The sequence below is a fragment of the Equus caballus genome, chromosome 11, assembly GCF_041296265.1.
Source record: "Equus caballus isolate H_3958 breed thoroughbred chromosome 11, TB-T2T, whole genome shotgun sequence".
NCBI classification, from domain to species: domain Eukaryota; kingdom Metazoa; phylum Chordata; class Mammalia; order Perissodactyla; family Equidae; genus Equus; species Equus caballus.
Genome location: NC_091694.1, coordinates 712215 through 831405, shown reverse-complemented (window position 1 = coordinate 831405; position 119191 = coordinate 712215). Strand labels below are relative to the sequence as shown.

At 51.5% G+C, this 119191-nt stretch overlaps 4 protein-coding genes across 43 annotated transcripts; 2 read left to right on the top strand and 2 right to left on the bottom strand.

The window, feature by feature from the left end:
* Positions 1 to 13524: 13524 nt before the first annotated feature.
* On the bottom strand, positions 13525 to 38957 carry OGFOD3 (2-oxoglutarate and iron dependent oxygenase domain containing 3). Of its 2 annotated transcripts, XM_023651705.2 has the most exons (9): positions 38754 to 38957; positions 36925 to 37142; positions 33510 to 33585; positions 32309 to 32351; positions 29612 to 29676; positions 28964 to 29020; positions 24364 to 24517; positions 18920 to 19043; positions 13525 to 14409 (listed from the first exon to the last, which is right to left on the bottom strand). In XM_023651705.2, exons 1-9 carry the CDS (start codon positions 38825 to 38827, stop codon positions 14273 to 14275), a joined length of 948 nt encoding a protein of 315 aa, XP_023507473.1. In that variant the 5' UTR covers positions 38828 to 38957; the 3' UTR covers positions 13525 to 14272. The 2 variants fall into 2 exon arrangements, with proteins under 2 accessions (XP_023507473.1, XP_023507472.2); XM_023651704.2 differs by lacking the exon at positions 18920 to 19043 and having other exon boundaries at positions 38754 to 38892.
* A 3-nt stretch (positions 38958 to 38960) lies between these two features.
* Positions 38961 to 66773, top strand: HEXD (hexosaminidase D). Of its 32 annotated transcripts, none has more exons than XM_070226746.1 (16): positions 38961 to 39101; positions 39446 to 39561; positions 40461 to 40506; positions 41373 to 41431; positions 42124 to 42262; positions 46947 to 47056; positions 48933 to 49020; positions 59744 to 59908; positions 61175 to 61358; positions 62150 to 62221; positions 62662 to 62857; positions 63772 to 63854; positions 65180 to 65258; positions 65328 to 65429; positions 65623 to 65712; positions 66341 to 66773. In XM_070226746.1, exons 5-16 carry the CDS (start codon positions 42179 to 42181, stop codon positions 66546 to 66548), a joined length of 1461 nt encoding a protein of 486 aa, XP_070082847.1. In that variant the 5' UTR covers positions 38961 to 39101; positions 39446 to 39561; positions 40461 to 40506; positions 41373 to 41431; positions 42124 to 42178; the 3' UTR covers positions 66549 to 66773. The 32 variants fall into 32 exon arrangements, with proteins under 32 accessions (XP_070082847.1, XP_070082844.1, XP_070082849.1 ...); XM_070226743.1 differs by having other exon boundaries at positions 39446 to 39565; XM_070226748.1 differs by having other exon boundaries at positions 39446 to 39565; positions 42050 to 42262.
* Positions 66774 to 66975: 202 nt separating this feature from the next.
* CYBC1 (cytochrome b-245 chaperone 1) lies at positions 66976 to 73603 on the bottom strand. 7 transcript variants are annotated; one of them, XM_023651709.2, is made up of 7 exons: positions 73248 to 73603; positions 72101 to 72230; positions 71217 to 71258; positions 70477 to 70550; positions 69701 to 69797; positions 68927 to 69071; positions 66976 to 68474 (listed from the first exon to the last, which is right to left on the bottom strand). In XM_023651709.2, exons 2-7 carry the CDS (start codon positions 72183 to 72185, stop codon positions 68354 to 68356), a joined length of 564 nt encoding a protein of 187 aa, XP_023507477.1. In that variant the 5' UTR covers positions 72186 to 72230; positions 73248 to 73603; the 3' UTR covers positions 66976 to 68353. The 7 variants fall into 7 exon arrangements, with proteins under 7 accessions (XP_023507477.1, XP_023507474.1, XP_070082870.1 ...); XM_023651706.2 differs by having other exon boundaries at positions 66976 to 68503; positions 73248 to 73439; XM_070226769.1 differs by lacking the exon at positions 73248 to 73603 and adding an exon at positions 72785 to 73089.
* A 2858-nt stretch (positions 73604 to 76461) lies between these two features.
* On the top strand, positions 76462 to 103708 carry NARF (nuclear prelamin A recognition factor). Of its 2 annotated transcripts, none has more exons than XM_001490370.5 (11): positions 76462 to 77062; positions 78244 to 78324; positions 81633 to 81776; positions 86233 to 86365; positions 90501 to 90635; positions 95548 to 95666; positions 97200 to 97329; positions 98512 to 98575; positions 99822 to 99959; positions 100234 to 100391; positions 102058 to 103708. In XM_001490370.5, exons 1-11 carry the CDS (start codon positions 77036 to 77038, stop codon positions 102297 to 102299), a joined length of 1371 nt encoding a protein of 456 aa, XP_001490420.1. In that variant the 5' UTR covers positions 76462 to 77035; the 3' UTR covers positions 102300 to 103708. The 2 variants fall into 2 exon arrangements, with proteins under 2 accessions (XP_001490420.1, XP_070082867.1); XM_070226766.1 differs by having other exon boundaries at positions 76494 to 77062; positions 101999 to 103708.
* Positions 103709 to 119191: the final 15483 nt, after the last annotated feature.

The following is a 119191-nucleotide window of genomic DNA, read 5'->3' as shown; positions in this document are numbered from 1 at the left end:
ACCTGAGCATCCTGGTTAACTTTCCTAAGGTGCCAGGCTGGGCTTCCAGGGACACCCAGGTGTGCCAGGCAGCACGCAGAGGGAACTTGGGGGCAAAGGGGTAGAGGAGGGAGCAGGCAGAGTACCGTGTCCCGTGATGGGTGTGGGGGGCGGAGATGAAACCTAGAGTCAGGTCGGGTCCTGACCCAGGAGCCCTTGAGTGTCGGGGGTGGGGCAGGGGTTTATCTGAGGCAGTGGTGGGGCATGGAGGGACATAGTGGGGTGAGGCCGTGCATAGGCAGGGAGGCTCGTCTAGGAGGGCCCTGTTTCAGGGGTCAGGGGAAGCAGGGCAAGAGCAGTAGTGGGGGCCAGTGGGGCAGCCAAGATTCTGGAGAATCAGTGGGAGCCAGAGGGCTTCTGGCTGGGGAGGCAGCCTGGACAGAACAATCCAGACTCACTATGGAGGGAGGCACCTTCCCTGGGGGGGACCACAGGCAGTCGGTGGTGAGAGATGTTGGGGGTGAGCCTGCGGGTCCTTGGGAAAGGGTTGAGGCTGGAGATAGACACACACACACACACACACACATACACACACACACACCTCTCTGGGGAAGAGGAGAAGAACAGGCTGGGGGCAGTGATTTCCCTCTCAGGATGCGTGGTCACACATGGGGGGCTGTGGCCACCCTGAGTCAGGGCAGGGGAAGACATATGGGGCGGGCTCCTGCAGGCCAGGCTAGGGACCAGGGGCTGTTTGGAAGTAAAAGATGGTGGCCCCGGGGAGAGAGGCCCCAGCCCCAGGCAGACAAACTGTGCCTCTGCTTAGCTGAGCTTGGGACTCCTTCCATCTGTGTGTCTGTCCCTCTTGGTCACCAGGCCCTGAGCTGAGTGAGGCCAAGCCTGCCTTTCCAGCCTCACAGCACAGACCCCCGAGCACGGGCCAGCTGTCCCAGGACAGTCCATCTGGGCCCCGAGCCCCAGGACCCTGGGATCCCTGCCCATACCTGGGACAGTCTGGGGCTCGGCTGGGTGGGGCGAGCAGCTCTCATCTCTCCCACCCCTCTGAGCCTGGGCGGTGGGTACCCGCACTGCACAAGCTCCTTCCTGGGTCTCCTCCTAACCCAGGGAGGTTCGTCTCCAACTTGCTGTCCCAGGGGCCAGGGAGAGGCTCAGACTGGGGAAGGGACGCAGCCAGGCTCACAAAGGTCTAAGGGAGCAATGCCCGTACCCTTGCTGTGGGAGCCCTCTGCCAGTTTGGAGCTGGCAGGCTCACCTGAGGCCTGGGGGAATCAGGGAGGGAGGGATGGCCCAGCAAAAGGGCTGAAGCTTCAGGTCCAGAAAGCCAGAGGCTGAGGCCGCTGGGCCCGCAGGCCTTACACCGCCGGCCACAACCCACATGGCTCAGGTCTGGTCAGAAATGAAATCCAGGTCCTCCTTGCAGGGGCCCCCTTGTTGCCTCCCAGACAGACCCCACCCACAGCGTCCGTCAAGCGTCCTCTCGTCCCCCTCCAGCCCCTGGTCCCAGGTCCCAGCATGGCCTCTCCTGGCCTGGCTTCCCCTGGCTGACCCCCCTTCCACCACTCCCCTGTCCCCCAACCTCCAGCCACCACGGCTGGAGCTGGGGATGCTCTGCTGGGGCTCCCCTCTCATCCCCCACCTGGCAGTGCCCACATTCCTGCCACCTCTCAGGGAGCCTCATGATGACATCCAGTGTGCTTCAGCATTTAAAAACGTTAGGCAAACGCTCACACATGTACACACTCACACGACACTCACACGTGTGTACGCTCTCACACATGTACACTCACATCCACAGACAGCCACGTGGAGACTCCCAGATGTTTCCTGTGGCTCCGCCAGCCTCCCGGGACCCACCGCCCACAGCCCCTTCCTCTCCCCTCTCCCTGGCACCCAGGACTGACTCAGTGGAGGCCAGGTGATTTATGGAGGCCTTGTCTGGCTAGAGACCCACAGTTGTCAGCCCATCAGGTACCCTGCCCGGCTCTCTGGTCTCATCAGGCCTCCCTCCCTGCTCGGAGGCAAGGCTGGTCCTACAGAGGGATCCTCTGCCTGCTGGGACCCCCACCAGACCCTCAGACCCCACTCTGGCCCCCCCAGGGCTCTGAGGTTGCTGAGGGTCTGGGTGGCTTGAACCGGGACAGGAGGAAGGGAGGTCTGAGCCAGGGCATGAGCCAGGTCTTGGGGGGCCTGGACGGGGGTGAGCTGGACATGGGAGGGCCCCGGGGTGAGGCTGCTGCTATTCAAACAGTTACAGCTTCATTGAGGCCATTACATATCATAATATTCACCCTCTTAAAGTGCAATTAAAGATTTGCAGTCCATTTACGGAGCTTTGCAGCCATTATCACAGTGCAATTTTAGGACACCCATTTGTCAGGGTGCTCCAGAGAGACAGAGCCAATGGGACATGTATATGAATAATAGAGGATTTTTTAAGGAATCATCTCACGCAATTGTGGGGCTGGCAAGTCTGAAATCCGTAGGTGGGCCTGCAGGCTGGAAACTCAGGCAGGAGCTGATGCTGCAGCCTTGGGGCAGAATTCCTTCTTTTCCAGGAAACCACTGTTTTTGCTCTTGAGGCATTCAACTGAGTGGGTGAGGCCCACCACCCAAGTTATAGAGAATAATCCTCTTTGCTTGAAGTCAGCTGACTGTAGATGTCCGTCCATGTTGCTGTGGGTCAGCGCTTCGTTCCTCTTTATAGCCGAATACCCACTACTGTTGATCCGTCATCAGCTCTGGGCACTTGAGCTGCCCGTCCTGTCCCCTAATACAAACACTCAGGTACACGTCTTTGTGTGGACATGTTTTCATTTCTCTTGGGGAGATTCCTGAGTGGAGGCACTGGCTCCTATGGGATTGCCAGACTGTTTTCCAAAATGGCTGCACATCCCACACTCCCTCCAGCAGTGCGTGAGGGTCCCCGTTCCTCCACGTCCTCCCAACGCTGTCCTCCCTCTAGGCACGTTTTCATAACGGCAGCTGTTCTGGGTAAACTTGGATTAATAATGGCCAGCTCTGACGGTGACTGTCTCTCAGAGGCACGTGCCTGCAAGGCTGGGGGCCGCAGGCCTTGCTTGACTGGCTGAGGTTGGTGCCAGGACACTGCTGTCCGCAGGCTGGGGGAGGGGCGGGCCCTGGGCCCCTCGCCAATGGAGGCAGGACATGCCCCTTCCCATCTGTGGCACATCAGCTTCCAACAGGAGTGAGCCCAGTCCCCTTGCCTGGTTCTGTCCTGGGAACCTGGGGTTTCTCCACCTGGTAACATCTATTAGGGGGAGGGGGTTTGGGTAGGGGCCCTCAGGGGAAAGGGACATCATCATGGCCATCATCGTTATGGATCGTTTTGGTTCTATGGGTCATCTAAATTTCTTTTGCCCATTTCCCCCTGACTCAGGGAAGGCCCTGAAGAGGTCCGTCCTATCCCACTACCTGGGGAAGACACTGACCAGGCACATCCATGGGCCCAGCTGGCCTCAGAGCCAGCTGGGGGGCTGCTTGCGTGCTGAGGCTTTTCCAACAGTTCAAGGCAAGGTGGGGGCTCAGAACCAGTGGGTCCTCTCTGTGACTCCCTCATGCTACCTGGAGCTTAGATCACAGGGCTTTGCTGGAGCCTCTTAAGGGCTGTTAGGGGCCTGGGAGCTCAGTGCCCTGGGCCAGGCCTGCCCCCACGGGCTCTGGGGTCTGTCTGCTTGCTCGGCCAGCTCCTGGGGACACGGGGGGCCATGCGTTCCTGGGCGTGGTAATTGTCAGTTGAAACACGTTTTTCCCTTTTCCGTTCTCGTGTCCTGCGGGGAATTTTTGATGCAGCAACAAGGCTGCTGGTCATGGGAAGGCCAGACAGAGTCTCCAGCTCCTGTCCTCCCTCCAGCCTCTCCTCCCAGGATAACGGGCAGGGGTGGGGATGAGCTCTGGGTGGGCAGGGTCCTGGGCAGAGGGTCCAGGTGGGCGGCACTGCTCTGTGCTGCTGCAGGAAGAAAGGGTAAGACTAGGGAAGGCCACACCTCTTCCCCGGCAGCATGGGCACTCATGTGAGAGACAGAGAAACGGACTCAGGGAGGGAGGGCACAAGCCGTGCTGTCCAGGAGAAGGGAGACCTGTCTACGGGGTCTGGACCCGAAGCCCAGAGGGCTGGATGCCAGGGAGTGGGTGTGGGGCATGGGTCCAGGAGCCGCAGGGGAGTGAGCAGCCCTGGGCTGGGTCCTTGGCCCCATGTCAATGCAGCGTTTATGTCCTGGTTGTGAGCGAACATCTGGTCACACCTCAGGCCATGCGTCTTAGGGTCTCAGACCCCCCAGAAAGCTTGAGACCGGCCTAGAGACCAGAGCCCCAAAGAGGGAGAGGCTTGGGCCTGGGGGCCCCAAGTGCTGGAACACCACAGTAACCAACGACATATCCCATAGTGCCAGGCTCAGAAAGTGGGGTCAGGGCAGCCATTGGCGGGGCTCAGTGGCCTTCGAGGCTGGGGCAGGAGGCCAGAAGGGTCAGCCTGGGGTAGGGGGCTCCTTGGGAGGTGAGTGAGACCAGGAGGGAACAGACATGAGGGAGTACCTGGGGGCTGTGGGCCCAGGATGGTCCAGGTGTACCCTAGACAGCAGCCAAGAGCCAAAGCATCCCTTCCCAGCGCCGCACAGAGCCAGGGCAACGTGGGTACTGGTCCAGCGGATTTAGGCTGAAAACCTGGGCCTGGGTGACTAGTGGTCCTGCTCTGCCCTGGAGGAGTGTCCCAGGATTCAGGACTTCTGGTGCTAAGATCTAGGCCCTCACCTGGGATCAGCCCTCACCTGGTGTCAGAGAAGAGGTGGGAAGTTGACCTCCGCATGTCGGGTGGCCGCTACCTCCCAGGGCTGCTGTGGGCCAGAGTCTGGACCCGGGAAGTGACTCCCAGCTCTCAGAGCTTGAGAGAAACTTGGAGGGAGCTGGGAGCCTGGAGAGCTGCATGCTGAGGGCTCACCTTTGCTTCCTTGGCTGAGCGAGAAGAACTTCAAGGACAGAGGCAGGGCTGGCCCCCCGGAGACCTCCAGCCCCTGGGCTCCCTAAGAGGACGGGGCCCCAGGGGACTTGCTATATCCTGGTCACAGTGAGCACCCCTGAGTCCTGTGCATACTCCTGCTGCCCTCCACTCATGGTTCTGACCATGGACTCTTGGCCTCTGTGTGTCCCATGACCCTGGTCTGATATTTAAACTCCCACAGCCTCAGTCTTATCTCCCACCTGGGCTGGGACCCACATGTGCCCACAGCACCTCACAGACAACAGCCCACCCACATTGGAGCCGTGAACAGTGTGGACACAGTTGGGGCAGCGTGGATGCAGTGTGGATGTGGTGGGGGGTAGTGTGGACGCAGTAGGGGGCAGTGTGGATGCCGTGGGGGCAGTGTGGATGCCATGGAGCAGTGTGGACGCCATGTGGGGAAGTGTGGACACCTTGGGGAACAGGGCCAGGCAAGCCCCAGGTGGATGCTTGACTCTGGGTTCTGGGGCCTTCCAAGCTTGGCCCCCAAACCCCAACCACGGTTGGAGCCTGACAAGCTCTTGGGCCTGCAGGTCATGGGCCCTGTCCTGGGCTGCCAGGTCCTCCCTGGGATGGGCACATGTGCTGCAGGTGCCAGCGTGGGCTGCTCGCCTGCCTCCATCCTGTCCCTTCCCCACATGCCCCAGAATCTCAGGCCTGGGCTCCTTCCCCCATGGCCAGTGCCCCCAGTACCGCCACAGCCTGCACTTCCCCCACGGCCAGCGCCCCCAGTGCCCCCACAGCCTGCACTTCCACCATGGCCAGTGTCCCCAGTGCTTCCATAGCCTGCACCAGACGCCCTGGATGATGGCACTGGCCTCTGCTCCCCCGTGCGCCTGGAGGAAGTTGAGTCCCAGGACCTAGCAGGGCACCAGAAGAGCTAGCTGTTCATGGCGCCACTTCAGTGTAACCAGGGAGGGAGGGACACAGGCCACCACTCTGGAAAATCATGACAGGGTCACTGTCCACTCTAGAAACATCAGACCCAAATTGAGCTCCCGAAGCCTGGAGGTCTCACCTGGGGCCACCTCCTTCGTGGGCAGAGGGGCCGGTTGGGGGGGCTGTGGAAAAGAGAAAGGAGGGAGGAGAAGGATTGGGGGTGGGGGAAGAGAGGAGGGGAGGGAAGGAGGAAGAGGAGAGGAGGGGATAGAGAATGAAGTGGGAGCAGGGGGAGGAGTGGCCGGTGCTCTTGGCCAGGACTGGACTCCATGAGCTGAGAAGACCTCTGCGTGGGTCCAGCCCCAGCCTCCAGGGTCATGGCCATCAGCAGTGGGGACAACAGGGCTGTCAGGCTGGCTGATGGATGAACACATGGAGGCCAAGGGACGCTCAGGGTGATGGACGAGGTCCCTCAGCATTTAAATGTCATCCACCCAACAGCTGGACTTGCAGATGAGGAAGCAAAACACTGAGGCCAGCTCAGCCCACCGCAACGCCACACTTCGTGCTCATGACGGCCTGTGGAGCACTACTGCTCTGGCTTCAGCACCTGACCACTGGCCCAGGACTGCCCCCATCGTCTGCCCCAGGACCCCCTGTTGGGTTCTGCTCCAGGACCCCCCTCCTCTGCCTCAGGACCCTCCCACCCTGCTGTCCATCACAGGGGTGCTTCTGTCTGCTCCTGGTCCTCTAGAAGCTTCCAGGACAGTTTGCAATGTTCATTTCCTTCGAGACATGCTGACCCATCCCACCTGTCCCCCCATCTTGGAGGGAGGGTCTCTGTCTACCACTTTGTTCTGGGTGCCTGTGCTCTAAGGCCACAGGGTTTGGGGAGAGAACTGGAAAAAAGTCCTTCTACAGTCAGGAAAGCTGAGAAACGAAGGTGCCAGTTCCTGTGAGGTGTTAACACGTCCTCTGCGGCTGTAATCACTCATACAGGGCGGGCTGGGCTCAGAAATGAAACAGACCAGAGTCCAGGGTCCCCCAGGGAACGAGGCATCAGCAGAGGAGGGAAGGGCATCTCACCAGGGGAAACATATGGCAGGTCCCTAAGCAAAGTAAAATACAGATGGAATTTTATGTGTAAAATCCATAAAATCATAAAAGAATGAAAAGAAAATACAGTGAATATATTTCTAACGTAAAGAATGGGGAGGCTTTTGAAAGCAAGACCTAGAGCCCAGAACCTTCCAGGAAAAGACTGATAAATTCAATTCCATAGTCATTTAAAATTCCAATGCAGAACAACAGAAATGACACCCTCAGGAACAAAGTTGGCATTACTCATCAAGAAGCAGGTGAATGTTTGTAACTCTTGCTCCAGTAATCCACTTCTAGAATTATATCCTTTTTTTTTTAAAAGATTTTACTTTTTTCCTCTTTCTCCTCAAAGCCCCCTGGTACATAGTTGTATATTCTTCATTGTGGGTCCTTCTAGTTGTGGCATGTGGGACGCTGCCTCAGCGTGGTTTAATGAGCAGTGCCATGTCCGCACCCAGGACTCGAACCAACGAAACACTGGGCCACCTGCAGCGGAGCGCGCGAACTTAACCACTTGGCCACGGGGCCAGCCCCTAGAATTGTATCTTAAATCAAAAATCAGATGTGGATAAAGATTTATGTACGAAGACATTCATTTCAGCATTACTTTGAAAATCAGACACCCTGGAATGTTCCAGGTGTTAGTAAGTTCTGACGGGGTCGTCGGGGGGGAGACGGTGTTCTCAGAGAGTAGTGATGGAGTAGTGAAAGCTCGCTGGTGGCATAGATCTAAGGCACCTCGGTAAAGGGGAAACGTGAAACTGTATGATGTAATCCCAAGTGTTATGTACAACAAACGTGTGTGAATATGTGTGTGGCTCTGGTGTGTTTGAGTGGCTGTGTGCGCACCTGCGTGTGCAGGTATGCATAAAAGCTTGGCAGATGCTTGAAAATATCAACAATATTACCCCACATCACAGGGAGAGGGACCTAAAGGTGCTGGGGGAGCCAAGGGCCCAGCTGCCTGCCCCCACACAGCCGTGGGCTCCACTCATCCAAAAGGGCCCCCAGGCCCTCCCCCCAGTGAACCCCAGAAGCCACGACCTCCTCACTCACCTCGATGGGTTTTGTTGCTTCTAGAACTTCTTACAAATGGGATCCCTCAGCCCACTGTCCTCTGTCTGTTTCTCAGATCACCGTGTTGTGGAGGGCGTGGTGCTTCATTCCTCTCCATCGTGAGAAGCATCACTGATGAATGGACCACCATCTGTCACCCACAGATGGACATGTGGGCCTGGTCTTGGGCAATTGCAAATGAAGCTGCTATGAACACTAGTATATAAATCTGTGCTTCTGCTTCCTCTGAGTAAATCCCAGGTGTGGAACTGCTGGGTTGTGCATCTATTTTTGGTAGAAACGGTTTCACCAGCAGGTACGAGCGGTTCTGTATCTGCATCTACCTGGAATCAATTGTACTTTGGGTGCATTTGGGGAATGAAATTCTTTTTTTTTTAATTGAGTTCATAATAGTTTACGTGATTGTGAATTTCAGTTGTAAATTATTTCTTATCCGCCAGCATAAAAGTGCTCCCCTTCACCCCCTGTGTCCTGTCCCCAGCCCCCCTCTCCTGGTAACCACTGAACTGTGCTCTTTGTCCATGTGTTTATTTATCTTCCACATATGAGTGAAGTCATATGGTGTTTGTCTTTCTCAGTCTGGCTTATTTTGCTTAACATAATACCCTCCAGGTCCATCCATGTTGTTGCAAATGGGATGATTTTGGTTTTTTTATGGCTGAGTAGTATTCCATTGCATATATATACCACATCTTTATCCAATCATTGGTTGATGGGCACCTGGATTGTTTCCATGTCTTGGCTATTGTGAATAGTGCTGCAGTGAACATAGGGGTGCATATGTTACCTTGGATTGTTGATTTCAAGTTGTTTGGGTAGATACCCAGTAGTGGGATGGCTGGGTCATATGGTAGTTCCATTTTTAGTTTTTTGAGGAATCTCCGTACTGTTTTCCATAGTGGCTGCACCAGTGTGCATTCTCACCAGCAGTGTATGAGGGTTCTCTTTGCTCCACACCCTCTCCAACATTTGTTATTTTTAGTCTTAGTGATTATAGCCATTTTAACAGGTATAAGATGGTATCTTAGTGTAGTTTCAATTTGCATTTCCCCGATGATCAGTGATGTTGAACATCTTTTCACGTGTGTATTGACCATCTGTATATCTTCTTTTGAAAAATGTTCATATCCTCTGCCCATTTTTTAATTGGGCTGTTTTTTTGTTGTTGTTCAGTTGTGTGAGTTCTTTATATATTATGGAGATTAATCCCTTGTTGGATATATGATTTGCAAATATTTTCTCCCAGTTGATGAGTTGTCTTTTTGTTTTGATCCTAGTTTCTTTTGGCTTGCAGAAGCTCTTTAGTCTGATGAAGTCCCACTTGTTTATTTTTTCTTTTGTTCCCCTTGTCTGAGAAGACATGGTATTCGAAAAGATCCTTTAAAGTTCGATGTCAAAGAGCGTACTATCTATATTATCTTCCAGGAGTTTTATGGTTTCAGGACTTGTCTTCAAGTCTTTGGTCTATTTTTGCACATGGGGAAAGATAATGGTCTACTTTCATTCTTTTGCATGCGGCTGTCCAGTTTTCCCAACACCACTTATTGAAGAGACTATCTTTTCTCCATTGTATGTTCTTAGCTCCTCTGTTGAAGATTAGCTGTCCGTAGATGTGAGATTTTATTTCTGGGCTTTCAATTCTGTTCCATTGATCTGTGTGTGTGTTTTTGTACCAGTACCACGCCATTTTGATTACTGTAGCTTTGTAGTACTCTTTGCAGTCGGGGATTGTGATGCCTCCAGCTTTGTTCTTTTTTCTCGGGACTGCCTTAGCAATTCGGGGTCTTTGGTCGCCAGAATGAAATCCTTTTCACAGGGGGCTACAGGAAGTCCCTTGTGAAACACTAACTCTGCCTGGATTGAACGTTTCATAAATTCAGACTTAGGTCCACGGGAGCTCCCTTGAAGCTGGGTTAATGGGGGAGAAGGGCTGGGGTGGGAGAGGCTTTTGCTAGTTGGGGGCATGAAGCTCCTCTGAAAGACCTTGGGCAGCAGAACCACGGGGACAGGGGCTGGCTGGGACTGGGTGCCCAGCTGCATCAGGAGAGGTGCCGAGTGCCAGGCCTGGGGGCACTTCCCCCCCATCCCCATCCCCCTCCACCTCCTTCCCCAGCTCCCCACCTCAGCTCCCAGGCAAAAACCTAGAGCAGGGATGGTGTCCCAGGCAGGCTGTGGGCCCGTCAACAGAACAGTGGAGGGCCCGGCACCCAGTGGGGAGTGAATGATTGAATGAACTGTGTCCCTCGGCTAGGGACCTGCTGCCCTTTCTTATATTGTCTTCTGTCTTCCCGGAAGTGGTGGAGGGGGTTGGTGGAAGGTGGAGACGGTGCCAGAAGCTGGACAAGTTCACAGCCAGGCCAGTGGTTTCGCTTCTCTGGACGTGGGCGGGCAGGCATCTGGGATGGGAGCCTGGTGACAGATGATGGGTTTACCAGGCGCAGGCACATTCCTGCCCTGCGCGGGTCAGTCTCCAGGCCCCTCAAGCTTAGCCGGATTTAGCTGCTGATCCCTGCAGGGCAATGGGAGTTGACACCATACCCCCCAAACTGGGCCACAGGGCCCAAGAGGCCTATCTCAGGCTCCCTGGCCCCGGGAGAGTGGCCTAGCCCAGTCCAGGAGCCTGTGGAGCCCCACCCTCCCACCTTCTCTGGGTCCCCAGCAGAGAGGGCAGGAAGAGCTCAGCTTGCTACAAGGAGGAGGCCCCAGTGCACAGACGCATGGACTTTGTGTAAGTTATTTATCAACAAAGAAACACACACTCCCACACACCCTGGACTCCGAATCTTCCCAGGAACTCATTCTTTGGGAAGTGAGTTGCACCTACAACCAGTGGACACCACTATTTACCTGCCCGGAGTCTCTTTTGGAGACTGTCCTCACCAAATGGAGCTCTTGGGGACAGCGCCTGGGGCCATGGGTGATGACAGTGACGTGCTTGTGGAGTGGGATGTGGCCCTGCCCAGGAGGCACCTGTGCTGGTTTGCAGAGACCTGAGCTCTTACCTGATTCCACACCTGTGCACGCCTAGCTGACAGGTGTTTCCCACCCGGGTTACCTGGGGGCTCCTTCATCCCTGGAGAAAGCATTGGAGCTCATCCCACGATGTGGGGCACATTCCCCACCCCACCACCAGGCATGAGAAAGGAGGGCTGCTCAGCCAGCAGGAAAAGGTGGGAACCCCCATTCCTAGGGGGAGGCAGGGCTGGCCAGAGTCTTGCCTGGGCACCCCCACACCCACAAACCACCAAGCTGGGGACCCAGGAGCCCCAGGGCCACGCTCACAGGCAGGTTTATCCATTGGAATTCCAGACGGATGATGCTCCCAGCAGGAAGCAAGTCTGCCAATGGCCAGCAGCCAGGAGCTCCAGACTCTCGCCTTTCCAGGAGGGCTGAGTGCCCAGGCCCATGCCAGGGACAGGGGGCCAGTTCTCCTGGGACTGGCCCAGGCCCTAGAGGGAAGCCTGTGCCCTGAGTTGCCCAGGGCAGGCCCACAGGCTGGACGGCTCTGTCCTGCACCTCTCCCCACCTGCAGCTGTGGAGACCGAGGCAGGGTGAACCTGGGTGGTGAGTGGGGTCAGAGTGGGGAGTAGCTTCTGGTGGCTGGCGGCCTGGGGGCTCTGGTCTAGTGTTCCAGTCCCTCTCTGCCCTCCCTCTAGGCGAGCACACCACCAGGCTATCTCTTTTACTAAATTCTCTTATTCCTGTTTCAGAGTTGAGGAACTGGGACTCGAGGGGCTGCTCAGGTCACATGAGACCCATAGGCAGGGGTCGAGCAGGAAGCACTGGGTGCCCCTCAGCTCAGTGGGTCGTGGCCACCCTTTGCCCTCCGTGGCCTCAGACACAACGAGCATGATTGAAAGCCCAGAGCCTGTGTCTCAACCCAAAACTATGTGTCAGTGTGAACTCCGAGGCTGCCGGGCGTGGCCCCTCTGTGCTGGCCGCCCTGCTGAGATTTCTCCCCAGGAGCTGGGGAGAGCCAGGGCTGGGCCTGGGGCCTGATGGGGGCGGGGGGCACCTCTGTTTCTGCTCTCAGCTTTCCAACCCCCCATCCTGCCCCTCCCCGCATCTCTCCCTCCTCCCCCTAGCCCAGGGCAGCTGGGTGGAGCTCAGCTGGACCCTGTGTGCCCCACTGGCGGGCAGGGGGCAGCAGGCGGCTGGCAGCCAGGAGCCTTCCCTGCAGGGGATGTGGCTGGGAGGTGGCCCTGGGGTAAGTGACTTTAGGGGTTGGGGGAAGAGTGCCTGAGCTGACAGCAAGGTTGGGGCGCTAGATGGGGTCTTGTGGGTGGGTCCTGACCGGGGCTGAGGGGTCTGGGCTCCCCTCTGAGGGGCTTGGTGCCTGAAGCCCCTGAACACGCGTGTCTGAGCCAGGCCCCGGCTCCGCCCTGGGAGGAAAGACCACAACCTGGATGAGAGGCCTTAGCAATGGCTCTAGGGGGTGGGAAGGGCGTAGGGGGCGGGGGGCTGATGGGGACAACTGACCCACTCCACATTGGCCGCTTAGAGACAGGCACAGGAGAGGGCCCACTGCACTGCCCCCCCTCACTGCCATGTCCCCCTCATGTCACAAGCCCTGCCAGCCCCCAGAGCCCCCACAGGTAAGGGTGGGCCAGGGACCCCGGGCAGGGGGCAGCAGGTGTAAACAAGTGGCCCACTTCTTCCTGGGGATGAAGCTTTGGTCCAAGGACCACCCTGGGGGTGTGGAGACCCTGGACAGTGCCCGCCTCCCCTATTCCCCTCCCTCTCCCCTCCTCTTCCCCGTGCACTGGAATTTTCAGGAGCGCGGGAGGAGGCAAGTGAAGGCCCCCAGGTCCCCGCAACCCAGGGACAGCCAGCAGGGGCAGGAGCTCAAGCCAGTAACCGGTCAGCTGTGTGACCGCAGCAGGCTTCTGAGCCCCCGCCTCTCATGTCCACCGGGCTGGGGGTGGTAGCCACGACCCCCATGATGCAGGGTGGAGAGGAGCCTGCACTGGGGAAGGCGCCTCCCAGAGCCCCAGCCCTCCCAGGGCCCCCACCGGCCTGCGCAGGAATGGGGGACCGACCGCACCCCAGCTCCACTGTCTGCTTGGCCTCTAAGGTACTAAGACGGAGGAAATATCAAGGTGGGGCCTTGAGATCTGCGGGGGACAGAGCTCAGGCATCGTCCTGGTCACCTGGCCGCAGACTCTCCTGGCCACTCCACGGGGCACAGCGTGCTGGCCGGCGGGGACATCTAGGCCCCCTCAGTGTGGAGGGGCTGGCAGGACAGTAAACAGGAGCCTGCAGGGCCCCTTCCGGGGAGGAATGGGGGTCCATACAAAGTGAGTTGAGGGCTGGCCACGGCCCTACACTTGGTCCTGAGACATCAAGATCAGGAAGCAGAACTCCGGTCTTTCCAGCGTCAATGGGTGGAGAAGCCCTGGGACGGGACTGGGTGTGCCCGGGGCCAGAAGGGGAAGTGAGCGTTGGTCCACTGGTGCTCTCTCCTCCTTGGCCTCAATTTATTTCTACTTTGTCTGTCTTACCACTTTGTGGATGCTCCCCAGATTATACATACAGTTTGGGGGACAAACTCTTGCTGCCCCCACCTGCCCCTCTAACCGCCTTCTCAGCTCCAAGCTCTGCCGGGGGGCACTTGCAGATGCCTGAGTCGGGTGTGACTGGCTTGGTTTCCAGAAGATGCTGTGTCAGACAGGACTCGCATCGCTGGTGTCTTTGGTCCTGGGCCCCAGTCTGCCTCCCAGAGCCACGCTCTCTCCAGAACCTTCTCCAGAGCTGTCATGATTGCAGATTCTGCCTCCCTGAGTGGAGGCTGCTGGCCCCACATGGCATCGTCCACATTCAAGCCGATGTTCAATGGGCCAGGTGGTCTCTGAATTCAGATGAGGCCAGGAGAATGACTCTTCAGTGTGTTCACAAACGGGACTTTCCACCTGGGGCACGGGGATCCCATCCTGAGGAAGGAGGGGTGTCGGCTCGCTGCCAGCTTCCAGGCCCCTGTCGCCAAGCGCACATCAAAGCAAGCACGCGGGTGCTCGGGGAGGAAAGCCAATTTCCTTAATTTACTCACGGACGAAAAATGATTGAAACCACAGAGGAAATGATTCGAAATTGAAACAGCAAATCAAAGTCCAGGATGATTTGTAAGGCACCTTGTTCAATGGAAATGGGCTGAAATGGGAGGGACTGGGGCGTATGCTCAGGGAGGGTGCCGTGGACCGCGGGCTACGTGAGCACTGGGTCTGCGATGCCGTGGTCGGGGTTGCAGGTGAAGGCGATGGTGACGGCGTAGCGGGTACCCCAGAGGACCTTCTCCACCCGGTGCAGGTTCTCAGACCCTGAGGTGAAGAAGGACACCCGACCTGGGAGAGAAGGAGAGACAAGTGAGCACAGAGGCGGCACACACGGCCATGGGCTTCAGAGGACCTGCCGTTCAGGCGGCCCCAACACAACAGTCGTAACAAATCAACACCACCAACCAGGAGAGCTGGAGCACTCACCCGCTCCAGGAAGGGCAGAGGCAGGAAGCGGGAGGAGGTCGGGGAGAAAGACCAGCAGCACCTAGAGCGCCAGCAGGCGAGCCCTCCACGTGGGATGAGGGCGCCCCCGCCCCGCCCCAGGGGCTCCGTGGTGGGGAGAGCCCAGATTGGGGACCAGGTCCTGTGCGCCTGCCAGGGTGCCCTGACAGCCTCGTCATCTCCCCGGGCCCGCCTCTCACAGCCTTTCAGGTCCGACATTAGGATTGTATTTCTAATCACATGTGAACGAAACGAAACCCGGAGAGTGAAGACAATGCTTTAACGGGGTCAGGAAGGACAAGTGAAGACGAGACCCGGAGAGTGAAGACAATGCTTTAACGGGGTCAGGAAGGACAAGTGAAGACGAGACCCGGAGAGTGAAGACAATGCTTTAACGGGGTCAGGAAGGACAAGTGAAGACGAGACCCGGAGAGTGAAGACAATGCTTTAACGGGGTCAGGAAGGACAAGTGAAGACGAAACCCGGAGAGTGAAGACAATGCTTTAACGGGGTCAGGAAGGACAAGTGAAGACGAGACCCGGAGAGTGAAGACAATGCTTTAACGGGGTCAGGAAGGACAAGTGAAGAGGAGATGCTGGAGGAGCAGAGACAGAAGACAACTCGGGAGGAGCTCCGAGAGTCCACGCTGCTTTCAGAGAACTCCGCGTCTCCGCCTCAGGATTTAACTGGCCTCACACAGGCCACTGTAGAAGTCTTTACGACAAGTGAGTTGACGTCACAAAGTCGTCAGGGATGAGGAGCCCAGGGTCCAGAGACTCCACGTTCCCGCCATGCGGCCTGGCTCCAAACCACCTTGTGTGGCCGTTTCACTTCCCCTCAAAAGTCACTGCCAGGAACTCCATTGCTTCCTCGCCTGTTTGTGACTTGACTCTAAACCTCTGGAAAGGAGTAAAGTCCGCCCCAGACGTGCGCTGCTTCCTGGTTGCCACAGAGAACCGCACCCCACCCAGAAACTGTGACACCACGGACACCTCTGGGTGTGGGCCGGGGACTCCCGGGACCTGACGTGGCAGCTGCGCCCTCCTCCAGGCCAGCTGGCTGCCCGGCAGGAAGGAGACGCTTCCCCAGAGAAATCTGGACTCACAGTGCCTTCCGAGGGTTATGTTTCTAAGACACTTTGTCCTCAGTTCCTTCCAGGTTTAGTCCAACCTGAGACATGGCACAAGCGGCCAGGCCCATCTGCACAGAGAGGCCAGAGGAGAGAAATCTCAGGGCAGAAGAAGATGACCTGAAGAAGTAATGACCAAAACTTTGCCCAACGTGATGAAAAACTTTGACTTTTCCATCCAATAAACTTAGCAAACCCCAAGTGGGATAAATACAAATAGATCCACATGGATGCGCGTCAGAGTCAAACTGATGAAACGAAAAGGTGAGTCTGGAGGCAGCAGAGAAAAGGCACCTGAGAAAAAGCTGTGATGCAGATCTCACCTCCGCAAGAGTGGAACCAAGCAAAGCAGGCCCATTTCTTTTTTTCTTTTTTGAGGAAGATTAGCCCTGAGCTAACATCTGCTGCCAATCCTCCTCTTTCTTTTATTCTTTTTTTGCTGAGGAAGACTGGCCCTGAGCGAACACCCATGCCCGTCTTCCTCTACTTTATATGTGGGACTCCTGGCATAGCATGGTGTGACAAGCGATGCCTGTGTCAGCATCCAGGATGCAAACTGGCGAACCCTGGGCCGCTGAAGCAGAACGTGAGAGCTTAATCACTGTGCCACCGGGCCAGCCCCAGCAGGCCCATTTATAAAGAGAAAGGAAAGTCCCATCACTCCAGAATTCATAGCCAGTGACAATATCCTTTACAAAAGGTACAACGAGGACATTTTCAGAGATATCATCGCCAGCACTGCAAGAAACGCTAAAGGCTGAAGAGAAATGATAGCTGGTGGAGACCTAGTCTACAGGAAGGAGGGAGAGCACCAGACAGAATAAGTAAGCGGGAAAATACAACACATTGTGGGTAATTTCCACAAGAGATAATAAACTATTTACAGAAAAATGACAGCTATTTAACATATCCTTATTTGTTGGTGAGCCGCGTGCATCGCCCTCCCTGGGCCAAAGGCCACACTCCCGGTGATGTGCAGTGACGGACGTGCCTTACTGAACCCCGGGGCTGGGATTGGACAGGCTGATGTCACAAAATGACATCACTGACTCACCTTTTGTCTACTTGGTATGCAAATTCTCTGACCCAAGCAAACCTGTACAGAAAAGGCCAGCACAGGCTCTACAATTTTCCCTACGGCCCTTTCTTATTTTTAATGAACCAGCAATTAAGCTCTCCACCTAAGTCTGACAGCTCAAAAGCCCACAGTAATTAAAATAGTGATAGGTACTACAGCAATGCCCTGGAGGAGCCCAGTGGCACAGAAATGATCAGCCGATGGGAGGAAATCGCCCCAAGCAGGGACAGCAGGCCAGCTCTGGGAACCCGCCCCCACAGGTGAAAGCAAAGACAGGCTTGTAGTTTTACTGAGGCCGTTGACTGTCTAATGGTACAGTAGCCCCCAGCTCCACAACCAGGAAACATTTCAGTGTTCAGAAAAAGGTGCTTTGTGGCTTCTTATTTTCTTTAGGAAACAACTATTAGCTTATCATCCACTTCCTTAAAGTGTCGGCACCAGTGGAAGAGTAAGGAGCACGTGGTGCTGGGACTCAGCACCAGGGCCGGGGAGGAGTGCCGAGCAGGAGACGCCGAGGGAGCAGAACCCCTGACCAGCAGACGGCATCTGGACTCAACAGAAGCCCCTGAAACCAACTCCACCATTTCCGTGAATGTAGCCCATTTTTATGAAGTTAGAGAAACACAAATGGATTTCAATATCTTTATAAAATACAATACACACTTGTGCTTGGATTTCTGAAAATTTCTGAAGTTAGTGTCAGGAGCGTCCAAAGTCGGTCACGTGTCGACATCTTAGCAGGTGAAGTCAGAAACGAAGGTGAAGCTCAGCTGCAGGCAGCGCTGAGACCGAGTCCTGACCATCAAACAACCGCTGGACACGCACCAGCCCTGAGGACTCAGACCGTCCCTTCTGCCCGAGCTCCCAGGGAGGTGGCCCGACGGCTCAGGTCAGCCCCAGATGGGGTGCCCAGGTCTCACTCACCCCCAGTCTCCTCCAATCCCATTTTCCAGAGCAGCAGCGATGCCAGGCCCCATCACCATCCCCACTCGGCCTCCGTGGAGGGGTCCTTTACACCGCCGGGGGGACCAGCACTGCTTCCTCAGACCCCATCCCACACCATGGACTCCAGCCCTCGCACCCTGCACACAGTGCTCTGCCCCCCAGGCTCTTGATCTGCTAGCCACAGGGTGGGGCCCAAGGTCTTCTCCAACCCGCCTACCCCAACACTCACAGCTGCAGGGTCAAGGCCCCTCCAGCTGCTGACCTGCGCCAGGCTGCACCCCTCCTGCACTCACCCCACTGATGGAGGGGAGGACCCCTGGACTGTTTAATTTCCTTTCTATGCCTTTCCATTTCCAAGCTACTTTCACGTCTGACTGAGGGCTACTCGAGGAGCAGTCTGGACCCACTGTGAAGGAGTGCCCCACGGCCCATGAGAACATTCTGAACCAAGGCAAGTGACAGCCTCGCTGTCTGACTTGGCCGCCACTAGGCGGGAGCAGATGCCAGCTCCATGGCCAGTAAGCAGGTGAGGGTGATGCCATGGGGACAGGTGAGACACGGCAGCAGGTGAAGCAGCAGTGTAGTCTGAGGTGCTCAGGTGGGAGCCAAGTGGCTGGGCTCTGTCTGTGAGTCCCAGCTGCGGCTGGTCCGAGGCCTGGGCTACCCCTCAGGAAGCCCCCCGGGAGACCCCTTGTCTCCCCATCCCTCCCCCAGGACCTGGACTTACCTTCCCCAAAAGTTCAAGAAGGGAGGGAACAATTCATTGACTCAACACGTGCTTAGTGGGCAGTGCAGAGTGTCCGCACTGTCCTGGGGGCAGCAGAGGCTCTGGGACTACGAGGTCCAGGGAGGCAGGCCCTGCTGCTCAGTGTGGCTATGGGCATTATTAGGTTGGGAGCATCACCTCATCTGAAGCTGCTGAGTCCCTCTGGGAAGGGACAGGGCAGGGACGCACTGCAGGGGACGGTGGTGGGACCACCTGCACACAGGGCGTGGGCCAGGCTCTGGGACACGCTCTGCTGTGACGCAGTGAGTGAGCACAGTCAAGCCCGCCTCCCCTTCTGAGGAATGGGCCTCCTGGGTGTCGCGGGTGGATCCAGGCAGCCGCTGGCCGCCTGACACACAGCAGGCGCTCCATAAATGCAGCATCGCTCCCTTGAACCCCGCCCCACAGCCCCAGGGCCACCACCTGCGTGTCCTACCGGCTCTGGGCTCCACTGTCTTGTTGGCCCCCTCCTCCATGAACATAAACCGCCCCCCGCCGAAGTCATCCAGGTAGTCGGAGAGGTACAGCAGCGAGGTGTAGTCAAAGGAGCCATAGGTCACCTGCGGGCAAGGAGCAGGGGAGCGCGTCACCCTTCAGAGTAAACGACATGTGTGGGCCTCGTAAATCAGCCACTCGGGGCCTTCACAACATCAGAAAAACCTCTGTCGAGCCCACATCATGCTTTCTGCCGGGGCTCCCACACAGCTCAAAGGCCGAGCAGCCATGTTCCCACACAGGTGGCAAGCGCAGGGCGTGCGCAGAAGAGTCCGCTGGGGTGATTCTCTGGACAGTGGCTGAGCCACCTGCTCACCAGCAGGCCCGCCTCCCATGTCAGTGCACGGAACAAGCCGCAATGACAAGTGCGTCCGCTGTCTTCAGATGTGGGGCGACCTCAAGCTTTTTAAAAATTGTGGTAAAACACACATACCATACAATTTACCATCTGAACTGTTTTCAAGTAATTTTTTTTAAAGATTGGCACCTGAGCTAACAACTGTTGCCAATCTTTTTCTTCTTCTTCTCCCCAAAGCCCCCAGTACATAGTTGATTATTCTAGTTATGAGTGCCTCTGGTTGTGGCATGTGGGACGCCGCCTCAGCATGGCCTGACAAGCAGTGCCATGTCCACGCCCAGGATCCGAACCAGCGAAACCCTGGGCTGCTGAAGTGGAGAGCATGAACTTAACCACTCGACCACGGGGCTGGCCCGTCTTAACCGTTTTTGAGTGTGCAGCTCAGCAGCCTTAGGTCCATTCACACTGTCTTGCAGCTGCCCCAACCTTTCATCTCCAGGACTCTTCATCTGCCCAAACTGAATCTCGGTCCCCATGAAACAACAACTCCCATCCTCTCCCCGAGTCCCTGGTCCCCCATCCTACTTTCTGTCTCTGAGTGTGACTCCCCCAGGGACCTCACACCCTGGAGTCCTACAGTATCTGTCCTTTGTGTCTCTGAGTGTGACTCCCCCAGGGACCTCACACCCTGGAGTCCTACAGTATCTGTCCTTTGTGTCTCTGAGTGTGACTCCCCCAGGGACCTCACACCCCGGAGTCCTACAGTATCTGTCCTTTGTGTCTGGCGCTCTCTGTGAGGACGTTCTTTTGGAAAACCATGTGGGCAGTGCAGAGCAGCAGGCGAGCGATGGGGTCTGGGTTCTGGGCTCACGTTAGCATGGACCCTCTGGCCATCGACCCCCTGGGCCCAGTGAGGAGCGTAAACGGGAGGCGGCTGTGGTCTCTTTCCTACGGACCCTTGAGGTCATTTCACAGCTTCATCTGCAGGCCTCAGGACTTACTGCAGGTCAGGGCACCACAGCAAGGTGTTTTCAATGCAAGATTCTTAAGGTTTGGTTTAAAATCTCATTTAGATTTCTGAAGTGGACTTGACAGTCTATACCAGTCCTCGACTCCTGCTTCTAAGCTATTGGATTTAGAAATATCGACTCTTAAATGATTTTATTGACACCTGTAGGCATCATGGGAATAGGAGACAGAAGCCCCAGACCAATCTCACGTGACACCTTTGATCAAGGCTCAGAAAGTGCAAAGCTCTTCACCCCCCCGGCAATCATCTATACCCTCTGTCACCATCACAATGGTCATCTCCTGACAGGAGCGGGGCTGACCAGGAGGGAGGGGAGCAAGCCTGCCAAGGTGACCGAGACCCACGTGGCCTCGGTCCATGCCCATCACCTTCTCGTAAATGGTACCGTGTGACGCCCCACGTCACCTGTGGGGCTGGACTCTTTCTACAAGACCTGGGCTCAGCCCCATGTCCCCCACCAAGACCCCATCTTGGGCCCCCTCATCCAGCATCAGTTCACCAAACACCAAAGTGACGTGAATCTGCGAACCACTCGGGGCAGTGCTTCTCAAACAGCTTCAGCAGTGACCTCACATCCATCGAAACCATACGTGAGCCGCAAAAAACATAAAAGGGGGGTCCCAGAGCCTCTCTCCTACCCACCGCCCCCCCCTCAGATACTTCAAAGGAATTCGACAAAGACCAGTGCCCTGGGGGAGCGGGCAGTCGGGAGGCAAGTGAATGCAGGTGGTCAGGTCAACGAACACAGGTGGGGTGACCAGGACAGCAAAGGCCCTCAGGGTTCTGCCTGGCATCTGTTCCCAAGGTGGCGGCTGGAGAGCTTTGCAGATGAGGAGCGGATGCCACTCCTGGGGTTCTGTCACGTCTGAGGACATCTTCTTGCACGTCCACCCTATGGCTGGACAGGCTGCCCTGGGTCCTGCAGGCCACCCCGTGGCCTCCCGGCTCTGAGCATCACTCTGGGGATATCTGAGGCTGCCTGATTGCCACTGTTGACTCGTTTTCCTGCCTGAAGAGATATTCCTTACCTTTGAAGTTTGATGGCTACGTTCAGTGTTGTTTCTCCTGAACCGAATCCTCCTGGTGCACAGAGGGCCGCTCTTCCTTTGTTGCAGGAGCTTCTCCAGAGCTCCATCCACATGCGGCGCTCCCTTCTCCGCACACTGGGCATACCTATCTGTGCTCCACACACCTCTCTGCCCTCAGTCTGTAATACCTTGTTTTTTCCTCTGCAGTGTCTACAATTACCTTCCACCAAAGGTCTCACCCTGGTCCCCTAATGAAATAATGGATCCAGGTGATGGTTCTCAATGGATCAATGGCTGCTCAGGCCATGAGGTGAGAGCAGATGGGGACCTTGATCATGGATGGATCGGGCTGACATCTGAACCTGATGATTAATCCCTAAGCCCCCAGGACAGGGGAACAGAGGCTGTGTGCCCCCAGGTGATGCTGGAAGTCCCACACCCCCAACCTGAATCTGGCCAAGCCCCCTGAACCGCACTGGCCCACACGGGAGCCACTGGCCACATACGGCTACGTCAGTTTAAGTTAACTCAAATTAACTATATTTTGGGTTCCTCAGTTTCACTAACCACATTCAACTCCTCACCGGCCACATGTGGCCCCTCCTCCATCAAGCTCAGTCGGTCAAGATTAAACAAACACGGGAAGGTCTGACCAGATTTCAGAGCAGAAGCCTCAGCTGCAAGTTGCCGTCCACACCTGCTCTTATTGCTACTCCAAACAGATCTGCTGATTTCTCACCTCGCCTCCTTTTGTTCAAGCCTCAGAGACAGAAGGGATCGACCTGGTCCCCGAGCACGCGCAGCTGGGGCGACCGCCGACAGCCCTCAGATGCTTCCCACAGCACATCTCCCTGGGCGCCACACGGGGGCGCTGGCGAGCCAAAGCAGGAAGTGGTTGCAGTACAGGGGAGAGGCTTCAGTGGGGACTGATGGAGATCATCGATTAGAGGGGGAGAGGCTTCAATCAGGACTGATCGAGATCATCGATTAGAGGGGGAGAGGCTTCAATCGGGACTGATCGAGATCATCAATTACAGGGGGAGAAGCTGCAGTCGAGACTCATCGAGATCATCAATCAGACGGGGAGAGGCTTCAGTCAGGACTGATCAAGATCATCGATTAGAGGGGGAGAGGCTTCAATCGGGACTGATCGAGATCATCGATTAGAGGGGGAGAGGCTTCAATCGGGACTGATCGAGATCATCGATTAGAGGGGGAGAGGCTTCAATCGGGACTGATTGAGATCATCGATTAGAGGGGGAGAGGCTTCAATCAGGACTGATCGAGATCATCGATTAGAGGGGGAGAGGCTTCGATCGGGACTGATCGAGATCATCAATTACAGGGGGAGAAGCTGCAGTCGAGACTCATCGAGATCATCAATCAGACGGGGAGAGGCTTCAGTCAGGACTGATCAAGATCATCGATTAGAGGGGGAGAGGCTTCAGTCGGGACTGATCGAGATCATCGATTAGAGGGGGAGAGGCTTCAATCGGGACTGATCGAGATCATCAATTACAGGGGGAGAAGCTGCAGTCGAGACTCATCGAGATCATCAATCAGACGGGGAGAGGCTTCAGTCAGGACTGATCAAGATCATCGATTAGAGGGGGAGAGGCTTCAATCGGGACTGATCGAGATCATCAATCAGACGGGGAGAGGCTTCAGTGGGGACTGATCAAGATCATCAATCAGACGGGGAGAGGCTTCAGTCGGAACTGATCAAGATCATCAATCAGACGGGGAGAAGCTGCAGTCGAGACTCATCAAGATCATTGATTAGACGGGGAGAGGCTTCAGTCGGGACTGATCAAGATCATCAATTAGACGGGGAGAGGCTTCAGTCGGGACTCATCAAGATCATCAATCAGACGGGGAGAAGCTGCAGTCGAGACTCATCAAGATCATCAATTAGACGGGGAGAGGCTTCAGTCGAGACTCATCAAGATCATCAATCAGACGGGGCGAGGCTTCAGTCGGGACTGATCAAGATCATCAATTAGACGGGGAGAGGCTTCAGTCGGGACTGATCAAGATCATCAATTACAGGGGGAGAGGCTGCAGTCAAGACTTATCAAGATCATCAATTAGACGGGGCGAGGCTGCAGTCGGGACTGATCAAGATCATCAATTAGACGGGGAGAGGCTGCAGTCGGGACTCATCAAGACCATCGATTAGACAGGGAGCAGCTTCAGTCGGGACTGATCAAGATCATCAATTAGACGGGGAGAGGCTGCAGTCGGGACTCATCAAGACCATCGATTAGACAGGGAGCAGCTTCAGTCGAGACTCATCAAGATCATCAATCAGACGGGGAGAGGCTGCAGTCGAGACTCATCAAGATCATCAATCAGACGGGGAGAGGCTGCAGTCGGGACTGATCAAGATCATCAATTAGACGGGGAGAGGCTGCAGTCGAGACTCATCAAGATCATTGATTAGAGGGGGAGAGGCTTCAGTCGGGACTAATCAACATCATCGATTAGACAGAGAGCAGCTTCAGTCGGGACTGATCAAGATCACTGATTAGGTGTGACTGTGACTAAAGAAGAACAAAAGATGAAAGAGGGAAATGCAGACAGTCCCGTTGGTCAAGAGATCTTTCCGTGAAAAGTGGGGAGAAGGAGGGCCTCCCAGAGGATGTAGGCCCACGGGGAGACCACCTGGCGGCTGTGTGGACGACAGAAAGGGGGGTCCAGTGACACCTGGTGAAGCTCACAGCTTGGGTGGAGACAGTCTGTGCATTTGTGAACAAGCAACAAAGGATGGGAACTGACCCCACACTTCTTCGGAACGTGCATTTCACTATCTTTTCTTGTCACCATCACAAGAAACACATTTTATTTCCTCAACTGTGTCAACTAGATTTAGTGTGCACCCCAATCATCAAAGAGAAAGACGTTTAAAATCCTAAAAACAGAAATGCCGAAGAACAGATGCTTGGAAACCCAGACACAGCCGAGCTCGGGCAGCCAGGTGTGCTCCCCCTTCTACTCCTGCTGGGGCCGTGCTGGAGAGTGGGGCTCACCTTGTCCACGTGAGCATGCCAGTACTCGTCGTGAGCCGTCCGCGCTTCCGTGCTATTGATGCGGGAGAAGAACGTGGGCTTTGTCAGGTATAGTGAGGATGCGCTGATGCCAAAAGCCTGGGCGATTGCGAGCTGGACCTTCTGCCGCACATCCCTGCAGAGAGGACACACGCGTCACCTGCAGCAGCATTGCCTCAGAGGAGAGAAGTCTCCACGGATCCCACAGAGCCCACACAGCACTTTGCTACAAAAAGACACGACTGGAGGAAGGTGGAACGACGAACAGACGCGCACACAGCATCCCGCGCATGTGTGATGGGATATCAAGTGCATGACCAAGAACCTGAGGACCAGTTCTTCGTAGGAATGACCACAGCACCAGGCAGCCCGGGGCAGTGTCTGTGGGGACAGACAGGAGCAGCAATACAGGGTACGTGGCACTCCGCACACGGCCCATGCATTCCCAAGCAGCACAGAGAGGCCTGGAAGAGGACCCTGGCCCTGGACTGAGGGCTACACTGTGCATGGTCACAGCCCGACACAGCAGACGGGTGGTGCCCCATGGAGACGCTGGCCCCTCCCTGGCACGTCAGGGGGGCTGAACTCCAAGCCACACATATGCAGCTGTGTGGCAAGGTGCTCTAGGGTACAATTTACCACATCAGCATCCACGGTGGGGGCACCAGCCCCTCCCTGGACTGCAGCTACCAGCAGAGCCAGGCTCCATGGAGCTACAGGGAGGCAACTCTTTCTGGGAGGCCAGAAAGCAGGGGAGCTGCTGGACAGGTTAGCCCATATCTATCAGGTGCACACATATAACTACATACCTACCTACATATGTACAGATACACCCATATCTACCTACTATGTACATACATATGGATACACACATACGCCTAAACACACACACACTGACCAACCTACAAATGTACATGCTTACACACATATGTACACAAATATCTACCTACATAAGTCTACCTATGTGTGCACATGCCTACAACACACGTGCACACATACCTGTCTACGTGTGTACATACCTACACACCTGCACCTACATGCGCACATGCCCACACGTGCCTGTACGCATGTATGCATATACTTACCTACATGCATACATATGTACACACACTTACATGCATACTTGGACACACACATATGTGCACACACACCTACCTACAGATGTACATACCCACACATGCACACACACCGACCTGCATGTGTACACACATGTACACACATTCCCACTTGCATGTGTTCATGCCTATACACATATGTACACAGTACCTGGTTATATGTGCGGGTACGTGTACATACATGTATACACATGCCTACCTACACATGTACGTACTTACACTCATATGTACACACATAGCTACCTACATGCATACTTGTCTACACACATGTACACACATACCTACCTACATACACAATACAAACCAATATACATCTCATACACATGCACAACACATGCCTGCATGCAAAACTACACCCATGTACATACCTGCCTATGTACACACAACACAGCTACATACACACACACCCCTCTACTTAGAAAGATGTCTGCACACATAAATGTACCTACATATCTGCTCACCTACGGAACATAATAAACTAGGTCCTAAAACCATGTGCCCAGTGGTACAGCCTGAGCACAACAGTACGTGAATCAGTCTAACATTTCCAAACAACTGGCTGATCCTTCGACATGCATGTCACTGGCTAAAGGGTGCCCCCATCCAGGCAAGGGCTCTAGCCGGGGAGGCATCAAACTCTTCTAGGGACCCCCCTCGAAGTCATCTCAGTAAGTGGAAGCTTTATCTTACTGTCAATGATAATGCTCATGGACCTTCTGCTGAACCAACAATTACATTCAAAGTGTTTCCACCCCTTCAGTAGGGTATGAGGTATTACGTTTTCAGTACCTCTTATCAACTAGGTCATAAACATTTTTTATGGGAACATCATTTATTTAGTTGGCTTAATTTTCTTAACCTTTGTTCACCTTCAGGCCTCGAAGCTTTGCAAACAGCATTCAGCCAAGTTTTGGAGTTGAACAAACTGAAAGAATTTAAAAGCTCATGATAGTCTTCCCTTTTTTCATCAAACAACAAACTCTTTTTTTGTATGATGCATTGATAATTAATAGACTCCTTTTGGAATTGATGCTTAGTTTTGCTCCAAATGGCAGACCACCTTTCTACGTGATTTTCTGCTTTCTTTGCTAGCTTCTTCCCTTTACTTCCACAGGGTCAGTGACCCTCACAACTTGTCAAATCCACACCAACTTCACATTTCCATCTGGGAAGTCAAAGAGAGAGCTCTGCTTTTGCTGGATACGCCTGCCTCCCATTTCTCGGTTTCCGTTACAATGACGGCTCCTGTGGGTCCAGTGCGCCAGGGTGCCCACAAGGACAGTCAGCCAGTTTTCACAATTTTGGCTTCTGCCCATCACACTGCACGTTCTCCCCAGTGTTCAGGTGACAAATAGCAACCAAGAAAAAACTGGAAGCAATTTGGTGGTTTCACCTTCTGCGCTATCCAGAAAAAGCCAGAAACAGTAACTTAGAGTCGAATAAAACTATCAGGAAAAGGTCCCGAGTGTTGGCGGTACACTGACCAACCCTACAACAATCCGAGGCGGTTTTCAGGGAATATTTCACACTGAAACGTTGGCCTTGAACATTAGCCTTAAAGCTGATCTCAGACGCAGTTCCTTCCAGCTCCACAAGATTGACAAAGTGGTGTATTTTGCATTTTGTGTGAATTATCAGAATCCTTTCACGGGAGACAGGCACAGCTCCTCTGATGACTGAGATGTCACTGACTTAAGAGTTTCCCCCAAAACTTTGTTCTCTTGTTTCAACAAATACATTTTCTGACAATCTAGACCATAAATGAGATCACACTGACATCCCGTGTTGGGAATAGTCTTGTCTCAAAATGTCCCATGTCTCAAAATGCTCAGTTTTAACTATAGAATACATGATGTTAAAAAAAGATCCTAGTGGTCCTCTCTAAACACAGCCATCTACTTTACAAACACTCTTTGATAATATATTTTTGGAAGTTTTAATTATTTTATTTAACTGTTTATTTTAATTGGTTGATTATTAGTTATTATTTTAATAATCATGTTTTATCATGTGAAACAATAATTATATTTTACTGGTGACGTTCCTTTCATTTTCCCTCTTTGATTATTACAGATCTTTATTGAATCTGAAACTTTATCAGAACATGACGGGCGTCCTGATGGAGTCCGCGTTTAGCGCTTCCACCCTTTACTTGTCCTTTGAGCGCTGTCTGCATCCAGCATTCACACAGCTGGCAACAGTACTCAGGCTTCTTGTTGCAACAGTCAACTTAGTTTTTGCTCCAGAAATACAAACTCTGTTTTGCTCATGCTGCCTTGTGCCACAGGCGTCCCGGGATCTGTGCGAGACCCCCGACAGCCCAGGTTGTGGTTGAGACCGACATCCCTTCCTCTCCGTAGGTTCAGGGGATTCATGTTTATGATACTCAAACAGGACATAAAATCCTCTGTTTTCCCTTGGTTTTGAGTGTTCATTTTTACATTCATAAAGCCTTGAATTCATAAATATCGAAATAGTGCTGCACACTTTCTACTGAACAACCACCACAGTGAAAAAAAATCAACCAGTGAGGCCAGCAGCACTAGTCACAGGGTGATCACAGACCGGGCCCCTAAGCCACCCAGCGCCTGGCTCCAGGGGCCCCGAGGGCGGGTCAGATGTCACTGCCTCACGACACCCAGCACCCAAGGCTGAAACCACTGAGCCACATCAGAGTGTGGCATCAACTGACAGCACCAATTATTGCTGTTGCTACTTGTGCGTAAAGAGCTCATCAAACCTTCTCTCTGGACCAGCAGCTGCTTCACTTTCCAGCTGTTTCCCTGGAAACGTGATAAAGGGGATGCAGCAGCTGTGTTTCCAGGCCACATGGCTAAGGTAAGAATGACCCCTGGTGGTTAGGGATGGAGGACGGGTGCTGTGGTTATAAAAAGGCACCGGGGGTCCTTGTGGTGACTGAAACATTCAGGACCCTGAATGTGAGGTCCTTGCACGACTCACACAAGTGATAAAATTGCACAGAACTAAACACACAAATAACAGGATCTGGCAGACGGGTGGGTTGTCTTGGTGTTGATTTCTTGGCGTGACGCTGTACTCTGGTTCTACAAGTGTTGGGGCGGCTCTTAGGGCCGTTGCAAGAGCTGCCGGCCCATTCGAGGCTGGGTTTGCCCCCACTGGAGTGGTCTCACCCCCAACATGTGAGCTGTCACGAGGGGCCAAGAACAGGCCCAGGAGGACATGAGGCGACATGACCTCCGCTCAAGCTGCTTCCTGGCCTGTAACCTTCCTCGAGGTCATGTGAGCGGAATCATCTCACCGGATCCACAGCCACCGAGGCAGGTGCTGCCCTTTGCACCACTTACTAACCAATTAACATCCACGGCTGTTCCAGTAACTCCTACTAGATGTTGGCCTGGCTTGCAGAGAATGCAGAGGGAGCCCTGTGTCCCCGCGCTCACAGCACCCCCCACCACGTCTGACCTCACCATTTCTCTCCTCCTCACCGGTATAACTGGAAGTCCTCTTCTGAGAAGATATTTTGTACTTTATCCCCAAAGTACCTGTGAAAAAATAGAGTGTTAACAAATGTAACATTTTATTCATTTTTCCTTTAAATTCAGTCTCTCCTCCAGCTAACCAGCACTCCCTGAGTATCAATGTGTCCTCATCTGGAAGCTGCGCTGTTTCTACAATAAGGATGTGATCAGAGGGAGGGAGGGAGGGTGGGAGCCCACCTGGCAGAGGGAGGTGGCGCTTCTCCAGGCTGGGAGGATCAGACTCTGCAGGCTCCGTGGCCACCCGCACCTTTAGGAGCCAGGCCTGCCTCTCGCTTCTCCCATCTCTTCCTCTGACCCCATTTCTCAGCCCTGGGCAGGTCTCAGTTTCCCAGGAAGCCCTCAGTGCAGCACCAGACCGTTCCCTAATGCGTGGTGAACAAGGATCCTGCCCCTCAGACAGGCCCCCAGAGAAAGCCACACCTCTGGTCCTCGCCTGGCTCGTGTCCCTGACAGCTAATGTCACAGTTTACCCAGGACTTGAAGCCACTCAGGCCCAATACACACAAACCTCACTCAGGCGTCCCCAGCTAAGAAATGCACGGAGACGTGAGGTCAGGCCGCACAGTCAGGGTCGCGGCCCCTCCGGGCTCTCACCTGTACAGGTTCACAAAGTGCCTCCCGACAGACAGGGCCCCCGAGTGCAAGTCCAGGATGGACGCCTGGAAGAGACATTTGTAGGGCAAAGGGTGAGGGCTGTGGCCGCGGTGAGCGGGCTTTAGGGCCCTGAAGTCAAGCACGAGTCACCAAGATCCATCCCACATACAGCCCAGGTCAGGGAGACAATGCACACTGCCGGGTTTCAAGAAAAGTTGGACCCAGGGTGTGTGTAGGACGACCTCTTTCTCTGCTCCCTAAAGAGCAAAGACCAAACCCTTTAGTCTAACGTCCTGAAAACGGGCCAAAGACAGCCCCTGCAGATACATCTGCAAACTCTCGCAGCTGAAGCGCATCCCTCCCTCCCCTCCCCTCTTCCTGCAGCCTTGCTGAAGTATAACCAACACACTATGATCTGCCGTGATTAAAGTGTTCAGTCTGGTAACTTCTGATGTCAGTGTACACCCGCGAAACACCATCGCCAGCAAGATGATACACATCCTTCACCCCAAGTTTCCCACCACCACTTCGTAGTCCTCCTCCTCTCTCCACTCACCCCTCTCATCCCCAGGCAACCACGGATGTGCTTTCTGCCCTACAAGATTGATGTACATTTTCTAGAGCTCTAGGTAAATGGAACCATGGGGGCCTGTACTCTTTTTTGGCCTGGCTCCTTTTCGCTCAGCATAACCACTTTGTGATTCACTCACGTGGCTGCAGGCATCGAGTGTCCGTTCTATCTTATTGCCAAGGAGCAATCATTTCGTTTGAATGTGCCACAACCTGTTGGTCCAGCTACCTGTGACGGACATGCAGGCTATTCTCAGTCTCAGGCTCTTACAAGTAAGGCTGCTGTGGACAAGTCTGTGTGGACAGACGCTTCATTCTCTCGGTGAACGTCTAGGGGTGGACTTGCTGGGTCATAACTTTTCAATAAACTGCCAAGTGTCTTCCACCCCCGAGCCCCCGCCTCTGTGGGTCCTTCCCCATGTCCTAGGAACTGCTGTCTTTCCTCGCTGATGCAGAGACCAGCCCAGCGGTTTGCTTGAACATAATTTGGGATAAAAAATGTTAACTGAGGGGCTGGACCAGTGGTGCAGTAGTTAAGTTCATACGTTCCGCTTTGGCGGCCCAGGGTTCGCCGGTTCAGATCCCAGGTGCGGACCTACACGCCACTTATCAAGCCATGCTGTGGCGGCATCCCACATATAAAGTAGAGGAAGATGGGTATGGATGTTAGCTCAGGGCCAGTCTTCTTCAGCAAAAAGGGGAGGATTGGCAGCAGATGTTAGCTCAGGCCTAATCTTCCTCAAAAAAAAAAAAGTTAACTGAATTTACAGGCATCAAACCTGGTTAATCCACCACAAGACAACTTCCTGAGTGAATGCTGAGCAAAGAGAAGACAAGTCCAGGCACAAACAGGTTTTTAATAGATATTCCCCCTGAAATGAACCAAACTGAAATAAAAGGAGGAGCTTAATTTTCAGAACTTAAAAGAGTTTGCAGAATAAAATTATGTGGATAATCATAGAAACACTTAAAAATTCTAGCAGAGTCTGTGAATTAATCTCCCTAGGGGTTTTGAAACACACGTGTAGACTGACTCGAGTCTGTGTTGTGACTGTAATTCAGCCATCACCAAACCTACATAGAGAGAGGCATCTTCCCACAGTTCCACACGCTGGGTCCATGTTCAGGGAGCCACACGAGAATTGGAGCTCACGTCAGGTGCCCTCGGGGCCAGGGCACCCAGAGGCTGCGCAGGAAGCAGGTGAGACGCAGGGCTGCACTGGCCCTGTCTCAGTTCCCTGCAGCTGCCGTAACTAATGGCCACAAACAGCAGGCTTCAAACAACAGGAATCTATCCTTTCACAGTCTGGAGGCCAGACATCCAAGATCCAGGGGTCGGCAGGGCCACACTCCCTCCAAAGGCTCCAGGGGAGGCTGCTTCCTTCCCTCTTCCGGCTTCTGGTGGCCCCAGATGTCCCTTGGTTCGTGGTCACATCCCTCCGTCTTCTGCCTCCATCTTGTGGCTTCTCCTCTCCGTATTTTCTCCTCTTCTGTCTCAAATCTCCCTCTGCCCTCCTCTTATAAGGACCCTCGTCCCTGGGTTTAGGGTCCACCCTGACAGCCCAAGATCATCTCATCTCAAGATCCTTAGCTTAATGACATTTGCAGACCTTTTTCCCAAGGAAGGGCCCACACACAGTTTCTGGTGGATGCATCTTTCAGGGGCCACCACTGGGTCCCGGCAGCCTCACACCTGGCGCCAGGGCCAGCACTGGGTCAGTGGGGCCCCCACCGGGGAGGGTGAGGAGCTCCACCAAGCAGGTGTGTCTCATTTCCCTGCAGCCCACTGCCACTGGCCCTCCTCTTTCCAAGGCTGGTCATCCTCCTCATTCGGCTCCTAACTCGCCCTCCTCAGCTCCTGGCCTTTGACCTCCTCCGCCTGCCCCCACCCAGCCCAGTTGTCTAAAATGCGAACATGATCTGAAGCAGGCCAGCTGGGAACCCAGGAAGAGAGGGAACACCCTCCCTGCCACTGAACGTGGCTGCTGTGGTCGATGCTGGGGAGGATACAGGGCCTGTCCATGGTGGGGCTGGGGGCACCCTGCACATCAGCTGCCCTCTCCTTCCCCTTTCGGGAGAGCAAAGTCAAAGGGAAAAGAAAACTGAAGCAGATGGCACGTGACTCACCCCTCCATCGGATCCTCCCAGTGACAGCCCCTTCTCCGCTATGCTGTGGGGAAGATCATTTTAGGACAGAATTTAGTCAGTAGAATTACCTATGCTATATCTAGGCAAATTTCAATTAGCACGATTCACGCAATGTTAACAGATTACTTAATGTTTATGATATAAACACAGGTCTCAACTTTCAAAGCTAAGTGAGTAAATGCCAATATTTCATCACCGTCTTGTTAACAACATGACACAGTTTAGGAACAACTGGGCTTAATTTCCATCTTTAGCATCAAGACCTGCGGCTGGATCGAATGGCTGAACTACTCCCAGTGGGTCCATTTGGGCTGACGGGCCCCTCTCCTGCTCATCACAGCCAGGGGACGGGGCGCTTGTCCTTGGTAATCACCAGCTTATGAGGTAGAGGCCGTGGTGGCCTGTGCCAGACCTGGCAGGACCATTGAGTCACTGAAGACGCAAGAGCTTCTAGCACCATTAACAGATGCTTTGAGGCAGCCCAGGAAACTGACTGGGGGATGGACCAATCCCTAACGCCAGTGGCCAACCCCCCCCAGGGAGACTCTACAGTGTTATCTAGAGAGAGGAGGCCTGTCTCCCCACTGGGACCCTAGGCTCGACTCACAGGCAGAGGTGGACAGCAGCTCGAGGGCAGATGTGGCTCCACTTGGCGTATATTCCTAAACACAGTTTGTGTCTGAACAACTTGTCAGAAAGGCAAAGCTTTAAGGTCATGTTTTTGAAATCTCAATGAGGAAAAATCCAGTGCCCACTGCTTCCAAGCAGGACTCGCTGCTCTGTCATGAGTCACACTGGTTGGCTGAAGGGCTGACCCTAACCAGTTTGGAGAGGAGAAGGGGATATTACCTAGGGACTCCCTGCTGCTGCCAGTGTCCATAGGGCTCCCCCAATAGCTGAGGGGGTGGCATCTCACCAACCTCCTGTAGGGGTCACAATGGCTTCCCCTGGAGAAAGCCTGGGCTTCTGGAAGGTTCCATCAGCAACTATATCACTGGGGGCAACAGCCTTTCCTTCTAGAAATTGGAAAAGCCCACCTTTGCCCTTGGAAGCACACAGAGAAATTCTTACGGAATTCTAAATGAACTCCTTACATCTTTTTAGTAGCGATTCTCTGCTTTCTGCCCCACAGCCACCCTTTCCCACTTGCTTGAGACAGAAGCTCAGAGATGCGTCTCACCTGCGAATCCGCCGGGCTTCATCCCTGGTGATGACGGCGTCGGTGACACCCCGACCACACTTCCTAGGGGAGCAGCCTGGAAAGAGACGAGCCAGGATGAGACACTGACCCCACGCCGAATCCTGACAACAACGCATTTGTTGAGGACTTACCTGTGGGCGGCCCTCCCCAGGGACAGTAGAATTTTGTGGTTTGAGGCCTCGCCTTCCACAGGATTAAGGGCATCAGATTTGGCAAATAAAATCTAGGACACCTGGTTAGATGTGAATTTCAGATAAGCAACAGTGACTTTTCAGTATACATGCGTCCCATGAAGGGACATGTCAACATCTCACTGGGTGTGCCTCATGCTGGTGGCCTGCACCAGGCAGGTCTCTCAGGAAGTTCCTGGCACTCTATTCACCCCTGGGAAGACAGCTTGAGAGCCACCCCCGAGTGGCACCCATGGCACCATAGAACCATCACTGACCGCAGGTCCCGCATTCCTAAGCTCCTGTCAGAAAGCCCCTCCTGGAGGACCAAAGCTGCGCTCAGTTCTAGTCACTGTCCCTCCCCAGGTACCCCGGCAAATGCTGCTGCCAAAGGCACTCGTCAGGGTCTCCACCCCACACTCCCTCTAGCTCTCTGCACCCGGGACCTGCAGCTGCTCACAGAAAGGGTGGAGAAGCTCGGATGGTGATGGGGCCAGCATCGGGGTGCCCGGGGCCAGGGTCAGGTGGCTGTGGCTAGGGTCAGGTGGACAGGGCCAGGGTCGAGGTGGCTGGTGCAGGACGAGGCAGAGCATCAGAGATGGACGAGCTCAACAAGCTCCTCGTGCTTCGGCACAAAGGGCAGGCCGGCTCCCTCACACCAGGTACGTCAGCTGCCTCACAGGAGGTGCACCATGAGACACGTCTTGGCTGACGAGATGGAGCCTTGAGACACTCACAGGACATGCTGGGCTGGCTAACCTTTAGCTTTTCATCCTTTTTCCCTCTTCCTGCCTGGAACAAGAGCCCTGTACCTGGAGGTGGAGCAAGCGTCCTGGGACCACATGAGCCATGTGCTGAGAGGCTCAGGCCCGGGGGGCTCAGAGGGCTCCAGGCTGGCCTACAGTGCCTTCCTCTGGGCCTGGTCTTGTGGGAAAAATAAAGTTCTACTTGGGGGTCATCAGGGGAGGGCTGCCTCAGTTCCATGGGGCCAAACACAGTCCTATTGATATAGGCATTTTTATTAATAAACAAAAAGCCAGACATATGCTTTCTATCAGGGTTACTCCCTGAACATAATGACATAGATGGGTCGAAAGTAAAGGCAAATATGATAACCAAAGGAGGCTTGGGGAGCAATATGTCCATCCAACAAATGTGCTTTAAGACAAGAGTCACTAGACGGAAAGGAGGGCACCCAGTGACAACAGGGACAATGCACCAGGAAGGCAAGTGTGACACAGCCCCAAACAACATCATCTCAGACACAAGGCAGCCCAGGGAAAGACCAGCCAGGAGGAGCTGCCAGACCCACGACCATAGCAGAGCTTCTAACTTGCCTCTCCTGGTCACTGACGGACGAAGGGGACAGAGATCCATGAGGGCATGGAGAGTTTGTGCACACGAGCTGGGATTAGGGGAAATATATGGAACTCTGCATGTGATTGTTAGAAAACACGTTTTTCCAGGTACACATGGAACATAAACAAAAACATACTAGGTCAAAAGGAAAGTCTGAACCAATATCAAAGGATCTATATCATACAGATTACATTATCCAGCTAAAACGCATTCAGGTTAGAAATCAATTTTAAGAAAGAGAGCGCCAAAACCCCACGGATTTTGAAATATCAAAATCCAGCAGCTACACAATGTGTTCAGTGTGAATAAGCATAAGAGCATAATCTGGGTGAAAAAGTTGACAATGTCAGTGCACACATGTGGGTGTAAATGCACGCAGTAACACACACCGACTAGACACACGCCCAGGGTGGGCTGAGCCTCTCAGCCTCACCAGGAGCCTGCTGCCCTAACTAGAAGCCCCTCCAGCATGACGGTCCCTTCCTTGCATCTCCCGCCTAGGTGAGGAGAGGGGGCAGGCAAGGGGGGCGTCCAGAGGCTTGAAAATACACTCCAGCTATTTTTTTGCATTGTGGTAAACATACATAATGCAAAATTTACTGTTTAACCATTTTTAAGTGTACAGCTCAGGGGCATTAACTACATTCACAGTGTTGTGTAAACATCACCACCACTCGTCTCCAGAGCTTCATCTTCCCAAACTGAAACCCGGTATCCATTAAACACTAACTCCCATTCCCCCCTCCCCCTCATTCCAACTGTTTTTATGTTGATAAAAATGTTGTTTTAATGTTATTAAATAGGTAGGAAGAAAATCTTCAGTCCTAACCACTGAAAAATATTTTCTTGAAAGCTGGGACATTAGAGGGAAAAAGTCAACAAAGACAGAGAGAGCATCCACACAACAGAACATGTTCCTTTTCCTGACCACTGACAGGGGAAAGGACACCCCTATTCCTTCATCCCTGCCAAGTGAACTACACTCCACCCCTGACCGTTAAACTCGCTGGTGCGCATCACACCGGCGCCCCTTGGTGGAAGGACTTGGCAATCTTTTCTTGGTTCAAGTCCAAAGCATTGCTCTGAATAAAAAAAATAAACTGAATTCTGTCTTTGAAACCCAGTCACTCAGGCTAGGTTTTTTAAACTGAGAGAGCATCCAGGCAGCAGGGAATGTGTACGAAAATACAGCAGCCAGAGGAGGGCAGAGGGCAGCAGGGTCTCCTGTGGCTTCAGCCTGAGCCAGCGGAATCAAGGAGGGGTGCACACTCTCCAGGGTGCTGAACCCCACTCATCCTGACACTGGCTCCGCCTCTGGCCTCCTCTGGGCACAACCCCCAAGGCCCTAACCCAGCCGCTGACCACTCCTTCCTCCTGCCCACATCAGGTGGGTGCCAAGATGGGACACAAGCCTTGTGGGGAGGGTGTCTGGTAGTAATGGTCCTTGCTGCAACATTTTCTGCAGTGACAACACTCTAGCACACTCTCTACAACTACTGCCTTTTCTGGTTTCATCTTTCTCATCCCGACCTTTCCAACTATATTACATCCCTCCAGGCAAACCATTTCTTCCATCAGACAGTGCCCACAATGTGGGACACGTCAGTGTAATGCCAGCCACACCTGGACAGTGACCTGTGGGCCTGGCCGTGTGCAGGACCTAAAACACCTGCACTTCCCAGCCCAGGTGTGGGCTAACCAATCTGGAGGGGGGGAAAGGTTGTTTGCTCCCTCCCCTGCCACATACACCCCACTTTCAACCTGACTCCCACTAATTCATTGTAGCAAAAGAGGGATGCATTTTGAATGCGAGGCATTTCATGCTAACGCACTGCCCTTTTCAGGATCACCACTGCACCTCGTACCTTCAAACCTTCGGTGACTGTCATAGTCCTCGGAGCAGGGCACCTCAATGAACCTGCCCAGTAGGACCTCGCTGCGGTGAGCCAGGACCTCAGTGACGCCATCATCGCCCCCTAGACTGCCCCAGAGTAAGAGCGCAGTGAGGGCAGCACAGGCCCCCAGGGCGGCGGCTCTCAGCCACTTCCTCTGCGTCTCCCTTGGTGCCCGGACATTCTTCATACTGAGAAGAGAAAACACAACCCGGTCACCCAAACACACCTGCGTATGCTGAAAAGTCTGACCACCACGACCAGAGACCACACCCACGCTTAGTTACAGCTAGCCTTAAACTGTTCCTACACTAACTGTTGTAGAGCCACTCCACGAGCACTCACCAGCCTGGGAGGACATCCAGGGCAACATGGCCCCCGCCCATCTGACCAGGCAGGGCTCACTGTGCCCCTCGGGGAACAAGATGAGCTGCCATAGCACAATCAGGAGGACCTTCAACTAGAATATACAACTACGTACTAGGGAGCTTTGGGGAGAAGGAAAAAAAAAAAAGAATTGGCAACAGATGTTAGTTCAGGCACCAATCTTAAAAAAAAAAAAGAGGAGCTGCCAGTCGGTGTCCTTCATGGCATAGTCAGACTATTTGGGGTGGATATATGATCATTTTAAATAGGGACCACAGATGCCCTGGGGGGGGGGGGGTCTGCCCAGCTCAGAAAGATCCCCATACCTAGAACTGCTGTCCAGCCTCCAGCCCACCTGGCCTCCTCTGATTAGACCGGGGTGGACACCTGACTCCAGTGGGCTCGTCATTTCTCTTCCCTAAGAATTCTCAATCAGGGAGACTGCCAGCCCATGTCAGCAGCAGATGGCTGGAACCCTAACCTGCAAGTGCAGAGCTGTGGGCAACGCATTCTCCTTGAGACAGCCTGGCTGCTGAGACAGAAAGGGATGCAGAGCGGGGTGCAGAGAAACAAGAGATGAAGAAACAGTCTCCTGGGCCAGATCCAGATGCAACACTCCCCTCGGGTCTCCTCAAAATAAGCACCCCTTTTCAGGGCAAGCTGGCTCAAGCTGCACCCCGAAAATCTTGCAAAAACAGACAGGAGCTGCTTTCTAGCGCTGGGGCAAGGTCCGTGGCCAATGGGGCAAGCACCACCACCCGGTGATTTGTCCTGGAGTGATTCAAATACACCGGGCTCTGAAAGCTTTAGGCAAAATCCCCTCAAAGGCTATGTGATGACATGGTCACTTATTCATTCATGGGGCCATCAACCGTGAGCTCTCTTGTGCACAGAGCTAAGGAAAAGACACAGGGAGGAGATGATGGGGGCTCGAAGCCCCGTCCCCATGCAGGAGGCCGGCGTGGAGCCTTCTGTACGCATGGAGGAGGGGCTCGGGGAGGGTTTCCCCACCCGGAGTTCCGGGCCACCTGCTCCGAGCTGAGCTGAGCAGTACGTGCTCCCTACTCCTGGCACAGCCACGCGGACCAAGGACGCCGGCGTGGCGGGATTCTGTAGGCCACGCCCTCCCGGTGACCACAACCTTCTACGCAACCCAGTCGCCCAAGCACTGGTCCCGCCTGTCTTGGCTAGGCCACGCCCACGGGACAGCCGCGTCACCCAGACCACCCCCACCTCCACAAACCCCGCCCCCACCCCCGGTAGGCCCCGCCCACCACGGTCAGGCCCCGCCCACACCACGGCCCCCGCCCCACACGAAGGCCCCGCCCCCACGAAGGCCCCGCCCACCAAGCCCCGCCCGGCCCGCAGCAGCCCCGCCGGCCAAGGCCAGGCCCCGCCCACACTGCAGCCCCTGCCCTCCCCACGCCGCCCGGTACCTGTTCGGGCGCCGGCGCTCGGCCGCCCCGCTGCCTTCGGGCGCCTTGGGCGCGCCCCTCCGCTGAGGGGCCATCGGTCAGGCCGCCGCGCAGCCAGAGCGAACGCGGGAGACGCCCCGGGCCCAGGACGAACGCGGCGAGACGAAGCGCGAGGCCGGCCCGGCCGGGAACAGAGCGACGCGCTCGGCCGTCGACCCCGAGGCTGGCGCCGAGGCCCGAGCAATCGGAGGCCGAGCGCCGAGCAGGCAGGGCGGGGCGGACCTGGGCGCGGACCGCAACGCACCCCGCAGGGCCGGATTCCTCGCACGCTCCTTGGAGCCCGCCGCGCCGCGGAGCCGTCCGGCCGAAGTGCGTCCTCGCCCGCTGTGCGCGCGCTACTGGGGTCTCCAAATCCTCCTCCTCAGGTCTCCTCGTCACCCTCCCGGGGTCTCTCGTCCTCCTGGCGTCTCCACATCCTCCTCCTGGGGTCTCCACATCCTCCTCCCGGGGTCTCCACATCCTCCTCCCCCGGTCTCCCGTCCTCCTCCCGGGGTCTCCGAATCCTCCTCCTGGGGTCTCCGAATCCTCCTCCCGGGGTCTCCACGTCCTCTTCCCGGGGTCTCCACATCCTCCTCCCGGGGTCTCCGTCCTCCTCCCGGGGTCTCCAAATCTCCCTTCCAGGGCCTCCAAGACCCTCTCTGAAGGGTGTTCAGGGGTCCGTGCCACACCTGCAGGCGCTGGTACCCATTGGCGCTCAGTACACGTGTACCTTCTGGAGGCCCTGCTGCGTCTTTACAGCTTCCAGTATCCCTGCAGAACCTTCCTTCCAGTAGGTATGAAGTAAGGTCTTAACCCTGTCAGGATACCTAAGATTCTGAATAGCGGAGTTAGCAGTGAAGTTCATTCATGAGTATTGTGTCCGAAGAAGGTGCAGAATTTACTGATACTCAGGGAAAAGAAAACTCTCTTAGATTCATTGGACCGTAAAAAAGAGATCTCTCCAACAGAAACATCATATCGTGGGACCTGACATTGGGAAAATAAGTGCAGATCAGACACCACTGAGGGGCTCTTGGTAACCCACCTAAAAACCCCGAGGAATCAGGGACAACTGGACATCTACTGTTAGTCTGATCAAGAATAGTGACGGGGCTGGCCCAGTGGCTTAGTGGTTACGTTCCCATGCTCTACTTCCATAGCCCGGGGTTCCCGGTTTGGATTCTGGACGTGGACCTACACAGTGCTCATCAAGACATGCTGTGGCAGCATCCCACTTACAAATGGAGGAAGATTGGCATGGATGTTAGCTCAGGGCCATCCTTCCTCACCAAAAAAAAAAATAATAATAATAGCGGCAGTTGACCCGTCCTTTTTTTTTTTTTGAGGAAGATTAGCCCTGAGCCAACTGCTGCCAATCCTCCTCTTTTTCCTGAGGAAGACTGGCCCTGAGCTAACATCCATGCCCATGTTCCTCTACTTTTATATGGGGGATGCCTACCACAGCATGGCTTTTTGCCAAGCAGTGCCATGTCCGCACCCGGGATCGGAACCGGTAAACCCTGGGCCACCAAAGCGGAACATGCAAACTTAACTGCTGCGCCACGGGGCTAGCACCAACCCAAGTCTTTGAAATAATCTCACTTGTGAGACGTCATGCAGGAGGGAATCAAAGCAATTACACACTCATAACGAGATGGAATGCCGACTTCTCTCCTCCTTCTCCTGCAGATTTGGCAGAATCTTGTGTTGGGAAACAACTCTGTGTCTGTTGCAGGTAAGATGGCTATGTTCATTGTCACCCCAGTGTCACAGGAATGACAGGAGGATTTCTCTCAGAATAGAAGGAGCTGCACACGTGGCCAATGCAGATCTCTTGGCTTGAAATTTTTCTTTTAAATCTCTTCCCTGGAAAATAGATTTGGTTTGTAGGATTTTAAAACAGTTCAGCTTTAAAAGTATTGCAGTTTTTTGTGTTTTTTTTAAAGATTTTATTTTTTTCCTTTTTCTCCCCAAAGCCCCCCAGTACATAGTTGTATTTTCTTCGTTGTGGGTCCCTTCTAGTTGTGGCACGTGGGATGCTGCCTCAGTGTGGTTTGATGAGCAGTGCCATGTCCCCGCCCAGGATTCGAACCAATGAAACAGTGGGCCGCCTGCAGCGGAGCGTGCGAACTTAACCACTTGGCCAGGGGGCCAGCCCCAAGAGTATTGCAGTTATTCAGAATGCGTTTTCATAAAACTCATCCACCTCTCAGCTGGTACTGTACTTAATTGCTTTAAGAATTTTGTCATTGAGATTGTCTTGAATATAATCTATTTTTTAAAAAAATCAAACTGATTGGGGGCTGACCTAGTGGCACAGTGGTTAAGTTCGTGTGATTTGCTTCAGCAGCCTCGGGATCACAGGTTCAGATCCCGGGCTTGGACCTACACACCGCTTATCAAGCCATTCTGTGGCAGGCATCCCACGTATAAAATAGAGGCAGATTGGCACAGATGTTAGCTCAGGACCAATCTTCCTCAGCAAAAAGAGGAGGTTTGGTGGCAGATGTTAACTCAGGGCTAATCTTCCTCACCGAAGAAAAAAAATCAAACTGATTGGTTTCTGTGTGCATCTGTTTTATCTCCCATGCTGTGTTCTAGATTCCTTAAGGTCAAGGGTTATTACTCCTTGCCCGGAATGTGCAGTCTGCATTAGGGAGGTGAGTACATGACCCGCAGACACGGTTCTCTTTCCTTTTCCCATGTAGTCCGTTATGCTTTTCTAAGAGAAAAAAAATAAGATTTCACAATCTCCCAGCTGCCTCCTCATCATCCAGACACTTCCTTTAGTCTAATATGAACTAGTCAGCCTGGCATGCTTGTGGCTCATTTGCTTTTCAGATTATCAATGGCTTATTTTAAATCCTAGACAGTTTCTTGTCACCTGAGCAGTTTTTTGCAGTGTCTTCCTCCACACAACCAAGCTGACTTGAGCTCTAGAAATGTAAATTATTTTTAATGCTATCCAAAGTAAAATAAAATTGAGGATAAATTTTCAACAGAAACACCATATCGTGGGAGCTGAAAAGTGCTTAGCAATATCTGCTGACTGTTTCATGGGCGCAGTATGTATAGTTTCAGAGGATCTTTAAAATGGAATTATTTAGCAGTCATTCTTGTTATTACAGATCACAACCATCTTATAAGAAAACCAATGCTGTTCTGTTTTAGGGGCAAATCACAGCTAAATGGCAGAGGTCCCTCTATTTGAACGTGGAGCAAGGCATCTTGATCCATTTTCATGTTGGTGAAATGAGTTTCCTCCCGCTTAATTTCAGAACTGAGACAGAAAGTGGAAGGGCAAGGCCAGAAGGAGCCGTCGCTCGTTTGTAACTCTGCGTTTCTCCACCAGGAAGAAGTGCCCAGACAAGAGATTTTTGTTATACACCTTCACAAAAAACAGTGAAATGTCCGGTTCCTCACCGTTTAAGAGGCGATTAGTTCATTTGGACCTTAAAGGAGCTCCGCCAAAGGTCTCGTACCTCTCGGAGGTAAGAGCTCCCGTTGCCTCTCGAGACTCCCCTCTGCCTCGGGGTTGGCCTTTGACGTTGTGAACGATGTTCTGTAGAGATGTGTGCTTAGAGCACAGCCTCGGGTTCTGGGTTGGGGCACGATGGTGGCAGCAACACAGATTCTGAATTTCCCCCAAATCTCCTCACAAAACAGACAGAACAACCAGGATAGCCAAAGGGAAAACAGAAGGGGCAGAAGGCCACAACCTCTTCGCCGTGGGCTGAACTGTGTCCCCAGAGAGATGTTCAAATCCTAGTCCCTCAGACCTGCGAATGGGGCCTGATCCGGGTCTTTGTAGATGTCAGTGACGTAAGAGGAGGTCCTGCTGGAGTAGTGCAGGCCCTGTGCCCATGAGTGGCGCCTTTATAAGGAGGGGGAGATTGAGACCCGGAGACATGCCCAGAGGGAGAAGGATGTGAAGACTCACAGGGCGGACACCAGGTGAGGACAGACGCAGAGACTGGAAATGATGCATCCATGGGCCAAGGAGCATCAAGGATCACCGGCAGCCACCAGAAGCTGGGAGAGGCCGGGAGGGCTTCTCCCCTACAGGCTTCAGAGAAAGTACGGCCCTGCCGGCACCTTGATTTTGAACTGCTGGCCTCTAGAACTCTGAGAAAATAAGGCCTTAGTGTTTTAAGCCCCCCAGTTTGTGGTAATTTGTCATGGCAGTGCTCTTCAACAAAAGCAGGTATCAGGGTGTCCCTGTGAATTCCTAAGTGCGAGTGGGTGGGGCCAGAGCAGACAGCACAGCACCCGCTGGGGTCAGCAGCTAGCAGTAGGTGGTGGGGGAAAGAGAAAGGAATTCCGACTATTCTGACGACGATGGCCCCTCAGGTCAAGGTCTCCTGTCAGCGAGATGCTGGGAAGGTGTCAGTGGCTCCAAGTTGCGGAGGTGTGCAAAAAGCTTCAAAAGACAGTGCTGGGGAAGCCCGAGGTTCTCAGAAATACCTCCAGAAGGACAGAGCCCCACACTAAGGACTCACTGCTGGGAAAAGAATCCACCTTGAGCTGGGCAGGAATACCGAGGGTGAAGGAGGGAGAAGGTTCAGCTACAGGGGGAAGGGATCCAGAGGAGGCAGAGACGAAGTAGCTGCACAGAGTCCACAGCTGCTAATCCTGTCGTGACAATGGAGCAGGGAGCCTGGGCTGGCCCATCTCCATCCCAAACACCAGAACCTGTTCTTAAAAATGCAAGAAAACAGATCTCATTTGAGCAACAGAAAAGGATGGTGCTTAAATACCATACAGAGGCATTGTAAGAAAAAAGAGGATGATGATCTGAGTAGCATTCTGACAAGGAGGGTGTACCAGGAACATGTGACCACAGAGCAGATGAGCTGATATTTCCGTATTACCATAATACTTCAAAATGAGGTCAAAGATACTAAGAAAATGGTAGACGCTGTGAAAGAAGAGCATGAAACAGATGTGGAAAAGCCCAGAAACATGATAACCAGACAAAAGGAGGCTGTGAAAAGATTGCCCCAGGAATGAATGACAAAGAAAAAGAAAAAAGTCAGAAATGGAGACTAAATCAGAAGAACAAAAGTAAACAGACACCGTGGAAAACAGTATTGGGAAATAAATGACAGAAAAGGAAAAAAAAAAGTGAAGAAAGAAAAAGCACTGTGACAAATTGATAGAGAAGATGGGCAAAGATCCAACTGAGATGTCACTGGCGTTCCTGTGTCCGTTATCTGTTGCTGCAGATAATGGACAGACCACACCAAACCTAGAGGCTTAAGACAACCATTCATTATTCCTCCTGTTTCCGTGGGCTCTCTGGCTGCTTCTGCTGGTCTGACTTGGGCTTCCTCGGGTGGTTGCAGTCCCATGACAACTAGAAAGGCCTGGTGGTCCAAGATGGCCTTATCCCCATGTCTAGCATTTGTGCTGAGTGTCCGCTGGCACCTTGGTTCTCCTCTGCCTGGCCTCCTCTCCTCCAGGTGGGCTCTTGTCATCTCAGAAGCTGAGCCAGCTCTCTTTTCAGCGTGGCAGTCTCAGGGCTGCTGGGGGCCCAGAGTTACTCTTGATAAAGCAAGTGAAAGGTCAGCCCAGGTTCAAGGCTTGGAATAGACACCACCTCTTGATGGAAGATGCCCAATATTGTGTCCATGTTTTCAATGTTCAACAGTTCCCAAAGAAGAGACCCAAAGTAATGCTGCAGAACGGATGCTAAGAAACTACAATTCAAAGACACTGTCCTGAAATTAAAGACTACTCGACTCTGCATGTTGAAAAGTCATGCCGTGTACCTGGAGAACTTACCTAGAATGATATACACCAAGGTATCTTGTAGTAAATGTGTCAGACTCTAAAGAAAATGAAAATGAAAAAAAAATCTTTTGGGCACACAGGAAAAAGTGTGCCCAAATCATGTGTAAGGAAAGAAAATCAGATTGTCATCAGATATTTTGACAGCAACATTTTATGACAGAAGATAAAGGAGAAATATATTTAAGATACTCAAGAAAATATAATATGAATCAAGGATTTTGTATCCAGCCAAGTTGACCTTCAAGTATAAAAGCCACAGACCAACTATTATAAACATCCAAGAACTGAGTGAGTTTATTGAAGAACAGCCTGCAGCTGCAGCATTAGGACTGGAGTAACCCAATAACTGCTGAGAGGAAACTCTTCCTTAAAGAATTCCAGCCAATATTCACAGAAGGGTTGGCATAATTGGAAAGTCACCACCTTGCTGTTTAATGCCAGCTAACTAATAACTATCAGTGGTTGTTAAAATCTTTAGGCAGAAGTTCAAGGGGTGGATCTCGCTGATGCCCCCTGAACCCAGTGATCAGCCCAAAATCACTCTGGTGGGACAGCCAATTTATGCCTTCTAGAACCACCTGTGAAACATTCTTACCACAAGAATGAAACCTGAACCAAATTGCACTTTCACATCTAACCACTAGCATGCACAAGAATGGGAATTAGGCACACACACTGAGGGACATCCTGAGATTACCATCCATCAATTCCAAAATTTAGAAAACCATACAAAACGAATGACCTTGTTTCTTCAACAAGTAAATTTCAAATAAAAAAAAAAGCAGAGAGGACTGTTGCAAATCGAAAGAACCTTCACAGATCCATTCAAAAAAGTGTATTGTATGGACCCTGTCTGGATTGGGTTCAAACACGCCATGTGTGAAAAGATTTTAGAAACAGGAAAATTTGAACATGGATGAGATTAAGGAATTACTTGGTTAGATGGGATAATGGTATTGTGGTTATGCTTTTTAAAATGTCTTAATCAGAGATATATAGGTGAAAAGATATGTCATCTGGGATTTGGTTTAAAATACTCCAGTCAAAAAAGAAAAGTGGGGTCTGGTCTGATGGCGCAGTGGTTAAGTTCGCACGTTCCACTTCTCGGCGGCCCGGGGTGCGCTGGTTCGGATCCCGAGTTCGAACATGGCACCACTTGGCAAAAGCCATGCTGTGGTAGGCGTCCCATATGTAAAGTAGAGGAAGCTGGGCATGGATGTTAGCTCAGGGCTAGACTTCCTCAGCAAAAAGAGGAGGATTGGCAGCAGTTAGCTCAGGGCTAAGCTTTCTCAAAAAAAAAAAAAAAAAAAAAAAAGGTGGAAATTAGGTGAAATAAAATTGGCAAAATGTTGGCTGTCGTCAAATCTTGGTGAGAAATGCACAGGAGCTCATCAAATGATACCCCTGCGTTTGTGTACAGACGATTGTTACCAACCCTGAGGACAGAATGGCCCAGTAGGCCCACAGGTGGTCAGATGGTCGAGGCTGAAAAGGAAACCAGATGCAAAAATGCAAGGGAAAGAGGAAAACACCGTAACGGTGTGTTTTGTTTACCCACGTGTCTGACCGGGTTAGCCAGCTCCTTTCCACAGTCAGTCTGCCTCCTTCAGTAATGTGCAGTCAGTCAGTGATTACCCATTTTATGCATTATCCTCAGCTAATTTTCAATCCCAGGCAGATTTCCTCCTTCCGTCCAGCATGCTTCAGAATGTTCCCGTATCCTTGGGGAAAGAACGCTGGCAGCAACGTCGACGAGATGGTTCAATCATGTGAGCCTGCAGCAGCCCTTCGTGGAGATGGGTTGCAGTTTTACGCATCTGCAGGGAGTCACGCCCACAATGTGCTCTGCTTCACCCTGGTTTTGACGCTGGACTAGAAGGAATCTCAGCGCTGTGTCTAGTAGACACGGGGAGAACTGGGGGAGAAGCCCACGAGCAGCCCCCAGAGCTGCCACTCCTCTGTTCCCTCTTCCACCTCCTTCATCGATGCCGCCTTCCAGGCACTCACCACCAGCCCTTCAGAGCTCTGTCGGTTCCCCTGTGCCCCCCAGTTCCCTGTGCTCTAGAAGGTTCCCCTGTGCTGCGTCGCAGCCGGACAAGGAGCTGCTCCTGAGTCTGGAGCAGGGCTGTCTGTCTCAGCGCCCAGCCCGCCCTCCCCAGCTAAGCCACCATCAGTGCTGTTTAGAGAGAGCTCCAGTTTACAGCATGCAGTCCCCCCACCCCTCTGTGTCAAAAGTACACATTCCAGTTAAAAGTTTCCAGAAAAAATACAAATATCACCTACAATCCATGTCCATAAGCTAAAAAAAGGTCCACATGCTGCAAATATGTCACTTTTTGTTCAAATAGTCACTTCCTCCTGACATCCCTGTTTTCCCCCCAGATTTTTCCTCTGTTCCATGCCCTGGGTGCAAACGGCCTCCTCATTGAGTATGAAGACATGTTTCCCTACGAGGGCCACCTGAGGCTGCTGAGGGCCAAGCACGCATACAGGTACCCCCAGCACGGCGACACTGTGTGCAGCAAATGCAGAGTGGGCATGGGCGGTGGCCTGGAGATGCAAGGCGGGCAGCGAGGCTTTAACAACAGTGGGACAATCCTTTTCAGTCTTTTTAAATGCCTGTCTTTAATTACAAAAATAAAACACATTCACTGAGGAGAATTTGGAAATGTTTGAGAGAGAGTAAGCCTCAGCTGTGACCCCCCAGGAAAAGCTGGGACCTGTGTGTCCGTCGGCCAGTGTCCTCATCTGCAGGTGAAGCGCCTAGGGAGCACTGTGACAGGTGTCAACGCGGGGAAGGAGGGCTGCTCTTTACGGCCACAGGCGGGATCTCATCGGGAAAGTGAAGACTAAAGGGGAGAGGGTCAGAATCAATGAAATCAGATGTTGTGCTCATGGGCACACCCCACTTGCCTTCAAGGTTACAGTGTCCATGAAATCAGTAATAAACAATCCAAAAGAAAAACAGGCAAAGGACATTAAATAGCAGATCCCAAAAAGGAAATAAAAATACCAAGAAGCGTATGATGATAAAACAAATCAAAACAACAGTGAAATGCCATTTTAGCTACCAAATTGGTGAAGTTTTTTAAAAAATTATAGTGCTCTGTGTTCACGAGGGTGAGAAAGAGCAGACCTCCCGCTGGTGGAATGCAAAGCTGTGCAGCCCTTCTGGAGGGCGGTTTGGCTCTTTGTGTCAGAACTCCCCAAAATGTGCATGCCCCATGTGCCTGGACGGGTAGGCGGGAAAGGTATGAACCAGAGTGCCCCTACCATGGGGAGATTGCCCATGGCTTTTGTCTTCTTCATACTGCTTTGTTTTCTTTCCTACAACGAACATGTTTTGTTCATTTGTTTTTTTAAGTGAAAAAGGTGCTGGGGTTCCTGTGAAGCTTGAAAAAGGTATATTTAGGGTAAAGACAGACCTTTATATAATCAATACTTATAGAACTGATTAAGTTAAGAGATGGTTCAAACACATACAGAAATTGAGATAAATTCGTAACTGACAACTCATGATGGAGTGGGACGTCAGCCCTTCCCAGGATGTCACCCTGATGGCGTGGGTAGCAGAGTGCTGGCCTGGAGGGACCTCGGGCATTTCTTCCCTCAGGCATGCTTACAGCAGCTACCTAAGAGGGTTTTATCCGTTCACACATGGGGATGCTAACTCCCACGGGGGTGAATTCATTCCACTGGGGTGAATTCACTCCACCGGAATCTTGAAACTCTTCTTTCTTCTATTAAAGGGATCACCAGCTTTTTCTATAAAGGGCCAGACAGTAGATATTTTAGACTGTGTGGCCTGTCTGGTCTCTCTTATAACTGTCTGTGGGGCAAAAGCAGCCACAGATTATCAGATGTAAATAAGTGAGTGGGGGTGTGTGCCAATAAAACTCTGTTTGCACTGAAATATGAATTTCATATAATTTTCACATGTCACAAAATATTCTTCTTTTGACTTTTCTCAACTATTTTATTTTAAAATGTAGAAACCATTCTTAGGTTGCGGGCTGTAGAAAAACAGGTGGGCAGATTTGCCCTCCAGCCCATCTGCCGACCCCTGCTCTGGAACATGATTCCTTGTGTGGCCCAGTTTCTTGTAAAGTGACTTCAGCCTCTTGTAAAGTTTGGGTTAGAATAGTGCGTAAAAAGTGAGTTGTTACTTGAGGACATAAAGGGCATTATTTCCCAAGTTCTAGAGCAGCAGCCTTCTCTGAAACCTTAAGAGCTTTTCAGTTAGTAGTTTCCCCGGGAGAGTCCTCCAGGAACCTGATGAGGAAGGATGGGGGAGAGAGGGCACATGAGTGGGAGCTGGAGTGTGAATGAGAGCTGGCCTGAACCTCCCTGGCTGATCTTTGTCTCTAGCCCCTTTGAAATCAAAGAGATCCTGCACCTGGCCACGCTGAACAACCTAGAGGTCATTCCCTTGGTACAGACATTTGGACACATGGAGGTAAGTCAGAGGAACAGAAGTCACCTGATGCCCGGGGTGGGGCTCAGGTGCACAGGCAGTGGCCAGCCACAGGCAGGGAGCAGCTCAGGGCCGCGCGGAGAGGCTCTTGCTCCCAGAAGCCCCTGTCCTGTGAAAGCCTGAGAGCACAGAGCTCTAGGTCAAAGTGCCCTCTGTCCAAGGAAGGGAGGAAAAGAGCCGGAAGTGGGGGGGGGTGACTCCCACGGAGCCCTGCAGGCTGGCTGTTTTCCTTTTTAACTTGTATTCATCGAAATATTATTGTGTGAGGTAAAATGCAACATTAAGAAAAGAAAACATGCTGTATGTTTTCTCTGTGTCCTTTTCTCACTTAATATTGGAAATATTTCCCCAAGCTCCTGTGTGATCTTCAAAAATATTCTCATGTCCGCATCAAACAGCAGGAAGCAGTGAGAGACAGCGCTGATCTCAGGCTGTCAGGTTCCATCCTTCCCTCTATCGAATGCACCCGTTAGCTCTAGGACGGTCCTCCCCCGAGTCTTCATTCACTGTCGGCATAAAGGAGTTGCCTTCACTTGGGGCACGCGTGCCTTCTCGTGCTTTGTGCTCGTGTTCTGGGTGCCTTCTGGGACTCCCTCCCATAATCAGTCCCCCGCTTGCCTGGTTGACTCTCCCTGCTGTGCTCTCTGGGCTTGTCACTTTCCATCACCGGGGACCACACACCCGACAAAGCACCTCCCCAGGCCAGCGGTGTCCTCTGAGTCACTAATTCCACTAACAGTTTCAGTCCTCTCTTGACTCTCACTGGCTTTTGGCATTGCCAACACGCTCTCCATCTGGCCACGCCCGAGCCCTCTGTTCACTGTGTGCGGTCCCGTAGCTGCCACTGGACTTAGCAGTCCTCATGGCTCCTCTCGAGGCCACTTTTTTCCCATTTCACACTCTTTCTCTGGACAAAGCCAATTCCGCCCCTGCTTCCCCTTCCTGTCCTCAGTGACTGCCAGACCCCCATCTCCAGCTGCATTGAGAGGCCCCTTCCAGCTTCAGGGAGGGGCTGCACTGTCCCCAGCACCCCATGCCCACTGCATTGCCAGTCCATCATCAGGCCCGGCTGGCTGCCGTTGCTCCTCTGTGTCTTGAGTCAGCACTGCTTCCATCCTGCTGTCACCCTCCTTGTCTACACTGCTGCCTGACCTATAGAAAACCCTCCTGACAGGTCTCCCAGCGTCACCCTGTCCCCTCCACTCCTTCTCCCCACCACAGGCAGGCTGATCTCCCAGCACAGCCTGCTCAGACCACACTCCGCCTCCTTAAGTGCCTCACTCTGCTCTTGGGGTGGATTTGTTTCCTGGGTCTGCCATCGTAAAGGGCCACGAAAGGTGGCTTAAAACGACAGAAATTTATTCTCACAGTTCTAGAGGCCAGAAGTCCAAAACTGAGGTGTCCTTGGGGTGGTTCCTTCTGTAGGAAGCCCTTTACATGCGTTCATTTGCCATCAGTACATCCCTTTTGGTGAAATAACTTCAAATTTTTGCCCATTTCACTTTCTGAACTGTTGAGTTTTTAAAGTTCTCTGTATATTCTGGATACAAGTCTCTTGTTAGATATGTGGTTTGCAAATATTTCCTCCCAGCCTGTACTTTGTCTTTTCATTCTCTTAGTGTATTTCAAAGAGCAAAAGCCTTTAATTTTGAGAAGTTTTCTCTGTGATGAACCATGCTTTTGGTGTCATTTTTTAAGGAACTTTGCCAGTCACCAGGTCACGAAGACCTTTCTTGTTTTCTTCTAAAGTTTGCCACTTGCGCATTGTCCATTTAGACTTGGGATCCATTTTGAGTTAATTTTTGTGTGGGGTTTAGGTTGAGGTTCGTTGTTTTTGCACATGGCATGTAGCCACTTGAGATGACCAGCGGTGCCAGCGCCACGTGTGGGAAAGACAGTCCTTTCTTTGAAACTTGGGATCTGGACTTGCCTTTGCACCTTTGTCAGAGATCACTTGACTGTGTTTGTGAGGGTCTCCTTCTAGACTCTGTTCTGTCCGGTTGTCTGTGCGTTTGTCCTTCTGTTGATACCACATTTTCCTGATTACTATAGCTTTATTCCGAGTCTTAAAACCAGGTAGTGAGATTCGTCCGCCTCTGTTCTTTTTCAGACCTGTTTTGGCTCCTCTAGTTCCTTTGCCTCTCCATGTATATTTTAGAATCAGTTTGTCTGTGTATCTACAAGAGCCCTTGCTGGGATTTTGACTGGAGCTGTGTTAAATCTGTAAATCAACTTGGGGGGATAATTACCTCTTTACTATGTTGAGTTTTCCAATCCATGAACATCGTATGTCAGCCATTAATTGTGTTGTTCTCCCAAATGTGTTATTTTTTTCCTTGATACTTTCAAGATTTTCGTTTGCGTCTGCCTTTTAGTGGTTTGGTAACGATGTGTCTAGGCCTGGGTTTCTTTGCATTTCTCCTGCTTGGGTCTGCGGAGCTCCTTGGATCTGTAGGTTTTTGTTTCCTTCACTCCTGTGAAGGTTTGGGCCATTTCTTCAAGTGTGTTCTCGGTCCCTTTCTCTGTCTCCTTTCTTCTGGGACTCCCTTTGCACATATGTTGGTTCACTGGGTGTTGCCCCCGGGTCTCTCAGGCTCTGTTCATATCCTTCCACCTTTTCTCTCTGTCATTCAGATTGAATTATTTCTGTTGATCTACTGTCCTGATCACTAACTCTTTCTTCTGACATTTCAAATTGGCTGCTGGGGGCCAGCCCTGTGGCTGAGTGGTTAAGTTTGTGCACTCCACTTCAGCAGCCCAGGGTTTGCCAGTTCGGATCCTGGGCACAGACCTACACGCCACTTATCAAGCCATGCTATGGCGGCACCCCACACAGAAGAACTAGAATGATGTTACAACTAGGACATAGAACTATGTACTAGGGGTTTGGGGAGAAAAAAAAAAGAGGAAGGTTGACAACAGATGTTAGCTCAGGGCCAATGTTCCTCACCAAAAAAAGCAGCATACCTTCAAATTGGCTGCTGAGCCCATGAAATGGAATTGTCATTTCCATTATTATAGAGCTTCCTTGAATTCTGGGGACATATTCATAATAGTTCCTTTGCAATAATTTTTCTGATAAATCCAACACCTGGGCCCACTCAGCATCAGTTTCTATTGACTCGTTTGTTCCCTGAGTCTGGGCTCCACTTTCCAGTTTATTTGCACATCTCATAATTTTTGGTTGAAAACTGGACATTTCAGATAATATGTTGTATCAAAGCTGACCTTTTCCCCTGCAGCTGGTTGTAAGTTGCCTGGATTTAATTGTCAGGGTCAGGATTTAATCTGCTGGTGGTCAGCCGGGGTGTAGGCGAGGTTGTCCTTGAGCCTGTAAGGCTCCACCTTGTGCCGCCGGGGCCAGGGTCACTCAGAGTTCAGCCAGTTCTCAGTCTGTGGCTGCTCTCCACCCAGCGCTCTCAGGTCCCCCGCATGTCGCCCCCAGTCGGCTGGGATGTGAGGAGGGCAGGTGTCGCCTCTGAAGCACTCTCATTTCCAGGGTCACCTGTTACATTTCTTTTCTAGGGGCAGCTCACCCCATGGGGACCGCAGAGTTCAGGCAAGGCTGTTGCTCTTACTAATGGCCCCCAGGGGCGGGTTCACCCACAGCTAGCCCTGAGCGGGGAGGAGAGCACCCAGGCAAGAAGCACCTCTCTTCTTTTTTTAAAAAAAATTTTTTATTGAGTTAATGATAGGTTACAATCTTGTGAAATTTCAGTTGTATATTATTGTCTGTCAGTCGTGTTGTAGGTGCAACCCTTCACCCTTTGTGCCCACCCCCCACCCCCCCTTTCCCCTGGTAGCCACTGATCTGTTCTTTTTGTCCACAGGTTTAAATTCCTCATATAAGTGGAGTGATACAGAGATTGTCCTTCTCTATCTGGCTTATTTCACTTAACATAATTCCCTCAAGGTCCATCCATGTTGTTGCAAATGGAATGACTTTGTTCTGTTTTGCAGCTGAGTAGTATTCCATTGTATATATGTACCACATCTTCTTTATCCAATCATCTGTTGATGGGAGCTTAGGTTGCTTCCATGTCTTGGCTATTGTAAATAATGCTGCAATAAACATTGGAGTGCATGGGACTTTTGGAATTGCTGACTTCAAGCTCTCTGGATAGATACCCAGTAGTGGAATAGTGGAATGGCTGGATCGTATGGTAGTTCTATTTTTAATCTTTTGAGGAATCTCCATACTGTTTTCCATAGTGGCTGCACCAGTTTGCATTCCCACCAGCAGTGTATGAGAGTTCTTTTTTCTCCACAACCTCTCCAACATTTGTTATTATTTGTTTTAGTTATTTTTGTCATTCTCATGGGTGTAAGGTGATATCTTAGTGTAGTTTTGATTTGCGTTTCCCTGATGATCAGCGATGATGAACATCTTTTCATGTGCCTATTGGCCATCAGTATATCTTCTTTGGAGAAATGTCTGTTCATGTCTCCAGCCCAATTTTTGATCGAGTTGTTTGATTTTTTTTGTTGTTGAGTTGTGTGAGTTCTTTATATATTATGGATATTAAACCTTTGTGAAATGTATTACTTGCAAGTATTTTTTCACAGTTATTGGGTTGTTTTTTTGTTTCAATCCTGTTTTCCTTTGCCTTGAAGAAGCTCTTTAGTCTGATAAAGTCCCATTTGTTTATTCTTTCTATTGTTTCCCTTGTCTGAGAAGACATGGTGTCCGAAAAGATCCTTTTAATACTGATGTCTAAGAGTGTACTGCCTACATTTTCTTCTAGAAGCCTTATGGTTTCAGGTCTCAGCTTTAGGTCTTTGATCCATTTTGAGTTTATTTTGGTGAATGGTGAAAAAGAATGGTCAATTTTCATTCTTTTACATGTGGCTGTCCAGTTTTCCCAGTACCATTTGTTGAAGAGACTTTCTTTTCTCTGTTGTAGGCCCTCAACTCCTTTGTCGAAGATTAGTTGTCCATAGATGTGTGGTTTTATTTCTGGGCTTTCAATTCTGTTCCATTGATCTGTGCACCTGTTTTTGTACCAGTACCATGCTGTTTTGATTACTGTAGCTTTGTAGTATGTTTTGAAGTCAGGGATTGTGTTGCCTCCAGCTATGTTCTTTTTTCTCAGGATTGCTTTAGCAATTCGGGGTCTTTTGTTGCCCCATATGAATTTTAGGATTCTTTGTTCTATTTTTGTAAAGAATGTCATTGGGATTCTGATTGGGATGGCATTGAATCTGTAGATTGCTTTAGGTAGTATGGACATTTAAACTGTGTTTATTCTTCCAATCCATGTGCGTGGAATGTCTTTCCATCTCTTTATGTCGTCATCCATTTCTTTCAGAAAAGCCTTGTAATTATCATTGTATAGGTCTTTCACTTCCTTAGTTAAATTCACCCCAAGATATTTTATTCTTGTAGTTGCTATTGTGAATGGTATTGTGTTCTTGAGTTCTTTTTTTTTGCTTTCTTTCTCCAAGCCCCCCAGTACATAGTTGTATATTCTTCGTTGTGGGTCCTTCTAGTTGTGATATGTGGGACGCTGCCTCAGTGTGGTTTGATGAGCGGTGCCATGTCCACGCCCAAGATTCGAACCAACGAAACCCTGCGCCGCCTGCAGCAGAGCACATGAACTTAACCACTCGGCCATGGGGCCAGCCCCTTGAGTTCCTTTTTTGTTAGTTCATTATTAGAGTATAGAAATGCTACTGATTTATGTAAATTGATTTTATATCCTGCAACTTTGCTGTAGTTGTTGATTACTTCTAAAAGTTTTCCAATGGATTCTTTGGGGTTTTCTATATGTAAGATCATGTCGTCTGCAAACAGCGAGAGTTTCACTTCTTCCCTCCCTATTTGGATTCCTTTTATTCCTTTTTCTTGCCTGATTGCTCTGGCCAGGACCTCCAGTACTATGTTAAATAAGAGTGGTGATAGAGGGCATCCTTGTCTCATTCCTGTTTTCAGGGGGATGGGGTTCAGTTTTTGCCCATTGAGTATGATGTTGGCTATGGGTTTGTCGGATATGGCCTTTATTATGTTGAGGTAGTTTCCTTCTATGCCCATTTTGTTCAGAGTTTTTATCATAAATGCCTGTTGGATCTTGTCAAATGCCTTCTCTGCATCTATTGAGATGATCATGTGGTTTTTATTCCTCAGTTTGTTGATGTGGTGTATCACGTTGATTGATTTGTGGATGTTGAACCATCCCTGTGTCCCTGGTATGAATCCCACCTGGTCCTGATGTATGATTCTTTTGATGAATTGCTGAATTCTGGTTGCCAAAATTTTATTTAGAATTTTTGCATCTATGTTCATCAGTGATATTGGCCTGTAGTTCTCTTTTTTCGTGGTGTCCTTGTCAGGTTTTGGTATCAGCGTGATTTGGGGTCCTTTTCTGTTAACGAGGAGTGGGGAGCAGTGCTCAGAGGGTCCCAGGCTCCCTGAAAATGATGGAGTCATCTGAAAAAGACCCGACAATATGGATGGTTAGGATTTTCCAAAGAGATAAAGGAAGGAATATCATCCATAAAAGGAACAGGAAATCATTAAACAAAAGAGCAGCTCTAGTCAACCCAAGGGTCCATCATGGGTAATGGATAAGCAAAACATGGTCTGTACACTTGGAATACCGTTCAGCCTTAAAAAGGAATTGTATGCCCTCAGCTCCTTTGTCAAAGATAAACTGTCCATAGATGTGTGGTTTTATTTCTGGGCTTTCAATTCTGTTCCATTGATCTGTGCACCTGTTTTTGTACCAGCACCATGCTGTTTTGATTACTATAGCTTTGTAGTATGTTTTGAAGTCAGGGATTGTGATGCCTCCTGTTTTGTTCTTTTTTCTCAGGATTGCTTTAGCAATTCGGGGTCTTTTGTTGCCCCATATGAATTTTAGGATTCTTTGTTCTAATTCTGTAAAGAATGTCATTGGGATTCTGATTGGGATGGCGTTGAATCTGTAGATTGCTTTAGGTAGAACGGACATTTTAACTATGTTTATTCTTCCAATCCATGTACATGGAATGTCTTTCCATCTGCTTATGTCGTCATCCAATTCTCTCAGAAAGGCCTTGTCATTTTCATTATATACGTCCTTCACTTCCTTAGTTAAATTTACCCCGAGGTATTTTATTCTTTTTGTTGCGATTGTGAATGGTATTATATTCTTGAGTTCTTTTTCTGTTGGTTCATTTCTGGAGTATAGAAATGCTACTGATTTATGCAAATTGATTTTATACCCTGCAACTTTGCTGTAGTTGTTGATTACTTCTAAGAGTTTTCCAATGGATTCTTTGGGGTTTTCTATATATAAGATCATGTCGTCTGCAAACAGCAAGAGTTTCACTTCTTCCCTCCCTATTTGGATTCCTTTTATTCCTTTTTCTTGCCTGATTGCTCTGGCCAGGACCTCCAGTACTATGTTAAATAAGAGTGGTGATAGAGGGCATCCTTGTCTCGTTCCTGTTTTCAGGGGGATGGGGTTCAGTTTTTGCCCATTGAGTATGATGTTGGCTATGGGTTTGTCGTATATGGCCTTTATTATGTTGAGGTAGTTCCCTTGTATGCCCATTTTGTTCAGGGTTTTTATCATAAATGGCTATTGGATCTTGTCAAATGCCTTCTCTGCATCTATTGAGATGATCCTGTGGTTTTTATTCCTCAGTTTGCTGATGTGGTGTATCACGTTGATTGATTTGCAGATGTTGAACCATCCCTGTGTCCCTGGTATGAATCCCACCTGATCATGATGTATGATCCTTTTGATGAATTGCTGTATTCTGGTTGCCAAAATTTTGTTTAGAATTTTTGCATCTATGTTCATCAGCGATATTGGCCTGTAGTTCTGTTTCATGCTGTCCTTGTCAGGTTTTGTTAATAGTTGCTTTATGAACTTTGGTGCTCCTGTGGTGGGTGCATAGATATTTATAAGCGTTATTTCTTCCTGATGAAGTGTCCCTTTGATCATTACATATTGGCCCTCTGTGTCTCTCTTTACCTGCCTTATCTTGAAGTCTGTTTTGTCTAATATAAGTATTGCGACACCTGCTTTCTTTTGTTTGCTATTAGCTGGGAGTATTGTCTTCCACCCCTTCACTCTGAGCCTGTGTTTGTCCTTGGAGCTGAGGTGTGTTTCCTGGAGACAACAAATTGTTGGATCTTGCTCTTTAATCCATTTTGCCACTCTGTGTCTTTTTATGGGGGAGTTCAGTCCGTTTACATTGAGGGTGAGTGTTGATGCATGAGGGCTTAATGCTGTCATTCTGTTGCTCGTTTTCCGGTTTTCCTGTGTTTCCTTTGTTTCTCGTCCTGTGTGTTTTAGCCTGTCCGTTGACTTCTGCAATTCCTTATGCTGGGTTTCTTAGGTTTTTCCTTATTTATGTTTTGTGTCTCTGTTCTGTTTTTTAGTTTAGTGGCTACCCTGAAGTTTGTATTCAGAATCTCGTGTATAACATAGTCCATTTTCTAGTGGTCTCTTCCTTCCTTAGCCTAGACTGTTTCAGCCCCTTTCCTCCTCCCCTCCTAAATTATTATTTTCATCTCTTATTCCAACTTGTGTTGTGAGTTTGTGGTTAGAGTGATGATTGTCTTTGCTTTGGTGATTTCCTTCCCTTTATCCTAATGCTGTAGTTGAATATTTGCTATCCTATTCCGATTCTATCTGTTTGTCTCCCTACTCTGTGTTTTGTGACCCCTTTCTCCCTTTTTTTCTTATGTCAGGTGTGAGAGCCTTCTTGAGGATTTCTTGTAGTGGAGGTCTTGTGACTACGAAGTCCCTTCGCTTTTGTTTGTCTGGAAAAGATTTAATTTCTCTCTCATATCTGAAGGATATTTTTGCTGGATAGAGTATTCTTGGCTGAAGATTTTTATCCTTTAAAATTTTGAATATGTCACTCCAATCTCTCCTAGCTTGTAAGGTTTCTGTAGAGAAATCCACTGAAAGTGTGATAGGGGCTCCTTTGTAGGTTACTTTCTTCTGCCATGCTGCCCTGAGTATTCTTTCTTTGTCCTTCATTTTTGCCATTTTTACTACTGTGTGTCTTGCAGTAGGTCTTTTTACATTGACAAATCTAGGAGATCTGAAAGCTTCCTCCACACACGTTTCTCTCTCAATCCCTAGATTTGGGAAGTTCTCTTCTCTTATTTCGTTGAGCACACTTTCTGCTCCATTTTCCTTTTCTACGCCCTCAGGAATTCTGACGATTCTTAAGTTGCATTTTCTCATTGAGTCAGCTATTTCTCTGAGATTTTCTTCAGTTTTTTAAATTCTTAGTTCTCTTTCTTCCTCTGTCTGGAGCCATTCAGCCTGTCTATCTTCGATTATGCTAATTTTCTCCTCTATGGTAGCTACACGGGCATTCAGGGAATCTATATTCTGTCTTATCTGATCCATTGTATTTTTCATCTGTAGTATTTCTGATTGATTCTTCTTTATAATTTCAATCTCTTTTGTGAAGTAACTCCAGAACTCGTTGACTTGTTTCTCTATATTTCCCCTTACCTCATTGAGTATTTTGAGGATAGCTATTTTGAACACCTCTTCATTTAGTTTACCTATTTCCAAGCCCTCAGGACATACTTCTGTATTTTTACTGTTTTCCTTTTGGACTGGAGCTTTTATAAATTGCTGGATGGTAGAGGAGCGGTTTTTGTGCATGATGGTATTATTCGGTTGCAGTTACAGCCTGTCGCCACTAGATGGGGGTCGAGAGCCTTGCATTCTGAGCCCTCTGCCTTCAGCCAATGGTGGTGGTGCACAGCTTGGGTTGGGAGAGGAGGGGCACTTTCTCTCACAAGCCGACCTGTATTGGATCAGGTCTCACTTTCTGGTCTCCCAGGGCCCTGGCTTGCTGGGGTTTCCCCACGCGAAAGCTTTCCCCGTTAGAGGGTTTCCGCTGCATGGGCGGTGGGAGTCCTGGATGATCCCCAATGCGCAGCCCCTCCGCTGCCCCTTCCCGCACCCGTGGCAGCGATTCCAGTCTCTAGGGGAGGGAGCCAAGTTCTCTCCTACCCGGTTCTAGCTTCTCCGAGGGCAGCTCCAGCCCCTCCGCCTTCTGTCGTTTGGCTCCTGTGGGTCTCTGATGGTTTCTGTTATTAGGATTTTTTTTTTGGTTGGAAAGCAGTTGCTCTTTTTAGTTGTAATTTGGAGGGGAGAGAGTCCTGGGTGAGCCCACGCCACCACGTTGCTCGAAGCACCTCTCTTCTTAGCTGCAGTCATGCTGACTCTCCCACAAATGTTTCCCCATTTGTTGTTCCCCTTTGGTTGGCTTCCAGAGCCCTGAAATGGTTGCTTTTGACTAATGGTTCCATTTCATCCTTGTTTTGGGGAGAGGATTTGCCAACCTCTTCACACCACTCCAGCGGGGAGTCTGCCCAGCCTGTCATTCTGAATGTGACTGATCCTGTCTCTCCAGTCTCCTCACTCAGCCCAGTTAGAATCAAAGGGAGTGAAGGGCCACGAGCCATGATGAGCCAGCTGGATGGCTCAGTTCCCTGCTCCTCCTGCAGCACAGCCCTGTGGCTGGCCCTGACCCCTCCCACACTGCCATGCCCAGCCCCTCTGCCAAGACTGGGCAGACACGGTAAGTTTAAACCACAAAGCCCAGGCCCCAGCCGTCAGGGCTCAGGTGACTCACAGGCAGGAGCTGTGGGTCTCCTTCAGAGTGGCTCCTTGCCGCAGAGCTCAGGTGCGAGCTTCTGTCCCCCAGTGTCATTGAGCCCCCTCCTGTCTTCTCTCCACAGTTCGTGCTGAAGCACGAGGCTCTCACTCACCTCCGAGAAGTGGCACTTTTCCCCAACACACTGAACCCCCATGAGGCGGAGTCCCTGGCACTGGTGGGAGCCATGATTGACCAGATCATGGAGCTGCACCCCGGTGCCCGATGGCTCCACATCGGCTGTGACGAGGTGGGTGCCTTCATTGCTTCTCCACTCCTTAAGCCTCACCAGTGGGGCATGCTCTCCCCAGTTCTGCAGCAGTCACCTTCTCCTGCCTCATGGGTTCTTCTCTTAAATAGAAGAAATAGTCCACATCCCAAAGGGTAAAGAGGGGCTGGCTGAGGAGATGTTCCCTGGTCAGGGCATTCATCCCAGCTGACAGGTGACCTCACACGGGCAAGCCTGCAGAGCCAAGCAAGGCACGGGTGGGGCATAGACTCTCCCGTCCCCACATGGACCCTGCAGGTCAGCTGAGCGATGGGCTGGGCCCAAAATGGCTGTCCTGCCCACACCCACAGCAGCAACAGAGCCACTCCCCAGTTAGGCAAATTCACGGCCTCAGGGCTGGCCCTGGGCAGGAGTTTGGGCTGGTTACTTCTTCCAACTGAAGAAATGCAGTTTTGTATGGTGGGCCTTTGCAGCCATGGCGCACTAGCTGGAAAGGCAGTTCCCGGGACGCCGGGTGACGTGGCCTCCACCCCTCGCCCTTCTGCTTCACCCCTTCTTGAGAAACACAGACAGGCCTGGGGAAGATTCCAAGCTGGCTGAGCACAGCTGGACCTGAGGTGGATGGGGATTTGCAGGTTTTATCCCCAGGGCTTGATCTTTTTCTTCAGAGGAAATCTTTTTTTTTGTAGTAAATACATAGAACAGAATTTACCATTGTAACCGTTTGAAAGCATATGATTCAGTAACTTCTAAGCACATTCACAACAGCGTGCAACCACTACCTCTGTCCAGTTCCAGGACATTTCCTCCCCCAAACAGAAACCCCACACCCCTTAGCAGCCACTCCCCAGCCCCCTCCGCCAGCCCCCAGCAGCCACTCATCTCCTTTGTGTTTACGGATTGGCCGCCTCATGCAGTATGTGGCCTTTTGTGGCTCATTTCACTGAGTGTGATGTTTTCGAGCTTCATCCACATTGTGGCATGTGTCAGTGGTTCGTTCCTGTTTGTGGCTGAGTAATATTCCAGTGTATGAGGAGAGCACACTCTTTACCATCCTCTTACTGGTGGACACCTGGCCGACTTCCATCTCCTGGCTGTTGTGAATAGAGCTGCTGTGAACGTTCACAGGAGATCTCGAACGGCAGTTTAGGTCCCAGTGAAGAAGGCAGGGTCGCCCTTTGCTGCCTCCTCCGCTCAGGCCACGGCATGAACTCTGGTCTCTCCCAAGTATGTCTGTGGGTGAGGAGGGCTATCTGGAGGCAAACCTGCCCTGTGTCTTCCCTCCAGGTCTATTACCTTGGAGAGGGTGAGGCCTCGAGACAGTGGCTGCAGCAGGAGCAGAACACCAAAGCAAAACTGTGTCTGTCCCATGTGAAGGCGGTGGCCAGCCACGTGCAGGCCCGGCACCCTGCCACCATGCCCCTGGTGTGGGACGACATGCTGCGGGACATCCCCGAGGACCAGCTCTCAGGTCCAGACAACCCCATTAGAACCACTTTTTCAGTTTTCTCACACAAAACTGCCATTCCCCTGAAAGACATTTTAGAATCTTGCAGGAGTACGGAAGTGACGCGTCTGAACCAGAGAGCAGCCACAAGGCCCTGGACATCAGGAGGAAGGGGAGAGTGGGGGGCAAAAGGGTCCTGATGGGCCCTGAGGGTGTCCAATGCTTCTGGCAGCCTTGGCCTCACATGACCTCACTGGCCACCCCTGAAGGGGGCCGTGGCTGAGGTTCGCACTAGCTGCTGGACGAGCCACTGGTGGAGGGAAGCAGCGGCACCCCCAGTCCCCGTGGTCTCACATCCCTATGGTCCACTCACAGCCCCGGCCCAGAGCCAAGACCCGCGGAGCTGCTCACGCTTCTGCAGGGCTTGTGTGTCCTCAAGGCAGCCACTACCACATGTGGCCACTTGGGTTGTAATTAAGATTAATTAGAATTAAATCCATTTACTGGTGTTCCTGATGCACCTGGGCCTAGTGCCCCCATCGCAGCACACAGAGCATGTCCACCCTCGCAGGAAGCTCTGGGACAGACGGCCTGGGGCTCACCCATGACAGAACTCCAGAGTCCAGTCATTTCTAAAGCTGGCTGGCTCTGTGGCTGTGACATTTACTGCCAAAAATCTGGCATGGTGTGGAGTCTGTACTTTAAAACCCACGTGTCCTGAAACAGACAGGTTGTGTTCCACTTTAACTCAAGAAGTGTGGGCTGGAGGGTGTTCTGGGTGGGTCTTGGTGCTCACGGCCTCTCTCTAACCCCAGCGTCGGGGGTGCCACAGCTGGTGGAGCCTGTGCTCTGGGACTATGGAGCCGACCTGGACATCCATGGCAAGGGTCAGTACCATGTTTCCAGGGGAAACCCCTTGTCTTGGCCCCCAAGACCCTGTAGCCCCAACTACCCAGCTGAGGGGAATGCAGGGGCCTCAGTCGCTTGGCTTAGAATTCTGTGAATTACCTCTGCTTCACCGAAGGCCTCCTCCCGCTGTGGCCCTGGGGGAGCGGGCCCTCAGCACATGTCCTGCCACCCGGGTCACTCATGGGATGGCCGTTCTCTGTGTTTTCCTAATGAACAAGTGAACCAGGGGCCACTTGTAACCAGCTGGCCTCTCTCCTCTCACCGGGATTTAAGCCTGTCCAGAACTAAACCCGGTGGTCATGGGCTCCTCCCGATTTTCCGTCTGGACAAGCATGGTATCTGGATATCCGAGTTTCAGGGCTTGGCGGCTGCAGCCCCTTGGGGACCCAAGCCAGCCACACCTCACTTTCTCACTCAGCCCTCCTCATGGAAAAGTACCGGAAGTGTGGTTTTTCCCAGCTGTGGGCTGCCAGTGCCTTCAAGGGGGCCACGGGCGTGAACCAGGCCCTGACCCCCATCGAGCACCACCTCAGAAACCACGTGCAGTGGCTGCAGGTAGCCGGCAGTGGCCCAGCAGACATGCTGCAGGGCATCGTCCTGACAGGCTGGCAAAGGTAAGGCCCCTGGGCCCAGGGAAGCTCTCGGGGCCGGCCTGTCCAGGGAGGGTCAAGGCAGCTCCCATGCCCAGACAAACTGCCCTCCTCACCAGTCCAGTCTCAGCCTCAGTCCTTCCCAAGGTTGGCTGAGGGAAAGGGGCCGGCACTCTGAGGAGAGTGTGGGAGGAGCCTGGGCCCCCAAGGAGCAGCGGTGGCTGCACAAAAAAGCCATTTGGAGTTGGGCCCCTCGCACCCCTGGGGCCTCCCAACATACTCTGCAGAGGGGACGCCGCACAGGGTATTCAGGTCCACAGAGCACGCTGGCCCTCCTGGCCCCACACCGCTATGTGATCCACACACATGTCTGCACCCTCACCTCTAGGTCTGCAGCCTCACCTCTAGGCCACAGATGCCTGTTTGCGTCTCACATACGCCATGGGGGCAGATTTTGGCTCTTTCAGGATTTCACACCATTTGAAAAGTAGAGCTACAAATGAACCCCTGGTCCTGGGCCAAGTCCTGGCCACAGGTCCTGTCCTGTGATTGGGGTGGCCGAGACGGAGGCCAGGTGGCCGCAGTACCAAGGGCAGGGCAAGTGCCCTGAACCAGCAGGAGGCAGCCGGAGGCAGGGCCCTGCAGGTGAGCTCCAGGCCCGGCCTGTGTCCTGCAGATGCTCCAACCTCACTTACAAAGCTGAACTCATTAAGGACTTCAGGTTGGTGACCGCAGAGCAGTAAGCCCCAGGCGGGGTCTCCTGGGCAAGGTCCAAGTGTGTCTGCCAGCCACTGGGAAGCCCATGGACATTTCCAGAGGCAGCAGCGGCACTGCAGTAGCTTCTGGTTGCCTGTCCTGTAGTGCAGTGAACAGTGTGCAAGCATCTGCTGCAGGGCACAGGGCGGCGGGAGCTGAGTGCCCCTCTCCTGTGGACTTAGGTACGACCACTTTTCCGTGCTGTGCGAGCTGCTGCCCGTGGGGATCCCGTCCCTGGCCGTCTGTCTGCAGTCACTCCTACATGGTATGGTCCCCCTGCTCCTCCCAGGAAGATAGGAGGGCAGGAGGCACAGAGGCCGAGTGCCCGATGCCCCCAGTTGCCGCCTCCTCAGGGCTGGACTAGGGTCTTCCTCATGGGTTGGGGAGGACGAGCTCACCAGCCCAGCTTAGCTGCCCAACCACCCCACATCTTCAAACCTAAACCTAAGGGAAGCCAGTAAGTTGGGGGAAGAGCCCCCCAGACATAGTGAACCCATGAAAGAAATTCATCATGGATGGGGTACAGAAGAGGTTCCACCTTTGCTGCATGAATGTCCTAAACACCCAGTGCTGGCAAGTTGTGTGGGCCCAGGGGAACACCTTACCCCAGCACTCCCACTTCTAGGTCACCCGCGGGAGCAGCGGGACATGGGGCAGAGGTGTGGGGACATTCCTTAGAGCACCGACTAGGACAGAAGTCAGGAGTCAGTGGAAGGGCTTGGGTAAATAAAGTGTGTACATTTAAATTCTGAGACTATGTAGGAATTTAAGATGATGGTGTACGTGGTGTTGGCGCAGAAAGATGTCTGAATGCATTAGGAAAGCGGGGCACTGAAACACATGCTGCTTAAGGAGGACTGTGCAGGCCCAGAGAGGAAGGAGAGACGGCAGACCCTGTCATTTTACTCTTTCTGAGTGTCAGTATTCAACCATTTAGAGAAGGGCACAGCAGATAACCGAGACGTGTTAACACTAGTGGTGTGGACTTCAGCTCCTCCTCCCCCGGGAGCTGGCAGCCCTTCCACGCGCCTCCACCTTCTGCCTCCACATGTGGCCCCTGCATGTTCTCAGCTTCCTGCCAGCCTGTGACTAGCCTCCTTTGGTGGGTGCTTCTCACCCGCCCTGACCTGGAGGTTTATTCACTCTGGTTCCTGCGCGCCTCCCTGGTTGGCTTCAGTTGCCCTAGAGTGTTCCACTGTGTGAGAAACTGCGATTGCAAACCACTGCATGATCCCTGGGCGGCTGTGCAGTGGCCAGGCAGCGCGGTCTGGGCTTGCCTGCAGGAAGGCCGAGGTCACCCCACATGGCATCTCAGCAGTCATCTCCTGGGTGGAGATGCTGCTGGCCACGCTGATCTCATTTCCATTTCCTAGTTTTTAACACCACAAACGCATTTTCACATGCATAATGAGAAACACTGGGCTCACCCATTCCCAAGGTCTCTTTAGGTTTGGCACGTGCCTGGCCGGCCCTGGCAGGCAGACCCCCTCGGTCACTTAGCCCACAGCCTGAGGGCCTGGAGGTCCGACCAGGCCTCCTCCCCATTCTCCAGAGGCTGCACCAACCGCCTCTGTCTGTGGTTGGTTTCAGGAGGCTTTGCTGAAGATGTTAAAGCAAGAGTGGAGAACTTCCTAGGGATTTCCAGCCTGGAAATAACTGATTTTATGAGGTACCCCACACCCCAGCCCTGCCTCTCCCCTCACGCTTGGACCCGTCTCAGCTCAGCGTCTCTGTGCAGGGAAGGAGCCGGCTCCTTCCCCGGAAGCGACATCCTCGCCCTCATCACGCAAGTCAGCCTCCACCTGCGCAGCTCCGTGGACGCACTGCTGGAGAGGGACAGGTGAGTGGGCAGGGGCGAGCCGCCACTGTGCCCCGCACCGGACAGGGCACGGGCCAGCCCATCCTGCATGGAGACTTTCTAGTGGGAAAACGACTTTTTAAAACTTCTACCAGACTTTTATTCAAAGGTATTATTTAAAAACCACTGGAGGCCACCTGCAGCGGGCTGACCAGGTGCATGGATTTGCCCCCAGGTACGTGACCGGCTGGTTCAGCCCCTTCCATCGCAGGCGGAAGCTCATCCACCCGGTCATGATCCAGCACATCCAGCCCCAGGCCCTCAGGTAGCCCCCCACCAGACAGTGCCCACCCAGGTTGCCCGGCCTCCCACCAGGTGGCAGCTTTCCGTGTCGATCGGCTCTGCGCTAAGACAAGCTTTCTAGGCATCGCAGCCAGGGGTTCCTGGGTGAAAACTTTGCTGAATCAGCTGTGCCCTCCAGCAGAGAAAAGCTAAGGCACTCTGATCCCACGAGAGTGAAGGTCGCCAAATGCCCCGATGGCATCCAGGGCTCATTGTGCCCCTCGCCCTCCTGGTACCACAGGAACAGAGTCCCCGCCAGCCAGCCCTCCCCGGTGCTTTCCTGGCTCACGGCTCCCAGCTGAGGCCAGTGCAGCCTGTCCCACTGAGTGTAAGGTGCTGTCAACCGTCAGCAGGTTCATGCACAAGAAAAACCCTGCCAGCCAGTCATAAAGCACATTCGAGTTTCAGATGTTATTCATGTGACAGTCACTGTCATTCCCACCAGCCCTGTGAGGTGGGCACTAATAGCCCCATTTTACGGATGGGTTCACTGAGGTACAGAACTGCACTGACCCCTGGGGTTGTTGAGGACATGAGTGGAGAGTGCGTAGGCCTGGGCTGTCACCCAGGGGTCCTCACTCGGTGGGCCCACTGCCGTGTGTGGTCCTCAGTCTCCTGGCCAGGTGGAGTGCCCTCGTGGGGGAGTTGGAGGCCGCCCTGCAGCGTGTCTTCTACTCGGACACCGTGGAAGAGTGGCTGGAGGAGAACGTGTACCCCAGCTTGCAGCAGCTGCAGGGTCTGCTGCAGGACCTCAGCGAGGCGGCTGGCCCCCCACCCTCACTGGCCAGCCCTGGCCTGTACACGAGTCAAGACCCCTGAGGGGAGGGGGCCGATCGTGGGCCTCCTTGCACCCTTGTCCAGCTGCATCCGGCCTGACGCTTGCCTCCTGTTGAGCCCGGGACAGCGAGCAAGCAGGCAGCACCCAGGGTAGACAGTTATCGCTGGGGAAAGAAAAGTGGAAACACAGAGAAAAAGGCCCCTGGGAGTGAGTGATGACCTGCATGTGGGACTTGAGTTCTGAAATAAAAAGAGCAGGAGCTAGCAGTCATGTTGAGAGAATCTGAAACAGACTCGTACTCCCTGGCTCCCAGTGCTGCAGTCAGGCCCTCACAGTGGTCCCAGGACCCGCCTCGCCCTGGCAGCCCAGAAACAACCCAGACCAGGGGAGGGGAGCCGGCCACACAAACTCCTTCCCCCTTATCTCAAAGCCTACAGCCCGCGAGATGAGCACTCCAGAAACCAGTGATAGCGTTTTGCCTTTTTATTTTAGAAAAAAAGCATTTCAGATGTAACCATTTAAAAGCCTAACTTTGACATGTTTAAATGACCACATCCCCAAACTAAGGGCTAGGGCTGGTTGGTAGCCACCGCTGAGAAAGGAGAGGATCTCATTTTTCTCAAGTTCCCTAGAAATGCTGTCCTTACTCTCACCCAGGGGGCCTCAAACGCCTGCATCTGGGTGACATTCTGGTTATACCAGGCCATTCCCAGGGGCACAGCCTCCTGGGTCCCCACTCAGAGGTTCTCTGAGCACAGGCTACACCTTAGAGGGACCTGCCTTCAAAGAAAGCCATCTCCACTCAGGACCAAACCAGCAGGGCAGGTGCGGGTTAGCTGGCTGATGCCCAGCTTCCATGGGGGTGGCTGCAGCCGTCAGGGCCCTGCTGAAGGGCAGCCATGAGCCAGCCCATTCCTGCAGCACACAAACAGGCCCAGCCTCCAGGCCTTCCCCGGGTTCCAGAGAAGCTAGGAGTCAGATTTCTAAAGCAGAGATCCTGGTTTTTAAGCACTGCATGAGGCAAGAAGAAATAAGCTCTTCTCTTGCCAAGCAGCCTCTGCCCAGGCTGAGGGCAGAGAGTGGAGAGCGTGCTCCCCATGACGGCCCAGCTGTAATCCAAGATGGATCCAAGACGAGCCATCTAGGTAGAGTGGTCTGTGCATTGGGGAGGCCTCAGGAGTGGCCGCAGCGCACACAGCCAGGAGGACCCCTTGGCATCTGCCCTGTGTGCTGGCAGCCTGGGGGCAAGTACCTCACTTCCGACCAGTGAGGACATCCGTCAGGGAGGGGATGCTGCGTGGGGAAGGAGATGCTGGGATTCTTGGGGACAACACGCCCACATCAGAGCCTAACCCAGCCGCTGGCCCCACAGGCACCTGCTCTAGCCTTGCTGTAACCTGCGAGCTGAGTTCCTGTGGGATCCGGTGCTTGCAAACCTCCCTCCCCACTGAGTGCTCAGTCTCAGTGAAGGAATGCCCACCCTGGACGACTGGGGCGTCCTTGTCATTTCAGAGGCTCAAGCCCCACATGGCTGGTGAGCTGTGGGGTGGGTCTGTCTAGACTGGGCCACACCACCCATCACCATCACAAGCCACACTGCCCAGGCCAGGGCCATCTGATTCCAAGAGGCAGATCCAAGGCCCATGGCTTCCTGGACACCTTGGAGCCTGCAGAGAAGGTCCAGCCTGTGGTTTTGCTCAGAGGGCAGAAGCAAGCAGCAGGAACGGCTGAGGGTCCCACCCTGGGGCTTCCAGGGACACAGGCAGGCACTGAGGAGAAGACTCGCCGGCAGCCCATCAGGCCTGCTGAGGTGCCGTCAGAATCAAGGCCGGGAGCTCCATGGGTGTCAGCTCTGGCTCTTGGGGCCATCGGCCTCACTGTCGCTGCTCTGAGACAGCTCCATGGGACTCTCAAGACGGTGCAGCTCCAGGAAGGCGGTGATGAGCTTGGCAATGGCTTCCACGTCACTGGGCCGGGCCAGCACCAGGAGGAAGGGCTGGTTACCGTGGTAGAGGTGACAGCCACCCCACAACCAGGAAGACTGCGTTAGTCTCATCCTGGACCACCCACCTCCAGCACCCTTATGGCTCCCCACCAGGACCCAGCACCTTCTGTCCTGATCCCCACCTCACCCGACCCCAGCCCAGCCCTATGTCCCCACAGGGGTGGGGTCCCCTGACGTCCCTGGCCCCACATGGGGACCTGAGTCCCTGTCCTCTCTCTGTCCCTGTGAGGACCCTCAACATTCCCACAGTGGCGGCAGCAGGCCTGCCCCCCAGCCTGCGCCGCCTCCCCCAGGATCCTCCAAGTCCTTTCCCCGTGCCCTGCCGTGCTGGGTGGTCCACTGTGAGGGCCACCTGATGGGCGAGAGGCACAGGCAGGCTGCTGCAGCCAATCGAGTCACCTGTCCTCGGCCTACCTGCGGTGGCCCATGACAGCGCTCTGGGTGAGAGGGTGGGAGAAGCCTGTTGCAAACCGCAGCACCACCACGTAGCCCTTCCCGAAGTACCGGACCTTTTCCTCCTCCACATTCACGTCCCGGATGTCATTCAGCAGGACCACCACTGTGGGCGGGGGCCGGTCAGTGGCAGTGTCCCTTGCCCACCCTCCCCCTCCCACCTGTGTGCTGGACGCAGTCACTTCAGGGCCACTCTGCACAAGACCATATCACGCTTGCCATGAAGCAGAAAGCGTCTGTCACTCTGTGCCTGAGGATGGACCCCAGAAAACAGCCGAGACCCTGACCTTAGATGTCAGAGGTCAGTGACCACAGTGCAGGGTTGTGTGGCTGCCGGTTAAAGTCCAGTCTAGGTGAGAAAGAACATCCAGTGGACCCATCACCACCTTGAAAAACCAGCCCATTCTCTCACAGGCAGTCTAACATGCAGCTGAGCACGATGCTGCCCATCTTTCTGCTTCGTTTTCTCCAACTTTTGAAAAATGCTTTCCTGGTCCCTAGTGGCTGGTCACTGAGCTGGGGGCTGCCCAGCAATTCTCTTTGGGCCAGGGCATGTCCATGAGGCGGGACATAACTCTGGTCACTGAGCAGCCAGCTGGATCCAGCCCATTTTCAGACCTCAAGCCCAGTCCCCACCATCACACATAAGACACTCGCTGCCCTCTGTCCAGCTTGGAGTAACCAGCCTCCTGACGCCCACCATGCCCCATGTCCTGGTCACTCCCCACGCCTGACCTTGGTCATGGCCTGCTCTGGAAAGAGTCAGCAACTTCTTGTACAAGCTGAACGTCTTCAGCACGACCTTCCCAGTGCTCTTGTTGAAGATAGCTTCCTGGAAAACCAGCAGAACGTGGTCACTCAGCTGCTGGCCTCTCTGTGCACAAGCTGACCACACACAGACCTCCAGAGAGGGGCCCAGGCTTGCTGACTACGTCCCCACCCTCGCCAGAGCAGACAGTCAAGAAGGGGGTGGCCCCTCATCCTCCCCACCCACCCCAGTCAGGACCCTCAAGTGCTGCTCCAACAGAGCCAAACCCCTGCAGCCAGGCCCTCTCGGCCGGGGAAACAGGCTGTAAAGAGAAAGCCTGGCATCGAGGCACACGCTCCCTCCTCTTTGTGAGTGAAGACGAAGTAAGTACAAAGGCCAAGGTCACCAAACAAGGGGATGGAGGTGAGAGAATGGAGAGCAGCACTGGGCCAGGTGGCTCAAAGGACTCACGAAGCGGGGGCCAGGGGAGGGTGCCAGCCTTCTACCCAATTCTTTTACCCAAGAATTTGGGTAAAGCAGTCATGAAGAGCTAGGAGAAAAACAACTTCAGAGCACTCCTTGGCCCAGGAATGGTCACAGACAGGCAACGTCCTGGGGGTCGAGTCCAGCCAACCAGAAACCACTAAGTTAAAGTTTCAGGACAATGGCATTAGGTCCCCGGGACCTTCTTTCTGCTGTGATTCCCATTGCAGGGAAACCTGGGAACGGAACACCCGAGCACCTTCACCTGTGGTGGCCTTACCTCCCAGTCCTCTAGGTTCTGCACAGCCACGAACAGGCAGCCTGTGACATAGAAGAGCTTCCAGCCCAGACTGTCTGGGGAGCAAACACAGGAGGCAGCTGGGTGAGGGATAGCAGCAGAGGGGCAGAGGCCGACGTGCCCACGGGGGGTCCCCCCTCCCCAGCACGGCGGCTTCCCACACACTGGGCAAAGTGACATCTGGGGCCCAGCTGACTGCCCATGCCTGCAAGGAACCCCCTCATGGGGCACCCCTCCCTGCCTCTGGCACTGCTGGCCCTGCCTGTCACTCAGGACCACACGAGATATGCTCCGCCATCTCTGCCCGCAGCCCTCCTTCTGGGTGTCTACTCAAGACAGGTAGCTGGGGCTGACTGGTCTCTGCCAATGATGGCATGCTCTGCGATGGTGGAGAGGTGGCAATGCTTACAGGGAATGGCTGAAAGCGCGGCTCATCCCCTGCCACGGAACCTTAGCAAACATGACAGAGCACCTTTCTGAAGAGTATTTTACGACACGAGAGAATATTCGAGATATAGTAAGTGACAGAGGCTGCAAGGGATGAGCACATGAGGAAGAATACAGCAGCTCACAGAGGTGGGGCAGCTGCGAACCATCAGGAGGCAGAGGCGCCAGTGATCCCAAAGCCCATGCCTTGATGGGTCACAAATGACAAGTTTCCCTTCTTTTCTCTATTTTCAAAACAGCTGAGGAAGTTACTGGGGGCAGATGATGCACCTTACCTCCACTGTAGTAGGCAGCAGCCAGGCCAATGGACAAGATGCCTGCAAAGAGAAAGGGGGCACCTTCCTACTGGGCCACTGCCAGCTCAGGGCCCACCTCCTCCCAGGAGCCCTGGGCAAGCAGGCCCTTCCCACTGCCAGGGATGGCTGGGGTGGGGAGCAGGAGAAGAGAACACTATCAGGCTCAGAAATGGGGGAAACAGCCAGGAGGTTCGTTCAGAAACATGGTATATGCCATTCCCAGTATTCACTGGATACATCGGACTACATGGCTCCAGAGCTGACTGGGGAACCAGACAGAGAAGCCTGACGTGCATTTTACCCCAAAAGCACGTGTTGTGGAATGAAGATAAGACTCTATGTAAAGAATCACAACACAGCACGTGAGGTGGAATGGGAAGGAGGCCACGTGCAGGGTCACAGGGAAGAAGAACAGAGGCTGCTGGAGGCACAGTGGCCCCTCTCCTCACGTCACTGGTCCAACCAACACAGGGCAGCTGCCCAGAGTGCAGGACCCTCCGTGGACAGCGACCTTCCCCCACTTACTCCTCCCTGAGGAAGAGGCAAAATGGACTGCACCACTGTGTGGGCCTGCGAGATGAATCACTGACACCTGCGACCAGGTGTATGAAAGCAAGTAAAAAGAGAAATAAAGGGAGCTCAGAAGAGCAAGCAGATCATTAATGAGAGGATGTTAAGTGGTGAACACACACAAAAGAGACTCGCATCATCTGTAAAAGCAGGATAAGACCTAGGAGGATGCAAAGAAATAAAACAGTTGCTACATTTGGGGGCAGTAAAACAAAGGAAGAAAACTCGAGTTTCATTTTCATCCTTTTTTGAAGTTAGATTTTTAATTTTGGGAGTAATATGGAAATCCTTACCAACCAGCAGGGACCAGGACCTGATGCCCGGAGCCCTCTTCAGATGGAGGCAGGAGCTGGTGCGCGTCTCCACCTGCATGTACATCCCTGGAACGTTCCAGCACCACTCTCAACAGGAGACCCAGCGGGGCTGGGGAAGGGCAAACAGAAACAGCTGGAGCCCTAGAGCCGGTGCCCACAGACAAGCACCCAGCTCCTCATCAGGACGGGAAGCCGGGGCTGGCCAACCAGCGAGGCCCACACAGGCTGTGCTGACCGCAGTCTCTGTGGTGGGGCCAGTCACTCAATCCCCCAGGGACCGTTCCTCTGTGAGGAAGGCCCTTCCCTGCTCAGCCTGACTGCACCGGCGCCACCGCCCTGCTCAGACTCGCAGAGCGGCAACAAGCGCTCGCTCACCGCCTGTCTTACCTGGAAACCTCAGTCTCCCAGAGACCGTTAGTCCCCAGCAGCCTTCAAGCTTCCGGCACCCTACCAGAACCTACCAGGACGCCCTCATTTCCCTGTGCTGGCCTCCGCCAAGAAAGGGAACTGAAAGTCTCATGGTGGCGTGAGTCTGTACCGGCCCGGGCAGAGAAAGCCAGCATTGCGGTCTCCGCCAGCTGCTGAGACAGCAGGCCACACCCGGCGGAGGGTCCAGGAGGCCCTGGAGCATCGCTGCACGAACCAGTCACCGAGGGGACTGACCTCCACATGGAGAGTCCCGCCCTGCACCGCAAAACCCGAAACGCAGGCTCCAGGGACCCGGTTCTGGGAGCTTTTCAGATATGCCCTGTAAAGTCAGACTTCTAACACAAATAGTGGATTCAATCCACACACAGGAATCCTGGGACTTGGTCCGTCACCCGGCTCCCTCCCCGACGTCACTCATCTCTGTCTCCACGCGCGTCCAAGCTGTCCGCGCGGGCGAGGTCACGCCGGGCACAGGCCTGGGCGAGGGGCGCCGGCCTGCGGCGGACTCGCCCGACCCCTCCGGCCGCCCTGCCCGCCCTGGCCCTCCGCGTCACCGGCCGGGCGCCAAACTCGCGGCCCCAGGACGACCCGGGCCAAGTCTCCACACCACGCTCCCGAAGGGCGGGGCTCAGGCCCGGAGCCCCCAGCCCGCCGCCCCCCCCCCCGCCCGGAGGGCGGCACGGCCCCGGGCGCCTACCGACGACGCTACTCGGCGGGCGCGGGCCCGAGCGCGGGCAGGGCGGGAGGTCGGGGCTGCGGGCGGCGGAGGAGGCCGCCGACTTCCGGGGTCGGGGGCGGGACGGCTGACTTCCGGGGTCGGGGGCGGGGCATGGTCCAAATGGCTGGACTCTGGCGGCGAGAACGCAGGGAAGGGGGCGGGGAGAACACCAACTTCCGGGGGCGGGTGGGCGGCACCTCCCAAATAGGGAGGGTTCCCGGAAGTTTCGGCAGTGCAGGTGCGGGCGATTTCCCTGCGGTCCGGTGAGCCGTAGCTAGTCCCCTCCAAGTTCCAGACGTCAGCCCGGGCTGGTCGGTCGTAGCCTTGGGAGTGGTGGTCACGCCTGGTTTCTTCCTATTCTTAGATTCTTTGTAGTCCCGTGTACTTCGTACTGGCCAATCCCTTCTTGCCCCGATCCCCGGTTACGTTTAATAGTTCTTTGTGTTAAACTCTGTTCAGTTACTGTGTGGTTTCTCTTTCTGTGGACCCTGTCGAATACATATACCCGCACAGTGGCGTGTTATGCAGCTATGAAAACGGAATGAGGAATATCTCTGTGTATTACTATGGAGTCGTCTGCAGCGTTTATTGAGTGAAAAAAGGACGGAAAAAAGTGTGTACGGATACTATAGTTAAGAAAGGTGCAAATATATAAATATGGTTTGAAATATATAAAATGTAGTGGTTTTGTTACGCATAATAGAGTTAACGCTGTTAGTCTGAGACTTTTTATGTGTGTAATGTGAGACAATACAAGTGAGTATATTATATTATGTAGGTGCCTCTGGGAATCAGGAATTTCAGCATGAGAGGATGGAGTCACAGGTTTAAGATGAAAGAGGTTAATAAATTAGAACCCTGCATTCCTGGATTTGAATTAGAACGACCAGTGTGAATTCATAATGTATTTTGTCTGTAAAATGTACGTATTTCCCAATGCTGTCCACTGAAAAGTCCTAGAAACAATGACCAATCCAGTAGCAATGAGCAATTCTAGTACCCATTTTCTGTTTTTTAAATACCATTTACTACTAAAAGCTTCTTAGAGAAAAGACTTCATTTCAGGTCTGAAGCAAGAAATGTACAAGGATATGTATCGAAAAGCAAAGACACTATTAGCGTCTTGTCAAAAAATTTAGGAGCCTAACTGAAGAGAATCTCATTGCCAAAAAAAGAAAGAAAAAGGATTTGCGCATCGATAAGAACAATAATTTAAATGAACTGAAAATCCTCAGGGGTTTAAGTCCATAATTCATAATATGTTTTTAAATTCTTTGTTCACTTTTGGAGGATGTTGAGAAACAAACTTGGACTTTTTGACCAGTTAATGAAGGGAAGAAATCAAGCATTTATCTTGCCTTTCTTTATAAAATTTACAACAGAGTAATCAAATAGTGGGTGAGAGGAATTTCTCATTATAGAAGTATTCCTGCTAATAATAAATGAAGAAGAAATGGTAGGATTAAAATACCCTAAAAAATGAATGGATCTGGCAATGTCATCAATGGCTGTTAATTAACATCACAAAAAGGACAGTAAGATAGTAGAACCTCCTGATGGAATTATACAACACCATGAAATGGTCCTTCCAAAAAAAGTTAAGCTGTGATCAAACCACTGGACTGTTGTAACTACACTTTACTGAAAATTCGGAGGACAAGGGTATGCTAGAGGGTTCCGCAAGGATGCTGTCAGCAACGGCCAGAAACCCTGCAGACAAACAACCTGATTTCTGTATGATGATATGCAAGAAGAAAGAGAGGGATGTGCATGGAAACTACAGATTAAAACAAAAACAAAAACCGTAAGATTGGGAACTCTGTGTACTATCTTATCAACTTCTAAGTGAGCCTCAAGTTATTTGAAAACAAGTGTTTTTAAAAAGAGAGACTTAAGAAACACAGGCCAACTGCAATACAGTCTGATAAACACATTGGACCTTATTTAGATCCTGATTTAAACTAAAAAACCGGACAAGATGATTGGAGAAACCTCGACACTAAGTACCTACAAAGCCAAGTATCTGACGGTTACTGTAACTGTTCAATGAGAACATGATTACCTTTTGACCTTTTTCCCAACACAGACACAAATGGAAAGAAGTTAACCTTGTTAATTTGCTGTTTTCTTGTTTAATCTGAGGGGTGACTCAAGGGTCACAAGGATTTATGAGCTTATTTTGTGGAAAAAAAAGAATGCTTTCCAGGAAGTTACCATCACCAGATAACCAGGCCTCAGCTGCAGTTGACAACCAGAAGTCTGACTGCCCAAGGGCTTAGCTGGAGTAAAAGAAACATGGATTTACCCTTTGTTTCTCTGAAACTTGTCTTCCCAAGCTCCTTAGCTCTATAAAATCCCCTGCTTTCTTTTTCTAAGGCAGATTTGAGAGAACCTATCCTCACACCTCGTTTTGACCAATTTGAATAAAGCTTTCTCTATCTCCAAGCACCAATGTCTCAGTGACTGGGTTATTGCACTTCAGGGACACAAACTTGAGATTCAGTGGTTCTGTATCACACATTTGATGAAATTAATTGTAATCTGCTTTTCTCACATGATAATGGTATAGTGGTTATAACACATTAACAAAAAATACATACATATGACAACCTAAAATTATCCTCTTATTCATGCTGAAAATTGAAGATATTTTCTGAGAGGTGCTGACACAGATTTGAGTAATGCAGAGTTAACCTGGCAGCCAGTTAAGACTTCCTGAATCGAACTGATGCATTTGTAAAAACCTCTATGAACCCAAAGCTCTGTAAGTAAAAAAAAAGGAAAAAAATCTGAAGACCACAGTGAAGTTCTGGCCCCTGGAATACCCTTAAATGTTTCATTGACCTCTGTCATTGGGGTTAGGAGGGAGAACAAAGGGTCTATTCCTGCGATTCCTGAGAACTTCTGGTGTTCCATAAAGATAAAATCACCCACAAATTGCTTTTCTTAGTTCCACTCAACTCTTCCAGGCAAGTCTCCCATTTTTGATTGTCCTGTAATGAGCATGCTCTGATGCTAGAAAATGTTTATAATTAACAGAGCTCAGCCTTCGCGTTTCAATTGGCCCTACACGTGGTATCAGTTCCTTCGGGAAACGCTTATTCTGTCTGTAAAGTGCTAGGGCCGGGTAAGAGGTGGGACCGGACGGCGACGTCCGCGACACCCACTTCACACCAGCCCTCGTGCTCTCGGCGCGCCACGTGGGCCCGGGTCCCACACGCGTGCGCACTGCCGCCTCGCCCGGCCTACGTGACACGCCTCGGGACGGCAATGGCGGCGGGCCGGAGAGGCGCTGTCTCCGCCGGCCTGAACAGGGAGGGAGACGCGTGTCCGGGCCCGAGCTGACGGGCTCGAGATCCCCGGAACGACCCCGGCTCGCCCCCTTCGGGACCATCCTCTCGCTCGCTCTGCGAGGCCGGCAGATCTCCACGAAAAGCCGCCCGGCTTCCGCGGCGTCGGGACGAGGCGGTCCACGCTCCGCCCCCACGCGCTCCAATTGGCTCCGGGGCCCGGCGCGCCCCTTCTCGGTCCTCCCATTGGCCTAGGCAGAGCCGTGCAGGGTGGAGCCGCACCGCCGTCCGCGCGCTCCTATTGGCTCAGGGGTGTGGCTTGCCCGTTCGCGGCGCTCTCATTGGCCGAGGGGAGATGCTGGGGGTGGGGCCGCGCCGGGGCGACGACAACAAAGGGCGGCGGACAGCGGGCGGCGGTGACCGCGTCTCCCGTGCTTCCTTCAGCGCGCGTCCCGGTTCCCGCCCGCCCAGCTCCAGATGAAGTGTGAGCACTGCACGCGGAAGGTGAACCCCTACGTCCCAGCCGGCGCCGGGGGTCGGTCTGGCCGGGGTCGGGGCTGCTGGGGGTTCGGTCCGGCCGGGGGCCAGGGTCTGGGTCCCGGGGCTGGGGTCAGGGGTCGCGGCCGAGGTCGGGGGCTCGGGATTGCGCTGTGCCTGCCCTCGGAGCCTGGTCCCCGGAGCGCGCGGTCGGGAGCGTGGGCGGGCGCTGGGGGCGCACCGCAGTCGTGGGCCGGGTCCGCAGCTCGAGGGCCCCTCCGTCGGCACCGCTTCGCTGACCGGAAACCTCGGGGCTCTCGGACTCGGTCCTGTGTCCACCAGCGCCAGAGGCGGCTCGATGGGTGGAGGAGGGCCGCAGCGGGGTGGTCTACTCGAGACGAGCCGCGGCGCGCACGCCAGCCGCTCCTCCCGGGTGTGCGGCGCTCCTGCGGCCGGGTCACCTTTCCGGCTGCCCTCGAGCTAACGGTGTCCTCGGGTGCGGACTGGTCTTTCTACTCCTCAGTGCGCTTGTCCAGCCTTTCAAAATATTCTTGAAGCAGAAAAAAAAAGCCGGAAGAGGTAACCTATCTCTGTTACCACTCAGAGCTGTCACAGCAAACACCATTCTCCATGTGAACGCTTGATACAACGGTCAGAAAAGTTTTTGAGGGTTTTTATACTTTCCGGGAACTTACATACCTGTGGTGACAAAACAGTGCTGAAGTGTGGGAAGGCAACGGGCAGGTCCTCTCCACGCGGGTAACCGGGCTGACTGTGATAGCCTTCCACCCTTGTTTCCAGGCTGTGATGACAACCGTGTAGTGCGTGCACAGGGGGGGTTGTTTGTTTTTCCAAAAGTGGGATCATAGCATAAATATTCCATCGCTTGTTCTTTTTGTCTTAACATGGTACAGAAGATAACTTTTCAGAGCATTACATATAATTCTGGCTCACTGTGTTTTCAGTATAGATGTGTCCAGGTAGTAGAGCATTAATTTACCTGTTGATGGAAGGACACATTGCTTCTAGTTTTAACTTGCAAACAGTTCAGATATGGGGGGCGCGGGTGTCTCCACAAGTACAGGTGCTTATGTTTCTGTAGAAGTGATTCCTAGACATAGTTAATTGGTCGGAGAGTATGTACATTTTGTTAATTGAGAAAGTCAGATTAAAAGTTGTTCTTTCATGTGTTCCTTTGCCTTTTCAAGGAATGTAGTAAAAAAACAAAAACCGATGACCAAGAGAATGCATCAGTCGATGTACCGAGTCCAGCCCAGGAGAATGGAGAGGCAAGTAGATTTTTCAGTTCTGTATCAGCCCAAAGTAAATGGCTGTTACTGTTTTTCTCCTCTTTGCGGGCTCACGTCACCGTTCACATCATTGCTCTGAGAAAGAAGTGAGAGAGCAAAGGCTAAAGCAGTGCCCCTGTCAGGGGCCAGACACATGCAGGTCAGTTGGTCAAAGGCACACAACCTTCCTTCAGGGTAAGATTGGTCATTTATTAGAAATAGTGGTGTAATATTTAAACCTACAGTTTGTTTCTAATGAAAAGTCCATTCTAGCTTACTTCCTGAACTTTTAAATCCTCCTTAGCCAGCAGTGGTGGTTTTTGTTTATTGGGTACATACCTTGAACTGGGCACTAGAGCAAGTGCTTTCTACGTGTGATCTCATTTCGTGCTCAGAACAAGCATTTCAAGTCAGCCCTCCTGTTGTCCCCGTTTTACAGAGAGGAGGGTGTGGTGGGGGGAGGTTAAAGTCCCTTCTTCCCTTACCAGGCAGTAGTACTGATTTTACAAATGGGAAATTGGCAAGTCGCAAGTTTTCTCTTTGTTTTAGTCCTAATGTGACACTTAGCCTGACAGGCATTGATTGGGTTCCCTGGTGTACCGGCACTGCTCTGCGCCCTGGCAACTGCAGGGCTTAGCAAGCGAGCCACAGGGGACGAGACCAGCACCCAGGGCGACTGGGGCCTCCCATGCCTGCCTTCTGGCTGCAGCGTTTTGGCTGGACACCTAATCCTGGGAGCCCCGGGTTTCTTATCAGTGACACAGGGAGTTGGGTTACTTCCCTCCTAGGGCTGTGGTGACAGCAAGATAACGTGTGTACACTGCCTAAGTGGGCACCCTGCCAGCACAGTGGGTGGACATCCTGTTAGGATGAGCAGGTCAGGGAAGAGGCTCCTGGAGTGGGCCCTGAGGGGTGGTGAGAGTGGAGGGTGCACAGGGAGGGTTGGTGGGAGCCCCTGAGGCTGTCTGGCCAAGGAGATAGAGCAGATATATGCTTCAGGGCAGGTGACAGAGGCAGCCGGCTTAAGCTGGCTGGAGCAGGGGGAGAATGGAAGGGAACCACTTGGGAGACAGAGAGTGTTGGGGACATCTGGGGGGGCAGTCAGAGTGGCAGAAGCAGGAAAGAGGGTTCAGTGCACTTTGAGCTCCGTTGACACTGAGCTTTTCAGGGTGTCTGTCTGGAGCTTGGGAGGGAGAGAGCTCCGCTGGAAGCAGAGCTTGGAGAAGTGCTGGGGGGAGGCGGGTGGTGGCAGCCAGGCAGCTGCTCTGGGAAGTGAGGCTGATTGGAGAGAAGGGGCGGTGGGCAGGCTTTTGCAGCATGGGTGTCTGGAGGAAGCAGGAGGAGAAAGAGGAAGGAACGCGATGGGTGAGAGCCTGCAGAAGAAAGGGCCAGGTGGTGCACAGCAGGCCTGGAGGAAGCCCAGCTGGGTGCAGCTGCACAGAGTAGATGTGGGCATTCTGCAGGGGCAGTGGAGGCAGCATTCTCAGTGCAGCGCAACAGTATCTGTTAGGCACCAGGTGTGTGCCAGGCCACGTGCTCCCGACCCTTGGAGCGGCAGCTCTGGCCCCACCTGGGAACTTGTTAGAAGGGCAGATTTGGGGGCTGGCCCATTGCCGAGTGGTTAAGTTCACGTGCTCCACTTTGGTGGCCTGAGATTTCCAGGATTTTGCAGGTTCGAATCCTGGGTGCACATGTGGCACCGCTCATCAGGCCATGCTGGCATGGCGTCCCACATAGCACAACCAGAAAGACCTATAACTAGAATATACAATTATGTACTAGCGGGCTTTGGGGAGAAGAAGAAAAAACCAAACAAAAAGAGATTGGCAACAGATGTTAGCTCAGGTGCCAGTCTTTTTTAAAAGAAAAAGAAGTGCAAATTCTTGGGCCCGATTCACATGTCCTGAAGGTGCATCTGCAATGGAGTGAGATCCCAGGGTGAGCGCTGCACAGTGACACTCTGGCATGTGGGGAGGAGGGAGGTGACAGTATGTGCTCCTGTTCAGAGGTGCTATGGACAGGAAGGCCCACCCAGAGCCACCTCTTACCAAATCATATATGAAAGAAAAACAAATGCACACCGGTCAGGAGCTTTCATCAGTTTGTTGAAATGGCTCCAGTAGGCTTCAGAATGTTCATACGTTTATCCACCAAATATTTGTTGACCACTGTCAGTATGTGGGGCCTTCTGGAGGTGCTGAGAAACAAGACAAGGATCGCACCCTCAGAGCTGGCGTTCTCTCCGAGGAGACGCCACACATAAGTGCCAGGTGGTGCCTGGTGCTGTTGCAGTAGGTGAGGGCCAAGAGGGGAGCCCAGGCATTTACTACAGAGGCCAGTGCAGCTGGAAGTGAGAGCCAGGCAGAGTGACAGGCCAAGGGCCGCAGGCTGTCGGGGACCTCTGAGCAGAGGAGGTGTGGCTTGTGTTCTGGCAGATCTCCGCCACTGAGGGAAGGTGGCTGCAGCAGGGGAGTAGGGCACAGGTGCTAGTCAGGAGAGGACAGGATGCCAAGGTTTGTAGTCTGAGTATCCACGTGAGCTGAGTCACTTTTACTGAGATGCAGGCTTGGGCATCCACAGCTCAGTTCTGGGTGGTGTGAGGACCCTGTTGCCCGTGGAGTGCCAGAACCAGTGGTGAACTAGGCCAGTTTTGAGCCTTGCGGGGAGGCCAGCTGTAGGCTTCCATGGGGAGCCATGGGACTGAGGGAGCTCATCCAGGTTGTGCTAAGCAGGCGAGAGCAGGAGCCCCCAGAGGCAACAGAGGAGGGGATGTAGGGAGGAGGAGAAGGACTGAGCCAGTTCCCAGGACACGGGAATTTGGTTTTCCTCCTACCACATGACCGTGCTGGCCTGCTTCCACCCTGCATTGTCATCTTTGTGACTACCTGATAGCGTGGACTGAAACTCACACCCTGTGTCCATCCAGCACCTGGAGTGCCAGGCCAGGCCCCCAGATCATTGCAGTTTCTTATGTAGCATTTATGCTGTTACTCCTTAAAGAAGTGCATGTTAAAGAGTTTTTGGGGGCTGGCCCCATGGCCAAGTGGTTAAGTTCACACACTCTGTTTCGGCGGCCCAGGGTTTCACTGGTTCAGATCCTGGGCGCGGACATGGCAGTGCTCATCAAGCCACGCTGAGGCAGCGTCCCACAGAGCTCAACTAGAAGAACCTACAACTGTGTACGGGGCGGGGATGCTTTGGGGACAAAGACAAAAAAGGAAGATCGGCAACAGATGTTAGCTCAGGGCCAGTCTTTAAAAAAAAAAGTTTTTGTTCAAGAATCAGGCCAAATCATCTTTCTTTTGTAGAAAGGAGAATTCCATAAGTTGGCTGATGCCAAGATATTTCTGAGCGACTGCCTGGCATGTGACAGCTGTGTGACTGCAGAGGAAGGAGTCCAGGTTTCCCAGCAGAATGCAAAGGACTTCTTCCGCGTTCTGAACCTTAATAAGGTATGGTGGCCTGGGCGCTCGGTGGCACTGTGGCTGGGGGAGGCAGGTGGAGGTCAAGCTGAGGCACAGTAGCCTCTGCTGGGACAGCGGGTGTGCATCTTGGCCCTGGCACTGTGTCCCCTGCCAGAGTCAACCCTGCCCAGAGCCCTTCCCCATCGGAACCAGAGTCATGCTCCCTCACTGATGGGCCACGGCTTGGCTGGCACCACTGACTAGGCTCCCCTGGCTTGGGGAGGCCTCCGCCCTGCCCGAGGTCACGGGATGTTACCAGGGCTGAGCTGACACAATTCTGCCCTTGGGGCGTCCTCAGAGGCTGGGGCAAGGTTAGGCACCTTCGGCTTGTCCATGCAGACCTCCTCACAGAACTACTCAGTCTTGCATGGCTTCCAGCAACGGCTTTCCTAAAGGGAAAGAAAGGGAAGGTGAAGGCAGATGAGGCTGAAAAGCGAACCTCGGTTTGCCCTTGCTCTCTCCCCACTTTCCAGCCAGTGTCCCAAGCCCCACTCTGCACAGCGCGGCAGAGCTCTGACCCCCACAGCCTTGCAGGTGCTGCATGAAGCCCGCGTTGCTGTCTAGGTACTATGTGGTGTGCCAGGACAAGGCAGAGTCCCTGAGAGAGGCTGGTTTACGTGAGTGTCAGGATAGAACCAAGCCGTCTTCTCAGTGTTTGCCACCCACTCCTGTGGCACATTCCTGGGTACGTCATCCAGCATTTTTCTGTCAGAACTTCAGATAGAAATATGTATCTTTCTCTTGTCAGCGTTAATTGTGTCTGAGTGTGTCCTTCCTGGTGTGTGAGTAGCTGGGCGGTCCATGAACAAGGAGCAGGATGAAAGCTGAAGCAGGAGACCCTCACCTGTCGGTCACGATTACTGTGCACACTGTGAACGCCCATCACCACCTGCTCACCCTTGTCCTCCTGGAACAAAATATTTTTAGCTGTTTTTACTAGATTCAACAAAGTCAGCTAAATTATAACACAACTTCCTACCGCAGACTTCTCATTCTGTACTGTCAATAGTTTATGCCTGAATGCCCTCAAAGTGGCTGTTTCCCTTTATACCCCCACAAGTGATGGGTGAGAATACCCGTGTCCAGCTATCCTGACCACACTTGATAATCAAATTCACAATATTTTTCCAATCTGATGGGTAGAAAGTACCTCATTTGTATTTTCCTGATTGTTAGTGAGACTGAAGCTCTTTGACGTGTTCATTGATATTTTACATTTTACGCTGCCTGTTTGTAGTCTATATTAGTTCAAAATTGCATTCAGCTGCTGGTAACAAAACCCTGGCCTTAGGCGTTTAACAACTTGGAGGGTTATTCCGTCACATGGAGCAGTCCAGGGGTAAGCTGGCCCGGGAGGCTGCCCAGGGCCTGGGCTCCTGCTGCCCTGCACAGCATCATCAGCCTCGAGCCGCACGCCCTGCAGGTATTTTCTCCCAGGCTCTCTCTTCTCTCCTAGGGTTTGTGTCTGTCGCCTGTCACACGTGAGTTATTTAATTTCGTGGAACTATGTAGAACTCCGTCTTTTCCTTAATAGTTTTTAATTTGTATTTTTAAAAGAAAGCCTTTCTTACTGTAAGACATGCAGTTTATATGTTTTATTTTAATGGTTTTAAAGTTCTGTTTTTGAACACTCTGCAGTTTCTATTTTAGTATGGTGTGAGGTTAGAATTTATTTTTTTGCATTTGAAAAAGCCAGTTATCCCAACATCTTCCACTCTTCATTGATCTGAAATGCCGCCTCTGTCATAAACCAGATTCCCAGAGATGTGACTCTATTTCTTGATTCTTTTATCTTCTCTTCGTGTTTTTTCTCTTCCTATGCTTGTACCACACTATTTTGATTGAAATTGTTCTGTATTGTGCCCTAATACCTGGTTGGGCCCATCTTTCTCTTGTTCTGCTTTTTCAAAATTTTCTTGGCTAATCTTACATTATTCTATATTAATTGTGGAATTTTGACTGGAATTGTATTTACTTTATAGGTTAACTTGGAGGGAAATTATATTTTACCATATAGAGTCTTTTTTTTTTTGGATTGGCACCTGAGCTAACAACTGTTGCCAATCTTCTTTTTATTTTTTTCCTGCTTTATCTCCCCAAATCCTCCCCATACATAGTTGTATATCTTAGTTGCAGGTCCTTCTAGTTGTGGCATGTGGGACGCCGCCTCAGCATGGCCTGGTGAGGGGTGCCATGTCCGCGCCCAGGATCCGAACCGGCGAAACCCTGGGCCGCCGCAGCGGAGCGCACAAACTTAACCACTCAGCCACGGGGCCAGCCCCCTTATAGAGTCTTTTTATCCATGAATGTGGGCTGTCTCTCTAGTTATTGTGTGTGACCTGAAGGTCTGTAATTTTCCCCATAAGTGTTTGTGTCGGGTTATTCCTCAGTTCTCTGTATCTGTCATTTGTTTTTGATGTGATTGGGATTTTATTCTTGTTCTGTTACATACATTACATTTTATTTCACTGCATTCTATAGTGTTGACTGCTGTGGGTATGCGGAGAGCTATTGATTTCCATGTCTGTTTTGCATATGGTTATTTTGTAAACTTAATATTCTAATCGTTTCCTAGATAGTCTTAGGTTTTCTAGGTTTAGTGACTGCAAATAACAAATTTTATCTCTTCCAATCTGGATACCTTTTATTTCTTTTTCTGATTATATTGTCTAGGACCTTTTAAATCAATCTCAAGTAGCAGTGGTTTCAGACTTGTTTCAGACTTCAGTGAAAATGCTTATAAAGTTTTACTATTAAATACGTGTTTGCAGAAATATCTGGTAGATACCCATATCAGTCAGCATTTCAGCTGCAGATAATGGACATCCAGCTTAAACTGGCATAAACAATAAGGAAATGGTTATTTCATGAAACTGAAAGCTTACAAGTAAGAGGTTCTGGGTTGACTGAGAGGGCTGTCGTCAGGAAGAAAGCAGTTTCTGTTTCTCTGCCCTGCCGCCCCCAGCTCTGGACTCAGGCTGGTCTCCTCCTGGTCACAAACTGGCTCCCTCAGAGCAGGTGACGTTTGAGTGAGAATGCAGTGAGGAGTGGGCCCTGGAGGCATCCCAGGCAGGGCACCAGGCAGAGGGACAGGAAGCCCTGACTCTGGCTCCCTCAGAGCAGGTGACGTTTGAGTGAGAATGCAGTGAGGAGTGGCCCTGGGCATATCCCAGGCAGGGCACCAGGCAGAGGGACAGGAAGCCCTGACTCTGGCTCAGAGCAGGTGACGTTTGAGTGAGAATGCAGTGAGGAGTGGCCCTGGGCATATCCCAGGCAGGGCACCAGGCAGAGGGACAGGAAGCCCTGACTGGCTCCTGAAGCTGGCAGCAGACCACCCTCTGCCCTACCTCTTCCGTCAGCATTTGGGACTCACACCCCTCTTCCCGCTTCCGACTTAATGTTAGGGTGCTGTCAGCCACAAATTGCGGAAGCCCTGTCCAGCTGCTGAGAGCATCATGGGGATTTGTGAGGGCCTGCTTCAGGTTGGCACCCCAATGGCATTGTCGGCCGGGGCTTCCCCAGGCATCGTGTGAAGGCAGGCTCCCGCCCAGAGGGACAGGTGGCCTCAGCATCATCTCGCTTTCCCACATCAGCCTAGGCCTGCACGTCTCAGTTGTGAGGTGGGTCTCGGTGACTGAACCAGACCAGTCCTCAGGTAGGCCGCGGTGAGACGTTGCTGCCAAATCCTGAATCCTGCTGTTCAGGTTTCCACTTGTCCTGATCGGCCAGCAGCTTCTGACCTGAAGAGCCACTGCGGGAGAATCCTGTCTTCTCTAATATCCAGGTTAGGGATTGGACACACTGTGACTGTGGCTTTCTAACGAGAACATCCTTGCTCACGTTGCTTTCCTGGGTTATGTCTCATGTGTCTGCGATGTGTCCATGCTTCTGAACTCAATTTGTTCCTGTTTTTCTAGGGGGTTCTTGAGCTGCCAGGGTCTAGTTTTGGTTTCGGGCTGTTGATAGACTTGTGGTTTCATGCTTGTTTGTGTGGTATTTTTTTACAACAGTGTATAGAAGGTGAGAACTATCCACTCCTTAAAAATTTGCTACAGTTTGCCGCTAAGTGCTGTGGGCTTGAGGCCTCTGAGGGGACAGATCTCTGGATGCCATTTCAGGATGTGTGTTTTTTTAAATTGAGATACCTATATGTATTTTTTTTATTGTTTTTGGATCATTTCAGTTATTTATGGACCAATATTGCAATTTATGTTTTTCCTTTAAAATTATCCACCTATCGATATAAAATAGTTTTTAACTATTGGGATGTCGCACTTTTTAATCCTAGTTTCTTTCTCCTTTTTCCTTAATTGTGCTTCCCAGTGTTTGTGTATTAGTTTTTCTTAGAACATCTATTTTCTTCTCTTGGTTCTGGATTTTTCATTGTCTTGCTTTCACTCATTATATGATCACCACATCTGACATTCTTCTCTATTTCTCCTAGAAATGCAATACCTCAGAGCACAAGGTACTCGCGGTGTCGGTGTGTCCTCAGTCTCTGCCTTATTTTGCTGCTAAGTTCAGCCTCAGTGTGACTGATGCATCCCGAAGACTCTGTGGCTTCCTCAAAAGTCTTGGTGAGGCATCTTTGATGTCATTGTGAATTTGTAACTGGAGTTTCTAACCGCCCTTTATCTCTAGAATTCCATTTTCAAGAGCAGAGGGTAGATAAGAACTTCCATGAGAGTCTCATGGAACATAAGAGGACCTGCCTCTGACCCAGAGTAAGCTGGTGTCACTTACCCCCTTGCCACGCAGGCAGGTGTTTTGTTACAATTGGGGCTGGCCCCTCCAGGAGCGGCAATTGACCACTTTTTGACAGGGTGGCCAGGGACACCTGGGAGACTCCTGTACTTGCTGAGCAGTGTCATGGCACCCTGGCTCATGGGGGCCATGAGGGTGTTCATGTGATGGAGAATCACGTGTGAAATGATTGGTATCTGGTTTCCTGGGAAGCTCTCTGAAGAGCAGAACAGGAAGAGAATGGGCTGTGTCCCTTGTGTGAAGAATGAACGGTAGCCGTCTAAAACACCATCAAAGGACTCAAGTGCGAATGAACACTGGCGTGACGCTGCCTCAGATAGCAGTAGGAAAGCCTCTGTATCATCTGTTGTCAGATGAAAACTGCCCCCACCCCCAGTGGAGTTCTCACAGCCTGGGCACCTGCATGCATGTCCATCAACAAGAGAGGAACTTGAGCTCTTTCCCAAATATCAGTTTTTATTTTTCCACATTGGCTTTTTAAAGACATCAATACATTGGGAATTACTAATAAAAGAAGATGACGCTTAGAATAAACATCTGCAGTACTGACCTGCCAGTCTCGCTGTTCTTTGGCGCTCATGGTGTGAAGCTGTTTCTCAGCACACAACATGCTACAGCCGAAACTAAGCTGCAGCTACAAGCCTGGACTCATTAAATTATGCTCTGTGCTTTAGCCTTACAAAGACTACGGTTGGGCTAGTTTTACCAAAGGTCAGAGTTATTAGATGCTGTATCTTCTCATGGTGAAAGGCCCTGTTTTAGGGGAAAACTTTTAAAAAATAAACAGTAGTACTTTAAGATGACACTGAAGATATTTATAATATTTCTTTTCAATGGCTGCTTTAAGATTGGCTGCAGATATTAAAGTTATTTGCTTAATTTATTTTACTGTAATTATTGAAATTGCGTTCTTTCATCTCAAGCTTATTTACCAATAAAAAAAATTTATTAAGAAAAAGATAGTTAAAAATCAACATAAAAATTGAGACCATCATATGGAGCACTCCCTAACACATTCTACAAGGCCAACATCACCCTGATCCCCAAACCTGACAAGGACAACACAAAGAAGGAAAACTACAGGCCGATATCACTGATGAACACAGATGCAAAAATCCTCAACAAAATTCTGGCAAACCGAATACAGCAACACATCAAGAAGATTATGCACCATGATCAAGTGGGATTTATACCAGGGACACAGGGATGGTTCAACATCCGCAAGTCAATCAACCTGATACACTACGTTAACAAAATGAGAAACAAAAACCACATCATCATCTCAATAGATGCAGAGAAAGCATTCGACAACATCCAGCATCCATTTATGATAAAAACCCTCAATAAAATGGGTATAGAGGGGAACTACCTCAACATAATAAAGGCCATATATGACAAACCCACAGCCAACATCATACTCAATGGACAAAAACTGAAAGCCATCCCTCTGAGGACAGGAACAAGACAAGGGTGCCCACTTTCACCACTCTTATTCAACATAGCACTGGAGGTGTTGGCCAGAGCAATCCGGCAGGAAAAAGAAATAAAAGGAATCCAAATAGGCAATGAAGACGTAAAACTCTTGCTGTTTGCAGACGACATGATCTTATATGTAGAAAACCCCAAAGAAAACTATTTCCTATTTCCATAGGAAAACTATTAGAAACAATCAACAGCTACAGCAAAGTTGCAGGGTATAAAATCAACATACATAAATCAGTAGCATTTCTGTACACTAACAATGAACTAACAGAAAAAGAGCTCAAAAACTCAATCCCATTCACAATCACAACAGAAAGAATAAAATACCTTGGGATAAACTTAACCAAGGAAGTGAAAGATCTATACAACAAAAACTACAAGACTTTCTTGAAAGAAATTGATGACGACATAAAGAGATGGAGAGACATTCCATGCACATGGATTGGAAGAATAAACATAGTTAAAATGTGCGTACTACCTAAAGCAATCTACAGATTCAATGCTATCCCAATCAGAATCCCAATAACATTCTTTACAGAAATTGAACAAAGAATCCTAAAATTCATATGGGGCAACAAAAGACCCCAAATTGCTAAAGCAATCCTGAGAAAGAAGAACAAAGCTGGAGGTATCACAATCCCTGACTTCAAAACGTACTACAAAGCTACAGTAATCAAAACAGCATGGTACTGGTTCAAAAACAGGTGCACAGATCAATGGAACAGAATTGAAAGTCCAGAAATAAAACCACGCATCTATGGACAGCTAATCTTCGACAAAGGAGCTGAGGGCCTACAATGGAGAAAAGAAAGTCTCTTCAACAAATGGTGCTGGGAAAACTGGACAGCCACATGTAAAAGAATGAAAATTGACCATTCTTTTTCACCATTCACAAAAATACACTCAAAATGGATGAAAGACCTAAAGATTAGGCCTGAAACAATGTCTTCCAGATGAGAGTATAGTCAGTACACTCTTTGACATCAGTTTCAAAAGAATCTCTTCAGACACCATAACTCCTCAGACGAGGGAAACAATAGAAAGAATAAACAAATGGGACTTCATCAGACTAAAGAGCTTCTTCAAGGCAAGGGAAAACAGGATTGAAACAAAAAACAGCCCACTAACTGGGAAAAAATATTTAACAAGTTACTTATCCGACAAAGGGTTAATCTCCATAATATATAAAGAACTCACACAGCTCAAGAACAAAAAATCAACCCGATCAAAAAACAGGCAGGGGACATGAACAGACATTTCTCCAAAGAAGATATAAGGATGGCCAATAGACACATGAAAAGATGCTCATCATCACTAATCATCAGGGAAATACAAATCAAAACCACACTAAGATATCACCTTACACCTGTTAGAATGGCAAAAATATTCAAAACCAAGAGTGACAAATGTTGGAGAGGTTGTGGAGAAAAAGGAAGCCTCATACACTGTTGGTGGGAGTGCATGCTGGTGCAGCCACTATGGAAAACAGTATGGAGATTTCTTAAAAAGTTAAAAATAGAAATACCTTATGACCCAGCCATCCCACAACTGGGTATCTATCCTAAGAACCTGAAATCAGCAATTCCAAAAGTCCCATGCACCCCTATGTTCATCGCAGCACTATTTATAATAGTCAAGTTGTGGAACCAACCTAAGTGCCCATCAACTGATGATTGGGTAAAGAAGGTATGGTGTATATATATACAATGGAATACTACTCAGCCATAAAAACGACAAAATCGTCCCATTCACAACAACATGGATGGACCTTGAGGGTATTATGTTAAGTGAAATAAGCCAGATAGAGAAAGACGAACTCTGTATGACTCCACTCTTAGGTGGAAGTTAACATATAGACAAGGAGATCTGATCGGTGGTTACCAGGGGAAAGGAGGGAGTGGGGGGAGGGCACAAAGGGTGAAGTGGTGTACCTACAACATGACTAACAATAATGTGCAACTGAAATTCACAAGGTTGTGAACTATCATAATCTTAATAAAAAAAAAAGTCTATTAAAAAAATTGAGACCATCATAATGGTGTGCTCAGATTATGTACTCTTTTTATTTTTTCTTTAGAAGAGATCAAGGACTGTCACAGGCTGAAATTTAATTTAGGCAGTGAACTGGAAGAGAATGCTGCTGGTAACTTAAAATATTCCACTAATTTACGTATGGAGTACTGTAAGGTGTTTGTATAAATATACACGTAGAGAGAAAAAGAGGAAGAAAGAGAGAACAAATTATTTGATGTGAAAAATGATACATACTATTGTTTGGGAAAAAAGGTCAAGTGTGCGGTCCTATACTCAGATGCAGCCATCGGTAGAGAAGTCCCGGGTGATGGAAACAGCTCCGGAGGCTGCCTGCCACATCTCTCTTTACGTGGGTCTCTTGGAGTTTTCAGACGCTGAGAGTCGGTCCCGTGACATGTGACATGAGGCTGAACACACCCCTCTTTCCTGCAGGGGTGCACTACGTCTTCGATACAACAATTGCCGCGGACTTCAGCATCCTGGAGAGTCAGAGAGAGTTTGTGCGTCGCTACCACCAGCACAGCGAGGGGGAGCCGGCCTTACCCATGCTGACCTCCGCCTGTCCCGGTGAGCACCCAGGGCGAGCGCCGCCTCCTTAGCCTGAGGCACCCTTTCCCAGGAACTGCATTTGGGGGCAAGCTGGGCTGTGGATGAGGTCAGAGGTCAGTGGGCCTCACAGACCAGGAGGGAGAAGTTTGGGCCTGATACACAGTTTTATGTCGACCAACATGTTCACTAATTCTGGGTAGTTTGGTGAGGGAGACCTGACAGCTGAGTGTTAATTTCTTATCTTCGTTTATCCGTGTTTATAAAGTTTCTGAGACAATCATATTATGTGTTAAGAAAAGTAAATCTATGCGCCAGCCCAGTGGCACAGCGGTTAAGTGCGTATGTTCCACTTTGGCGGCCCGGGGTTTGCCGGTTCGGATCCCGGGTGCGGACATGGCACAACTTGGCAAGCCATGCTGTGGCAGGCGTCTCATGTATAAAGTAGGGCAAGATGGGCACTGATGTTAGCTCAGGACCAGTCTTCCTCAGCAAAAAGAGGAGGATTGGCAGCAGATGTTAGCTCAGGGCTAATCTTCCTCAAAAAAAAAAAAAAGTAAATCTATTTTCTATTAAAAATATGACATATTTCAGACATCCAAATATGGCAATACTATTTTGCCAACTTAAAAATCACAAAATTAAAACATGTCTTTAAATTGATACTCAGATTCCATCCAGGAGCACTTTTTAAACCAGTCTTAATTGGTTTTAGTTTAAAGCGTCTCGTGCCTGAGGTATAGGGAAGATTTATCACAGGCTTTTTAATTCTTGACAAATAGAAAATTTCGGAATGAGAAAATGTTTAAAGATCCTGCATAAGGGAACAAGGAAGGAAGTGCTATACTTGTAAAGGACATTTAGTGAAAATTTATTTCTAAATACATCAGGTCTGTGAGAGCGTAGGAAAGCTACACTGTCCAAACTGGGTGTGGGCTACATAAAGTTTTTAGGTTTTTGTTCATGTTTCTATTCTGAGTTTATCCCCCCACCTCCTTCCCTCACCATGGTTCTAAATTTTTCTAGCATTTTGCATGTCACCCATCAATCATTAGGATTATGCTGTAATAAAATAGAATGTTGACATTATGGTTGCTTAGAATTTGGAAATACTTTTCATCCACTTATAAAACCATGAAGAGGAAATTCGCCATCTGTCCAAGAGGCCGCATGGGTTGACTCATTAACTGAGCCGTGTCATTCAGCCCACAGCCTCGCAGAATGTGCTTCACTTCAGATGGGACTTGTTTCCAGCATATGGTTTGTTCTCCTAGAAAAATGACTCACAAATGGATGCTCCCAACTCTGCTGGGCTTGGTAGGCAGTTTCTATATACAAGGTCTAAGTATAAACTGACTCTACATGCAGATTTGCTGTGGTGTCCGCTTCAGGATTTATGTCATTGTAGGTGTTTGTGCAGGTGCCAGCGGGTAAATGTGCACAGCTGAGGGCTCGGGGAACTGCCTGGTTCTCTCAGTGACCTTCGGAAGTGTACCTGGTGTTTGTGTAGTGGCCCTGCCTCTGGGGTCCCAGCACCAGGTCTGAGTGCTTTCCTGTGGGGCCCATCACTTGATGCCACACAGCCAGTCACTGTGGCTCAGTCCTGCCCAGCCAAGGAAGAGGCAATGTAAAATGACCCAAACTAGACCTGTGCCCCTGGAGCAGGGTTTCTCTGGTTTTCTGCCCATGTTCCTGGCAGCAGGATGGAGAGGAATTCCTGTGCTCTCTTGATACTGATGAGCAGATAGCGATGGACGCATTGTGTGGGAGGCCCTGTTGAGATGGAACCTCAGAGGAAAGCCTCCACTAGCTGATAGGAACTCACCCACTGATGTGGGTAACAAGCAGGTGGTTGATTCCCACGGAAACCAGCAAGTCCTCTGCCCGCAGAGCGATCGCAGTGCTGGTGGAGAGCCCAGGAGGTCGGTCCCAGAGCCGTATCCTCACTCAGTTCCATCTCCTGCTTCAGACCAGCTCCTCCTGTGTGATCCAGCCTGGTATTTGCTGTGTTCAGTGTCTCTTTGAGCTCTTCAGGGCTGTTTACAGTAGTCCCCACTTATCCACGGGGGACACCTTCCAAGACCCCAGTGGATGCCTGAAACCACAGGTAGTAATGAGCCCTAGATGTACTGTGTTATTTCCTATACGTTCATACCTATGATAAAGTTCAGTTTATAAATTAGACACAATAAGAGATTGATAATAGTAATAATAGGACCATTATAGCAATATACTGTAATAAAAGTTACCGTAGATCTTAGCAACCTCAGCATACAATTTTTTTTCTTTCCTTATTAAGTCAAGAACTGTCACCTTTTTACTTAAAGGAAGCACTTTACAGCTTCTCTTGGTGTATCCAAATTGCCAGCATCACTACTCTTGTACGTTGGGGCCATTATTAAGTAAAGTAAGTGTTACTTGAACACAAGCACTGCAATGCCACTACAGTCGATCTGATAACTGAGACGGCTACTAAGTGACTAATGGATGGGTAGTGTATATGGTGTGGATCTGCTGGACAAAGAGATGATTCATGTCCCAGGGGGGATGCTCAAGATTTCATCATGCTGCTCAGAACAGCATGCCATCTAAAACTTGTGAATTATTTCTGGAACTTTCCATTTAATATTTTGAGCCCAAGGTTGACCACAGGTAACTAAAACCTTGGAAAATGAGACCGTGGATAAGGGGGGACTACTGTACTTATAGGTTTGGAGCTTCTAGAACGTTCTTCCTAGGTAATGATGTATTTTCCTCCTGCGCTCTTTATATCAAAGCAGGTCAAAACTAACTATTTTTAGGTTCCTGCTACCTCTCAAGGAAGATGAGGTGAGATCTGGTTCAAAATTAAGTTAAGTCTTTTCTATAATTTGGCATTATCATCTTTGCTTCCTTCTGAGAACTTAAGGAGATTAAAGCAACAGCCAGGTCAGATGATTTGACTTGGCACATGAAATTGGGACCGTGGGCCCTTCTGTGCTTGCTTGTTGGCATAGATTCCTCACACAGGGTGCCTGTGTCCTGGGGTGCAGGGCCCACCACCACCTGGTGTGCTCCCTCAGACAGATTGATGGTGATGTGTCCAGGCCAGGACTGCGACATCTGGGTGGCCCTTGCTACCCCAAAACCCATGGAATGCCACCCTGCCAGTGCATCTCTGCCCAGGCCTAGCAGAGGAAAGGGACCTTTGAGCTGCTCAGCTTCTGGATGCGACTTGCAGGCCTTGAGGGGCTTTGAGAATCTCGCAGTGTTCTCCTGACCCCGCCACGAGCACTGAGCAGAATTATGGGAGGTAACCTCTTCAACCCCAGTAGGGTGTCTGGAGAGCGACTGGGCACCTCCTGCCCGTCCACTACCCTGAGCACATGACCCTCCATGCTTTCAGAGATGGTCACTGAGAAGAGGTGAGGTGGGTGGTCACATGAGAAGTGCCAGCACCCCAGATAGGATGTGGGAGCTAGAAAGGCTGACCAGGCCACAGGTCGGCGTCTTTGCCCCTGGCCAGTGCTCAGCCACAAGTTCCTGATCAGAGGTGTCCTTGGGGAAGCGCTAGCCTGTCTCACTTCAGGAGCTGGGGACCTGTGGTCCCTGGGATCCCTGTCCCTCCTCCTCGTCCTGCTCAGCCCTTTTCCACCCTGGCCAGAGGTCTCTGTGGGCCTGGGTCCTGCCGCCTGGGATTTGCCTGATCTTGTGTGGTTCCCGTGGCCTGCAAAGCCTTCACAGCAGGCAGCAAGCTCGCCCACAGCACAGAGACGCAATCTGCCTGAGAGAGTGTCAGGAGGAGCTGGCACTGCTGCTGAGACCAGGGTGGGCAGGGGCCTTACAAGGCCAGACCAGCAGTGGGAGTGGCCCTGGACCCCCAAGTGCTCCATTGTTTTTGGTGGTTTTTCTTTTGAATAAACCGTTGCGCGCACAGATGCAGAGGCTGGGGCGAGGGGGCCCTCTTCTAGCAGCGCTTCTCTCAGGGCTCCCGTGGGTCAGCATGGATGTTTCCCAAGCCTGTGTAGGCCTGCATATAGTGACGGCTGTGGTGTGAGAGTTTGCCCAGATGGGATTGTCTGTCTGACTGGTGCCTGCTGCTCCTGCCTGCCAGGAATGGGCACAGGGAGGCGGCCACCCCAGGGTCTGGCCGGCAGCTTGTCGCCAGCCTTCTGCACCACCCCAGTGGGATGTGGTGGTGTGCACGCCTGTCTGTGGGGTCAGCAGGTGTCACCAGATGCTCTCCTCACCAGGCCGTGCCCAGCAGGACAAGAGAGCAGGCCATGACTCCTGTAGGTCAAGCTGCTGGTTCTGTGCTCCGCTGACCTCTCTGACCTGTGTCCACCCCTGGAAGCCACAATAGCAGCAGTGCCCCTAACAAGGCACAGTGGGAGTCGGTGACTCTGGCCAGAAATGCTTACAGCCAAGCTGGGCACGTAGTGGGCACACTGCAAATTGTGCTGTTTATAGTTAATCACTTGAGGAGTGTGCATTTCTCATGTTTCATTGCTGTAAAAAGTAGATGGTTGTTGGGTTATTAATTTCCACTAAGTGAATAAAGCTGGGTGGGTTTCATGGCTTTCAGGTCCCATCCAAGCTGTGGCCACTTGTCCTGGCTGCAAGAACAACATTGCAAGTGGTGTTGGGGAGCTTGCACCGTGCAGCCTCATAACTCCTCCTCGGAACTCCTCTCTTTTGGGAGACCTGCTGCCCCAGCTCTTACTTTCTCATATTCTGTCCTCTCTGATCCAGGGTTCCAGTCTTGCGGGATTCGCCAGCCCGAGCTGCTTGGGGGAGGGGTCTGTTGTACATTCCTGGCAAGACCTAAAGGAGAGGAGTCCCAGATTTACCCCAGGGTGAAGGGTGGGTCTGAAGAGCTCAGAATCCCTGGCATGTGCCGGGAAGTGGGAGGAAGCAGCCATGACCAGCTGACACAGGACCATTCTCTCTCCAGGTTGGGTCCGGTATGCGGAACGGGTATTGGGGCACCCCGTCACCCCCCACCTCTGCACCGCCAAGTCTCCCCAGCAGATCATGGGCTCACTAGTGAAGGATTACTTCGCCAGACGGCAGGTAAGCCACTCTCTTCCCAGAGGGCAGCATGCAGGTCAGGAAACAGGTGGTGGTGGGGAGGGAGGGCTGGGGGAGGTTCCCATCCAGCACAGCCAGGGTAGTCTCAGCCCCAGGCCAAGTGGAAGCACTGCCCACCCTGCTCCGGGGGGCCCTGGGCCTCACCCCTGGTGAGGCTGGCACCAAGGAAGTCCCATGCGGCCTCTGCCCTGGCCTCTCCCACAGACCACAGGCCCCAGGGCAAGTAGGTGTCCGGCTCCCTTAGCCGCTTCTGTCCTCAGGACAGGAAAACTCCTAGCCCGGCTCCTAAAGGCCCCATGAGTTCTCCTTTCCACGGCCCTCAGCTGCCTCAGGTCCCCTCCTTTGTGTGGCACCCTGTTTTCAGCTGGTCGCTGTGCTGTCCCTGCTTCTCTCAGTGCCCCTACTCAGACCCCCACATGCGATCTGGGGCCGCCTCTGGGAGCTCTGGCTGTGGCCAGGCCTGGTTCCTCCTAGAGTGCTCTGACGCCCCAGTGCTGCCCATGCCATGGTCCCCGTCCTGGGGTCTGTTCTCCAGTTTTGCAGCCGCGCAGCTCCCCACAGTCCTCTACACCCGATTGAAAGTCCCTCCAGGGAACAATCGTGGCTGGGTGCTGTGGGGACGAGAGGACAGCGAAAGTGGAAATCTTCCAAACACCTGAAGCCAGCTTAGAAAGGCCACATGGGCTTTTGGAACGTTATCAGTTCATGCATAGGGAATGTTTCCTTTTTGCCTGGTTGAATTGTAAAATCACCACAGTTGGCAAATTATAAATGTGATGTCAGTGTGTGTGTTCAGTATGGGGGACAGAAAAAGGAACTGTGGGAACTTTGCTCTTGCTGCACCCCCACTGTTGGGGAATCCAGGGGTTTCTCAGCCCTGAATGCTGCTGGGCAGTCCCGCAGCACTGCTGAGGGATGGTCAGGCTCGATTCTGGGCAAGCAGTGATGTGGGGCGTGTGTCCTGAGTAAGGCCTTTCCACCCAGGCCTTGCCACCACGAACGTCACTCGGCAACTGCCAGCTCCTGGTATTGCCACTGATTCTGGCTCAGCCATGGGCACAGAGGGGGCGGCACAGGAAGGTGTCACTTGAAAAGCTTCTGGAAAGTCTGTAAGTAGACTGGCCAGGCCTTCAGTAACAGGACAGCAGTGGCTTGGTCTCACCACGTCTGATCACCTTACGCATAGGTTCAGCAGGAAACAGGCTCAGCTTTCCAAGCTTCTTCCCACGAGGTTCCAGGCTTCTGGGCCTTACGGATTCTTGGGGTGAACCTGCCTCTACACCTCACTGGTCTGGAGTGAGGCGGTGCCGTGTGTGGACCTGATGCTGCTGTTCAGTGGGCTTGTGGGGCGGGTACAGCGAGGAGCTTGGTCTGTGGGACCCAGAGCAGCCCTGGTGCCCAAGAAAGTGCCAGGGATGGGGGTGGTGCTCTCCCACCAGGCACGTTCTGGGTGCCAACGTTAAGCTGCCCTCTACTTCTCCCTGGCCCAGAACACAGATTTTCTCTTTCTCACAGAACTTGTCCCCAGACAAGATTTTCCATGTCGTTGTGGCCCCTTGCTATGACAAGAAACTGGAGGCTCTCCGAGATGATTTTCCTTCAGCTTTGCGAAGTTCACGGGGTGCTGACTGCGTATTGACCTCAGGTGAGAGGAGGGCAGGGCTGGGCACTGGGGGCCTCCAGCTGGTCGCCAGCAGGACCTCAGGAGGTGATGGGAGGCAGTGTGGGAAAGACGCACGCAACATGGAGGGTCTCCTCTGACAAGCCGACTGCGAGACTGCTCAGACGGAGCAGAGTGGGCAGCACACGCTTACTCCTTTAACACTGCCGGTGGCCCCCACGGTGGCCCTGCCGGGGCTTGTGCAGAGAGCCTGCGGCTGGTCCTCTGTTGCTGGCGTGAGCTGACTCCTGGTGTCCGAGGGCCGTTGAGAAAACGTTGCAGTCGGTCGAGGGACAGCTAAAGTCTTTGTAGAAACCCAGGGGTTTCCTTTAAACGGGCTCTGAAAACAGGGCCCCGAAAACAGGGCCCCACAGCGCTCAGGCCAGGGGCACTTGAGGCAGAGTGGCCGGCTCTGGGCAGCCTTTGAGGGCAGCAGCTCCCCTTGACCTACGGCTCCAGCACATGGATGCCATGGAATGGCCTCCACGGCGCAGGCTCCTGGGGGACAGTATGACAGGAGGGGTGAGGGGCAGGGAGGGCCCCAGCCAACTGACCCTCCACCGCTGAGGAACGGGGCAAGGGTCCCAGCTCATCTCACATGGGGGTTTCGTAAGAATCACATTGAGTCCTTTTCTGAGTGTGGAAATAGATTTTTACTCTCTTTCACAGATGTTGAGTCACCTCTGCACACCAGACGCCACGGGTTGATTTAGAGTCACTTTTGCTCTCATGGTTTTCTCAGGAGCCCGGTGTCAAGGGAAACACAGAAGGGGCTCTGATAGTCAGGGGATCACAGGCAGATAAGCGTCTTGGACATGTGGCCGGTGGGTTGCGGTCGTCTTGTCCACCAAGCTACTATACCCAGCAGCTTCCCACTTAGGAACAGAAACGTGGAGAGATTATTTGCAAAGATCTCTCATTTTAAGGGTGGAAAGAGGAATTAGACTTTTAGGTTTTATTAGCATTTTCCATCTTATTAATGTTACTTTGCACTTGCGACAGGCTTCTGCTTTCTGTGAGAGGGAGGACCTCCATGGTCACCTTAACTTAGAATTTCCTACAGAGAAGAAAATCATTGTCAGAAACGCTCTCGAGGAGGCGTGATGTCCCACTGGCCTGGGCTGTGTGTGTCCTTTGTAGCACCTTATGCCTCCTATTTGTCTGTAGGTGAAATTGTCCAGATAATGGAGCAGAGTGACGTCTCAGTGAAGGATGCTGCCGTGGACACTCTGTAAGTCGCTTTTGCAGAGAGGGGCATCTTGAGGTGAGGCCTCCTGTGTGAGCTCTACTGGGCGTACGTCCCAGGACCTCCCTACTTTATGATGAGGCCATGACACGAGCTGCACTGAAATGTGGGCATGGGGCAGCCTCTCACCCAGGGTGCCACTTCCTGTGTCATCACACAGCTCCACCACAACCATTGGCCATTTTCCCGCCTCTTGAATCAAATGTGAGCAGGACCCTGGTGTGGGATGCCATTCACCAGGGCTGAGGGCAGTCAGGTTTCCAGGGTCTGATATAGGGGCCATCCACTTACGTACCAGCATCCTCCCATTCTGAATTTCATCTGCTCCCCACGTTCCGAGTTTGGACCTCCCCAAGGGCAGGTCACCTCCAGGGAAACAGAGTGGCTTCCTTGGGTCCCTTTGCACTGAGAGCTGCAGGCGGGGTTTCTGCCTTTGGTGGTGACCCTCACTGATGACCAGCGCTCCTGCTGCGTCCAGTGCCCTCGGCCCTCCAAGAGCACGCCTCGTCCATTTGTGGGTCCTCCTAGGAGTGACATCAGGACTGCCTGTGGCCCTTTAGGGGAAGGCCAGCTGAGGTTCACAAGATGTCAGCAACTCAAGTGCCCTGGCCAAACCCTGCGCTGGGGCCCGGGCTGACCGAGCATCCTCGTCCCAGCCGTGGTGCAGACCAGCGGGCTCCCAAGTGGCCCTCAGGCTCCTAGTCTTGTCCCCAGTCATGAGGTTCAGAGGGGCACCTTGGTACACATGCAGCAGAGGAAAGGAATGACTTGTGAGCACTGCCAAGTGTAACTCCACCTGCTGTCTTGGACTGGGCCACAAAGGGTGTTTCGTGTTGATCAGTAAAGCTCAATGAGAAGATCTTTGGGGCCAAGCCCGGTGGCGCAGCCATTGAGTTCCCATGCTCTGCCTTGGCGGCCCGGGGTTCGCTGGTTTGAATCCCATGTGTGGACCTACGCACTGCTTGGCAAGCCATGCTGTGGTGGGCGTCTCACATAAAGTAGAGGAAGATGGGCACGGACGTTAGCTCAGGGCCAGTCTTCCTCAGCAAAAAGAGGAGGATTGGCTGTGGATGTTAGCTCAGGGCAAATCTTCCTCAAAAAAAGAAAAAGAATGAGATCTTTGTCCAAAATTTAAATATTTGTAAAGGATTTCATTGTTCATGTGGCAACCTCGAGTCCTAAAACTGGAAACCTGATTTACTTTTTGCTGTCATTTTTCTCTGCTGGTGAGGTTTGGAGACTGCAAGGAGGAGGAGGTGAGACGCCACGGCGGAGCCAGCTCGGATGGGTGCCTGGTACATGTCTTCAGACACGCAGCCAAGGAGCTGTTCAACGAGGATGTGGGGGAGGTCACCTACCGCACCCTAAGGTGCGCAGGATGGGCAGCCGTCTGTCTCCTTGTGTGGGCAGCGCCGCCCTTCAGGGCGAATCACTCCAAGCCTGCCACGTGTGTCTGTGTGCATGTGCATGTTGGGGGAGACTGTCCTATTTATGAAGTTTACACTAGTCAAGACCAAAAGGCCTTTTCTGTGTTTATTCACAGACTTTTTATTTCTGCTGACTTCCAAACTTAGATTAGAAAAATGTTCTCCAGCCACAGAGGAAGGACTCTATAGATCAGATCCATTTTGTTCATTTTATAGGAACAAAGACTTCCAGGAGGTCACCCTTGAAAAGAATGGGGAGGTTCTGTTACGCTTTGCTGCTGCGTACGGCTTTCGAAACATCCAGAATGTGATCCTGAAACTGAAGAAGGGCAAGTCCCCGTACCACTTTGTGGAGGTCCTCGCCTGTGCCGGGGGTGAGACATGGGGCTGGGCTGAGTAGACCCCTCCACAGCCCTGTGGGAAATGGGCCCTTCTTGGCCACCCTAAGCCTCGCTCAGCTCCAGCAGCTGTGTGGGAGCATGGACACTGCCATAGCAGTTGTAACATGACAGTCCTGCTTCTTCCCTCACACCCATGTGGTAGACAAGGGCAGGCAGTCAGGTGTCCCCTTGGAAATCCCTTGGGGACGTGGCCCTAGAGAAGAGGCACTGCTTAGGCAGTACCAGGTGAGGGCTGGCTCGTGTGGCAGCTGGTACGTGAGAGTTGAGGCACGCAGGATCTGAGGCTGGCCCAGGGGGCTCGAATGGCCACCACGCCCTCCAGCCAGGTTCTGTCCCTCAGTGACAAGGAGGACCATGTGAGAGATGGAGGCCAATGAGAGGGGCCGGGGTGGGGGTGCCCCAGAAGGACTTGCTGGTGGAGTAAGTGTGGGTGTCGGGGAGGAATGCAGCTTGTGGCCCCTGGTGGTCCATCCAGGCCCCCCAGGTGGCAATGGAGCCGACTCAGAGTGGATCAGGGACATGCCACTCTGCGTAGTGGGTGCCCAAGAGATACTCAGGTGGAAATACCAGGTGGGCAGTTCCAGGAGCTCGAGGAGATGAGGCTGCAGTGGAGGGAGGAGCGTAGGTAGAGAGGAACGGCTTATGAGCTTTTGGGGATGGTGGGTGTAGGGCACTGAAAGTAAAGAGCTGAGCGCTGGCTTTGGGGGAACACGCAGCCTTGGAGACCTCGCTGCAGGGGCCAGGGGCGCAGAGGGCAGAGTCTGGCCTGAGCAGAAGAGCGGACAGGAGGTGAGACGGGCCGAGGAGTCCACGCAGGGCATCCAGGGTAGGGGGTATCTGCATCAGCATGCCAGTCGGGGTGGGGGCTAGGTGGGAAGCCCCTGTGCCCTGTGGTTAGAGCATCCACTGGGGATCCAGGGCTGGGGTTCTTAGGAGAGAGGCAGACCAGGGAGCAGCGGGCTCACTGGGAAAGTGGGCAGAGTCCTCTGCACGGCTGCGTGTCGCTGAGACATGAGGTCAGAAGTGCAGCTCTTGGGTGCTGCTGAGGGACAAGTGGAGACAGGCTTGGCCAGGGTGGACATTTGGTCCCATTTACTTTAAATGAAGTTTTATCATATAATCATGACATCATCTAACATCTGAGGGTAAGTAGCACCAATACGTAGGAGGCATATTCTTTATTCAAGCCGCAGTGTGTGGGTGTACGGGCTCCTGGGTCTGCATCCTCCCTGGTGCCCCAGTGCAGCCCAATGGCGGCCGGCGTTCTAAGGCGTTATGCAGACGCCAGTAGTTTAGCTGGTCATTAACAGTTTCTGTGCTCTTCTGGTTTTGATAAATTTTAAGAGAAACAAATCCAGGTTTGCATAATAGCTACCTAGTTTTAAAAGGTTGGCAAGCTATTTCAGTTTTAGGTGAAAACATTTAATGGGTGATATAAATAGGTGAGAATAGGAAGCACTCGTGACGGTGGGCCTGTGACTGGGGTTCTTGAGGCCTCAGGGGGCATGAGAGTTCAGGGCCCAGCTCCAGGCTCTGGCCACACGATGTCATGCACCACTGTCATTCCTTTCCTGTTCCAGAACCATCTTCTCTTTAAGACGAAAGGAGAGAAAGAGTAAGCTCCCTGCATGTCTTTCAGGATGCTTAAATGGCAGAGGCCAAGCCCAGACCGAGGATGGGCGCGCGGACAAGGCCCTGCTGCGGCAGATGGAAGGTATCTATGCAGATGTCCCCGTGCGGGCCCCGGAAGCCAGCGCCCGAGTGCAGGAGCTGTACCAGGAGTGGCTGGACGGAGCTGACTCCCCCAGGGTCCAGGAAGCCCTGCACACTGCGTACCAGGGCCCGGGGCACCCCGCTAACAGCCGAGACATCAAGTGGTGAAGGTCAAGAAGGCTGGGAGGCAGGCCCCGTCAGCTGCCCGAAGAGGGAGGAGCCACTGAGTGTGGGCATCAGAGACTTGATACCCACCTGAAGAAAACAGCTCGGCTTTTCTTCTGTTACTTGGTGTTTCAGAATTCTCTGCTGTCCCCATTGTTGGCAGCTCCCTCACTCAGCTTGATGTGGTGCTATCTTTAAATATGTGTGTGATCGGAATATTTTAACATGAGAGAAGGATTTTCCCAGTTCGAGTAGCCTTTTATCCTAAGACTGAAAAAATCCCAAAGAGCAAGAATGGAGACAGACTACTGTCTTTTAGGCTTAAAAAAAAATCCAAAAACTGTCCTGTGAAGAGCTAAGACCCCAGAAGTTCTGATTCACGTGCCTCAGAGATTTGATGTGGAAATAAAGACAGGAAGCAGGCAGGCTGCGGGTTTGTGAGGCTGCAGTCCATGTTCTGCCCGCTTGGCTCTTATTTTTACCTACTTGTGTTGTTCTTGAAAATGTTTTTGCCAGAACATGTATAACCTGCAAACTTTTGGAATCAGGGGGCTCATACAAATCTGAATTTCCAACTTTTCTTGAAAAAAATCTGTTCTGGCAACAGTGGGCCACATTCCTCACTGCTGGAGTGGCCAGAGTGCAGCAGCAGCCACCCCCCTGGGACCAGACCCTCTAACTTGGGGCCCTGTGGGCACTAGGGACTTCGGCCCCAAACTCGCACTTTGACGTTGTCTTTAAGTTGAACTCACCTTGGGGCGGGGGAGGCCCAACAAGGGTGATGGGTAGTACAGATGAAGGATGGAGAATGGAGAGGCAGGCCACCCACTCAGGCCAGGCTGTGTGATCAGTCCCCACTGGGTGGGGCCAGGCAGGAGAAGGTGGGTAAGACAGCTTCCTGATGGCCCAGCATCCCCCCAGCTCCTTCCCGTGGTCCTTTGCCCTCACAGTGGGCCTAGTTGCCCATCTGGGCTCCGTGAAGCCCTCTGTGCTCTGTGATGGGACCCTTCGCCCTGCTCATACTGTTCGTGTGAGCTTGCCTTAAAGAAAGAAGAGAGCAGTTTGCCCACAAATAGTTAAATGGAAAGGGCTAGCAGATGACCGGAAAGCTGCAGGATCGTGGAACTCCCCTTCAGGGCTCAGCGTGTGAAATGAAGCATCTGTGAATAGGCCTCGAGTGGGTTTTTCAAAGCACTTGGATTTTGTTATCATGAGTGATGACGCTCATCTTGAACCCCTCGATGCTGTAAAGCCTCAGCATGTTAGGTTTCCTTCATCGTATCGTATTGTACCTATCTGGGTTGATAACTGGATATATTGTGTGAAATTGTGTATTTTTTGCTTTCAATCTGTATACGCTTGTGTTTCCATCCTCTATGGTAACTGATCATGGAATAAACAGTTGAAGAGTGTGTCTGATTGTGGAGAGCTGCGTTGAGCCAGATGCAGTTCTCCTCAGCCAGGGGCTGTTGTGTGCTCTGAGACTGGATCGTCAGTATAACTTGGGCATACGAGCAGTCGGAATGAGGGGGCCTGGTGGTCAGGCTGGTAACATACACGGAGAGAGTGTCTGCTGGTGAGCGGTGCTGGGCGAGCCAGAGTGGGAGGGAGACAGAGTAAGTCCAGATTCACACCGCACCTGGCAGCTCTCTCCAGGAAGGCCGTCAGCCGAGTTCCAGTGCTGCTCGCGCCTCCAGCAGGTCATGAGCACATCCAGGTGTGTGTGTGTGTTGGCCATCTTGATGATGGCTCTGCTCTCCAGTGCCTGTTCCTTGTACCATATCACAGCCCAGATTTCTCTATTCCATTTCTGCCTGACCTGAGAGCCTGGGCCGGTTCCAGCCGTTGTAGACACCGGTCCTTCCTCCCAGCTTTGCCAGATGGGATTGCAGCTCATCCACTGCCTGCACCATCAGTCTGACACCAGCCCAGGGTGTGGAGCGAGGGCACTGCCCGTCTGCAGGCTCTTATATTATGCCACTGACTCGAGGCTGTCCCCTGGCCCAAGGCTGAGCAGCAGGGGCTTCTGGACACCCCCTGCAGTGGGAAGACTTAGACCTTCACACCCCAGTCTAGGTCACGTGAGGGGAGCTGCTGCCCAGGCGTGCAGCTCACTTGCCCAAGGCCACGTGGCCACCAGACATGGCCTCCCTCACCTCAGGGGCCAAACCTTGGTATTTACATTGCACTTCCTTCCACACACATGTTAGCTTCGCTCCCGGTCAGGAATGGCAGGCGCTGTCTAAAGCAGTGAGCCCTCAACTCAGGCCCAGGGAAGTGGAGGGCACAGTGTCATTTTCAGACAGAGGCTGGACCCTGTACTTGAGAATAAGAAAAAAGCTGTATGTTTTGAAAACAAGGAGGGCAGGTGCCAGAACCGAAGTCTTATTTTAAAATTGAAATGCAAATTGTATATGTACACATACACACATGCAGATAAGCATATAGTTACAAATTGGTTTAGGTTTTGCTCAGTAGATGGGCAAATGACCTATAAAGTGTTGGTGTTGATGAGAAGAGTGGGCACACCTGCAGGCAGTTTTACTCTTGGACCCTTCCCCACCATAGGACCACCTCGGGCCCGTGGCGAGCCCCGGAAGGCATCCTTTAGCAGGTTTGCGGCAAGAGTCAACAGTGCGGCACCTAAGACAGAGCGCCTGTGAGCGCGGTTAAGTAATGCTATATGCAGACGGGATTTGCAGCGGTTGAAACACAGACTCGATTCCTACATTGACAGGGAGATCTCAGAACCATACATGTAGTATGAGCCCCTGTTGGTCTCCTTTTTTAAAAGCCAAACTAGAGAGAAAAAATGGACATTAAAAAGAACAAAGAGAGGAGGAAATTCCAAACGTGCTTCCTCCTAGGGAGGGAGCTGCAGAGCTGGGTCCTCACCTGGAGAGGCAGTGGGAGGGCAGGGGGCTGGGAGGGGCGGGTCTCTGTTCTTCAAAAGACCAGGCTCCACAGCCCTCCCTATAGGGGCTGGGACTGTCCCAGTGAGGGGGTCACAAAAGGCTGCAGGGCAGACAGGTTCTAGCCAAGACTTGAACTCGGATCACTGGATTCAAAGTCCAGGGTGCTGACCATTACACCATAGAACTAAGCATCACTGGAGTTATTGTGGGGCCACCCTTGGCCTGAGCATGCAGGACACAGACACACACGTAAAAGGGGGCAAAGTCAGGGGACAAAAGGAGCTCACAGATCCCACCAAGGCTTGAACTCAGGTCACAGCATTCAGAGTCCAGAGTGCTCACTATTACACCATGGAACTTGCTGCTGCTGTGTTTCCTGCATGCCCTGATGAGAACATGGGGACTGGAAGGTCTGGAGGCCAAGCCCTGCCCACTTTGCTCCTCAGGGCCCAAAAGCAGAAAAGTTAAGCTCATAGCAGAGGATGGTTTCGATCCATCGACCTCTGGGTTATGGGCCCAGCACGCTCCCGCTGCGCCACTCTGCTGCACTTTGTGGTGTTTGCCTGACTCTGATTGAGGCAGGTCCAGTGGCCTCCCTTGGGGAGGGCAAGCTGCTGTAGGGGCCCAAATGAGGTGCCTGTTTACGAGTAGAGCAGACGTTTGCTTTCCCTTGCTCAACTTCTTTCAGAGAGAAACCTCTGGATTCATGTTCTTTTCTGCTGTTAAAAACTCAAGAACTACAACCTTCATAGCCCAGAGTGTGTGTGTCCCTGGACAATGGCAACAGGTTCTGTACTGCAGTGGTGGTGGTTGGATTTGAAAGAGAACAAAAACATTTCTCCCCGGCATTTGAAAATGACTCCTAATTTGCTCAATTATGAATAAACTCTCCTTTTAATTCTTTGCTTCTCTTGACCTATTTCTTCCCAGTCGCCAAGGAAGGCATTTCTTCCACATAAAACTGTTTAAAATTAGTGTTAAGGAATCTTGCTGTTCACCTTTATAAATTGAAGAAAAACATAAATAAAACCCTACGATTTCAAAGAGGTAGAAACTGTTCCCCCAAGAACATTCTGGATATAAATCCTTTCGGGAAAAAATATTTTTGAATTCATGTTGAACCTTTTCACGTATAAAGCATCCATGGAACTTGCCACTGCAGATAGTAGGGTGTCTCCTCTTTCAAGGCAACAGAAGCACCAGGAAAAGCAGCACAGAGACTGAAACTTCAGGGGTCAAACTATGAGTATCAGCCAGGAAACTCAAGGACATGGCTGCAGGCCGTTTACTGAGCCATTTGTATGAGCAGGGTTAGAGGAAGCCAATGGGGCAGTGAGCACTCCAATACTAGCTACAGCACTGAGCGGTCAGAATTTGGAGGCCTGGGAATAGTTCCTGGACCCTTGAGAGCTGAAACTGATGGAGTGGGCACCAAACAGAAGCTGTGGCTTTCCTTAGTGGAGCATCAACCCACAGCCAGGAATGAAAGAGCTGAGGAATACCCCAGCCTTTCTCCCCTCCACCTCTAATCTCCTTGCCAGTGCCTCCCATTGGCTACAGTCACTCTGCTCTCTAGCTTCCTGTTGATCTTGGGGAAGAGCAAGATACAGGTGGATGGATTTGGAGGGCAAAGAAGTCATTCAGAACTACAGGAGATGACTATAACCCCAGATGTATGACCACAACTGCCAAGGGCATTGAAAGGAGGGTGAGGATGGTAGAGGACCTGAAGTGAAGGCCTGGGCAAAGCCAGCTGGCAGGCATTAGTGACACAGCCAGCAGGGCACAAGGGGCAGCCCGTGGCTCAGAACAGCAAGACAGACTGGTAGCTGCCGTGGAAGGTGAGGCTCCCTTAAATGCACCCATAGGGCTGCACTGTGAGCCTGAATCTCCACCACAGGGTCTAAAGGATTGTTGCTGTGCCTGATAAATCCAGGCAGACAGGCACAGTTAGAGGCAAAAATGTGACCACCAGGAGAAGACAGTGGAAACCCCTCTGAGCAGCACATCTCTTCAATGCCCCAGTGCAGGGACTTGATAAGACCAGACTGGAGGATTGGTGTCAACGAGCCTTGCTGATGAGGTGTGTAGATGGACTTCTTGGAACAGGCCCAGAATTTGAGAAGATTCACCTTCCTCGTGAAAGCTCATCAGAAGGTCTCCCCTGAGGGAAAGGCTCAATCAGGTGGACAAGGGAATCTATACATGTCCGTCACACTCTTTCTCCAGCCAACCTAGTGATGCTTGCTTAACCCTCCAACCAAAATGGCTGTGGAGACAGGGAAGGAAACTATGCCCAGGCTCAACAACATGGATTCCTTTTTTCCCCCAGAGGCTGCCCTGGTTATGACCTCTGCTTACACATTTTAGTGGCCAACTGAATTCCTATACTGGTTGTGGGGGAGAGAGAGCAGCCAGCCACCTGAGTGCAGGTGACTTCACTGATCCTTTCCCTGTAGGAGCCATGCAAGGCCACAGTGGAATAGACCTCAATTCTGGACCTGGGCTTATTTGCTTTCCCTTGGGGATCCCCACTGTCACTGAGAGGCTGAGTACCTGAGGGCACTGTAAATGTTCAATAAGAACATGACTACCCTTTGACCTTGTTCCCAACACAGACACAGATGAAAAGTTAATCTTGTTAATTTGCTATTTTCTTGTTCAACCCTTGGGGTGACTCAAGGGTCACAAGGACTTATAAGCTTGTTTTGCAGAAGAAAAAGAACGCCTTCAAGGACATTATGATCACCAGATAACTAGCCCTTAGGGGCTGTTGAAGCCCAAAAGTCTGATTGCCCAATGGCTTACCTGGAGTGAAATAAACACGGACTTCCGTTTTCTTTCTCTGAAACTCCTCCTCCCAAGCCCCTTAGCTCTACAAAAACCCCTGCTTTCTTCTTTTTGCGAATGCAGCTTGGAGAGAAAGTATCCTCCCACCTTCTCGTTTGGGCCAATTCCAATAGACCTTTCTCCATCTGCAAGCACCAGCGTCTCAGTGATTAGCTTACTGTGCATCGAGCACTCCAATTTGAGATTAAGAGGTCTGGTATCAATTGCACCCTACACAACACCGCTCCTGGCCAACTCAGGCGCGCCTTACAGTAACAGCAACAGGCAATGGGCCCCTCACTCCGGAAACTATTTTTCTCTTCAGTACCTCACCATCCAGAGGCAGTGGCCCTACAAAGGAGTGTCAGAGCCTATTTCCTCAACACAGTCTTAGAAGTGAGGTTACAGAAGCAAAGAAAACGAGCACTTTTTGCTCGCTTCTGACAGACACGGCCCCATTGCTCGTGATGAGCACGTCCGCATTTCCAGCTTTCAGTCCCGTCAACCTCGCAGGCAGGAGCCGGTGAGGCACCCGCATCCCCAGAGCCTCGCAGCCCCCTGTGCCCGTCGCGAAGACAGCAGCAGAGTCCCCCCCCCCGCGACCTCGGCTCCGCCCTTCCCGCTTAGGGCAGCGAGTTCTTCCAACCGCGCGCGGCCGCCGTCCCCCGACACCGGCCACGTGGGCGACCAGTCACGTGGGCCTCAAGTCACATGCTCGTGCGTCCTTCCTGTCGCAGCGTCGGCACGCCGCCGCCCCGCCCCTCGCTAGTGGGCGCACGTTCGCGCGTGCGTACCTGGCGCCGCGGGACGCGGGGCGTGTCCAAACCCCAAGTGGTCGGTTCCAGGGAAGCGGACGAGCCGGCGGGGTCGAGGGGCGCGGCGGGGTCGAGGGGCGCGGCGGGGTCGAGGGGCGCGGCGGGGTCGAGGGGCGCGGCGGGGTCGAGGGGCGCGGCGGGGTCGAGGGGCGCGGCGGGGTCGGCGTCAGAGATGGCGCCACAGTGTCAGGGGGCGTGGCGGGTCGGGGAACGGGGCGCCATCAGGGTGCCCCCTCCGCGGCCCTGCTGATTTCCTTCCGGCTTTCCCCCCCGGGACAGCGTAGCCTCCGCGCACCCCGCAGGCCCGGGTCAGGCTCCGGGTCGGGGCGGCCCGGCTCCGGGGCAGGTGGGTGGGGTCTCAAGCCTGTGCACTTCGGAGCACCGTTTTTAGGAAGAAAAGGAAAATAGGTATGAAGTGAGTGTTGATCAGAACCAGAGAAGCAGCGCGAGCGGCTGCAAGGCCTACGGAGCTGATAACTCCCGATGAACACCAGTAACTCTCGATGAACCCAAATAACTTCCGATGAACCCCAGTAACTCCCGATGAACCCCAGTAACTACGGATCAACACCAATAATTACCGATGAACACCAGTAACTCCCCATCAACACCAATAACTACCGATGAACACCAGTAACTCCCCATCAACACCAATAACTACCGGTAAATACCAATGGACACTGATAAATACTGATGAACACCAGCAAATACCAATAAACACCAATAATTACCAACAAATACTGATGAACACCGAGAAATACTGATGAATGCCAGCAAATACCAATGAACACTGAGAAATGGTGATGAACGCCAGCAAATAGCCATGAACACCGATAAATGCTAGTAAATATTGATGAACACCGATAACCACGGATGAACACTGATGAATACCAGTGAGCACTAACTCCCAGTAAAGACGATGAACACTGATAAACACCACAGCGTCAGTCACATTTCCCTTCTGATCGTTAACAGTTCAGAGAGGCTGTCAGCCTTGCCTTCTTACTGGCACACACACTCTGAGGGTCACTCTTAGGTTGGGCTGAACCCCAATGGGCTGCAGGATTCTAGGTGTCAGAGGGCTCTGTCCTCAGCGGGACCTCAGGGTGCCCCTGGACCTGGGTCACATCAGCCGCGGCCTCCTGTCAGCTCAGGACAGAGTGGAGGCCACCCTGCGTGGAGCCTCTGAGGAGCTGTGTCCGCAGTGTGTGACCTGGCACCCTCATTCCCTCTGGGGAGGCCTCGTGGCTCCTGAGGGTTCTGAAGATGCTCATGACAGGAGTCTGTCTGTCTGGACAAAAGCCCTGGACTGGCAGTGCTTAGTCTCGGGGCAGACAACACCGGGTAGCAGTTTTCCTGTTAAAAATGATCCTTCCACCATGTTTCCAGAAGCTTCTCTTTTGTCTGCTGTACGTTTCAGTTGGTTGTCTGCACACAGGATCACAACTTTGAACAGCCCCATTTTTCATTAACCAGGGTGGGCGTTGTGTTCATGGGAACAGGCATCCTGCAGCACCGCAAGCCACAGCTAGGTCACCATCACAGCATCGGTGGTCCGGGCCCACCACCGTGTCCTGCCTGTCACACCGTGTCCTTCTCTGTGCCTTGCTGTTTAGGGATGGCCCAGGTCTCACGTCCTTCGTTTGACGCTCATTTTCATCATCCTGTTTTCCTGGGTCTCACGATTCTTCTCCCATGTGGTCTTGACCATTAGTCTTTTCACTTTCCGTCGTGTATGCTTTTGATATTTTGAAGTTTCTACCAAACTTTTTCTTTCAATTTTCTTTTTTTTTGTTCCTTCCATAAGATACTTCCTTCTGGTCGTGTTTGAATTTTGATGTGATCAATAATTCTAAAAAGTATGCGAAGTTAATCTGAATTAGAGCAGACACAAGTGCCATTCAGATGCATTTAAAATTGCCCCTGTGTTGTATTGACCTCCCTGCTTGTGTGGTAAGTTATTGTGCACCACTGACAGTGACTTACTGGGGGATGTGTCACTGGAACACGCGTTTCTTCATGCCCTTTTGCTCTGTCATTACCAAATTGAGTGTTATTCCTTCTGAAACTTCCAGATCGTCAGGACAAGGTGCTTTGGATATGCTAAGACTTGATCTGAAATGTCCGCTACGAGGATGTGACTTCTTGCACTTCATGCTTACTAGTGATGCTGTGCAGGTGTGTGCCCTGCCAGCACAGGCCTTCTGAGGAACTGTAATAAGGGGGAAAGTTTGCTGCAAGGATAGGGCTACTTGTGTGGAATACGTTCCTCCATGAGATGACTCCCGTCCCACCAGCATTCCAGGGGACAGGTCCTTCTCTCGGCTGGGATGTCTGATGTTGGGGGGATGTTGCACAGACTGGGTGCCGACTCACAGTATTTCAAAGCTCGTTTTCCCCGACCCGGTGTGCTCCTGGTGTGTGGGGCTGGAGGACAGCACCATCAGCCAGGCAAGTGCTCAGGCAGCTAGCCACAGCACAGCTGGGCTGAAGGGACTGCAGACCCCAACCTGCACCCCTACACCCTCCTCCACGTATCCCCAGGTCCACTCCAGTGCCTGCACTTCCCGGAGGGAAGGTGGATGGGAGGTGGACATAGCCCTGCCCTTGGGGCCCCAGGGTTGGGCCTTGGACCTGCCCAGCCAGCCCCCCTCAGCCAGGGGTCCAACCCCAGCTGGGTGACCCCCAGCCCCAGGCTTCATCTCCCACCATGAGGGTCATCGAGTCACCGGGGGTGGCTGGGGGATTGATGTGTCAGCGCATGTGAAGTGCCCAGCACAGCATCTGGTACCATAAGAAATTAAAAAGGATGACCAAAGTGGCCTAGTGTTAGTAGGAGCAGCAGTAGCAGTAAGAGCCATAGTCTTGATCTCGCAATCTCAGCTCTTGCCATTGGAGACCCAGCTCCTCCCTCCACACCCTCCACTCCCCGTGGGAGGCAGAGACCTTGACCCCCTCACATGTCCAACCTTCCCCCTCAGCACATACGCATACATTTCTCTGATCCTGAAAACAACACCAGTGACCAAGAGACCCTTGCTTTCATCGTGGGCAGCCCAGCATCATTAGCCACTGGGGAAATGCAACCCCCTCTGGAGTGGCTGTGCTCGAAAAAGCTGACCTCACCAAGTGTCGAGAGTGTGGGGCGACTGGAACCCTCACACACGCCTGGTGGGAATGTAGGATGGTGTGGCCACTTCACAAAACAGTCTGGCAGTTTCTTAATGTTTCTCCAAGACACCTTGGTTCTTTTATTGGGGAATGGTGTTAGAAACAAGATCTGGGTGTGCTCGTGGCTACCGGCGTGTCCCTGATTCTAAGCCATCTCAGGGTACAGAGCTAGGAAACATGGATGTGTACCCTGACCAATCTTAGTTGTTTCTGTATCTATATGAAGGTTGAGATGAGTTCATACTGATGTCTCCAACTCCAGTCCAGAACCACATGGTTTCTTCCAGCCTCTCCTTGCTTATCTGTAATTTACTCTCCAGCATGAGAAACCTTTGCCCACTTCTAAAATTGTGGCATGTGTCTTTTTGTTACTCGCTTTTAGAGGCAAGACCCCTGTTTTCTCATCTTCGTGTTTGCTAAATGAAGCAGCGTCTCCTATGGATGTAGCTCTGAAATGGATTTACACTGAACAGAGTTTTGTTTAAAGCTATTTTGGGTTGTTTCCATAGCTAGTCTCTCGGATGGCTGGCTGGCAGGTCAAGGCCGTTTACATTTTTACAGCTTTGCTGGTTACCATCAGAGTCTTCTCCAGAACAGTTGCCTGTCATGCGCATGTTCCAACTGTCTGCTTTCTCCTCTTGTCCCTATCCCTAACCCGGGGACCCCCCAGGATGAGGAGGGTTTTCATCTTGATCCTCGGAGCTTCACATAAGCTCAGAAAAGGTTTCTGCATGAGCCAACAAACAGCCACGATTGGAATAATCATTCATACATTATGTCACTTTCCCAAACTTACTCTGCATCAGGCAGATGTGAAGGCTGACCAGGCGCTTGACCTCAGGGCTGAGTCCTGGCAGGAGAACACGTGTGTGCACGATGGTTGTTCCAGACTGCAAGCTGGGAGGGAGGAGGCAGGCAGCACAGCCGCTCTGAGGAAGGAGCAATCCTCGAGGCATGGCAGGCAGTCACGGTGGCTGGTGGAGGTGCCACAGGAGCAGGGTCTTGCACACAGAGGGCTGGCATGCATGTGAGGGGCAGGAGGCCCGGGGAAGGGGGCTGGCCCTGTGTGGGGAATCTGGGCTCCATCCTACACATCCTATGTTAGACACCATTTGTAAGTAATGGGTCCCCAGGATGCACACATTTCTGTCCGACTTGGCTACAAATCAGGGGTTCCCACAACCCCCCTCCTCAGGTTCAATAATTTGCTAGAATGGCTTGCAAAACTCAGGGAAATATTTAATTATGTTGACTGGTTTGTTATAAAGGATATTCTAAAGGATACAGATGAACAGCCAGATGAGGAGACACATAGGGTGAGGTCCACAAGTGTCCCGAGTGCAGGAGCTTCTGTCCCTGTGGGGTTGGGCTGCACCACCTTCCCAGCATATGGATGTGTTCACTAAGCTGGGAGCTCTCTGAACCCCAGAGTTTAGAGATTTTTATGGGAGTTTCATCACATAATCATGATCAATTATTAACACAAACTCCAGCCCCTCTCCTCGAGGGTGGGGGATGGGGCTGAAAGTTCCAACTTCTAATCATGGCTTCATCTTTCTGGTGACGAGCCTCCATCCCCGAGCGCACCCAGAGTCACCTCCTTAGAACGAAACATGCTCCTGTCACTCAGGAAATTCCAAGGGCTTTAGGAGCTCGGTGTCAGGAACTGGGAGCAGAGACCAACTACGGATTGATTACGTCACACTTCCCTTTCCCCAGTGAATAACTTTGGCACCTTTGTTGAAAATCAGTTGATTGTATCATGGAAATCTATTTCTGGACTTTTATTCCGTTTCGCTGAGTTGTCTATTCTTTTTTTTTTTTTTCTTCTCTGTACTTTTTTTTTTAATTAAGATTATGATAGATTACAGCCTTGTGAGATTTCAGTTGTACATTATTGTTAGTCTTGTTGTGGGTACACCACTTCCCCCTTTGTGCCCTCTCCCCACCCCCCCTTTTCCCTGGTAACCACCGATCAGATCTCCTTGTCTATATGTTATCTTCCACCTATGAGTGGAGTCATATAGAGTTCGTCTTTCTCTGTCTGGCTTATTTCACTTAACATAATACCCTCGAGGTCCATCCATGTTGCTGTGAATGGACCAATTTTGTCGTTTTTATGGCTGAGTAGTATTCCATTGTGTATATGTACCATATCTTCTTTATCCAATCATCAGTTTCTGGGCATTTAGGTTGGTTCCACGTCTTGGCTATTGTAAATAATGCTGCGATGAACATAGGGGTGCAACGGATTCTTGGGATTTCTGATTTCAGGTTCTTTGGATAGATACCCAGTAGTGGGATGGCTGGGTCATAAGGTATTTCTATTTTTAACTTTTTGAGAAATCTCCATACTGTTTTCCATAGTGGCTGCACTATGAGTTGTCTATTCTTACACCACACAATTTTGATTACGATAGCTTTATTAGCTATGGTTTATAGCTATAGATTACTATATTTTATTAGCTTCCCTTTAAAAGCTGAATTAGAGAAAGCATCTTATATTCATTTGATTACTATAGCTTTCTATTAATTTATATTCATATAGCTGTAAATCCTTCAACTCAGTTCTTTTTGGAGATCGTTTTGACTATCCGAGGTCCTTTGTATTTCCATAGGAATATTAGAATCAGCTTGTCAATTCCTACAAAAAGGCCACCTGGTGTTTTGATTGGGATGATATTGACTCTATAGATCAGTCGGCATATAATACCAACTTAGCAAATCAATATTCAAGAATATGTTACTTTTGTTTAGTTATCTATACCAACATAGTTAATTAACCCAGTTGGGGTGAACTCTATATTGACAGGTACTTCTCTGCATATACCCTGACAGTGAAAAAAATGGTATTTGTAATTATGACTATGGGCACCTCGAGACCCTGCGGTGCCTCCTGAATTGTCAGGAAGAGGAACTCGCGTCAGTAAAGTTTTAACGTCAGTTTGTTCTGACTGTATTACTATTTGAAACTTCATAATCATATGATAAATTTGGGTTTCTTTATCAAGCAGACTTCAATTCAGTTCAGTGATTTGACAAATATATTAAATACCTACAACCTGCCTGGTACTGTGGGGCTGTTGTGGTAGGAACACAAGTACAGCCATGTTCCCGCTTCAGAGACTAGGAGGTTTGACCAAATAGAGCATTTCATTCTTCTCAGAATCCTGCGTAGCAGAAAGGTTATGGTAGTATGATCCTTTTAATACTGTAGTATTTGTGTTTCTGTAAAGAAGAAAACAAGGAATGTGAAATTTATTTATTTAATATAGTGCTTACATCCATGATAATACTTTGTGAATTTATGGTACTGATTATCAGGAGGGCCATATTTTAATGACTACCTTATATTTTCTCTGAAAGCTTGGTCAAAATAAGAATATTGTCTCCTTGTCTTCCGTGCAATTGAAACTGCTACTTCCATCTCTTCCAAATGGGCAGGGTACCCACAGCAAAGGACAGAGGTGAAGCAGCACCTGACAGTCCTGAGTCAGATGAATGGAGTCACATGATTTCACGAGACACCTACGTACTGAGCGTCTATTATGGGCATGGCATTGTGAGTGATTCAAATGTATAACTCAAGGTTTCTGCTGTCAGTGTGTTTACTCATAATAGAGGCAGGGAGATGAGACATACATGTGTGAAAAGTAACAGTACAGAAAGTAAATAACAATGCAAGGAAGGCAACAAGAAACATCACAAGGCGATGCATTATTAAGTGTCAAATAACTGTTACATACACAAGTTAGGAAGTCCTGGGTCCTGGAGAGAGAGTGAGCAGAGTTGCCACAACAGGGAATACTTTGTGCAGGAAGAGGGAATGGATAGGTGGGGAAGAAGGTACCTGGGTGTAGGCAGGAGTGCTACGAACAAAGGTGGAATGCGGGAACAATGGGGCAGGTGGTGCTTGGGGTGGAGGTGGCACAGGTAAGCAGAGGGCACAGCCAAGTGGCTGGGCAGGCACAGGTCATGCACACCACTCGGGAGCAGTGGGGAGAAGCAGGGAACACTGGGGAGGAGCTGGACGGGGAGGACCCCTGTTTGCACGAAATGCACACTGCTGGGTCTGGCTTTCCTCTGGTGTATGACTATGAGCCTCTGAGGGGTTTTGAGTAGGGAAAATTATGAAACATGGTGTTATATTCTCAAGACCACAGGACTTTTAACCACAAGTTGTTCATAGTGTTTTGTTAAGTGAAACCAGTTGCAGTGCTGGATTTCATGCTGAAGTTTCTTAAAGAATATCAAAATTCACAATTATTATAACAATAATAAGCACCCCTTTTTATTGTGAGTGGCACTCAGAGGAAGCCTTATTTTTGCCTCTCCTAGTGAAGTGGTGAAGAGCAGTACTGGCTGTACTGATGCAGGCAAGTTAGTTAACCTCTCTGTGCCTCCCGCTGTAGGCAGTCAGAGCATCTATCAACTAGAGGTGTCTAGTGAGGACAGCCTGAGTCAATATCCAGAAAATCCTTAAAGCAGTGGCTGGCATGCAGAGAATGCTGCACAAGGGTTTGTTAACTGAATAACAAACAATTCTGATAACACTGTCCCCAATCAGGACAGCTCTGGCACAAACACTTATCAACTTAAAAAGCAAGTTTGCCTGTTATTTATTTCAAAATGAGTTTATTCAGGAATAGTCAAAAGAATTGCAATTTGGGATGTGCGTGCCATGGGGAACCACAGGCAGATCAAGACAACAAAGGAGGAGGTGCTTTTACAGAGGAAACGGGGGAGGGGAGGGGCTGCTCTGGAGGAAAGTCCATTGGGGGAGAGTGACAGTTCAGGGCGGCAATGCTTCTCATTGGCTGAGCTGCGATGTTTCTCATTGGTTAGGCTGTGGCATTTCTCATTGGCTGAGCTGCAGCATTTCTCATTGGCTGGGCTGTGGCGTTTCTCATTGGCTGGGCTGTGGTGTTTCTCATTGGCTGGGCTGTTGCCGGGTAGGGAGAGAAATCTTCCTTCAGTCCTAAAGTAGTTGTACTTCCTGAGAAAGATGCCACTGTCCTCTCTTCCTGTTTGGCGTCCTTGACCATGTGTGACTGGGGTGGGAGCTCCCCCTGCAGCCCTTCCCCACTCCAGTTTAGTGAAGGTTCTTTATTAATTTCCACACACTGAAGAGGTCAGGCCTTGTTTGAATCTTGTTTTCTTCTAGAAAGTGTTCTCAAATGGGGTAGCATCGCGGGCTAGCCCCCAGAGCCTCCTCAGAATGGAGGGTTGGAGCAGAAGGGCCTTCCGAGCGCAAACAGAGCTAGGGCTGTTCCCGCAGGGGAGGAAACTGAGGTGCAGCCCAGATGGTGGGGCCTCAGGCCACATCCCCAGTAGTTAGTGGAAAGACCAAGGTGGAAGCCTGAGACTCCTCCTCAGTTCCTTTTTCCTTCCTGTTCTGCCAACATATGATGCAGCAGGACTGCCAGAGAGCTGTGGTGAGGAGAGCAGGTAGCCATTTCCACGGAGCATAACCGGCTGAGTTAGTTAATAACACTGTTCAAATCCAGAGCCCTGCTGACTTTTTTGCCTGCTTGTTCTGCTAATTACATAGTGAAGTGTTAAAATCTCCACCTATATTTGTGGGTTCTTTTAGGTCTGTCAAATTTTGCTTCCAACATTTGGAAGTTACGTTCTTCAATACACTTAGGACTCTTGCGTTTTGATGAGTTGACCTTTGCACCATTATGGGCTGCTCCTCTTGTGACAGTCCTTAACTTGAGGTCTCCTTGCCTGATGTTAACGTGGCCAACTTTCTCATGACTCGTATTTGGGTGACATCTCTTTTTCTATCCTTGTACTTTCAGCTTGTCTCAGTCTTTAGATTTAAAGTGTGTGTTTTGTAAACTCATAAGTTAGGTGGTTTTTTTTTTGCCTCAAAGACTCCGACTTCCAATTGCAGTGTTCTATACACTTACATTTAATGTAATAATTGACACAGTTGGGTGTGAAGCCACCTCCTTGCTATTCTATATTTGTTCCATCTGCTTTATTCCTTCTTTCTTGCCTTCTATTGGATTACTCACCTATTTTTAAAATTCCAGTTTATCTTTTCCACTGTATTTTTTGATATATGTATATTGTATATAACAATATATGTAATATATATTTATACTTATTTATTTTAGTGGTTGATGTAGAAATTATATATAATTTATATATATAATTTATATATAATTATAGGAATTCTATACCCTTCACTTATTCACAAAGTCCACTTTGAAATAATATTGTATCATTTCATCGACGATGTAAGAACCTTAAAACAGTGAAAAACATTGCCTCCCCTCCTACTCTGTTCTCTTCTTGTCATGTTTGTTATTTCTACAGGTCGCAGTGTCCAATTTGGTAGCCACTAGCCACATGTGGCTGTTTAAATATAAAGTTATGCTACAACTAGAAGGACCCACAACTAAAAAATATATACAACTATGTACCAGGGGGCTTTGGGGAGAAAAAGGAAAAAAAATCTTTAAATATAAAGTTAAATTAATTATAATTAAGTATAACGTTAAAATTCAGCTCCTTGGCTACACTAGCCACATCTGAAGTGCAGAAGAGCATCATGAGGTGGTGGCTTCTGTACCGGACAGACGCCGTAAGAGAACATTTCCATTATGGCAGGAAATTGAATTGGACAGCGCTGCTCTAAACCCACAAGGTGTTATTTTAAAATTTGCTTCAGGCATTCATTCAATAATCTTTTAAAGAAATTATTTAAATATCTCACAGTTACCCCACAGCCACCTTTTCAGGTATTCTTTACTCCTTGGTACAGATCTGGTACTGCACATGGGACCATTTTCCTCCGGCCTGAAGAACTTCGTGTAGTATTTTTTTGAAGGTCAGGTCTTCTGGTGACAGTATTTTTCAGCTTTGGTTTACCTGAAAATGTCTTTCCTTACTCTTCCTTTTCGAAGGACATTTTTGTTAGTTATTGAATTCTGGTCTCAATGACTTTTGTTTAACTTTTAGAATTTTATAGATGTCATTTCTTTGTCTTCTTGCTTTCATTGCTTTCTTTCTTTTTTTTTTCGTGATGGTTGGCCCTGAGCTCACATCTGTGCCAATCTTCCTTTATTTTGTATGTGGGACAGCACCACACCATGGCTGCTGCTGAGTGGTGTAGGTCTGCACCCAGGAACCAAATCTGGGCTGCCCAAGTGGA

Excerpts from the sequence above, each read along its gene's own strand:
- NARF (XM_001490370.5), top strand. The coding sequence starts at position 77,036 with ATGAAGTGTGAGCACTGCACGCGGAAG. Across the intron at positions 77,063-78,243 it reads GTGAGCACTGCACGCGGAAG|GAATGTAGTAAAAAAACAAA; the intron begins GTGAACCCCTAC and ends TGCCTTTTCAAG. Across the intron at positions 98,576-99,821 it reads GATGCTGCCGTGGACACTCT|GTTTGGAGACTGCAAGGAGG; the intron begins GTAAGTCGCTTT and ends TCTGCTGGTGAG.
- HEXD (XM_070226734.1), top strand. The coding sequence starts at position 42,179 with ATGTCCGGTTCCTCACCGTTTAAGAGGCGATTAGTTCATTTGGACCTT. Across the intron at positions 49,021-59,743 it reads AGACATTTGGACACATGGAG|TTCGTGCTGAAGCACGAGGC; the intron begins GTAAGTCAGAGG and ends TTCTCTCCACAG. Across the intron at positions 65,430-65,622 it reads GCACTGCTGGAGAGGGACAG|GTACGTGACCGGCTGGTTCA; the intron begins GTGAGTGGGCAG and ends ATTTGCCCCCAG.
- OGFOD3 (XM_023651704.2), bottom strand. The coding sequence starts at position 38,827 with ATGGCCCCTCAGCGGAGGGGCGCGCCCAAGGCGCCCGAAGGCAGCGGG. Across the intron at positions 29,677-32,308 it reads TGGGAGGATCCGATGGAGGG|GCGTCCATCCTGGACTTGCA; the intron begins GTGAGTCACGTG and ends TGTCTCTTCCAG. Across the intron at positions 24,518-28,963 it reads GAGGACTTCCAGTTATACCG|GGATGTGCGGCAGAAGGTCC; the intron begins GTGAGGAGGAGA and ends TCCTCTCTGCAG.
- CYBC1 (XM_023651706.2), bottom strand. The coding sequence starts at position 72,185 with ATGTACATGCAGGTGGAGACGCGCACCAGCTCCTGCCTCCATCTGAAG. Across the intron at positions 71,259-72,100 it reads GTCCTGGTCCCTGCTGGTTG|GCATCTTGTCCATTGGCCTG; the intron begins GTAAGGATTTCC and ends TTCTCTTTGCAG. Across the intron at positions 68,504-68,926 it reads GCTGTCATGGGCCACCGCAG|CCCTTCCTCCTGGTGCTGGC; the intron begins GTAGGCCGAGGA and ends CACGGTAACCAG.